The sequence below is a fragment of the Gallinula chloropus genome, assembly GCF_964237585.1.
Source record: "Gallinula chloropus genome assembly, chromosome: 2".
Lineage (NCBI taxonomy): Eukaryota > Metazoa > Chordata > Aves > Gruiformes > Rallidae > Gallinula > Gallinula chloropus.
The window spans coordinates 85,035,252-85,179,430 of NC_140086.1; the positions used below are offsets into that span (position 1 = coordinate 85,035,252).

The 144,179-nt window shown below is 36.7% G+C and overlaps 1 protein-coding gene across 1 annotated transcript; it reads right to left on the reverse strand.

Moving 5' to 3' along the window:
• Positions 1–21,631: 21,631 nt before the first annotated feature.
• On the reverse strand, positions 21,632–98,869 carry LOC311205392 (cadherin-9; the record flags this gene model as incomplete). The annotated part of the gene is made up of 11 exons (XM_084279800.1): positions 21,632–22,119; positions 24,884–25,135; positions 25,225–25,342; positions 35,006–35,127; positions 36,486–36,622; positions 37,896–38,149; positions 39,459–39,646; positions 43,426–43,593; positions 45,875–45,994; positions 71,926–72,220; positions 98,642–98,869. 11 exons carry the CDS (start codon positions 98,867–98,869, stop codon positions 21,632–21,634), a joined length of 2,370 nt encoding a protein of 789 aa, XP_084135926.1.
• Positions 98,870–144,179: the final 45,310 nt, after the last annotated feature.

Sequence of the window (144,179 nt, forward strand, 5' to 3'; positions counted from 1 at the left end):
ATTTGTTTAAATTCAGTATAATCCTATTAAGTAGCCTCTGGAAATAGGTATGTGCATGTAGAATTCTGTATTTGTCTGCCTTGTGAAGCACAGAGAAGTGCTGCACATCCTATTTATAAGCTCTATCTTGGATTTTTTTCTGCAACTTAGACTCCCACTGAAGCCATCAAGCAAGTTACTTTCACAAGGAGTGCAAACTCCTACTCAAAGTGAATATTCCTTGTTACAGACCAAGGAGAGGATGCGGAGGGAATACTTAGTCTTGCCTTTAAAATGTACAGTAAAGTTATGAGTGTCTAACCAATAGCATTACAGAAGAGGAAGGGTGAGCAACAAACATTTGAGTAGGGTTTCTCTGCATAACCAAGCTAATTCACTTCTTATCAAATTCCTCAAGAACATTGATATTGATTTCTGGCATGAAAATGAGGTGATTTTTAAAAACAAATAGGCAGGATAAAGGAAGAAAAATATCACACTCCCTGTATCAAGGTGTGGCTTCAGCTTCTTAGTTCGTCCACTCTTACTCATGAAACTGACAAACTAGATGTGCTCATTTGCGTTTGGTGTAAGCAAATGACTTTCCTTGGTGAATGTCCAAATTACCAACAAAGATTCCCTCAAGATTCTTCTGTCTCAAGTTACCATTTCCCTGTTTACTGTGTCCACACAGTGTTCTAAATAGTCATTAATTTTGAAACTTGTGAAATTAAATTGCATTACTGAGATAAAAACTATTGAAATATTTAGAAATCGGAAAGCAATTTTGGCTTCACCAGATCAGAGTGGTTAGTTGCCATAGTAACAACATAATGCAAAAGGGAATTAAACATCATTACAATCATTAGTAAGTATTCATTAGCTGCTCAAAGCTTTTCCTCTTGTTATATGGCAATATATAGTTACAGGTTAGTAACTTTGCTGTCACAAGAAGACAGTCTGAATGGGATTTTTTTTTCCTCTCCCCAACTCACTCTGAGGGACGGCAGATTAGCAGCCTTCCCGCCAGTAACAGCCAGAATAACAAAGTGTAATTCAGTAGAAGGTAATCTAGCAGTTAGGAAAGGCAAGGAGACTTTGGTTTATGCTTATGAAATATTTATCAAGCCAAATTCTTGTATATAGTATCCCTTAACTGCATACGGAGAGTGGAAGATAATATAGAATGTCTCAACTCTATTAGAATAATAAATTGTGTACCATAAAGTCTATAATTATCTTAAGCATGGGATGCAGGGGGAATCAGCCAGCCCCTTTTCAGTGGTCTGTGGAGACAGGACAAGGGGCAATGGCTGCAAGTTGGAGCACAGGAAGTTCCGCACCAACATGGGGAAGAACTTTTTCACAGTGAGGGTGACAGAGCCCTGGGACAGGCTGCCCAGGGAGGTGTTGGAGTCTCCATCCCTGGAGATATTCAAGACCCATCTGGACGCCTAACTGTGCAACATGAGATAGGGAGATGCTTTGGCAGGGGGGTTGGACCCGATGACCTCTTGAGGTCCCTTCCAACCCCTACGATTCTATGATTCTATGATTTCTATTAATATTATAATGTTACTATTTTAAAACAAAAAATAAATACAAGTATGTATCATTCTGTTCTTTCCTTGATGCCGTTAAAACCAGATAACTAGAGCTAATAAAGAACTGCAAGCTGAATAGCCAGCTGAATTTTGAGTGGTTTCCAGTTCAGGCACAAAACCTTTCTCTCTGTTTTTACCTTCACAAGCAGATTTTTATCTACATCTTACTCAGAATACCCATTTGATCACCTGGACTTCAATAAAAGTCTTACATAAATGTCTAACCCATCATTTTCTGTTGTGTGTTTATCTTTTTTCTGTTTCAGAAAGATGTAGTCAAAGACGAGGAACAGCAGTAAGTCATTCGATTTTGTTGGTTTTGCATGAATGTGAGATTTTGACTGGCCTTGATGTCTTGTCTCTTCTTACAACACACTGTAGCAGTGAGGATTAATATCCTGACTTGGATTTGTCACAATGATCTGCCAATCAGCTTGTGACCCATGGTGTAGGGTAGAACATAGGGAAATGTTCCGTGGGCCCTTTGAGTCAGGCATAAATTGTGATTACAGCTTGAGCATAGTTAATTGCACCCATGCTCTCTTTCATTGCTCTGTTTTCTTTTGTTCATCAAAGGAGGAAAAATGAATTGTAAGTTTGGACACAAAACAAATAATATAACTGATGAAATATCAACGCAAATGTACAGTGATGACCTGCAAGCAGAAGGTGTTTGTTTAAACTGCTGAGATTATTACAGCCACCAATATTAGGGGTCCTTGTGTTGCAAAGGGGTAAAATTTGTCCTTCCTGAATGCCTACAAATACTGTAAGTATTTTTAGGGATTAGGATTTGTTGAAGAGTTCTCAGTAGAGTTAGATGTTGCAAACCATTTTGTTAGCGATATGATTCTATAAGGATTGGTCAACAGCTTTTAAATCTTACATTTGAATTGAATAATTAATGGAACTTGGAGATCAAAACTTCCTTATAACTAATACTAAGGCATACTAACGCTTAAGAGAATGGAATACTGAAATTGTGCTAAACCTGAGGCTGAAAAAAAGTCCTAGAGTGTAGGATGTCAAATCTCTGCATGATTAAAAAATTTATTTAGGTACTCTTTTCCCTTTTCCATTCCACAGTTCACTATCTGGGAAACAGGGAAAATATTTTGTTCCCTACCTAAAGAGTCAGAGGCAAGAAAAGAATGTAGAAATTGCTTTAAAAGCCAAACCCCACAAAACTTAAAAAAAAAAAAAAAAATTAAAAATCCAAACCTTAAGATACATGGAACGAATTACAGAATAAAATTATACAAAAAAGGAAAATCTACATAAATATGTAGATTATTGACTATATGCTGCTGCTGTTTATTTAATGACATTACAGGTATTACTGCCTACACAAAATGTATCAGCTTGCAGAGCTGTCACTGTATAAATACAGAACATTATATATGTTACAGAGCAATCTGATTTTTTGTTTTTGCATTAATGGATTTATCTCTGTTTTATTAAAGAAGCTAGGATAAACTGATTCCAATTAAAAAGTGATCTCTTCTGTCTTTGTATTGGCAGCATTTGCCTCTAAAGTGAAAATAGGTCTCATTTATTTTTTTAAATTTATGTATATAATGTATAAGACTAGTACAGATCTTTGTATTATTTTTAGAATAGCTTAAGAACTACCTTAAATATCTTTTGCTATAATAAAAAAATATTGCATTTGTTAGTTTTAAAGCATATATGTAACGGAAAAGAGAGCACTGCTTTCTTAGAAACATGTTATTGATGACTGCTGTTTAGCAAAATCGTTAGTTTGGTGAAATGCCACACACAAATTTCTGCCAGATAAATTTTTTTATAAAAATCCTGCTAGGACTTAATATTTTCAGAGACAATCAAAATTGCACATTGATTATGACAAAGTTGCTTCCCACGTACTGATAGGTTTCTAAAAATCTTTAAATTTGTGTGAAATCTGAACCTACTGGCTGTTCACTATAATTGTGAAATACATCTTAATACCAATATGAAAATTAAATCAAAATTATGCTGCTACTTGCATTTTTTTCTTTTATTGTTGAAGCAAAACAGCTTAACTCATTCTAACACCTAAAAATAAAGTGTAACATTTATGTCTTTATCTAGTTTTACAGCTGTCAGCAATACTTGTCATATCGTAATCAAAGAATCAGTAAAGTTGCTACCACTTAGTTAAGTAGCCCAGAAAATTAGATCTTGTTTTGCAGTATACATCTATGTTAGTTCTTTTTAATGTGTTACTTAGTAGAGGCAAAACAACGTATAAGTCTTTGATCCATGGTTCCAGAAGTGTAGCAGATTTTATTCCATCTTTTTACTGTTTTTTAGTTCTAGCTGATAAAAATATTAATGATAATGAAACAATACTTTGTTATGTGTTTGATCTCTGTAAGTACAGATTGTGCCCTTCTACTGTGAAAAGTAATTTGAATGTTCACAACACATGAGAATATTCCCATGGTGCTTTACCAATAAGTGAGCACTTTCTATATGCTACTCCCTTGCTTAGCGCAAAAAAGAACTTGCTTGATCGTGGAACTAAAGGCAGTTTTTGACATATGAATTATAAATTTTCCCAGCTTTTAAAAAAGTAAATATTAAACTGTATATAAAAATTGTCTAACTTCACTGCAGTTATGCCCTCAGATAGCATTTATTTTCCTTATGTTCTGTATTGTGCCTCAGAAGTGGGTAATAAACATTTGGTATATGTCATATTCATGGCTTTTGTGACCTTTAATTTTTGATGCCACCATGAAATGACTGGCTTTAGAGAGTAACATGAGATTATTTTTTTTTTTATCTTAATCTCCCACTGGTAAATCTTCCGAACTACAAAATCTAGTTTACAAGTCTTTCAAAAAGACAACGAATTGAAATAGCCTGTCTTCCTGTGATTGATTTCTTCATCACCTTTCCTCCATAGCTACATCTTCCAGAAATATAAAAAGACCTTGTGTCCTTTTACTCCGAGCTCCTTTTTACCTCTTTTTATTTATCTAGTTATCTAGTCATTTAAATAAATAAATAAATAAATAAATAAATAAATAAATAAATAAATAAATAAATAAAATTGACTATGGTCTTGATTCTGGAGAAAGATCAGTTAAAAAACCAACATAACATTTAAACAAGCTCACTGTTGTGCTCTCTCACTTTTGCCTTATGGTGCTCTGGGTTCTTTGTGTGTTATAGTACCATTAATCTCTCTAATGTTGAACTCTTGATTTTTTTATAGGAGTATGAAAGCTGTTGTGCTTTTCACATCTCTTAGAAGTATTTTCTTACCCTGAAGTAATGTATTTATCCAAATTCAGTAAGGGTTCTGCTGCAGCTTCCATAGAAACCACTCTCCATTAAGTAGTTAGTGTCCTCTTATTCTCTGCTGATGAAGCATCTTCAACCTCATCTTGGTACTTGAAATTGTTGATAATCCCATCTTTCTAAACTATCTCCATAGCAATCCTAGTTATCCTACCTATGTGACCCATTTTTGTATTTCAAATTTGGTCTAGTTTGAGCTGATGAACCTTCTGCTTATGTCAACAAGGTTAGATTCATGATCTTCCATTTTCTGTGTTCAGCTGCATAGTCTTCCTGCATTTTCTTATCTGCATTTAGTAGGTTCTGAACCTTGTTTTACAGTATCAAATTCTAAATGATTTGTTACCTGTTTTAAGGATAAAAGTGCAATGTTACAAGTTTAATTGCTGGCATTGGACATATTGCTAAGATATGAATTCACAGAAGGTTTAGCATCTTTGTGAGAGAATGTGCAGATAATATAAAATACCTATGTAAAAGGCAGTGACTTAGTTTTTTAGCAAACTGAAAAAAAACCCCAACAATTTTAGCGTAGCTGTGTTTAAGTGATGGTTGCAAATGAAGACACTGCGTTTTCTATTTTTATCTAGGTGCATTGATTTGCTATGATAGGATATAATTAGTGGTCACATTGCTCTTTAGAATAAACTCTCTGGCAGTAGCATTTATGATAGCATAGGGTTAGTAATTTTAACGGTTGAATGAACAAATCCTAGCAGTGCTACAAAATCACTAGGGAAGCTGGAGGAATTATTGTTGAACCAGTAAGGTCTAACAAAATTATTAGTGCATCTGTACATCAACAGTCTTTTCCTGGTGTACAGGGAGATGTTACCCTTTTCAGTAGAGGATAAAATTTAATTTTCTCTAATAGTAAAGTTAGTCTAAACCTACAATGAATAAAGATTTGGGGGGGCTTTGTGCTCATGACGTGTATGCAGGAAGACATCGCTCTTTCCTAGAGATGAGTGAAAGATTTCACAGGAAAACAGTATCTAGTATCAGTCTTCACATAAGAAATGCAGACTTCATAATTTTTTTTGAAATTTCAAAATAATCAACAAGTTATGTAGCATAATTAATTATATCTGATTTTTAACAAAATCTTAACTGTGGTTTAGTAGATTCAGAGCACGCCTACGTTTGACATATGTATATTTGCATTTCAATATCCTTTGACATTGTTTCTAAATTATTAGCTATTCTGTGAGCATAACTGATTAATTAGATGGAATTCTAATGACAAGAATAAGCATATTTTAATACAGAGATATGAAATAGAAGGTTTGATTAACAATGAAAATTGCAAAGCATCATCTTTCATTGAAAACATGGACACAGTTGATCTTTGAATGAAGGAAAAAAGATGCTCATTTCACATTGCCAATGCTGACGTAAACAAAACATGTGTTCTGACATATTGTTATTGTCCTAGAGGGAAAAAAAAATCCACTCAAAGAAAAGATGCTAAAATCTACATTTCAGATGAATGCAGAATAATCTGCAATTTATTTTTAAAAAGTTTGCAGCAAAATAATTTATTATAAATATTGTATTGTGAAAAGTTCAGTTTTATGCGTCTAAGTAATCCATGGATGTTTAGTTGTGGTAACTATTTCATATTTTGGGGTCAAAATAAACTTGGCCCTGTCTGTATACTGGAAATTCTGGTGTCTTGTAGACCATGAGTACAAAGAGTTTGTATGTTCCATTCATGCCAGGTTTCCTGTAATTATTTAGCTTGAAAATCTTGTATCAGCTGACTTGAGGATCCCAGAGAGAGAGAGAACAGGATTGAATTAGCACTCTGAAAATAATTCTGCTGTCATTTGCCTGGTGTAGTGGCATTGGCTCCATAGAATTTTTTTCTGAGATAATTCATATCCCTACAATCATAGGTCAGGAGACAATGGACACCTGAGATAATTTGTTACTTCAGCATGTAGTCTGAGTCAATGTTTGGTTTTAGTCATCTTTTAAAGTCACCCACCAAAATACGGTTCAATATCAGAGTGAGAAGTTTTTTATATTCAACTAATACACTCCTCCCAGTGTCAGGTCTATATTCTCCACCTACCAGACTGGAACTAACACAAGCTGTGCTGATCACCTAGAGCAGTCTGTGGAAAAGACAGGTGGGATATAAAGCTTACAAAGTGAATGGAAAATAATATCCTTTTTCTAGAAAAAGAGATGTGTATAAGAAAAGGCATAAAAACTATGATGCTGAAGGACCATTTGTGTTTTGAGCGTTGTAACTTCTGACCACACTGTAAGGTGGCCTTGTATATTCTGCTTGCCTAAGTTGCATGGTATTATTTAGCAGTCTCTTCAGCTTGTATCCTTATTTTCAGACAAGCTGTTCCAGGTGGGCAGAACAGCCCTGCCAAGTGCAACAGCATCCTTCTCCACAAAGCTGGGGATCTGGCAGAGTGGAAAGTCATATCCTGCCAGATGTCTCTGAGGACCACAGAAAGCAGAGTGGGTTCTGCAGTGTATTTCTGAGGTTGCCTGCTTAACTAAGTATTCATTCAACTTGAAAGCTGTACTGGGATACAGCTGGAATCCCAGAATCTTACCAGTATCCACACTGGAATCCCTGTAAGAAGTACATGTCAAAGAAAGGTAGAGAAAACAAGTCTTGACTTTAGAGTAGGTTAAAACACAGCAACTTATTTCAATAACCTAAACACATTTGGTATAGCTTGAAGCCTTGCTTGTATTTTCCTGCATGACAGTTTCATGTTTTGATGTATTTGACAATGGCAAGTTTGCAATCATGCAGTGCAACACTTGTTTTTCTTCAACCATGATTGTCTGAAGAAAGCATACTGTTTCTCAGTGAAGTCCTGTGGCAGGTAACTGCTCAGGAGTTTACTTCATGACTGTTTAACTAGTATTAAAAGTCCTACACTGGTGATGCTGAAAGTTTAGAAATGTATTGCTGTTAAACTAATCTTGCTGCTTAACCGAAGACCTTTCTACATGGCCATGTTAATGAATCATTGTATTAAGGAAACTATCTTTTTTGTTATAATTTTAAAATTATTAAAAGTAAGAGCACACAATAAAAAACTTAAAGCTGTTTATCTATATTGATATTTTCTCTGTTCTTTGCTAAATGAAACTTTAGAATAAATTAGTTTTAACACAATTTTTATAATTTTCTACAGAATAAGTTTCTAACTTCCTACACTGAATGTAGAAAAGCTAGAAAATATTTTACAAAACCCATGAAACTGACTTCAGAGTTAAGGATTTGGCCTGAAATATTCAAAGAATCACAAGGTTGGAAAAGATCTTTAAGGTCATCAAGTCCAACTGTTCCTGTCCTAAACTAAAACATGTCTCTAAGTACCTCATCTACACTTTATTAAACACATACAGGGTTTGTGACTCAACCACCTCCGTGGGCAGCCCATTCCAGGTAAACATTTGGGTGTCAATATTAGACAACAGCAACAAAATTGTGAATGAGATCAGCATCATGTACCTTTTGTGGCTATGCACTGAGATGATGACTTGCACATCTTTTCCCCCGGCTTTCAAAGTGGAAAGCTCTATAGTGAAGAACTAATCCATGTACTTGAGAGCATCTTTTAGGTTCTGCTTCATTTTCACCCTCCTACCCAGAGGCACAGACTGTGATTTAAGGACACTTGGAGAGCCCTGGCTTGCATTCTGTCCATGCAGAAGCTCATCCTTTCTTGTTCTGAGGGCTAGCAGTTTTGCCTGTGGGTGGTATTTATGGTAGCATTCCGAGTGGCAGAGGAAGTGGGACTGAGACAGCAGAAACAATGAAGTACTCTGCCTTTTTTTTTTTAACATTCTTTCATTCTATATATATCCCAGTATGGTAATGGCAGTACACAAATATACTTCAGTGCTGTATTATAAAAAAAGAAAAAAAAAAGAAAGAAATAATAACAAAAAGGTCCACATGGGAATGATAATATTTATACATGAATGTGACATACAAAATGGATATATGCTACTGAGATATAATTTCCATATCTGACATATTGGTGATTTGTTTTTCTTTAAATACATCCCGAGAAGCAGCACGAGAAATGTATGCTGTTAACAGCAGATACATTGAATGTCATGTTTAATAATTTTCAAATATAATAAAAATATTTAATATTTGCTTGTTGTTTTTTCTGTATAATGCTGAAATTAAGGCAAATGAAACACCGTATTTTTTTTATTATTCCTTAGGAATGCAAGGGAACATATAAATGACACATACTGGGCTGATTCAAGCATTTTGCTGTATTAGCATAAACATTTCTTTTTGAAAACACGCGCATAAAAAGCACAGCAGGATTGTAAATTTGGCATTACCATGCCCCAGAGGGCTTATGCTTATGTAGCAGTGCTAGGAAATGAGACCCTTCCAAAAAATAGAATTTTGCCTTATAAAGACGATTTGATAGGTTTATTTTGCAGGTATACAAAGGTTTGCCAGTGGAGAAGCTCTGCAGGACTGGGTTCTGCATCTCAATACTATATAATAAAAAAAACCCCAACTATGTGCAATTATTTAATATTGCAGATGCTACTGCTGTAAAAGAGTAATATTGTCTTAGTAATTACCCCTTTATTCTGTTTCAATCCCTTATGCCTTAGCAGAATGGTTCTCTACTATATTATTGTTTGTTCTTCTCTTAGTTAATTTGAACTGTAACAAGTAAACGAGCTTTTACATTTTTCCTGGGGAGATAATTCTCTATTTCAACAAATATCAGTGCTTGCGTATTGAATTTTCTTATAGTCATGTTATAAATCCCTATTACCATTTTTAAACAGAACATCCTGTGTTTTTGAAGAGTGGGTCTTGTAGACCACACCCATTATTTAGACTTTTTTCCACTGGTTGTCTTGAATTTGAATGGTGCATTTCTACTGTGGAAAGCTGATTGGTTTACACTTCTTGGGTTGGTTGGGGTTTTTTTGGCTTTGCTTTGGTTTGTTTGTTTGTTTTGGGTTTTGATTTTAGTTGTTGTTGTTGGTTGTTTATAAATAACTCTAGTTCACAAAGAGGCCGCTGGCTGCATTATTTCTTATGCAATATCCAAAAAAGCTTTACCTTTTGACTATTTTTTTATACCATGAATTCTTCCTTCTGTTTCCCTTTTCACTCCGTAAGTTCTAATTGCAGAACTGTGGGTGATGCATGAGAAGAAAAGCAACACAGCTTGACTTCCTGCTTCCATGCTGTGTTTGAGGCATGACTAAGAATGAAAACAATATTTCTACTAGGAGACTGAGCAAATAGGATCTTGAAGTCACTGGCAGTTAATAAATTTGGAATCCCCATTTTTGCTGAGCTATTTACTAGGCTAGGAGTGTATTACCTGTTAGCAGTCACATCTTAGACGGAGAAATTTTACTTCAAATTATTTTGAAGATACTACACAAAGATCTTGAAGTTTAAAAATAAGAGACAGGCATGGAAATTACTCATATTTTGAATATAAATAATAAAACATATATCAGATTGGCTGAAAGTAGTTTAAAAGCTGATCAAATGATCAATGAAACTGATGAACAGATTTATCCTTTTCTAGTTTTGTGATTTTCCACAGTATTAAAACCAATGCAGACAGATTACCAAACATTTGGTTAGCCAATTTCTGTGTTTGCTCACTGACCACATCTCTGACAGTCAGATGCCTGTCCCCTAATCAGCCTGTCTTCATTCTGGGACCCTTGTTTTCCTTAAATTATGATCAAAATATTTTATTTGATTTTTGCTCCCAAATTTGCATTATCTTTCATCCTCCCACACACTGAATCATCTTTCATTTCATCATTCTGAGATCTATGTATCTTTCTTTTATGATACATTTTGTTTCCCAAACTGTAATCTGAGATCTGTGATCCACAGTAATTACTAAAGAACTTGTGTATAAATGCTCTTCTTTCATCCTGCTTTTTTGACAAAAGTCCATTTATTGTATGAGAGCAAAAAAATCTGCACTATTTTCAATCAATTTTTTATCCTTGAGCAATTAGTTGCCACAAGGTTGCTTTATAATGTCTAATGAGCATATTTAGTTTTTCAGGAAACTGAAGCAACATTACATTAATCATCTGGGAATTATATGATATCCATCTAAACTTCAGCAAGTTGTTAATGCCATTGAACCTCCAGGTTGTTGGGTTTGGGTTTTTTTTTCTTCAAAAGGCACTGAAATAACTTTAAAAATAAACTGAAATACTTGATCTCATAGTGTTTTGAGAAAATCAGGTAGCAGTCTTAACAAAAGTATAAGATCAAAATTAAATAGAATCTATTAAAAATAAATTGAAATAAATCAGATTTTAAAAGCTTCATGGAAGACAGATCTGTTAGTGGCCATTAAAATGATAGTCCAGGACAGGGCAGGATGAGTACTGAACCAAGCTCTCCTCTTTCTTTTCTTGAGGCCACTTGTTAGAACTTACCAGTATTACTGGTATACAAAGCAAAGAACCCATATCCTTTATTAATAAACAAACAAACACAAAACAAAACAAAAGGAAAAAGGGCAATAAAATAGGTCTTGTATATTCCTGAAATGCGAATGAGTCAATCTTTCCCAAGTTAATATAGAGAAGTTGAAACATTACAGATAATCCAATTATTGTCTTACAAGCATCTCTTAAGAAAAATAATAGTGCCCCATTACCTAAACCAACCTGAAAGAGCTGTACTGCTGGAGGAATCTCTTTGTGTGTCTGGAGGAGGAGGGAAAGAAGTCTCTTCTATTTGCAGCCCGGAGGTTTGGTTGTTTGTATGAACAAAAGATTAGCAGCAAATCATCATCAGCAGCGATATTCTGGAGCACAGAGCTGCATCCACAGTTGTTTCTGCAGTTTTACTCAATGAGAAGATTTACATTACAAAGTTAGAAGGTGGTATTGCATCAGTGTATGTGTATGCACAAGGTGGTATATAACAGTGAATCATTTCCTTTATACTCTGAGACTGCAGGTGAAAGTCCTTCGAGACATCAAAGGAGGTCAATGGAGAAAAAGATACTTAGGGAAAAATGGATTTGTTTTTGAACCTGGTAGAAAATAACAGAACATGACCTGCTGATAGACATTATATAGATTCAATGATTTATGTATTATGTAGATTTATGCTGCCTAGATTTATATTTTTAAGCAGTGTATATCTCTATTAAAGGAACTTTGTACAGGTTTATGATGACATACTTCACCTACATCACACTACATTGGGACAGGATATGATGGCATGGGGGAGATTGCTAAATACTCCATACAAATCCAAAATAATTTGCTGTGGATGGAACAGGAAACTGAATCTGGAGCAGCAAGTATGATGCAATAATCACTTTACCATGTTCTTCTCAAAACTGGAAACCACTGAAGCTCTATCAATGAATTTTAGTTTTCAAAGATGTTTTCACCCATGGCTGCAGTGTCCTGGTTTACCGGCATATTTCTAACAATACTGTCAGTAAATGGAACTTCAGGAATCCACAGGATCATTCAGAACTGATTCAGTGATGATGTTGGAACTTGAGAGAGTTGCCTGTAACAGTACTCCACATCCAGGCATCGTTTGGAAGCAAAACTTGGATTTAGATGAGACCTTTACTAAAGCAGAAATATAACTTGGAACGAAGAGGTTCAGAGTCAAGTGTCCTAGCTCTTGATTTTTGCAATCTAGGGCTGCAACCTGTTCAGAGTTCCTGTCTTTAGCAGGATAACCATGATATGGCAGGAATTTTCTTATAATCCAACATCTGGCTGCTGTGACCCAGTAGGCTTCATGGAACTTGTGCATAACATCTTAAAGAACTGTGGATATTATAAGAGCCACAGGATAATGTTTTTATTTAATTATATAGTAAAAATTATTTATAATGTTTATGTATTATGCATGTGAATTGTGAATTTGTTGAAACTGGTTAATCTAATAATTTTGAACTAGCTACTTTTAAATTCTGCTATTCTGCCTCTCTGGGTATGCTGACAGTTCTGCCCTGCAAAATTCTGGCAGTGTGCTGCTCTACTGGCTGAAAAATGAGATCAGAAGAACGTGTTCTCATAAACTGATTTGCCATATTTATGTGTATATATGAAAGAAGTCAATTCAAAAAGGTATTATTTGGCAAATGTCCCTAAGTGTAGCTGTATAGCATGTCAGCACATCTACCTTGCAAATGTTGCCTTACCAAGATACTAAAAATTTGCAATATTTAAGCTTCTGTTAATAATTTAAACATTTATTTGGCATTTGGACTTAAAAAGCTTGTACTGCAGAGTGACACATGAGATTTTACTAGTCTTTTTCAGCCCAGGTGAGAAGCGATTCATGAGCCTAAAAAACTTGTCTGGTTTTATTAAAGCAGCTAATAGAGTTGGATGAAAGATAGTACCTCTCTCCTCAGATTTTACTTCTATTACAAGTGTACAAATCCTTTTCATAGGAAAGTCCCTATTTGCTAGGAAGATATATGTATCTGTATATATCTCACCTTTCTTTTCTCTTTTCTTTATGTAACTTAGTATAGATTTGTATTTTTAATAAGATTATTCAAAAATCTGTACAAAGACTTTTCAGCCAATTATATGTACAATATATATAAAATTTGTTTCAAATGGCTTTATAGGATTGTTAGGATCAAGCTTTTAATTTACATGCCACTGTCTGGTTTTAAACACTTGAAGAGATTTCCTTTATAGCACTCAAATTCGAGTCAATTACATCAGATTACATCAGATTACATCACTTGCACAGTTATGTGTTTGTGTTAATGATGTAATGAAAAACATTATCATTTAGTTCTTAAGACCGTTAACATGAAGGGTTTGTTTCCTCTAAAAATCATAGTGTGTGATTTCTCATAGGACTCTGCAATGGATTTGGTGTTGTGAAGTTCAGCAGCACGTCACTGACTTTGGAAGAAGAATGCGGTGGGTGAAATCTGGCACTTACTGGTAGTGCTGTGCAAAAGCTGGCTGTAGAACAGGGCAGGGTTGGCCGAACATCAGTGACAACAAATTTTCTGGCACTGTTGCACAGGACTACTGACGGCACTCAGCCATGGCACAGAGGAAAGCACACTGCCATTGCTTTGGAAAAAATCAAACTTCCCCCTTGGTCAGTCAGTTGCAGGTGGCAACATATGTGTGAGCAGGTGGGGAAGCTGTTTACTCCCTTTGGCTCTCACATTGGATCCCGTTGGATGTTGCTGTGATGCCTGGTGTCCATTCTGTATTCTAATTTGAGCATTAGTTGAAATAAAGCCCTTCACTTACACAGGGGAGGGGGTTGAAGAGCCTCTTCATGTCTTGTTTTCTCTCTGCATCTCTGCTGAGCACTGGTCAAGCTTGTTCCTAAAGATGTGTCATTAAATTACCAATCTGGATCTGCTGGGGATAAAGCAATTTTTTTCAGCAATCAAAAGATAATGTCTCATCAAGAAATCAAATGGAAAGGCACAGAAGGAGTCCTTAGAAATAAAAAAAAATTAATTCTGAAGGAGTGGAGACCAGCTGCTGTTGGGTACTACAACCTGATATTCTTCCACTGTCCGCCCCTTCCATCCCACTGTCATCTGCTTTAAATGAAAGATTGACTTTTAGGTTAAATCTGCTGCTTTGCCAAATCTGGGCATATTCCTGCAGATTTTAGAGTTTGCTTAACATTTCTTTGTCTCTCCTTTTCACTTTGTACCTGGATTTAAAAGCATCTTTTGTTCTCTTTTTCCCAGGAAGCAAGCCTGGGAAAGTATCTCCACTTCTCTTCTTGCAACTGCCTTGGATCTGTATGATAAACCTGTGTTAGTCCAAAGCATAACCTTCATTTGGAAGGAATCTTTGTCTCATGGTGTCTCATGGAAGGGCAACCTCCTTTAAGGCATCTGAAATTTACAGGGGAGTAAAAGTTAATTAAAAGCAAAATTTCTGATCAGTTTAAGCAGTGAAGATACTTAAATTAACACCTTCTAAATGGTTAGCTCTCCTCAAGGCAGTGTGGACTGGAAAGAGAAGAGCAGACTTCTGTTCCTGTCTCCACTACTGTCCTGCTGGGTGTCCTTGGGGAAACCAGTGCAGAAATAAGTGCTTTTCCTACTGTAAAATGGTGATAATGATACTGACCCTCTTTGTAAAAAGCTTTGAAAACTAGGGATGAAAAGCATTATATAAGAAGTAAGTATTATTATTGTTGCTCCTAGCAACCAGCAACCTGCTTCCTGACAGCTGCAAGAGCAATTCTCAAGCAACAAAAATCCCAGCTCTAATTTCCTTCTCACCATTTTTACTCGTGAAACTCTGGCTTTCACCTCATCTTCCAGTAGTAAGTGCCAGATATGTACTTATGTGATGCAGTGTCCGGGAGGGCCATTCTGTCTCCTGCTGCTGGATGGAAAGGAAGACTCTAAGGAGGCTGGACTGTATTTTAAAAATAGTATGGGTTTTGGGTCCTGTGGCACTCCAAAGATATTCTTGCACACTCAAAGAGATCTTAAACTCTTTCTAATGTGGTCTATATGTCTACCAGTAACTGAAAAGGTAGGTTGAAGGACAGAGCTGTAAGCAGCGAACAACATTATTATAATTTTCCTTCTACCAAAAATCAAAATCTGTGTTTGTGCAGGCTTACTTTGTGCAGCCTGTCATTCCCCTGTGAGAAGTGATGGGAGAAAAGCTTGGCACATTGAGTCTAAAAGCAAATGCTTTTTAAATTTATGGAGTTCATTCCAAGCTTGATGAAAGTATATTAATATGTGTTATGACAGGAGCTGTGTCAAATTCCATGGTAAAATGAACAAAATCAGGAATATGCTCATATTTTAAGTCACAGGACTGCTATGAAAATGTATTTCCTGCTAAAATAGTGCACACTAGCAAGAGGAAAAAAAGACATTGAAGTTGTGACAAGACACTGTCACTTCTTTGGCTTTTACTGGTGATCTGAAATTTGGTAAAAAGTATTCTAATGACTTTTTCTGGAGTGGGTGAAGACTGTTGCAAAGTGCATTACTTTGAATGGGGATGGTGGGGGGCAGGGCATAAAAGGAAAGACGTAAATGTTCCTGCATTTCTTCTGTTGCACAGTGCCCTGTGACAACCAGTGGGCTGATTCTGCACAGAGGCATTTGCTTCCCCTGCAGAAAAAACGTCAGCATGATTTCTTTGGAACACTAAACCAGTGATCTTCACAATCCTTTTTTTCTGCATTTCCCATTCTGTGAGATTTTTAACAAAGATGCAAAATCCCAAATTTGGAAGTGATTTTTAAGTAGAGATCCCTCCTACTTTGAATTATGATTCATAAACTGAAAATGAACTGAAGTGTAGATATATCCTCTCAGAGCAGGATGCAAGAAGAACATAAAACAATCTATAAAATCTGATTAGTTAATGTCCTTTGGTTTGCACATAGTTGAATGTGTCTTGAACTCTGCCATGTTTTTTTTTCCTCTTAAGTGGGTGTCTCTGTCTGAATAGAAGTGTTACCTAAGGATTTCTGTTTGTTAACCTTATAGATAATAAAGTGGGGTATTTTATATATGCATATATACACACTCACTCATGCATATAGACAGACGGTCCTATGAATACAAACTAATATCCATGTCATGTTCCTGAAAATATGCTTCTAGAATCCATCTCTCCCCTATTCACATTGCAGAGGTAAAAAAGTTTGATTTCCTCATTCTGTTTTGTAGTTGTTTTGTTTTATTTTTTTCTTTCTGGAATTCCTTAAGTTCCTCTACCAGTTAGATTGTAAACCTAAAATGTGACAATTCTCCAACATGCAATGACCCAAATACTTATGTGTTCTGTCTTCTTAGCATGAGAGGAGTGAAGTGTAAATGTGACTTTAAAATACAACTTTTAGTGAAAATTCAATCATGGGCAATTGAAATTCCTTTGGTAAAAAAGAAGGTGTTAATCCTTGTCATTGATACATAGGTAAAGTACTAAGAGAAAGTTTTTTATATATATATATATATATATATATGTATATTTTGTCTGACTATTCTATTCTGAAAACAGCCATTTCACGAAATGACTAAAAGGTTTAGGCATGTTTGTGTTTAGCAGTGGTTGCAGTTAGGTTGCTTAACCTGGCATAATAAGGAATCTGTTTCAGCATTTCACTGAAAGATCCAGCCTTCTGTGGGAGATTGTCTCCAGCATTACTTTTTAGTCATAAGACTGTTTATCAGGACATGCTTGTAACTCTGAGTTTGTTACCAAATTCAGTTAAAATGAAAAGAAATAGAAAATACATCAACATTACAAAACAAGACCTTCATCTTACGTTCCTCTTTTTTTTCTGCTTTAAAGATGGAATGGATTTAGTCGTGTTTCTTTTTCTTGGAACATTCACTTGGATTTTTCCATGTTCATTTTTACTCCTTTTCAGTCTTTCTTGTCAGTTTATTTTATCTTAATCCATGGGATACCCCACTCAAAATTGATTTGGGACTGTTCAGAATGATGACTAAGACAGACTCATCTCTCTCAGTATTTCCTCAGGAGTTACTTTATCTTAGCCCTTAGAAGTCACAAGTAGATCTTCTGCAAGATGTCACAAATTAGTCTTCTACACCCTAAGTGTTTCCAGCTTCTCCTTTGGAGTGAACCACAACAGATCTGAGTGGCAGAAAGAGACATCCGTGGTGATATTAGCATAACAAAAAATTACCTTTCTCCTTCTTCTTGAGCCTTTTCTACGGTATTAAGGCCTGGAATCACCCAATGAGACTTATCTGAGGTTTGAGGCAATACCATGGGTCTGGAACTTCACTAAGCACAGTTAATTTCACAGAGGATGAAGATGTACATAAACATGAAATGCTCAGCACTTCCGTGCCTCAGTTCTTTCACAGGGGGAGGAATATCTGCAGAAGCACCACTGGAAGGAGTTCCTACCTCTCAACAATTTCTTTCCTGATGCTTAAACAATACTGTGTAGCACACTACATCAATCATAATTTCTGCTAACACCCTTCCTATGAAGACAGGCTGACAGAGTTGGGCTTGTTCAGCCTGCAGAAGAGAAGGATCTGTGAAGACCTTACTGCAGCCTTCCACTGTCCAACGGGGCCTACAGGAAAGCTGGAAAGGAACTGTTTAAAAGGTGATGTAGTCATAAGACAAGTGGTTGTAATTTTAAATAAAAAGAGGGTGGATTTTGATTACCTATAAGGAAAAAAAATCTTTACTGTGAGGTGGTGAGGCACTGGCACAGGTTGCCCAGGGAAGCTGTGGCTCCCTGGCAGTGTTTGATGCCAGGCTGGATGGGGTTTTGGGTAACCTGCTCTAGTGGAGGGTGTCCCTGTCCATGGCAAGGGGGTTGAAACTTTTAAGGTCCCTTCCGACCCAAACCTTTCCGTGATTCTACAGTTCTATTGGATCAATCCTGATAGCTTATTCAGCTGACGCTTGGTCTTTTTTTGTCTGGCTTTTTGTCTTTTCTACCAATAAATGTCACTAATTTTAAAATGCCAAAGGAAGGTAATAACTTCATCAGTACCAGTTTCTGTTGGACAACTCAAAGACATTTTCTGCTCCTTCAACTATGCTAGGATAATGGGATCCATGTTGACCCTCACCCAATTCCTCAAATGTAGGCCTTGTGTCACTGACAGTAGCCATCAAACTCTCTTTTACCAAACTCTCTTTTACCATGTTTTACTTGGGGGATCCAAATACAATGTGATAGTGGGATATAGGTGTGGTGCTCCCTTCAGGATTTAGAGAAATCATACAGCTATTGCTTCAATGATGATGAAAAGGAGATGACTTACCAGTAACTGGACTTCAAAATTATTTGTCCACATACGTTTATTACCCAAGTTTTTTCCTTTTCCTTCAAAATTCCTGTTTATTCATTGAACAATGGATTTGGTTAATACTTATTTCGCAAAAATATTGCTTAATCAATCGAAAAGTTGATGTACATAACTCCTGAACCTTTTACTGGAAAATGGAAGGTAATCAGGTCTGAAATTTTTTCTGCCACTTTTGTAACCTGAAAGTAGATTTCTATATGCCAACACTGTGCAAGTTACTGCTAGTTCCTGTATCTGGCTTTCTGCCTATACAGAGGCATAGAAAACTTGAGATTTAATTAGCTGCATTACCAGAGCAACTGCCCACCCAGGAGCCTCGGCAAGTCACAGGCCAGAAGCTGCCCCTGTTCATCTCAGAATGTCCTCTGTACTGGAAGGTGATACAGCATGGGATTTGCAGGCATAATGTTCTAGCATTTCGGGTGGACGAACTCCAAGGCAATGTAGCTGCTCTGCTGAATGCCCATCACAGCAAAGGTGCATGCCTCTGTCATAGACAAAGGTGCCACTCAACTCTGCTGACATATACTTTGTGTCTGTCCTTTCTTGGGGACAGATGTGTTTTCATTTTCCTCTCTACAACTGTTATACATCACTATGTGATACTCAGATTACTGATGACAGCTTACAAGTTTGCTAAAAGCTCTCCTCTTAGTCCAATCTAATGTGTTTGTCACTGAAGATGAAGTTTAGGTGTACAGTTTCTGTAAGTCAAGGAAGCTTTTCCTATATTCTTGTTTTGTTTTGTTTTTCTCCCAGTCATTTCTCTTCAGGGACATAATTGTTTTATCATCCAGTCTTTCCTCCCATCTTAAGACAGAGCCTTAAAGTTACGAAAATTGTATTGAAAGACTAAAGCAAAGCTCTGTGCTTTCACTTTGCCAGCAATACTTTTGAGAACATACTTTCCACAAGTCTTTTCCTTTCACCTTCAAGACACAAAAAAAAAAATAAAATACATGTATTCTTATGCCACCAGGCTACACAATGATGACCTGTTACTGCATCACATCCAAGTATATGGCTGCCACAGGGCTGCAGGGTATTTTGATTTTTTTGTGTCACTAAAGTCTTTTCCTTGCAATATAGCATTGCAGAACTGCCATGTGGCTCACAGTGAGCTGCTCAGGTGTCCCTCAGTCCCCTGACACACACAGCCCCTCACAAAAAAGGGAGTTCACTGTCAGAAAACTTGAGATGCATCCTTGGGGCTGGAAAAGAATATGGTAGAGGGATAAAATAAATAATAGTAAAGAGATTTTTTTGAGAAATCATCTGAAAGAAAATGTAGTAGAGAAGAAAATATTAGGTGGGGATGTGTTCCTATGCCTGGATGAAGTGACCTTGTGTAGACTCTTTTACTATCTTTTTGTAAGAGATGGGTGGCTCAGTAGTCCACATTACATTGCCAATGTGTATCTTAAGTTTCCAAAAAGATCTGAAAATAACTAAGCAAACCTTAAAACATTTTTTTTTGACACCTGTATGCACTTGGTTTTCAATAAAGTCAATAATAAAAATGGAAATGCTATGGGCAGTGTACATCATGTGTCATTGTCATTATTGATTCTGTTTCACATGTTTGATTTGCGCGGTTTTTCGTATTTTTTGTAAACAAATGTGGACAAACCTTGCAACTCTCAGTTAGGCCACATCATCCAGGTAAGTTCCTCCGGTACTGCGTTGCAAAAAAATTTGCATTACATAAATCCTGATCCACCAAATAGATTTTAAGCAGAAATATATACTTGAAGATTTTAATGAGCACTTTAAAAAATGCGCGTATATATGCACTTCTTTGAAGGAAGACAACACAAGCATCTTTAATAAAATATAAGTTGGGCCTTGTTTTTATTGCTTGGCTCACTTTGATTTAAAAAGAAGCTATTAGTAACTTGTCTGATTTGCCTAATTTCTTCAAAACAAAAAAAAAAAAATATAATACAAATCCCTTTCTTTTCATTATTGATGTATGCTTAATTATTCTATTTCTTTAAAATGCATGTTATAAAATTGTTTTCATGTTTACCAGAATAAACCATCATGTTTCCTTAAATCCCCAGGCACATCTGTTAAATCCTCTCTCTGGTCACCTGTTCATGTAAGAACTTATTTAGGGGCGAGTTTCACAATGAAACTATATTATCATGCCATATTTAATACACATTGCAAGTCAGACTGCATTTATTTATAATCACTTTTTCAAAATATTTTTTCTTTTTTCTACACTGCATTTCTGTTACAGAGCACTCTCTCCATATTGTTCTTGCACAGTACATTTCAACCACTAATCCAATATAAGAAGATGCATTCAAAAATCAAGTATTGCACAATACGCAATTTCCTTTGTTCAGAAAGATTGGACAGTTCCTTATGATTAACAAAGTACATGATTAAGTAGTGTTTTTATAAATACTAATTTATTTAATAAAAATACAAAAATATAAATATACATATATAAAAATATCATGATGAATCAACACACAGACATTCTTTAACTCAATAAATATGGCAGTAATATTAATCTTTTTCAAAGTATATTTTGAGATTATGTTACAATACGGCTGCACACTGTCCCAGCTAGTAGGAAAGGTAAAGCAAAGCAATTAAAAAAAATTAAGTTTACATCTAATTATTAAAGGCACAAAAAGCCTTTTATTGTCTTTCCATTGTCTATGAAAACCTTTCATCAGAGGTTTCTAGGCAGAGAGGGTGAATTACAGATTTTTAAAAATCTAAACCATTCGTTTTCATTCACGTTGACTTACTGATTAAGCAAACCCTTACTAAGACAACATCTATTTATTTGTAATATTTTATTCCCAAGTAAGAGAGAGCAGGCCACTTTCTCTAGTAACATAGACATGAATTCCACTAACACTGACCAGGTCACGGATTACTTTCTCAGTCTCGATCACTGTCCTCTCCACCATACATATCTGCTAGTTTTTTAAACCGAGGTCCCCAGTCACTGAGGTAATCATAGTCCTGGTTGCCCTCTGTGGTAAGCGATTCCAGGGAGCTGAGGGAATTTGCTATGGAATCATTTCCCTCGTAGGCATATGTTGCTAGTGAATCATAAGGAGGGGCAGCAGGGTCTAAATCATTCTCCTTTAACCTTCTATGAATAAAATCTTGGACGTCAATGTTTTCCCAAAGAGGTGCAGTCCGTCGTATCTGAAATATAGTTTCTGGGATAACATCTCTTCTCATCTTACTCTCCTCCCTTGCTTCTGGATTTCTCAGTGTGCCAATGTCAAAGGCTTGGGTGTCTTCTTCCCCACCTCCTTCATCATTGTAGGTCACAATGTTGTCCCGAACATCATCCTTAGAGATGATCAAAGGTTCTTTCTTCCTCTGTCTCTTGAGAGCCGTAAACAAGACAACTAATACTGAAAGGAAACAAAAGATGAATGAAAAAATAGATAGTTAGAAATAAAATATTTTCCATTTTCTGCTGAACTGGAAAAGTTTTAGGCTGTAGTGGGGTTTTTAGAATAAAATAGTGACAAAAGCTATCTTCAAGTTGAAAAGGGAAAAAATAGTAATGATTTTCTAGCAGTCAAAAACTTAGGGTTTTTTAAACCTAATGGAGCGATGATTAAAATATTATGCATTTGAAATAGATCTACAATTATTCTGAACAGAAGGCAGTCTTAAAAAATATCATGCCACTAGGGTTTAACTTTGATTTTAATTTTGTGAAGTACTGCCTTCCTGGAAGTCACGAAGGGTGATTTCATGAAGTATAGGTGATTATACTGAGCAAAAGTAATTCGTACTCTCAAAACCTAGTGATTTGGGTGTTCCTAAGTGCCTGATTCACTTTTGAAAATGGGATCTACAGGTCCTTCTGAAAAGAAGAACCTAAAGGCCTTCAGCTATCTGTATTATTGATAAACTGGTTTGGGCCAGTGATTGCAAGAATTGAAATCCAATTTTTGTTAGTGTTTATTTTTAAAAACATGAACCTTCAAGTTTAAGAAATATTAGTTGAATAACTCTTCCTTTTGAAGAGGCAAGGATTGACACAAAAATGAACCTCTACAGAGGGACATGAAAACCTGAAGATACGATTCGTAAATACATTCTGGTGTCCAATGCTGTTGATTTCAATAGCAATTCATGATTAAATGTATTTTAAAATCTGACCCTAGCTCCCGTAGCTGGAGTACATAGGAGAAGCCAGTGAGATCATCTATCAGTGAGCATAAGAGTGGTTGCCAATCACACATTACAACAGTGCTGAGCACTTTTGTTGATTCTTAGGAGCAAAGTTTTTACTTTGAGTGACTTAAGTACTAGTGAATAAAAAGGGATATTTGACATGCTGTGCATAGGGAGAGGGGAACTTCTTCCACATGCCATGGTAAAGTGCTGTGAATGTAAAGGCTATTTTATTCTGCTTGTGGTTTTTTATCTGTATTGGAGCCATTCTTTTCAAATTTTCCTAATGCTATAAATAGCCCACTTAAGTAAGTGGAAAGACTTCATATACAATAGTAAGGCAGATCATTAAAAAGTTATTCTGAAGTCTCTTTCACAGCCAGGTTATACTTACATCTCTCCTATTTTTGGCACGATGATGCCAGTCAATTATTCTGACACACTACATCTTGCTGAACAATTAATAATGGTGCCAAGAACCACACCACCTGTAGACTAACAATTATGTTTAGAGCTCTTCATCCTTACACTACTCTAGCTTCAACTATGTCTGTAACACTAAGTAGAGCAGGGTCTCTGACTGCATGACCAAGACACCAGAAGTGTTCACAATTGTTTTGCATACTATTGGTTCCTGATCCTCTTCTGAGTCTATCTGAGTGTTATTGCTGTGGTTCTAAGGAAAACTTTGATTTTTGTTTTTAGTTAAATACTTCTGTATTTAAGTATTGCAACAGAACAGAGTGATGGAGAGCAAGTAAGAGTATGTGTCTCATGGTACACGTTCCTTCTCCTTGTTGGGGCATTAAGGGTGCTTTTGAGGGCGCAGAGCCTGTTGACATGTTGTCAAGAACTGTGAAAGGTGGAGAGGCAGATTGTCTGCTGCAAGTGGTGCCCTGCAAGTTCTGCTCCTCAGACTGTGACAGGGCAATGTCCTGGGGAATCCAGGATGTCCCACGCTGAAACCAGTCCAGTGCCAGTGCTTGAACCTAAGCAGTATGGACAATTAGTTCTTCAGAGCTCAAGTACCTTACTTTCCCTATGCCCAACAGTACAGATATAGTTTGTATGTATTGCCCTCCTCCTAACAACCTCTGTGATTCTCTGAATATTTACTTGAGGTAGCTTGATTCCAGTCTAAAAACTGAAAAAAATAGTGATCTCCTTAGTATTACATAAACTGTCATCTGTAAACTTGTCACTGCCCCTTAGCAAGCTGTGTTTGCTAGATAGGTGGAAAGGCAAAGGAGGTTTTCCAGAGTTTGTCTGGAAAGTAGAGATGTTGGCACTTTCAAGGAGGTACTTCTCTGTTAAGTAAAACATGCAAGTTGCAGTTTTTATGTTCTTGAAACCAGATTATGAGCTACCAATTATTCTAGTTCCTCCATATATCACTTCACCTTTCCGATGCCTCTGCTCTCCCACCACCCATCTAATTTCTGTGCTCACAATTTATTTAATCAGCTACTCTTGCTACCACTTGAAAGAAATTGAAGATTTATTTTCTATGCTTTTGAGATAAATATTTCCTGAGTATAAAAATTACAAATCATTCAAGATTAAATAGCTAGTATAATTGATAATTTTTTAATCACTGAGAAACTTATCACTCAGCTTCAGGAGTATGATTTTAAAGCCCTGGATCTAAATCAAAATCTGTTTATAACGTAAAAAATTACTCAAATTAGCATCTAAAACTGACCCTAGATTCTCAAATTTATTTAATCTAAATAACATTGATAGTCTCATTCGTTTGGCACATTATTCTGAATAGTAATGATGATATCCTATAGTAGTTCTCTCTTCTGCTGTTCCAGATACTTTTCTATCTTAGAAAAAGGTTGATAAAAAAAACCCAAACCAAAATAACAACAAACAAAGCCCTAGCAACCCCTCCAACCTACATCATGTATGAAATATTGCTCTGCAGGGTGTAGAAGTGGTCAGACCTTTTCCTAGTCTATTAAACATCTTGTCGCAGGTACTTGCCTAGGAGGATAATGATGCAGAGGAGAATGGCAACCAGTGCCCCCGTGCTGAGGCCAGCAGGGAGGAGCAAGGCCTCGGCGTTGCAGGACTGCATGTTCCCCCGGCTGTCGCAGGCACACACGCGAATGGTCAGCGTGCCAGTGCTGCTCTGGATCGGGTAGTCATTGTCAAATATTATTATTGGCAGGAGATAGGTACTCATCTTACTACGGCTGTATCCATTTCTTCTAGTCAAAATCCCTGCGGTATTATCTAGAATGGAGAAGCGGAGTAAATAAACATTGCTTGATGAAGTTTTATGTGGAATGGGGATGGGAGGGATGATGCTGGTCAGAAATTACCTTTGTTGTCTACAATGGAGAAGTTTGGGTGAACAGCAAATTCTGGCACCAACTCAAAGAAAAATTTGTGTCCTCGAGGAGGCTCGTCTTTGTCAACTGCACTCACAGTCTGTATCAGCTAGAAAGAAAACAGTATTTCACGCTGTTTTAGAAATCTTGTGTTTGAAATAAGGTCTCTGCTTTTCATGTCCAGTAAAAAATCCAGTAAATCTCTACCTGAAGACACAAACTCTTGTCCTAAGCCAGACATTCCCCACATACACACAGGAGAGGTTATAGTAAGCAAATTGTTATTTTACTGTTTAAACACATAACTGAGGATGAAAAAGGGGCCAGTTCTCACTGCAAGACAGCTGTGTGCTTTGATTTGTATTTAGTATTTTTCAGTGATACAGAAAACAGTTGCCCTCCTGAATAAGCCATAAACCTCTGGTGGCCTCATGTAGCAATGACACAGAGTAGTGTGTAAACCAGTTGTTAAGTGGATCTAATTCCCTGACCACCTCATCTGCTCCTGGCGATAAATTGGAGTACTGCACTGGCAGGATGCTCAGTTCTCCCGAGGTAATAAAAAGACATGCTTTACTCCTTCCTAAATTGAAACCTCTGGCTGTGGAACTTTATAGCTGCCCTAACAAGGCCACTCACAGAATCATGCAGGTTGGAAAAGACCTCCACAATCATCCAGTCCAACTGTCCCCCTGCCACCTATATTACTAACTAAACCTTGTCCCTAAGTGCCTCATCCAGTCTTTTCCGTGAACACCTCGAGGGACGGTGACTCCACCACCTCCCTGGCAACCTGTTCCAATGCCTAACAACTCTTTCTGAGAAGAAATTTGTCCTAATCTCTAACCTGAACCTCCCCTGGTGCAAATTGCAGCCATTCCCTCATGTCCTATCACTACTTTTCTGTGAAAAGAGGCAGACCCCCAGGTAGTTGAAGAGAGCAATAAGGTCTCCCCGGAGCCTCCTCTTTTCCAGGCTAAAGAGTCCCAGTTCTCTCAGCCAATTCTCCTAAGACTTGTGTTCCAAACCCTTCATCAGCTTTGTTGCCCTTCTCTGGACACGCTATAGGGCCTCTATGTCTTTCTTCTAGTGAGGGGCCCTAAATTGAACATAGTAGTTGAGGTGCGGCCTCATCAGAGCAGAGTACAGGGGGATGATCACCTCACCTCCCTGGTCTTGCTGACTACACTATTCCTGATGCAAGCCAGAATGCCATTGTCCTTCTTGGCCATTTGGGAGCACATCTGGGTCATGTTCAGGTGAGTGTCAACCAAGACCCCCAAATCCTTTTCCTCTGTACAGCTTTCCAGCCACCTTGCCCCAAGCCTGTAGCTTTGCCTGGGGTTGTTCTGACCAAAGTGCCGGACTTGACACTTCACCATGTTGAACTTCATCCCATTGGCCTCTGCCCATCGATTCAACCTGTCCAAGTCCCTGTGGAAAGCCTTCCTACTTTCCGTCAGATCCACACTTCCCCCCCAACTTGGGCCGTGTGCAAACTTACTGAGGGTGCACTCAAATCCCTCATCAAGCCCAGCTGGGAAGTGATGATAATAATGCGAGCATAGGGGCAGGGTAGAGTGGACTAAAAGAGAGGGTTCAGTAGTATCTATGGATTGCATAGTCTTTACATGTATGAACATGTGTAGTCATGCATATATAGACACACATATACACTAGCAATGTGACTCTCTTTCTGTCTGGTGCTGGACTGATAGAGGTGAAGGAAAACAGCTGCAGAACTGAGGAAATTAAAACTACCTGGGAATAGCTGTGGTTTGTGAAAGGACTTGCAACAGTTGACACCATGCTGGGTTGCATGAGTTATAGTCACTATAGTAACCCATAGGAATGACTGCCACATTCTTTGCCCTCCTTAGCCGATACTGCACTGGAGAGACATCCATACTCCACCTGGGCTTGCAAGGACATCTATTCAATCACAAGATAAGAATGCTTGACAGCATGAGAATGGGAGTAGACTTCAACTGAAGATGCTGCAACCCAGTACAGGCAAGTTCCTAGAGCACCTAAACTTAAAGGCAGAAAGAGCTCAGCAGTCAGTTTCTTTCAAAGGCATGAGAGATCCAATGCATGTGTTGAAGTTTTCACGTGTTTCCAGTGTGTAGGGTATCCGGAAATCCCAGAGACATCAAAGCCACTTGCTATCAAAGACTTACTTCACTGCTTGTTTTTATGATAGTTCCAGGGAAAGGACAGAATGACTCCTTCAAGAAATACAGTAATTGACAAGTAACACTGATACAATTTTTAATCTCTGCAGCAATCAAATAAGGAATGGGGTTTTCTTATGTATTTTCTGTGAACATCAGCTTGAGGTGGACTTCAGGATACAGTTGAATTTTGGAGGGTTTTTAACGTCTCTCAGGATGGAGCACTGTATTAGGCAAATATTATTACAGGGCTACCAAAATCCTAAAGAGTTTTTCTTACTGGATCATCCAGAAACCTGCTGTTGTTAGTGCTATTCTACACAATGAATATTTGCCCCACTTTTTTCTAGTTAATTTTGGGATACATTTATAAAAGCTAATGATATTGTTATTAAAAACCCCAAACACAAACAAACAACACAATAGGGAAGGTCTGAGTTTGGCTGATTCACTTCCTATCATCTCCTTCTAAAACAATCACAAGATGTTTTATACATATTTTCTTTTTTATTTTTGAGACATATTGAGGACCTTGAAAGGTAATTTGTGAAGATTATGCAGTTTTTCTAACTGCATAACTACATGTTAAGGTCTCCACTTTCAAAGCATTTGATGATCATTGCTACTTAGATGTTTTAGAAAAAAAAAGTTATAGCTCTTTCCCAGATTAGCCAAATACCTGTTTACGGCAAAGTAGCTTATTCAGTAAATTGCCAAGTCACTGATTACGCCAAAATTTTTACAACATCCCATTGCTATTTTTTCTTTGCCATAATCTGCTTCTGAGAGTGGCAATACAGAGAGAAAGCTTAATTTACTTTTGCATTGCTTAATGTAAAACCTCAATGTTATTAAAAAATTATATCCTTCTGATAGGGCTAAAATACCAAATTCAAATGAGAAAAATTTCCTTTCACATATTTACAAGTTTGAAAAGACAGAAAAAGTGTAAAAAGTGCCAGGGAGAAGAGAGACAATTAGAATATGTGATAATATTTGTGCAATTACTTGCTGAAAAACTCAAGGAGAAAATATCCTTATATAATAGCTACCAGAAATTGCAGTTGAGTATCTTGGGGCTTTTTGAGATGTAATCAGTAGGATGTTTGTAGGGTCTGGATTTGATTCTCTTCATGTGTAAATCACATGGAGTAGGACAATTGTGCCAGGCATAGAGGAACCTAATTAAATCGAAAACTTATTGTTGAGGGTGAGGCTGAAAAAGAAAAAAAAATACAACAAACCATCACCAGAACTTATTACATGTTCTCACTATTGGCTGCATAAATTGAGAACCAGCTGTTCTTCCACCAGGAAAGATGGGAGAGTGAAAGAACAATGAGAAATTATGATTGCAGGTGATTTATTTTTTTTCAAATGATGAATAGGCAAAGGAAATTAAAAATGTTAGCTAATTAAGGTGCGAGTGGGTTTTTGTTTGGTTTTTTTTTGTTTCTTTGTTCAGTTCCTCCTCCCCTTCCCCCAGTTATACAGCTGTAAATAAAAGAGAATTCTATTATTGGTAATCCTTGTAGAAATGGGAGTGATGTGGCTATTTTTATTTTAGTTATCACATTTATATGAAAAAAAAATAGCATCGTTTCATGTATATTTTGTAATTTCATGTTGGAAATGTATTCTTCTGTTTTGAAGAATTTATAGATGTTGAGTTATGATCACTCTTCACAAGGAGTTCAGATAAAGTTCTCTGACATTGTAAGATTTATGAGGGAAGAGTTATTTCAAGAAAATGACTTGTACTCAAATATGTTTCAAGCATATCAGGCTTAGAGAAGATAAAAAGCATTCCCATTTTTTTCTTTCTTCCACAGTTTCCCATGAGAATGAGCACGATCTGGAAGATACAGCATTATTGTCATTACTTTGAGGGCTGCAGATGCATGAGGACTTCAGTGTTTAAAGAAACAGTCTCGTACTCTTGAGTGGATCTTATTGGGTACATTTAATTTTTAGGCATTACTTGTCTTTGAGGATACTGAAAATTTAAACATGTATTGAGACAGTTCTCTCTTTTACACTCATGGCAAAGTTGCCGTAGTGGCTTGTCCATGTAAGAGGAGTTCTGAATGAGGAATTATTCCCACTGGAAAAATTTCTTGTGTAATTTCTTTTATTGTGAAGTCAGAGAGTTTCTTAAAGGGTTTGGACCTATCTCCCATTGGTGTATTTTTTTTTCAGATGTAGAACAGGATCAATTATAATGCTATTTTGGGGTTGCTTGGGTTTTTTTTGTTGTTGTTGTTTTTGGGGTTTTTTGTTTGGTTTTTTTTTTTTCTCCTGGATACTGTAGTTTTAAGGCCATGACTTATACCACAGTCAAAATTGTGACGGCAGTTTATATTCAGGCTATTTTATAGCTATTCATATTCCTATCTGAAAATGTGATTGAGGATGGATAGACTGCCTAGTATCAGATTCCTTATGTATATCCACTACACCCTTAGACATAACCAGCTGTTTTAAAGGCGGAAAGTGAGTAAAAGCTAGGTGGGGGCATTCTGAAATAACAAGGGTCCCTGTGCACTTCAGAGCAAGCCCTTACTGTTCCTGAGGCTGCATTTGTGGACATGGAGAGCTGCATAAGTAGGAGACTTGGATCATGGATTCAGCCTTGGGGCTGCCTTTAAAAGGAATGTAGGAACTACTAAAGCAAACATTAAACTAGTAGTGCATTAACGGTATTGAGGTCAGCACCAGCCAGGCACTTTTTAGATGAGTTTTCAGCCTGCACTGGCTTGGCATGTCATGCAAATAAACCACAGTTGCACGCTGACCCCAGGATGCACACTTTAAAAATGCACCAAAGTGCTCCAGACAGATTGTTGAAAGGTTGTTGAACAAGATAAGATCTATGGATGGATAGATGTAATATATTTTCAGGTTAAAATTTTATATTAATAAAAACAAAATTTGAGACAAATAGAATATTAGCAGTGTAATCTGCTGCAGCTTCTTTTCAGAACAGCAGCATATAAGTTGTTAACTATTGTATTTTTAAACAGGGTTTTTTTTTCAAAATTCCTTCTTTTAAAGTTCATTACAAATAAGACAGTGAAAAATAACATAACTTTCACAGGAATTTATAGATGGTCTGTTGTTGTAGACAGTGCCTTTTTGAAGTTTTTAAAAAACTGAATTGTGATATAGCATGAAAATTGTACTTCCAGTCTCAGAGAAGTAAGACCACTGGAGACAGACAGTGTTAAAGTAGAGATAGAGTAACAGCTGCTGAATTTTATTGCTTCTTGTATGTGATTATAGATATGCAGAGGAATACACCTTCAATCCACTTAAATCATTTGGGCTTTCATTCTTGTTATGCTTTTAGTTAAACCTGGATATTGTACAACAGAGAAATTTCTCAGACGTAATTTATCTACTTTCAGCTGGTTCTGAGATAAGACTTTAAAATATCAGTAGGTACTTGAGAAGGGAATTTTTGGGACACTTTGCTGTTTGTTTTTGTCTGACAGATTTTTCAGAAGTGGTATAGAAGAGAACCAAACAAATGCTAGATCTGGGAGCACTGGCTTTGTCATTCTTGAAATTTATTAAACCTATTTTGTGCTGCAAATATTTTTCAAGTCCACTCTTTCTGCAATAAACTATGAAAAAACATGTGAGAGAGACTGTGCTTTTGATAATTATCAGAACATAGCAGTGTGCAAATGCTGCGGGGGAATGGTGGAAGAGCAGCTTTATGTTTCTCCTTTCCTTTCTTTCTCTTGCCCTTTCCCCTGCCTGTACAGTCTGGTAGGGCAAATCATTAACTACTGTTACATTTATTAATAACTCAGCACATTGTATGCGAATGGGATGAAGATTTCATAGAAGAGTTCAAAGTGGTTACATTTCTCTACAAGTGAAATAATAATACACTTGAAGTCTCCCCAGATACAGGTGCTTCAAAATCAATCCAACTGTCAGTAGATCATCTACTGACCATCTTGCTATTTTGCACAGTCACGCATGGCATTCAGGCACAGTTCTAGCCTATGCACCTGTATGGTGCTAGCTGCAGAAAGCAGCCTACATCACATGTGTGTAAGCTTCAGTAGACCTTTGATCTTGATGCTTTATGTCTTAAGGAATGTTATAAAAAGCCTGCCACTTAAGGAAGCTTCATGTTTGGTAATGCAAGACAGTTTGGTTTTCAAGTCTTGGCTCTGTTCCACAAATGTGTTGGCAGTTTTAAAGCGGGACTGAATGCTTATCAGAAGTTGGAAAATTCTCCCTTGAATTCCAATTCTTACTTCAAAGGAGAGACAGACTGTTAGCATGGGTCTCTCACTAAATCAAGCTAATAGGTGTCTACCTAGAAAAGGCTGCTACAATGTATAAACAACTCGTGACTGATAATTAGCGATGGCCACATGAAAAATGTGATCTCTGTCTGCTCCATCTGAAAAAGGGAGGGGGAGTATGGAGTCTAATGAAAAGAAAAATCTGCCAGCTTTCTGAAAAGGGAAACAAATTCTCTGTTCTGATGTCTGAGAGCCCCTGAATGGCAGGAAAGAATATAGCATCAGTGCAAAAAAAAAAAAAAAAAAGCGACCTAGGTTATTTTCTTAAATATTATTATTGATAGGTGTTGAAATAAGCTAAATTGTTACTAGCAAATTGTTCGGCAAAATCAGTCTCCTTTTCAAGTAAACCTTCCCGGTTTCCATGGAGAGGACTCATCCTCTAATCCAACTAAAAAGACCCAATTAATTCCCGTGACAAGGGCATGAGAGAACTTGTACCAGAGCCTTCCCCACAACAGTCCCTGAGGCTCTAACACACCATCAAAGGATTAGGGATTTCTAAATTTTGCGAGAGGAAGGCTGCGTCATACTTTTCTTTATCCTGTGTATTAGCCAGTGGAACAGGACTCGCATGGTGACAAATCTGTTCCAGCCTAATGAATGTAGTTATTTATGCACCTCTAGTGATAATATTTCTCCCCAGTCGTACTGTTGTTGTTTGGAGACAAAAGAGTGGCAAGGGAGGAAGAAAGACTCTGTAGGATTTTCTTTCCTCTGACACTCCTAAGGCTATCTGAAAAACACAACAAATGCCACCTGTAATATCTGCTGATGTTGAGAATGAGCAATGTCACTTGGTGGCAGAGAGCAATATTTGATCATTCTAACTGCTTCCTGATGCACCTGAGATGTGTGATGTACCTGAGAGCAGTGTGATTAATAACTGAGTCCAATTAAAAACTGAAAATTTAAAAATTAACTAAATGTATTTATCTTCTCAGTCTGGCTTTCCTGCTATTGGAACCAGGTGTAGAAGCACTGCTGTGTTGTGTGAAGAAGCAATAATGATTGTAAGACAGCTGCTTTAGGTGATCTCTAAAATAATTAGTACTAAATGAGTGCAACATATATCTTTACTATTTTTTAGGGGGACTGATGATGGTCCAACACATCTTCAAGACCAAGTGATTTCACTCAAAGTATCCCCTGTCTTTCTAACCCACTTATGTCAGTTCCCATGTTACATCCAATGAAGTAGAATTAAACGCAAACTTCAGCAATCCACCATATAATCTTTTCCTCTCTTTTTATCTCTCTTATTTTTTTTTCATCATAGAGCTCTGTGGAGAAGGACATGGGGGTCCTGGTTGATGACAGATTGGCTATGAGCCAGCAGTGTGCCCTGGTGGCTAAGAGGGCCAATGGGATCCTGGGATGCATCAGGAAGAGTGTGACCAGCAGGTCAAAGGAGGTGATCCTCCCCCTCTACTCTGCCCTGGTCAGGCCCCACCTGGAGTATTGTGTCCAGTTCTCTGCTTCCTGGTATAAAAAAGGTAGGGACCTCCTTGAGAGAGTCCAGAGAAAGGCTACAAAGATGACTAAGGGCCTGGAGCATCTCCCGTATGAGGAAAGGCTGAGTGAGCTGGGACTGTTCAGCCTGGAGAAAAGAAGACTAAGGAGGGACCGAATTAATGTTTATAAATATCTTAAGTATGGGATGCAGAGGGAACCAGCCAGCCCCTTTTCAGTGGTCTGTGGGGACAGGACAAGGGGCAATGGCTGCAAGTTGCAGCACAGGAAGTTCCACACCAACATGTGGAAGAACTTTTTCACAATGAGGGTGACAGAGCCCTGGAATAGGCAGCCCAGGGAGGTGGTGGAGTCTCCATCTCTGGAGATATTCAAGACCCATCTGGATGCCTATCTGTGCAATATGAGCTAGGGAGCTGCTTTGGCAGGGGGGCTTGGACCCAATGATCTCTCAAGGTCCCTTCCAACCCCTGTGATTCTGTGATTCATAGATCATCAGTTGAATCATAACTGGTAAACTGCAGTTCTTCTCTGTCTAGAGTTCTGCAGTGCCTGAAATTCTAGATTCATCTCAGGTACCATCTGATCTACTTCCATTGCAGCCCCCATTATTATGTTAAATACAAAACCAGGCAGCAGCCAAGGTAAAACATGAGCATGCTTACTGATTTGTATCCATATCCACCAGACCTGTAGAGACTTTGAGTGCTGTGTGGTCCCCGTGCTCTAACATCAAACAAAGTATCCTACATTCTGATCCTTCCCACATACTTCGGAGAAGTCATCCAGTTTTGGTTGGATGATAACAGCATAAAACTAATGAGAAAAAAGGACAGACCTACGATGACTTTAGGGCTCCATCCTGACCTCTTTCTGCTAGAGTAGGAGCCCACTCAGATTTATGCTACAATTAATAATGATGTCAAGCTTTTCTTGCACCCAAAAATGCATCAGTCTTCAGAAGAGGTTTACATGGACTTTGGCCCATGCTTGAAAGACAATCTGTACCTATTCTGCTATAAAAATCCAGTTCTTTAGGAAGTACTTTCAGAATTTAAAATCATAAAAACATACATATTTTTTTCACAGGATTTAAAACTGAAAGGTTGACTGGCACTAGCATAAATAGATGTTTGCTCTAGTGGCAATAATATTAAAAGATTTCTGTAATATTCTGGCTCTGAGTTCCATTGGTCTGCCTCCTTCCTCAGTTTCCAGTTATCACTTCGTTTTCTCTACAAATCTTATTATTGTCTTTTTAGGTTATTACAGAATCACTCAGATAGTTTAGAGAGGGATATAATGAGCTTTGACCAACAAATTTAACTCAACTCCAAATTGAAATGCAACTTACAATGGAAACAGCTGCATTATCTTTTATTTTTGCAAAAAATAATATTTTTCACAACTCCCTTACTGAAGCATAATAAAAGTTTTTCCTGCTATGTGTACTTGAAGGTGTGGCTAAATAAACTAAGGCTTTGAAAAAATCCAGAAAGAAATGGACTTGTCAAAGAGTATAAAGGGTTTTGTAGCATTATGCATAACTAGTTCTGAAAAATATTTTCTGAAATAAAAGCCATCCTATAGTAGATGTTATGTCATTAAATTAAAGTCAAGTCCTGCATCTTTTATCTCCTTAAACCTTTTTTGAATCAATTGGTAGTTTTAGTAGAAGGTAGGGAATAAAGAGGTGGAAGTGGTTTGCAGTTATTCAAAATAAAATATGTTGAAGTCTTCATGATGGTATTCCAGAATAGTTTCATTAAAAGATTTTCAGTAACAGAACTATTTGGTTACCTGTCCTGCTTTTGCATTTTCACAAACAAATGTTTCATAGTATTTGGCGAACTCTGGTGCATGATCGTTTATGTCTAAAATCCGGATGAAGACAGGTATCTGGCTACTTTGTTTAGGATTATCTGAAACAAGAAAATTATTTATATTACAATACAAAGATTTACAGTCTATGTCTATGAAAAGACCTGAAATTATCTAATGTTTTTTCCCAATACACATTAGAAATGTTCATTTATATTGATTCTATTAAAATTATATTTCATTTTCTACTGACATATGTTCCATATGCATAAACCCCCTATTTCTATTTGAAACAAATTATTGCATTATAGTATATGTATTTTGAAATAATGAAAAGTATATTTAAATTTATTTGCATTAAACCCAGGTCACTCAGTTGTTATTGATTTGTATTCCATACATCAGCACAGTAAATGATTCATTTTAAAAGCTGTTTCCTGAGGTCAATCTGTCAAGAACATTTACTTGTTCAAATCCGTAAAGCAGTCAAACAATGTCAGTCAACAACCCTACCACACACAAAAAAAAAACCCCAACAGCCCAAAGTTGTCCTTTCTCCCCAAAATGTAAAAACAAAAAAATAAATGGAGATATGTAGACATTATCGTCAATCAGTCTTCAAAAACTTGACCTCCAAGGTCAAGTTATTGCTGGAGATGAATCTAGCACTACATATACTGAAAATGGAGACCATATTTGACCAAACAATGAAAAAGCCTTTTATGAGGAAAAGGTATCAGTCTTTCTGAAAATGGGCATATAATTAATCTCTTCATATTATCTAACTCCCATACTGATAGGCACATAGACTCCTTAGGAATCTATAGGAAGAGTGAAGGAAGGGAGAAAAGTTGTTCCCTAATATCAATCTGCCTGTTTCCTCTCTGATGACTGTTATCAGTTGGCTGAAAAGAGAAGGCACACAGGAGATATCCAGACCTAAAAGGGCCTGACAGAATAGTGAAGAATCCAGGAGAAAGGCAGAGCCAGGGTTTGCTCCAGAAATCGAGGGGAAAGAATTTCTTCTAGTCTCGGCTTCAGATGAAGCCATTTCCTGAGGTAAGTAAAAGCACTTGAGGTAAAGCATAATTTCTCCCCCTATTTACCGTGGTCATTCTTTTAATTTCTTTTCAAATAATTTTCCTAACAAATTCGCTTAGGATAAAGCCAGTGAATGTGGCTGCACAAAATTATTTTCTAGGAATTCTCAGAGAACCAGTTAACTTGCCTAATATATACCATACATGCTTTTGCTGAGCCTGAGAATTCCAAATTATCTTTTCATAAATGGGCAAAGGTAATCCTAAAGTAGTAAACTGAACTTTTAGATGTGCATTTAAAGATACTCTGTCTATGAATAAGGGCAAAACAAATTAAACAAGTTAATTCATAGATACTGTAGAATTTCAGTCTTGTCTCAGTTCTAATGTTCTTCCAAGATAAATGATCTCAAACTTACTGATTTCAGTTGCTATGACAGTTATGTTGTGCCAAGGAGTTTCTTCCCGGTCAAGTGGCTTTGAGATGAATAAGGATCCATTTCCTGAATAGATGTTGAATATTCTGTCAAGGTCGGTGTGTCGATCCACAGAATATCTGTGAAGATACAGTATAACTGAGCATCACTATTTCTTGTTACAGTCTCTAATTTATCTCACAGCCACCTCTAAATTTTAACTGTGGTTAACTGAGAATGTTTTCTTTACAATTAACCTAAGCTGTCCTGTAGCATGTTACAAATACTGAGAAACTATTATTATTTATTTTTAGGACTAGTGAGCAGGATGAAAAACAAACTTTATATAGGCAGTTCATTAGATTGATATTCAAAACCACATTTTAGCTCATAAAGTGAATGCTGGAATAAAAACTAAAAATCAAAATTCTTAGATAATATTTTTTCACATGAATTGGTTCTTTGAGAACTCAGTCATCAAAGGACACACACTGCAGATATAATTAAGTATCAATTTATAACAAGATATTTTTGAGATAATACAAGGAACATCAAAATCACCAGAAACATCTTTGTATTAGTTGTTGTTTAAGTTGAAAGTTCTTTAAATCTTATTTTATGACATTGCCTTTTGCTTTGCAAAGAAAAAATTGTTTTACATCTGTTTTTGAATTAGTCTAGTATTTACCAGTCACTATCAAGTTAAATTGAGATTTTATAGATAGATTACTTAAAATTATTATACTTTCTGTTTTTCCACCTCCTACCCCAATCTTTACTGCTGCAGGTTGTAACAGACTTGGTCAGAAATGCAGAGACTGGGTTTCCTAATAAGCTGCATGGTAAATACACAAATTTTAGTGCTGTGTTTGTTACTGCCTATAATAACAGCAGATGACTAACATTTACAGCAATTTCAAAACCCTGTGCATTTACTTCTGTTATAACTTTCTGCCAAACATTTCTTACTTCATATAATGTCATCATTAAATAGTTAAGCTATGGAACGTGGTAGACAGTGTTATGTTTTGGGGATTATGAAGGCACAGAAAGCGGACTGCTGTCAACCAGCAGGGAGTGTAGAAACACACGGAGTTGAGTGTTTCACATTAAGTTTGCCTTTGGAAACAAGTGTAATCTTTTGAACAGTTTTGTGAAAGTACAAGAACATGCCAGTTGAATGCTGATTTCTCCTTTTTTTTTTTTCTGGTGTCTGTAGAGTGTCCTTCAGAAGCACACCCTGCATTGTTAACTGTTTGCCTTCACAAGTTTCCATAGGCATTTCTCTGCACAACACTTTTCAGTAGCCCCTATGGACTTAATTACTTAGGTGGCCCCATATTACATTGCACTCTGACTATGTGCATGAGATGTGATCCATATCTAAAGCATTTCTATTGTATAATGGCTTACTTTATTGCATTCTTTGCTATATCTGGATCTTGGGCTACAACCTGCCCAATAATGCTTCCTTCTTTAGCATCTTCATCTACTTCTATTAAATACCAGGGTCTGCTGAACACTGGAGGCTCATCTATGTCTTCTACAGAAATTTTGACCAAAGCTGTGTCTTTGAATGGCCCCAGCTGAAGAAAACGAGGATCAGGGTGAGTGTTGGTTGCTTCAACTCTTAAGGTGTATAACATCTTGTTTTCAAAGTCCAGATGCTGAGGAGCAAATAATAACCATAAAGAAAATTGTCACTACAAGAAATGTGAGTTTTATAATGCTGAATTAGAAATGTAGGCATTTTTAGGAGCAAAAGCTCTAAAATGTAATACATCTTGGAGATCATGGAGAAAATAGGGCCTGTTCTAGTTGTAAGAAAAATAAGAGTATCATAAATTAGCAGGGCAATTATGATCCCTCTGCCTACTACTTGCTCAGATTCCTGGAAAACCAGGAGGGGTCCATCTATAGAAAAACAGAAAAAGAAAGAAACTCAATTTGTATTGGACTCAGTGCACAAGTAAGAGTTGTCAAAGGTCTTATTTATCTCCTTGGTAGGAACAGTAACAGTTATCCCAGATCTTAAATGCTCCCTGTCCTAAATCCTTTTTCCTGACTCCTCCCCCATTACCACCAACCGTCTCTTATGTTTGCATGAGGAGCAACCCAGACCTGTTCCTGGCCTCCATGTTCCAAAATGAAAAGAAAAACTATCATTTCTGATTTCCAATCTATGTGACATTTATACTACGCATATCCATATACCCATACGCGTGTATATATATTCATATTTGCACATATATGCATGAATGAACATATATAAGCATACCTATATTTACAAATATATGTGTATACATCTATATTTTATATATATAGGTATAATTTGTTAGTTATATGTTCAAAAGAATAGAACTGAAAATAGTGGTCAGAGTTTAACAGTCTGAACACTAAAAAGCAACCAATCAGTCAGTCAGAGGTGGTATTTTGGATTAGATTTCTGCCCATGACATTGCTGCTTGGATTTCCATTGAGATAATAAATAGCAACTTAAATTTCAGCAAGATTAGGCTTAAACCAAGACAGATTTTAGGTATTGAAGACACCTGACTGCTGTACATATTAGAGAGGGACAGTTTAACCTTGGATGTGTAAGTTCATCAAACTTCAGGAGAGTCTCCAAGCATTGTGAGCCTTACTCCAGCATTTAGCTGACAAACCCCCCTGTGAACTGAATCCCTCCAGGTTTTCACAGCCCTAATTCAAAAGTACTGTGTGTGAGAGTATATATATCGAACAGACAGCAGCCACTGAAATATTGCTTTATGTGAAGTGACATGCCAGTAAATTTCCCCCGAGACTTGAAAATAACAGATATATGCTGAAGAAAGAGAAGAACAAAACTAATACAACAACTCCTTGGCAGCCTGACCCCTTGTGAGATCTATCCTCCCTTCCCCTGGAAAAAGAAAAATAACAGTAACACCTGGAGAGCTAAGTACATATAAAAAAGAGAGAGAAAAAATAAACCTTTTTGACAGTTATAATCCCTTCCTGTGTGTCCTTGTCAGTGATGATATCAAACATGTCTGATCCATCCCCATTGGAGATGCTATACTCAATCTCTGCATTTTCACCCACATCGGGGTCATTGGCTTTAATTCTGCCAAGAGGAGTCCCAGGTGGTGCAGACTCATGAGAGCTGAAATGGTAGGTGCCTGGAAGAGCAAAATCAAGCATTTATTATTTTGAGACCCTTTGTTCTTCAGAATAATAAACATCTTCAATTTCACCTGGATTTTTAAGTAACTTGAAGTTTGAAACACTTTAAGAAAAATGCTGTTAGTCATCACACTAAACTTTAAAACAGAGTTGATGATTGACAAACTGTCACAAAAAATTCCAGTGATTCTTCAAAGCCATTTAGTACTGTGCTTTTAATAGATTTTTCTTCTTCTTTTTTTTTTTTTTTTTCTTCAACTATAAGGAAAAGAGGAGCTCAAGAATAAGGTAGCAGCTCTAACCTTGATTATTTGTCAGTACATATATTGGGATTTTTTCTCACATTTTTCTAGAAATGTTGCCTTATCTATTTAGAAGTAGTAGATTTTGTTTTGTTTTCTCAAGGCACAAGAGCTGTAGAAACCAGTGTGGATTTTGGAAATAGATTAAAATAGAATAGGCTTTTTTCTTAATACTTTTGAAAAACGTATTCAGGATTTGTAGGTGTTCTGTATGAAAGTAATTCATTCATCCATTGTTGGTAATACATACTAAAGAGTCATGGTAAAGAGCGTTTGGATACAGGTTCATGTTAATTGCTATAGATAATTGAAATGCAGATACATTCAGATTTTCTTTAATTTACTCTGCACATAGTTTTTGTGCTCTTTCAAATGGTTGGTTTCATTTAATGTTTTTATAATCAGGGTTTGCTAGAAGAATACTGATTACACATGAAAAGTGAATTTGTATGTATTTTCAGACAGCATTTGTAATAAAAATCTAATAGTAAAGGCATGCTGTTGCAGAAAATGTATTAATCAAATGGTTTTCTTGACCAGTCAGAACTAGACAATGAAGACTTTTTATCACTAGCAAAACACAAATATTCTGAATCAGTATTTTCAGTTACTTGCTACCAAGAAAATGGAAACCTGATTGTAATATATTCAATATTTTTAAGGTGATATTCCATAATCTGATGCTTCCTTTGATGTGTTTTCCCATGTAAATTTATGTTCATTTACTGAGTGAAGTAGTATCATTGAAAAAATACCCTAAGTCTCTGGACATGACAAAATTATCACCTGATAAAATGCCCAATCCTTATTTAAAGGGTCCAATAAGAACCTATATAAATCGTATTGACTTATAGTGAAGTATAGTCAAGGATCTTTTTTGCAACCAGCCTATTCCCTGTATTTACATGTCCTTGGCTTTCTTTTAAGGCACCTAAAGGGTCTTGTAGGTTCCTCTTAAGTATAAGGACTAAACCAGATGTATGAGCGTTGAATGTGTTTCTAGTCCAAATTGCACAGACTAAACACAAAAGAGCGTCACTGCAAATATATTTCTATAGATGTGTAACAAAATGGACGCTAATGCTTGGTGCTATATTGTATTTGCTGTTACAAATTCAAGGTTGTAAGTGAAAACTCAGCAGTGAATGATTTGGCTGCAATCCACACAGTCTAAAATGCATGTTATTCTCTTAAACCAGGCTGAAAATAGGACAAAAGTTAGGATTCCTGGCAGCTAATCATGTTTGAAGATTTGCTAAAAGTCTAGGTTTTGGCAGGTGAGCTAGAAATACTGTAAGAACATATTCAATCATACTACTTAGGACTTCTTCCAGAATAAATAACTCCCTTGAGTGCTTTTGCATCTGAAAGCATTCCTTATTTTTGTGGTGCTGTGTGAGTGCTACATGTTTTTGACATGCAAGATGGATAATTTTTTTTTAGACTACAATTGAATTCAAAATGTCTAATGTTTTCATTATGGTGCAAATTAATCAGTTTATACCTATGACTTTTGACTGTCCAATATTCCTGAGGAATCAAAGGAATCAAGGAAACAAAAACCATCAGAAAAACTATTCCTTCTCAATGTATTCTGAACAACCAGTATTTCACAGTACACTCTGCCACTTTCCTGCCTTCTGTGGATGTAAGGAATCAATCCTATTTCTTTAATACCTTGACATTAACTCCTGTTGCTTCGATTTGCAATCCACCCTCTGCTTTAGGCCACATTTTCACTTATGTTGCATTACATTAGATAAAATGGGAGATACTTGTTTTTGGAAGGATCATACTTCCAGAACTAGATAGTTCTTTAAAGGTATTGCCCTCTTCATAAATACCTAAGAAGAAAACAGAACATCCAGATGTTTCTCTGTTTTTGGTTTCCTAGGAAGTGTTTAAAACTACCCTGAGGAGAAAGAAAATGACAGGGAAGGATCATCAACAAAATGAAAATTCCACCATTGAAAAGATACCACAGCAGGTCTTCTGTGGCCCAGCCAATGTGTTTCAGCCATGTTCAAAGCAGAAAGCTACAGAGAGTATTGCATGAGGCATCGCATTGTGTGTATTTCTCTACGATTAAGTACCAAACTCAAAGCTTATTGATATAGTTGGAACCTCCATAGACTTCAGGCCTCAGCTAACACAAGGAAAAAAGGCTAAGGAGACTGAAAATCCTAAATTATTTTACAGTTCTATCCATTCCTCATTGTTTATTCTTAATTTAGTTTAATTTCTTTTCATTTAATTCAGCAACAAATCTTGCAATACAATGTGCTGCACTGCATTCTAACTTAGGTTCAAGAAGTCTTATTTGCCAAAATACTGTGGGCTGTATCATGCTATATGTCTGTAGCAGTATGCGCCTCCTGAAGTCAAACAGAAAGGTCTGGTAAAAATTGCTGTTTGAGTTTGCAATGTGAAGGTGATTCTCAGCAAGACCTTCTTTACGAGGACTGCAGTACTTCCCTTTCCCTGTTTTTTTTTTTTTTTAAAGAAATCTGTTATCTTGAATGGAGATAAAAAAGTTATATACAATTTCAAGATCCTTTTTCCTAGACTGTCAGAGTTTTCTAATGTTTTTAAAAATCTGTTGTTTGTTAACCTGTTTTTACTATTCTGAGTGTACTTATTGCCATGGTAGTGAAGTGCTTTTCAAGTTTCTTCAAGTCCAGGAGAGCGTTTTCTAAATCAGCTCTGTTTGTTCAGTCCTTAGTGAATCAGTAAAGAGAGACAGTCAGGTCCATAATCAGTGCCAACAAGCAATTCAAATTTTATAACGTGGACATTTTTCCATCAGGCGCTGAACTGAGGCTGTAAATGTCTTGTATCTGCATCCTATCAAAAAGTTATCAGACACTGATTATAATAACTTGGGATTGGATTTAAACCACTGGCCTAGGATAAAAGTATCTGTAGTATGCTGTGAAGTTTGCTGTATTGTGCAGCTTTCTGTTTGCTATTTTTTATTCTGCAGGGATATTTAAAAAACCTTAATTGTGTCAAGCTGGTCTAGATCATCAAAACCATTCAACATCAAGAGCTGAACACAGATTGCAAGTACCTAAACCAAACGCTTAGACTTCCAGCAGAGCATACCACCTGACCAACTCTGCCTGTGCAAAATGGTATATAAGTTTTGCTGAAATATTTTCTTGCCTGAACCCTAGATTTTGTAATGAAATTTCTCTAAAGGCTTTAAAGTCCCTGCAGTTAGCCTAGGTTTTTGTTACAGCTCGCATTCCTGTAAGCAGAGTCTGAACGGAAAGTAAGTTTATTATTCCAATAAATATTCTGCTATTAAATTAATGGAGGCAGAGAGTTCGATTTTTCTTAATAATATGTTCTTAATGCTACATAAACATGCACAAAAAAGTGAGAAAAAAGAGATCTCAGATGGTGATAGTGAAACAGTTGATTTTAGAGAGATTCTCTGTAAAACATCAGAACTAATAGAAGCTCCATACTCTGGGGGAAGCGAGGTGGATTGTTGTTGACATCAGTCAGTGTGATGTTCACAGTGGTTGTCCCTGATAGTCCTCCCATCTGGCCTCCCATGTCTTTGGCCTGGATGACCACTTGATACTGTTCCCTGTTTTCTCTGCTCATGTCTGGTAAAGCAGTCTTGATTATGCCTTGGAGAAGAGAGGAAAATGAGAGATAGGGAAGTTAAGGAGAAGAAGCACTACCCATTTTAATGTCAGAATTTTAAAATGGATTCTTATAAGGTGTACTGTGCAGATGTTAATCCACAGCAATCAAAACGAAGTATACCTCAATAAGCCTTTCTACCAATGGCTGATTTAACATGATATTAGAGAAAAAAGAGAAATAAATAAATGTAACAGGCACATTATTCATGTTTGCAATGTGCTAAATCAATTTAAATATTCTTTCAATGACACAAATACAAATACAAGTGTTGAATGAATTATTAGAGTTTTTCAGCTAAAATCCACAGCTATTATTTTAATGCACTATGTAATCTCCAGACCAGGTGAGGTTTTGATATGATAGTGTAAGCTTGACCTCTAACATGACCTCAATTCAGTCTTTTGAATAGCTTATAGATCCTTTTGATCGATCATAGATTTGAATGCCCAGTGATGGCAACTCTAAGTCATCTAGGCTACGGCTAAATAATTGCGTGAGACTGTAAAATTGGTGTTGGAAAATCTTTTTTAGGGTGTCTGATCTCAAGTATTTCATAAGTAATTAAAATGCTGCAGACTCTCATACAGCACACAAAAAGTGTAGGGTCTTCCAGTAAGAAACCCCAAATCCCATAGCCTGATTGGGCTATGATTGAGAAGCGGCCTCAATCCTCCTAGGATCCAAAGCTCAAAATAACTATTCATTAAAGTGGACACACACTTGTTTTCTTTTAAAGCTAAGCAAAGTTCTCTGGGGTGTTTTGTTTTGTGTTAGTTTTTTCTTTTTTTTAGGAGGGTTGTGGCTTTGCAAGGTTGAAGTGATGAGAGCTTTCATCTGTGAAGTGGGAGAATTTAAGTAGTGTCCTTTTTTGCTTGGGGCATTTACACCCCTGCCTTTCCTTTCTCAGAAGAAAGAAGGCGGCTGTCGTTACAAGCTTGGCTTTATATGGAAGATGTCCTATTTTGCAAAAATGCAACCCTGGAAAACTCTACTCCTAGAAAGAGAATGAAACAAAGGAAAAAACATCTGTAGTCTAGTGGTTGTGGTATTTACACCTGATCCAGGATTACCAGGTTCTAAGTACTGTACTTAGTTTGTTAATACATGTAACATTAAAAAAAAAGCAAATTGGGTAAAAATGAAAGATAATCCCAGAGCCAAATATGAGACCCCAGGTCTCTCCCAACTGTTTGCCACCTCCTAATCACCTCCTGCCTTCAGTTAATGTGGTACTGTTCCTGTTTCCCTGCTCATGCCTGATGTTTTGAGCAGTAGATCAGAGAAAAGAGAAAAAGGAAAGAGATAGGAAAAGAGGGAAAAAACCTAAACACTTTACTCCTAGGCAAAATCAGTATGCTTCCTTTTAAAACTATAGCTATATGGTTCTTATCTGTTTGGTATAATGTCCTTGCTGCATTTAAAAAAGAAATTATTTCAAAAGGAAATTAGTCATCATGTTCAGTGGATTAGGAAATTAGGGGATTCTGGGATCAACTGCATTTAAAATCTGGATTCTCAAACCAATAACATGGAGGAACAAGATAACGCAATGCCTGCTGCGTCTTACATGCATTAGCATTATGCGTCTGAAGGTGGGAAGGGTGTTGCTTGTTTAGGTTTTGAGCCCCAGTTTTGGATTAGAGATGTCCAAAGCTCACACAAACTTTTCTTATTCATGTTTGTCTCATCTGATTTCCCTCATAAGAGTGAAAAGTGCTTCCATTCATATTTTACAATTTAATGCTTCTTTCTTCAATTCTAATAGTGAATGGAATCAGAATACAGTTTCTAAAAGTATCTTGATTTGAAAATTGTCATTGGTCTAGCACAAATGTTTAGAAAGAAATTACCTTTGGGGATTTTTTTTTTACCTTGTAGTCTGAAGTTGTCCAGGTCCTTTTATCTTTGTTTAAAGATAAACAGATTAAATTCCCAGAAATCAGTGTAAAAGAAGCTTTATTATTTTCATGATTCTTTGGATCCTTTACAATATTCTACACCTTTTCTGAACTGTTGACCATTAATAATCATCTCCCAGAAGTCTTACTCATACAAAGTAAAGCCATTTTTCTTCTGTGATATTATTTTAACAAAAAATACATACTTGAATCTGATTCCAATTTCCATTTAGAAAAGTGTATCAGCTTCGTGTCATGTCATATGATGCCACACGCCTGTTCCACTATTTAAATGCAAGTGAGAAGTGTCTTGATCTCTGCATCTTGTCTCTGTCATTGCAGTAAGACTGCGTGAATCACTAACCTGTTTCTGGATCCACTGAGAAATAGGGCTGTCCCTGGAGGATGCTGTACACCACTTTAGCACTGTTTCCATAGTTGGCATCATCAGCATCTGTGGCTGTTACTTGGATAACAGATGTACCTAAATGGGTACCAAGCAAGAGATTAGAAGATTTTAAGAGGGCAACTGCTTCTTTTTAAACTGCATATTTTGTTTTCAGTATTGAATTTAGTAAAAAAAAATGAGTATCATTTTGTGGATGAATCTAGTGTTATCCTACCAAAGCAAACCGTAAAATAAAGTCTCATCTTCCTCATATGACTAAAACCATTATCACTTAAGTTTCATGCTTTAGTTGAACATGAGTAAATGTGTAGGGACTGACACATGTCTTTGAAACCCAAAACGGCATTTGTGAGTTTCTTTTGGGGATCAAACACGTTTAAAGACTGCTCTCAGTCAATAGCATAACCAGAATTGAAAATGCTCACTTAAAAGGTAGGTAGCTGTTATATAAAAAGTACCCTTATGATGATTAAGTTTGGTTCAATCTGTGAATTACCCTAAAGCAAATTTCCCGTACTAATTTTCTGCTTAGATGACAACCTCCAAATGTCTGAAATCAGAATGAATAAAAAATTTTTTTTCCTCCTAACTAATTTTTTCAGAAGCTTAAAAAAAATTACCTTGATTTTACAATAGGAAATTCTGTGCTTTTTCTCTATTTTGATCAAAATTAACCACCCATTTGACAAATAATTATCTTTAAATGATAACTGCATCTTTTTTCAATGTTTACTTACTTTGCATGAAAATGTTTTGCCCGTGTACTGTGATCCTGTAATCACAATGAGGAGAATACAAGCTATATGGCATAAAGAGAACTGTGACAAAAAACACTTGGTGTAGTTTATGGCAAATGAAAGCTTCTGTAAAGCCTTTCTTATAAGATAAATAAAAGGACAAAACTGTTTTTCACATGTTCTTATTTCTAAGCAATTTTCAAGATGTCAGGATATATTTTACTAACACAATCTAGAGTTGGCAAATGTCTGGATAAATGCCAGCAGTCCAATAGCTAGAAGTGTAAAGGTCCTTAACACTTTGCCAAGGGCAGAAGGCAGACTGAGAAGCAGCTCTTTACTCTGGTTTTGGCTGGGTATTTTTTATGTATCTCACTTTACTTATAAGAAAAAGGTCTAGTGAGCACTGTTCACTTGACAGCATTCCCTATTCCTTTTTTTCTTCACCCAGATAACTTGCAGTCAAGTATCTGTCTGGATTATAAATTTAGAAGATGCTCATTTACCTGTGACTAATGGAGTTGTGGTGAATGGCCTCTAATGTAGCTTTACAGCATGTATGAGGGATTGCAGAAAGTAGAAATCCAAAGTAAACAAAATAGATTTATGAGAACACATATTATTATTAGGTCCTGTTAGCTGCATCTGTTTTCTCACAGTACATAATACTGCTTTACGTTTAATGGTTTTACCTACACAATTGTAGCAATTCACACCATTTTAGGTTATCTGAACAGCATGACAAGGGTGGATGGAATACTTCTTTCTCTGCAACAAACCAGCAGAACAAAGTGATAAAAACGTTTTGCAATGATTCATCAGACTCTGAAGAGCATTTTTGCTACCAGCAATCTAGATTAATTTTTGCCTGGTTAACAGTTAGATGTCATCTTTATGCCAAGCTGAGCTGTAAAGATAATCCTGAAGAAGTCAATACTTAAGGACAATTTTATCACTAACAGTGTCCAGCAGCACTGCTCATCTTGACAAAAAATGAAGACAGTTTTCTGAGAAATTTAAAGTTCCATGACTCCTGTCTGCTTTCAAAAAAGCAAATAAACTAAATCCCATACCTCCTTAAGACTAACAGGGAAAGGAGAGTCAATATCATTTGCTAGCATACAAAAAGTGTAAAAGTCATCAGTAGAATCATATGCTTATCCTGTGTGCCACTGCAGAATCTAGGATTTGTCCATCCTACCTTTCCCCAAAAATCCCTGTAACATCTGCACCAGAAAAGCTTATTGCTGTGGCCTCCTGATCTAGGCACTGTTTTAGGACTGACATAGACTATGGCCCTAACAACTGAATGCACATTAAGTTTGTTTTCCTAGTACACTGTTTTGATTTAAAAAAAAAAATGCAGAAGCCTATTTTGAGAATGATTGTTTGTGTGTTTGTTTAGGAAAGGCATTTCAAAGCTCAGGGCAGTCTTTGGTAAATTTCTGTCTTTGACTTATTGAAATGCATATCTTTGTTCCCCGAGGCTCAAGTGCAATATGGTTATGGTTGCTGAAGAGAATACAGAACTGTAACCCTATAGAAACTTCAGAGGTCGCAACCAGATAATTCAAGTGGATCTGATATAGAATGAGATCTGATTATGGTATGCAAAATGTTGGTGTTTTATTTGTCAGATTCTCTAGAGTGGTGAAAGAATAGTGCTATAACAACTGCTGCTTCCTAATAAACTAATAGCACAATTATGAAAATGACTAGCAAATGTATATCCACAGAAAATTTGTCAGCATGCACTTCACTCTGCCAGGATTCTGCTGTCTCATAAAGGAGGGTCCTCATGGATGATATGCAATGCCTGTGCAGCTTCTTTTTTTTAAGAAGAATGAAACTTCTCTTAGCTTTTGGGGTCCAAAATTAAACCAAGAAGGTAGTAAAATAAACCAACTCAATGCTCAGCTCTCCACTTCAGCAAACTGGTGTGAAAGATGACAGAGAAAATGTGAGAATGAATATAACAGTCAATGGAGTAATATCACATTTCTGTAAAAAGAAGTGACCCTTCAACAAAATCCTACCAAGCAAGCCTATCCCATCTTTATATGTGCAATAGCATCAGCATTATTTTTTTCCCTTCTTCTTTCCTTAGATGTACATTTGAATCTGGAAGATTAAGCACTTTGACATCATCTGTGATGGATGGGGTCCTAATGTAAGTGTGGAAAAATGCAGAAGGGTAATTGTGAAGATAACCTGAGAAAAAACAAACCTAGACAAATCTGTGTAAATTGTGATTTTGTGTTTGTGCATGCATATGCATGCATGTATGTGAATGTAAGAATGAAGAATGTGGAGTCCAAAATAGAAAACTGAATTAGAAAGATGATCGCTCCATATCTAGGACCGTAGAACCAAGTCCGACAAACACAGATTTACAGAACTCATGAGGAATGAGACATGAATTTTAAAAAGTATTTTAAATGAGAATGCTTCTCTGTATTATGTTTAAAATGTTTTGGGTTTTTTTTGTTTGGTTTTTTGGTTGGTTGGTTGGTTGGTTGGTTGGGTTTCCTTTTTGTTGCTCAGACTTTGAAGGAGTCCCTCTGATATAACTATGTCTCCGAGAATGATCTCAGTGTGCCTTGCAAAGCTGAAGTAGATGAGACAGACACATGTTTTCCTACCCTCTCATGTAAAGTCATACTCTTCAGCATGCAACTCTTGTTCCTATATGGCTCCATTGGTTGACATGAATTAAAACAACTTCTGCCAACCAAAAGAATATACCTTTGTCTATTTGAAAATGCTATTTTACTGGTAACTTTATTTATAGCCTTCATTTTGATCCATAATTTCCAGATGGGTGAAGAAAGTTAGCAGGTTATGTTGATAGCATAGTATGTTTAAAGATTCCACTGTGAGAGCTGGATTAAAAAAAAGACAGATAATGATTTAAATGTAATTTAGAATCATGAAATTTCAGGATCATGAAACTTCTTTTCCAAAGGGAACTCTGTAACTTGAAAACGCATTTTGAGATTGATTCTGACTTTTTTTTTTTAAATGAAAGTAGGATTTCAGATCAATTCAATCTTTTGATTTCAAGAAAACAATGTTTGGTTTAGACTTTGGCCTTCAAATGTAAACTTTTCAAAAAGTAATTTGGAAGTTAAAAAAGTCTGAAGATGCTGAAAAAGGATGCTTTATCAGACTGCTTCCTTTCTATTTTTTCTCAAGTTAACTTCTTTCCAAATTGCCAATTATTGAAAACTTCTGATTTTTACAGAGAACTTGTGTGTGTGTGTGTATCTAGCTCTGTTCAAGAGAGAGTTCCACTCAAAGTAGAAAGGCTGTTTCTTTCACAGAAATAGAAGACCAGCTGGGGTAAGTGGAGAGGCAGGAAGAACTTTGTCTCCCTAAAGGAGAAGCTCTTGTGCTTGCTTCCTGTTTTCAAGGACAATGACAATCTGCTGTTCATCAAGTTTATTCATGGAAGGAAGATTTTAGAAGTGAATTACTTTTACAAGCTGAAAAGATTTGGGAGAGCTCTAGAAAACCTCTGGAAGAAAAATTAGGAAATTGGTTTGGCTACAAGTCAGAAAAGATAAATGGACAGACCATTTGCTCAAACTGCATTGTTCCAAGGATTATTTTCATGTGGACATCCTATGGAGATGCCCCTGATGAATACATGAGCAAAAGACTAAGTAAGCTACAGAAATATTGAGAATTATTAAACCACTTCTAGTTTTGAGACCAAGTTTTTCTCTCTGGGAAGGAGTCTGTGCTTAGGCAATGAACCAGAGGTTTATGAACTTGGAGCAGTCATATGGCACTACCCAAGCCTAAAAAGTTTAGGAACATGTAGAATTCACCACCAAAGGTGGGAACTGCACTACATCACCTCAGACTGCTTTCTATACAAATGATAAGTAAGATGGGGATATAATTTATTTTAACTAGGAAACAACCCTATCTAGAAAGATGAAGTAATAGGGAACTTCAAATTTCAGTTTATTCTTTTGTACATGACCAAAATGTAGAAAATCTTTCACTAGACTCCTTTTTCTTTAATGCAAGAAAGGCCAGAAGGTTAGAAGCATGAAAGATTTGTAAGAGCAAAGGTAAAGGAAGAATAAAAGCAGAAAAGAAGCAAGTGTCAACAGGTAAATAGACAAATGATCCAAGCTAGAAGAGGAATAAATGGGCATGACTGAGAAAAGCAAATAAAGCCAACTAAGAACAAATAAGAAACCTGAGGAACCAGACCAATGTGATATTGGAAAATGTAGTTCAGCCATATTTATTGAGCAGAAGTGTATAAAAATTAAAAAGAGGGGAGGCAAAAATGTGGCATAAACCAGGAGATGCAATATTTCATAAATTAAATTTTCTCAACTTGATGATTTTTAATAGTGTGTCATATAGGTATGAGGTGAAACCTAACTCTTCTTGAAAATATGCTTTTATTTTTGTGTATATAGTCTCATATAATGAGACTATAGAAGTCAATTAATGTGTTAGTTCTAGTAGGTGGGTACACTACCTTTGTTTTTGCTGCCTAGTAGTCTTCCATCCAGGAATCACAAACTTTATTTCTACATAAAAAAATCACTATAATCCTTGCTAGTGTGACTGAAAGTAATTTATAAGAGATGCAAGAAAATAAAACTATGCTGCATGGTATATCTCTACTTCTTACCTCAGAATTAGCTTTCCCACAGCTTTTCAACCCATATCAGTAAATACTGATGGATTTTATCGTCCATTCTGGAAAAATAAGGTGCTGGTTTTATGCCGCTTAACTATGGAAACAGCCCCTTGTATTTTCACAGAATAGTACAATCATAGAATTAGAGAATCACAGAATCATTGAAGTTGGAAAAGACCTTTAAGATCTTTGAATTCAAGTGTAAACTTAACAGCGTCCACTACTAAACCATGTCCATAAATTCCATATCTACATGTCTTTTAAATTCCCCGGCAACGGTGACTCAGCCACTTCCTTGAGTAGGCTGTTTGAATGCTTGATAACCTTTTTGGTAAAGAAATTACTCCTAATATATAAACCTCCCCTGAAACAACTAGAGGCTGTTTCCTCTTGGTTTATTTTTTGTTATTGAGGTAAAGACACCAAAATCTACCTTGCTACACAACCACTTTTGAGGTAGTTTTAGAGATCCTACTTTTCTCCAGGCTAAACAACCCCTCTTCCCTCCACTGTTCCTCATAAGATCCTTCACCAGCTTCACTGGTCTTCTCTGTACACGTTCCAGCACCTCAATGTCTTTCTTGTGGTGAGGAACCCAAAACTGAACACTGTACTCAAGGTGTGACCTCACCAATGCCAAGTACAGGAGTACAATCACTTCTGTATTCCTGCTGGCCACACTATTTCTGGCACAAGCCAGTATGTCCTTGGCCTTCTTTTCCATTTGGGTACACTGATGGTTCATGTTCAGTCAGCTGTCAGCCAACACCCCCAGGTTCTTTTCTGCCAGGCAGTTTTCCAGCAACTGTTCCCCAAGTCTGTACAGTTGCATGGGGCTGTGGTGACCCAAGTGCGGCACCCAACATATATAGAGATCATATATATGTTTTATAAATATTATGGGGAAATAATTTTAATCATTCTCATGGGAGATGCTGATGAGGCCTGGGCAAAAGTGGGAGATTTAACCTCAGTGCAAACAGAACCCAGTTATCAGTTGCTGAGGGGACTTGCACTGGTGCGAGCTCGATCCAGAGCAGAACAGCAGATCTTGGCACATGGGAGGTTTTTCCTGAGGCAGGGGAAGGCCAGGGTAGTGGAGAGACCCACCAGAATTTGGCAGCTCTCCTGGGAGATGCTGACCAGACCTGGGTGTTGCCACAGCAACAGCAGCCACCTCCATGCCTTTGAAAAACAGCCTAGGAAGAACAGGAGACTCACAGTGCTGTGAACTGTGAGGGCAGAGCATGGTGTGTTGGTCAGGGCATGGTGTGAGTTTGTATTGCAGTTCGTGCAGTAGGGTGTGCGGGGAGGGTGTAGTCACCATACCAGCTCAAGGAGTAAGTGCCCTTGTTGGTCATCATCCTCTGGGAAGGAGCTTACCTGTCATATACACCTGACAGAAAGCTCTGTCCTCTGTGCTCAGCAGAATGGATGTGGCAACCCAGACTGAACTCCCACAAAAATGTGCAGTCACCCAGGTCTCAGGCTGCAGGGAGTGCCAGAGCCTGTCACTGGGAATGGATGGCAACAGTGAGAATGGCTGCGTGAGGTGTGATGAGGGGGATGAACTGCTCAGCCTAGTGGCAAAGAATCAAGAAGCAGAAAGATGAAGGAACATCAGGAGCATCAGGGAGGCTGAGAAAGAGATATACCAGTGGAGCCATGGCTCTACCCTCCCTGAGACAGGTACTGCCATCAGGCAAAACCCAAGATCAAAGGAACGCTGTATCCTCCCCTTGACAGCATGAAGGCAGTAGCTTAAAGGAAAGGAGTGAATGGAAGCAAGTTCATGCTTAGGTTTGCAGGCAAATCTCCTTTTCCCCACCTCACCCTCCAAGGTCCCTCTGTACAACAGGTACAAGGTTCTGGCTGTGGAAGACTAGTTAAGGGATGACATGAATGATGGTCCATATACACCAGAGATGTCACCAAGGTCAGAAAGGCCAAATCAAGATCAGCGCCACAAGGAAGAAAAGACAGTTTATAATTGATGGTGACTACCTTGTGAAGGGTACAGAGGTATAAAGGTTTGGATATGCTGGACAGACCTTCATTTTAGGGAAGTCTGCTGCATCCCTGGGGCTTGGGTTAAAGACATTACTAGGAAACTTCCCACCTGTTGCACTTCCATGGGGGTGGCAATGAAGCTACAAGACATAGTTGCATAGTCCAAAAATGATGGAAAGAGACTTCAGGGCCTTGGGATGGTTGCTGAGGTAATCTTGTACACAGGTTATTTTTTCCTCTCTCCTTCCAGTTGTGGGCAGCAACATTAGGAAAAACAGATGGACCCAGTCTATCAATACATGGCTCTGTGGCTGGTGTCAGCACTAGAGTTTTGGGTTTTTCATTAATGGGATAGCCTACAGAGCACCAGGCTTTCTGGCATCAGATGGGATTCACCTTTCCCAAAGGGGGAAGAAAGTGTTTGCCCAGGAGCTTGTGGAACTCATTGACAGAGCTTTAAACTCTTGAAGGATTTTGCAGTCTTGCCTGCAAAAAGTTATGGGATGTGCTGCTTGCAAAGGCCTTCAGCCTGTTGCTCAGAGATATGCTGAATACACTGCAGCAGACTTGAAGTCTAGCAGACATGAGCAAGGGGCTCCTGAAGTAATTGGAAACAATAGGGAAACACCAGTGATAGATCTCAAAGGAATTCCAGCCAGTAAGTCAGCTTCATTGGGAGCTCAACTTAAATGCTTCTATGCAAACACATGTAGCATGGGGAATAAACAAAAGGAGTGACTGGTGGAGAATGTGAAGCTCAAGGGCAGTCTTGGCTGCAGTGTCCATGAAATGGTGGGGTTCTGTATCCTCATCTCAGCAAGACTGGTGCACAGCAAGCTCATTACTCTGAACTTCAGCAGAGCAGACTTTGTCCTCTTCAGGGATCTTCTTAGTAGAGTACCACTGGACAAAGCCCTGGAGATAAGAGGGACCCGAGAAAGCTGGTTAATATTCAAGGATGACCTTCTCTAAGATCAGGAATGATGCCTCCCAACAAAGAGGAAATCAAACAAAAATGCCAGGAGGCCTGCATGGATGAACAAAGAGATGTTGGGTAAACACAAACACAACAAGGAATCTTAGAAAGGGTGGAAGCAAGAACAAGTAGCCTGGGAAGAAAACAGAGAAACCGCCTGAGGAGCCAGTGATCAGGTTAAGAAAACTGAAGACCTGGTAGAATTAAATTTGGCCAGAGATATCTAAGACAAGAACATTTCTATAAATATGTCCGTAAAAAAAGGAAAATGAGGGAAAATGTTGGTCCCCTCTGGAGCAGAACAGGAGACCTAGTTAGTTAGGACACAGGGAAGGCTGAGGTACTCAATGACATTTTTGCTGCAGTCTTCAACAGCAGGTGCCTTAGTTCCACTACCTAAGTCACAGAAGGCAAAGGTAGGGACTGAAAGAACTGTCCACTGTAGGAGAACAACAGATTCAAGAATGTCTAAAGAATCTGAAGTTGTACAAGTCCATGGAACCCAATGAGATGCATTTCCAGGTCCTGAGAGAAGTAGTGAATGAAAATGTTAAGCCACTCTCCATCATGTTTGAAAAGTCCTGGCAGTCCAGTGAAGTTCCCACTGACTGGAAAAGGGGAAAGATAACCCTCAGCTTTAAAAACAAAAAAAAAGAAGGATCTGGGGAATTACAGACTTGTCAGTATCACCTCTGTGCCCACCAAGATCATGAAGAAGATCCTGGAGACTATGTTAAGGCACATGGCAAATAAGGAGGTGATTTGTAACAACAAACATGGCTTCACTAAGGGAAATAATGCCTGAAAAATTTGGTCACCTTCTACAACAGGATTACAGTGTTGGTGGATAAGGAAAGAGCAATGGATGTTACCTACCTGGACTTGTGAAAAGCATTTGAAACTATCCCACATGACATCCTTGTCTCTAAATAGGAGAAATATGGATTTGACAGATGGACCACTCAGTAGATAAGGAATTGGCTGGCTGGTTGCACTCAGCAAATTGTGGACAATTACTGGATGTCCAAGTGGATACCAGTGACGATTGGTGTTCCTCAGTGGCTGGTATTGGGACTAACACTGTCACATTTCCTGATGACACCAAGCTGTGTGGTGTGCTTGACACACTGGAGGGAAGGGATGCCATCCACAAGGACCTTAACAGGCTTGAGAGGTGGGCACGTGTGAACTACATGAAGTGCAACAAGGCCAAATGCAAGGTCTTCCACACAGGTTAGCACAGTCCCAAGAACAGCTACAGACTTGGCAGAGGGTGCATGGAAAGCAGCCCTGAGGGAAAGGACTTCTGGGTGTTGGTTGATGAAAAGCTTGACATTACCTGGAAATACACTCTTGCAGCTTGAAGAGCCAACTGTATTCTGGGCTGCATCAAAACAGCATGACCAGCAGGTCAATGGAGGTCATTCAGGCCCTCTACTCTGATAAGACACACCTGGAATAGTGCATCCAGTACTGAGGTTCCTAACATAAGAAAGACATTAAGCTGTCAAAACGAGGCCAGAGGAGAGGCACAAAAATTACCAGACTGCTGGAGCACCTCTCTTGCGAGAACAGGCTATGAGACTTGGTGGTGTTCAGCTGGAAGAACAACAGGCTACAGGGCGACTTTATTGTGACCTTTCGGTTTCTGAAGGGGACCTACAAGAAAGTTGGAGAGGCACTGTTTACAAGGGCACATAGTGATAGGATGAGGTTTAATGGCTTTAAGCTGAAGGAGTGTAAATATAGATCAGAAATAGGGAAAAAATATTCACTATGAGGATGGTGAGGAGCTGGAAGAGGTTTCCCCCTATCTGGAAGTGTTCAAGGCCAGAATGGGTCAGACTTTGAGCAACCTGATCCAATGAAGTGCATCCCTGCCCATGACAGGGAGGTTGGAACTAGATGATCTTTAAAGTCCCTTGCAACCCAGGCCATTCTATGATTTTATGGTTCTGTGTTTCTTTGAATCTATGTTTCTGTGATTCAGTGATCCCATGATTCTGTGTTTTCCTGTCTGTGATGCGTTTTGATGTTTTGGTTTTGTTTAATGTTTCCTTTTTATGACAGTATGAAGTCACATTTTAGATTGTCTTATCAGAACTTGCATTAAAGAAGTGTGTGCTAATGATTGTCTAATCACATACAAAAATACTGTGTGACTCAACTACTCTGTCTTTAATCTGCTTAAAATACTGCACAGGGTAGAAGGTTTTGCCAGTGAACACAATACATACACCATTGTAAAATAACATCTGAAACTGGACTGGAAAAGAATGGCTAAAGCTGAACAAAGCCTCCAGTCCTCACTCTCCTGCTGTTCAATACCAGGATGCAGTAACTTTAGTTTTCCTTTTACAGTAACTGTAACAGTGAAGTGCATCAGATGCCCTGTGTGAGAATTTGAAAAGCATTATGGATGCAATAGCAAGTGGGAAACAGTAAAAACAGTGAGAAATAGTTCGAAATATTGGTGGGTGAACAACTCTGTGTATGTTTATTCTTGTAGGAAGCTTCTCTTTCCATCGCTCACCATAAATAAAGTCACTTCTGAAATAGCAATACTGGTGCCATCAAATGGCAGCGATAAGACAGAAACGAGTAGTCAGACTCTTTCAAGTGTTAATGTTGACTAGCTTTTACATTGCATTTCCTAGTGACTAAAGAGGTACAATTTAAAGTGATGTGCCATCCATAATAAATGAGCTGCAGCTTAGAAGTATTTTTCACTTTGTTCAACATGCTGAACATACTTACAATTAAAAAATGCACTTACTTTTGGCAGAACAAGTATCTGCAGTCTATGTTCAAAAAGAAATTAAAATCAAAATGAAAAGAATTAATCACAAAATTATCCTCAAATTTTCTATTCAAAATAATGATGAAACTCACTGGTAGAATGTTTCTGGGCCTGCAGCTGCTATGTATATGGTAAGGCTTTTCCAACTAGAATTAGTTGCCAATAAAACAAATAAGTTAAGGGGCAAAAATTAATGCCATAATAATACAGTTAATTACCTTGCCTACTCTTTCTCTGACAGCATGTGGAAATAGGCCAGCTTTACATATTGGCCTCAAATTATTTGGGGGGGGGGGCATTTTCTTCATCTGTGGGAACTCCTGTTTGTGTAGTAATGAAGTCTGTCCCTTTAAACATTAATACAGCTGTGGAAAATAGTAATTTTCTATTAAAATAGAATAAATGAAGATATTACTGATAAACACAAATTTTCTTAAGTTTATAATATACAATTAATGAAAGCCTTTTGCTTTGTCGTGTTTACATACTGGTGATGTCTGTGGAAATGACAGTAAAGACCTGTAATTTGGAAGAGAAACAAAGTCTAAAGCAGAGAAAATGAAACAAATTCCAGGGTTATCTTAGTCATGAGCTTTTTTAAAATTACATTAGTTACAGTGTTACTTTTAGACAAAATCAAAACACTTCCGGAGCTTGCATGGCTATAATGGCAAATATATACGTAACTATATACATATGTGTGTGTGTGTGTGTGTATGCACATATAGACAAAACTAGAATATTAAGTAGGGTAACTCTCTGTTAATATTTCCAGACATTTCATTTATCTACAAAAGTGAATGTCTCAACTATAATTTGTCAAATGGTTCACGTGCAGAAGAGTTCTACTAAAGCAGTGAGTTTCCACCATGCTTGAAAATTGCATTGGTTACTTGATGGTCAAAGTAAATGATGCACCTCATGAAAATTAATTCATTTGGACAAATTTCAAAGGTTTCGAAATTCCTTGTTTGGGATATACTCTTAGAAATATCTGAGTTAATTTCCAAAGGTTTAGACACTGGGGTTTCTAGGTCTCAGTGGAAATTAAATGGACATATGCTCTTAAATAGTTTATCTTCCTCATGGACAAACATTCCTGATAGTAGAAGAATATTTTAAAATCTTATTGATGAAATGAAGTCTTCTGGACCATGAAATACAAGACTTTTTTTTCCTGTCCTTGCTCTTAACCACCTCAGTGCACTGAAGAGGTGGTTATTATGTGGGTGTTTTTTTTCACAACCGTCACATATTTTGACTTTATGAGGAAATAAACCTTTCGATTTTTTGTTTATGTCTTCAATATACTGTGTACACAACCTTATTCATCACAGGTTATTTATCATTTTCCTTGGAGCAGAGTGAAGTAACTGTTATTGAGTTGGCTTTCTGACAGGAAGCTTTGATGAGAATTTGCAGTTTATTGGCAGCAAATCGTTTAAATACAGGATACTCACACACAAGTGTACATACTTCAGTGGACAGCAAGTTACATTGTTTGGTTTTAAATTACCAATTAGTTGTGAGATATGTGTTTTAAATATGAAGATGTTAGCAACTTTTATAGGGAATAATATTGATACTTTCACAGTTCTTAATCGTGTCACATATCTATGATGATGTAGGAAAGAGTTATTCTGGAAAGCCTTTTGAGACATCTGGTTAGATAGCAGATAATAAAATAAATGCCAGCATTAGGATTGTTGTCATTGTGAAAATTTCCAGATGTGCATTTTGCTAGAGAGTAAGAAAAATACACTGTCTGTCATAAGACATTCTGTAAGCTATCTTGTTCCATGTACTTAGTAACAGATGAGTATCAGGGGGAATAATATAGTTTTCAAATAAGCAAGATAGCCCAGGATAAGCCTTTCCTTAACTTCATTTTCTTGACTCTGTGAAGTCTGTGTATGACACAGAAAATTTCCAAAATGACTATATGATTGGCAAGAAGAAAAACCAGTGACATGATATAAAATTCAGGCTGAATCAGTAATTGAACAAAAAAAAAACACAGGGTAACTACCATTTCTATAACTCATATCCTATGCTGTGAGAAACTTAGTATCAATTCTCATACTTATTTTCATTATTTTATGGAAAAAGGTCCTATTTTATTTCTGAAATATGTATAAACATAAATATCTATGATATATACACACATATATATATGTGTGTATGGGAACATTTTAGGAGAGAAGTTTACTTTTTTACAGTATTGTATCTATTATGGGCAGGTATTCATATTCCTTCTGTCTCAGCAGGGAGCCAGGTATTCATATTCCTTCTGTCTCAGTAGGGAGCCATGTGTTAGTCTTTTTTAGGGAGATCAGTGGACTTTTTCTTAAGGAGTAATGCTCCTTTGCTGAGCTTGCTGGATGTATGCTGCAGCTATATAGTTTGTAATAGAAGTAGTCCTAATCATTTGGATTCTGATGAGATAAAGCTTTCATTTCTCAGTAGCTCTACTAAAGCTGAGGGTCAGAGGTAGAGGGGGATAGGTCATGAAAATACTTACATGGGATAAATAAAAATGCAGGGGCATGGACCTTTGTCTCATGACAGATTTATCTGTTTGGTAACACTGTTACCTCTTTGGAAGACTGAAAATTATGTCAAAGTATCTTTATGTACATTCCACTCTGTGTGACGCATAGTTTATTTATATTATATTAGAAAAAAAGTTGTGTTTTATCTTGCATCCAAATATGATCCATTGTGTCTTATTTGAACATTTTGGAAATACTTAAGAGTTCATACAGAAATCTGGAGAAAAAAAAAAAAACAACCCAAACAACAAAAAAACCCACCATCCTTCCTTTGTTTTACTTTGAAATTAGAAGCACACATGCATTAGCATGATTTTAAAAAATAAACCTGACATTTCGTATTCAGCTGCATAACATTAGCCATTAAAATATATATTCTTTTATTCAGAAAGCTGTCTTTGCTTTTAAAAACAGTTGAAAAGATTCTGTGTTCAGAAGGTTAGACTAAGTAAGCATCATGTGCTTTGATTTAAAAGAATGAAAAAATTAATAGTTTACAATATAATTTGTAATATGATTTTAAAGCTACATGTAACCAATTCTCAAAATTATTTCACTTAATTCTAGTTATTTACAATTCCTGACTTAGATCTGTGTATCCGGTCTTACCAGCCTACTACAGTTAGAACATTTGAAAAATCCCATTCTGAAAAATCATTTAAATGAAGAAAATATTTTTTTTTTCAGACAAGTGAAACTGAACAAGTGACTCAACTCCATGGTGTCAGGAAAGAACCTCATGCATTATCATGGTATAAACTAACATGAGCATTTTAAGATCAAGATCTGCCCTTAGACAAGAGGCTACCTCCTCTCCACTACTGACTTCCTCATTTTAATGTTTGCCATGCTTTAGTTTTAATAAAGAATATAACATGTTCCTTCTGATAAAGATGCTGTTGCTAGTAATGTTAATTAGTCCCAGCTATTCCACCCCCTATTACAGTCAATTCAATTTCCACAGGCTCCAATATGGTCACACAAATGTAAGAAGGGGCTCACTGCAGTGGCTATACAGTAGCCTGTCTTAAAAGAAACTAAATTATTTGGTGGCTGGTAGCTGCAGGAACTCATAAGGGAATAAACTGTGTTCCTGCAAAGTGGTACCATGCATAGGAGCTCAGTGTTTACCATGGCCCTGAAAATAGGTTGCACCTTGGCTGTGAGTTGTGACACGTTTATGTCATAGGTATAAAGGGTGCTTGTTTGTATCAAGAGGTATAATACTGACTGAAGTAACATGGATGTTCCTTAAAATTTTCAGAATGCCAATGAGATTTTTATTTTTCAGATGTGAGGTGATAAAAGATGAAAGGACCTTGATTTAACACGCTGTCTGGAGGACAGCATCTCTAACAACGCAGAACATATCCCATTGTACTACACTGCAGTGTGAGCAAAAGTGCTGATGTAAAGAATTTGGGCCTATTATGCTTTTGTTCAGAGATTATCATGTTATAGCTGAAAATCTACTAAAATAAAAGGAAGGAAGATTGATACATCAAACAATTTGTAGCCTAAGTATTATACAGATACTTTCAATGCAAATTTCAAGCTCTAATCTAGAGAGGTCCAGACCTCAAGGTTTTTTGTTTGGTTGTTTTGTTTTGTTTTCAATGCACACAGATAATGGGAGATAATAAATTCGTTGCAGTAAAGTACCCAGGCAAACGGTATTAGACTGAATCATTTCAGTGAGATATAAAGTGGAGTCACATTTAACATAACCCAGGCCTGAAGATTCCATTTGTGAAGATGGTTTGTCACTGCAAGGGCACTGTGATGTCTGTTGCTGCAGTAGCTGAACACATTTCAACATACCTTTAGAGGAGAGCTTTCCTAGTCTTCCATTATTTGGGGGGAAATTGACGCATACAGCAATTAAATGAGTTTGTGGTCACCTTAAAATTGCATCTCCAAAGGTTAGGCCAACCGGTTAACAAAAACCAAAACCCTGTGTAGTGTTTTAAAATTTATCCATCCTGCTTACTAATTGCTACACCTGAACCACAGTCATCTTTTTTCTTCCTATAAGAAATATTTTTGACCAGCATGTGATTGAAGGGTCAGCAGGTAGAGATTTATAGGAGCTCAGAGGAGGTCACAAACTTCTAACATTGAGTTAATAGTGGCTCACAGGACAGAAATATGGAATCTGTTTATACCTTCCTGTGTTTACAGCAAGCACTAGCTACCTTTACTTATTGACAGGAGCCCTTCTAACACTGACCTCTTCTAGCACCAAGAGTGAGCAGTTACAGGAAGTGAGTAGATGGTTTTCCCATTGTGCTGCCTCAGTCTTATGGTGTCTTAATAACAAATCCAACTTCCCACTCAAAAAAAAAAAAAAAAAAAGAGGAAAAGAGTCCTGTTTAAAAGATATGAGGATTTTGTAGCTGAAGAAAATTTACTATGAGAAGTGATTTTTTTTTTTTTAGCTGAGGTTAGCTACTGTTGGATGAAAGAGTCTCTCCTGATTTTACTTGCTATACTTTGCATGCTGCTGTCACTTCCCTAGCACCAACTCTGGCATCTAAACCTCATGTGATCTGACCCAGGGAACACAAGAAGCAGAAAAGGAATATTGAACTTGAACTTTTTTTTTTCTTTTTTTATGATTTAGCTCCTTGAACTTTATTCTTTTGGGTTTACAGGGACAGTGGGTAAGGCATGAGAGAGCACAACTAGGAACAGAGATACCAAAAGATGAGGGAGCAGGAGAGCGAGCCACTCCTTTGGGCCACAGCTTGAGATCTGCCTGTCTGCAGTGGTAAAATGTTTGGTAAATTTAAATTTGTGAACAATCTGAATTCTTCAGACACCCTGTTGTAATCATGTTAAGGTTGATTTTTATCCCAAATTTTTCTAAATGTGAAGTGTCTCTCAATTCTTTCAAGTGTGGCATTAATATACTCTGCATAAATGTTGAAGGAACTATGGTATTCCTGATGACTTAAAAAGAATTTCCCAGATTTTATACTCATGATGTACTTATTTAAGTTTCCTTTTTTACGTTCATACATAATGTATGTATACTAGTTTTTATGTGATTGCTGATACTATTTTTTTACATGTTTATCTCTTTTTGTTTATAACAAACAATAATGCAATATCACTAAAAAATTATTTATGTAAAGATAAAATTAACAAAAGCAATATATAAATTCAGTGTTTACTTTTAATTTTTTATGTTATGAGCTGTACAATGATAGTGATCCCAAAATTTTATTAAAAAATAGTTACATCACTTGTTTGGATCCAAAAAGGAAACTGTTGTTTTACATTTGTATCAGAGAGTGTATTTGTTTGTTTCTTGAGGTCACATAATTATTTGGGTGTGTTGTAAACTTGTAGATTTTCCTCTGAGAATGGTTTAATTCTGTTTCTTGAAAAGCCAAAATGTCTACATTACATATTGTTTTGTTTATGTAACTAAACATAGGACAAACTTCAGGAAAAAAAATCAGTAGTTAAAAATGGATATTTGAATTAAACAGAAATTCTATACATTAATCATTAAATAAAGCCCACGAAAGGAGGTATTAACACTTACATAACATATAATTTAAGGCAAAGAGCTGTACAAATTCAAAAGAACATGTTTATAGTATCAGAGCTGTAGCAATTAAGTTTGTTGGAAAGTATACCTCCTTTTTGCTATATCTACATTTCACACATAGCTATAACAATTGTAGCAAAAAATAAAGAAAAAAAAAACCCAAACCATGATCTTAATAAGATTCCTTTGGCATTACAGTAGTTTTCTTTCTTTAACTGGAAATAAAGTCATGAAACATGCCCTCATACATATCTGAAAAAGTTCTGCATCATGCCAAATACAAAATACTTATAAAGGACTCTGTATAATTTACTAATAAAATTGTAGCGCACGTCTATTGTAAATAAAAACACTATGTATGTATTTAACCGAATACATGTCCAAAAGTGATAAAACCCAAAAATATCCCAAATTTCTTGGAAAACTGGATTTATATTTTTAGTTGTTTAACAAAACTTCAAGTTTATGATTTATTTTAAGAATTTATCATGAGGCATTAAACTGATTTTATATTTTCATTTTTTTGTTGAAAGGGATATTTTTGTATAAAAACATTGAAGAAGACAAATTTTAAAAAGGCTAAACACTGTATTTAAAAAAGAGAATCCTATGCAGATTCTCACAGTTATAGAGGTTTTTAAATTCTTTCTTTATGGTGGCAAATGCACGGAAATATAGGAAATATTCTAGCTACAGAATTTCTGCCAACATACTCAGGTTGACTGAAAGGATTTCTAATAGCATATTTTAACTGCAGAATGTAAAATATGAACTTGTGGAAAAATATTTAAAAGTTATCTGTCTTTTAAAGATAACTTAATAATTAATTTTACAATTAGCATTGTGAATTTTTGCATGTTTGCAAAGTAGTATTCATAAGCTTATGGCAAAGTCAAGACAGTCATTCACAGCCTTTTTTAGAAGCATCTGAAACCAGGCAAAATATGCAGAAGAAAATATAATTATTTCCTGCTGAAATATGAAAGATGAGAGCTGCCTCCATTTAGTCATTTACACACATCTGTAGATTAATGCTTACTGACATAAGCAAATTCAAAAATAGAAAATGTGATGGCTACATGTGTTTGGTTCAGGTTTTGTGGATGCTTGTTTTTCATGTAAAGCCTACTTGTTCTTGTAAGAGATTACGTAATGCCGAAAACATGATATATGTAAAACTAAATATCATAATGTGGTCTTACTTAAATCCAGTAGTAGCTGTGATGCTTATAGATTCCAAAGACGTGATACAGAAATAGTAACAACTAGCCAATGACAATGGATAATGCCAGTCTTAAAAAGAGAGGGTGAGGGACTTGGGACTTTTTAGCTTAGGAAAGACTGAGGGGGGATCTTGTCAATGCTTATAAATACTTGAGGGATGGGTGTCAGGAGGATGGGGCCAGTCTTTTTTCAATGGTGCCCAGTGAAAGGACAAGAGGCAATGGGCATAAATTTGAATATAGGAAGTTCCACCTAAATATGATGAGGAACTTCTTTACTTTGAGGGTGGCAGAGCACTGCAGCAGATTGTCCAGAGAGGCTGTGGAGACTCTACTGGAGATACTCAGAACCCACCTGGATGCTGACCTGTGCAGTCTGCTCTAGGTGATCCTGCTCTGTCGGGGAGGTTGGACTAGATGATCTCCAGAGGTCCCTTCCAACACCTACTCTTCTGTGATTCTGAATCATCTGTGTCTTCCTCTCTCTTTCTGTAAGTACTTTTTATATAAATTTTATTTAGAGTAGCTGTTACCTACAAGGCACATTTAAGCATGCTCCAATCCTCTATCCCTGAATTGAAAGTGATCATATCTATATTTCAAATACAATGATCTTGTATCAAACTTCACTGTTCAGCTAAATGAAAACCTCTATTCTGACAGTATTTGCAATAAATGTAATATAATGGAAAAATAAAAATTTCAAATTTAGCCATTTAAAATATGGCCCTCTATACTTCTACACTATACAAAACTTGCAATGTAAAAATTTTGAACCAGGAGGTTAGATCCCTAAAATCTAGGAAGCAGAAGTTAAGTACAAAGAAATGAGTGCTAAGTTAAATTAGACATTATCCCTTCTCTTAATAGTATCAAATAAAAGATTAAAAATATGTTGTAAAATACTCATCAACAGCATACTAAAAATATTTAATGAGAAAAAACAGTAAGCCTTAATTATTAAAATTAGCAAGGCAGGTACAGGAGGGTGTAATAATATTAACCCAGGAGTCAAAAGGGATTGAACTGCATGGGAAATATAACTTCTAACTTTCCTGTTTAAAAATTCTTAAAAATCTTATTTATATCCTGGAAAAAAAGTTGTTTCGACAATGAGATATAGGATTAGTTTAGATGTAATTTTATTTTGGGTTTTTAGTAGTCATCTTTCACCTGAAAAATTATTTGGATCAAAACTTCTACTCATGTAAACCTTGAAGATTACATAAGTGGATTTTAAGTATAATCAGGACTGTACTTTTCCTTCACCAGGAAGAGGAAATGAAAACATTATTCCCAAGATACATAATATGTATTTAGTTTTTCTGAAGTTTCTTCTTATGGTAGTTGTAACACATAGCTAAATAGTTCATGCTTCAGATCCACCTCCTCTTCATTGAGACCAAGATTATATCTTGACAGCTTTGGCATTCCGTCAATTTAAGGTGTTGAAGGTCTTTTATAGAATCATAGAACAACAGTATGGTTTGAATTGCAAGGGACCTTAAAGATCATCTACTTCCAAACCTCCTACCATGGGCAGAGATGACTTCCACTAGATTATGTTGCCCAAAAAACCCATCTAGCCTGGCCTTGAACACTGCCAGAGACATCTGAAATTGCTCTGTTCCCTTCTGTTCCAGTGTTTCACAACCCTCAGAGTAAAGGCTTTTATCTGTACATCTAATCTAAATTTACCCTCTTTTAGTTTAAACCTATTATCCCTTGTCCTATCACTATAAACTCTGTGATAAACGGTCCCACTACAGCTTTCTTGTAGGGGCACTTCAGATAGAGAAGGCCACAATAAGGTCCCCTTGATCCTTCTCTTCTCCAGGATCAAAAAGCTCAGTTCTCTCAGTTTGTCTTCATAGGAAAGGTGCTCCAGCCCTCTGATCATCTCTGTGGCTCCACTCTGGATTCACTCCAACAGCTCAATGTCTTTCTTCTACTGGAAGCCCCAGAACTGGATCACAGAATCGTAGGGGTTAGAAGGGATCTCCAGAGATCATCGGGTCCAACCCCCCTGCCAAAGCAGCTCCCTAGCTCATATTGCACAGAGAGGCATCCAGATGGGTATTGAATATCACCAGAGAAGGAGACTCCACCACCTCCCTGGGCAGCCTGTCCCAGGGCTCTGTCACCCTCACTGTGAAAAAGTTCTTCCGCATGTTGGTGCAGAACTTCCTGTGCTCCAACTTGCAGCCATTGCCCCTTGTCCTGTCTCCACAGACCACTGAAAAGGGGCTGGCCATTTCCCCCTGCATCTCATACTTAGGATATTTATAAACAATAATAAGGTCGCCCTTTAGTCTTCTTTTCTCCAGGCTGAAGAGTCCCAGCTCAACTCAGCCTTTCCTCACAGGGGAGATGCTCCAGGCCCTTAATCATCTTCATAGCCCTCCTCTGGACTCTCTCCAGGAGATCCCGGTCTTTTTTATACCAGTGAGCCCAGAACTGGACACAATACTCCAGGTGGGGCCTGACCAGGGAAGAGTAGAGGGGGAGGATCACCTCCTTTGACCAGCTGGCTACACTCCTCCTGATGCACCCCAGGATCCCATTGGCCCTTTTAGCCACCAGGGCACACTGCTGGCTCATGGCCAACCTGTCATCTACCAGGACCCCTGGGTCCTTCTCCACTGAGCTCTTCTCCAGCAGGTCATCCCCCAGCCCGTACTGATACTGACAGTTATTCCTTCCCAGGTGCAAGACACTTGCTTTTGTTGAATCTCATCTGGTTTCTCCCTGCCCAGCTGTCCAGCCTGTCCAGGTCTCGCTGGATGGCAGCGCAGTGTTCCTGCGTGTCGGCCACCCCTCCCAGCTTTGTATCATCGGTGTACTTGCTGAGAGTGGATGCTATTCCCTCATCAAGGTCGTCAATGAAGATATTAAACAGGACTGGACCCAGCACTGAGCCCTGGGGAACACCGCTAGTCTCACAGGTCTCCAGTCAGATCGCCACCAGTGAGGTGGTGGAGTCGGGTCTCCACTGATCAACACCCTCTGAGCTCAGTCCGAAAGCCAATTCTCAACCCACCTCACTGTCGACTCATCTATCCCATGCTCTTTCAGCTTTGCTATCAGGATGTTGTGGGAGACAGTATTGAAAGCCTTTCTGAAGTTAAGATAGATGACATCAACTGCTCTCCCTCCATCTATCCAGCCGGTGATGAGATCATAGGAGGCTATGAGACTGGTCAAGCGTGATCTCCCCTTGGTGAATCCGTGCTGACTGCTTCTCATGACATTCTTCTCTTCCCATTGCTTGGTGATGGCATCCAGAACAAGTTGTTCCATCACCTTTCCAGGGACAGAAGTGAGGCTGACTGGCCTATAGTTGCTGGGATCCTCCTTCTTGCCCTTTTTAAAGACCGGAGTGATACTGACTATCCTCCAATCCTCAGGCACTTCTCCTGTTATCCAAGACCCTTCAAAGATGATAGTGGATGCACTGTTCCAGATGGGGTCTTACCAGAGCAAAATAGAGGGGGTAAATCACTTCTTTTGGCTTTCTGGTCATGCTGTTTTGAGGCATCCCAGGATACAGTTGACTTTGTGGGCTGCACATTGGCTTTTCCAGCTCATGTTGAGCTTTTTATCAACCAGTACCCCCAAATTCTCTACTCAGGGCTGCTCTCAATCCATTGGGCTGCTCTGAACCCATTTTCTACCTTTACTTTCTATATTATGTTTTGATTAACCTTTATGGGTATGTCCAGCATCTTTTTCTCCTTTTTTTGGAACTATTTTTTAAAAAAATCAATTTACCTAATCTGATGTAAATTTCAGGATTCTTCCAGTCAGCTCTAGCACTCCTTAAAAATATAGCCACAGCAGTTATTATCCTGCAGTTCTTCAGTGTATTTGCTGTTTTTTAATTAGAAATTTCATGTTACTAAGTTTTAGAATCTCTTAACCTAACTTTCTCATTTATTTTTTTTTAAGTTAATATCACTGTGAGCATTTAGCATGATCATTTCCGTAAGAGCTCTCTGAAATGTCACTGCAGTCAATTCAGTTCAGTGGTTTTGATTGCTTCCAGTACTAACTTTGCTACACAGCATTTTAGGTATTCCCATAATGCTATTTGAGATATGACTGGATCCCATTTAGGCATAACATAGCTAATTTATGTATAGATTGATGGCCACAGTGTAGATATTACAACATAGCAAAAAAATAAGCATTCATATTTCCCTGCAGGCTTTGGCAGGTTGTGCTGAAAATCTATGTTATGCTTTCAACATTCTTGCTATCAAACTAGTTAAACATGAGTGAGGTTTGCCTATTGGTACTGAAAATCACACGTTCTGTCAGATGTGTTGACTTATCATTTTTCCTTGTGTTCTCTAGATGTAGTTATTCCAAGAAGCAGTCAATAACACGCTGAGAAATATGTGGTATGATATGCCATTTGAATAACAGATACACACACAGCTGGAAACATTGGTAGTGATGATTCCTCTTCAATTTCTCAATCTTAGTGACATTTTCCAGAGTTTTCATAAATACCTGCTGTCATATTTGTTGAACTTGGCAAACATAAAAATACAATATTTAAGAAAAAAAAAATAGTTAAACCAAATAACTTTCATCATCTTAAATAGTTATGCAGGGAATAGAGAACTACACTGACTTTTTAGTTTGATGTAGTCTTAGTAAAGATGGTAACCCTATTCCAGGGATTCTTGCTTTTATTTTATTAGTCTCATTTTCTTCCATTTGTTACAGAGGAACATAAAGAATTCAGTGGCACTTTATTTTTTTATTCTGAAGTCTTCTGGTTTTTTTGGAAGACACTTTTTGATTCAGTCTATTTTTCTTTCTTCTACTTTTCAGCATATTTTCTGTCTTTTTCTCTCAGATGCATTTACTTTCACAGCAGCAACAACCCTACTATACATTTATCACTTAACAATTACTGTTCGTTCTTCCTTAATGACTTACTTTACATGACCCTCCAACCTCAAATTCCATTTTAAATTATACAGTCCAGAAACAACTAAAAGGTTTGGTCCTACTTCCTTACAAAGTTTAGGTTTTGGACTTTTATTTGACACCTATCTAATCTATGAATAACAATATATACCAAAATCACTCAAGAGGTGTAGTGAACCAACTTTCATAATAGACAATTCTGTAAATTTGTGATGTTCCGCAATAAACATTATTTTCAGGAAAAAAATCTTTGGACCGGCAAAAGAAAAGCTAGTAGTATTGAATGAAGAATTATGCCATTAAATGCCATTTCTATACTACATTGCAGAATTTTAATGGCCATCCTAGCCACTGTGGAAAGCATGAACCAGGAGCTACTTATGCAGCCCAGTGCCACTTTGCATCACTTTTGAGTTTAATTTTTTGTCCCTCAGTCTTTTTTCTTCCTTTCCCTGCATTTTTTTTATGTGTTGCTGGCTTACATTCATATATCTTTCTTTTGTCTAGATACTTCAAGAACTACATTATCTTCATTCTGTATTTTATGTGTTCTTTTGTGTGCTTTATAGTAAGGTTTACAGGAGTACCACTTTATCACCTGTGAATTCTATTCCACTTAGAGCAAGAATATCCCATTTCACTCCCAAGTAATTTTCTCCATTTGTGGAGGAATGGGACAAAGGGACTCTAAGAAAGAATATATCTGTGTAATCTTTATTTACCTATATGCACACCTGGACTATTGAATTAGCATTCTTGTAAGTGCTTTCAGAAATGTAGGATTACTACTTCTTGAATGGACTGATCTGGATTTGGGCTCTTAGTCCTTGATACTTTAAGAAATTAGAAACTACTTCTACTCATTCAAATTCAAGCATTAAAAATTGTCATTTCAGTGTAGTTTTTTATCCCCCAATGCAAATGGCAACTAAATAAAGCAAAGAGTCACTCAGATACCATTTTTGCCTTCATATTGGAAGCAAGTATGTTGTGGGGTTTTTTTTACTGTTCAGATCCTTTTCCTCTAATTCTTTCTTTGCATTAAAGCTCACCTTTACTTGAGTCTGTTATGGATACTTTCTCAGCTTAAATTTCATAATGATACTTATACTATCATCATCCCCATCAAATATAGACATTCCATAGACTTAAAATTTCACAGGCAGTGCCAAAGGCCTGGTTCTTAGTCTGTTCTCTTTCATTTGTGCTTCTCCATTGACTCTAATGAAGTTCAACTAAGCGATAAGGTTAAACATGGACATCATGCCTTTTATCCTATCTAGTCCTATAGAGTTGCTTCTTTCAAACTAAATATGACAGGTGCACTGTCAACACTTTTCCTCCACAGATTATCAACTAAGTAAATTATGAATTGAAAGGATTTCTCTATTTTCTACTACCTTTAAAAGAACCATTCTTGGACTTTTCACATTATACATAGTAGTGTAGGTATTTCCTTCTTGTGATTATAAAAGCGAGTTATAAATTACCATCCTGTTCCATTTTATTTCCTCTAGTGGTCTTAGAGATAATAATTAGCTTCTGTTAATTATTTTGCAAAGTTATTAGTCACCAATTTTGTTTCGTATTTTATTATCTCTCAGCCAGGAATGATTTTGCAAACCATTATAGCAATTTATGGTAAGTAAATAACTCTTGGGAATTTATGTCAGTTGGTTCCCATAGCCTATGTATTTTATGCTTACTCATCAGTGACATTGTATCTACTGTAAAACAATAAAACCTTTGGGCAATTGTGATAACTTCTGATGAATGTGTGCTGGTGAATATTATCACTTGGTATTATTTGAACAAAACTCAAGGAATTATTTTCCTTTGTTGCTACATTTCTCACCTGTCTTCTACTGTCACTCTACTTCTTTTACTTTTCAGTGCAACAGTTGTGGATAGCTGTAATCTTTTATTTATGAAAAGAATTATTTCTTTGGGGAAGGGGTTCATGTTTGTTATCTTAAAAAAACCCACAACACACAGGCGTGTCAGTCTTTAAAAAAAAAAGAGCCACACATCCTAATATTGATATAAAAGGGAAAAAAAAAAATTAAAAGCCCTACATTTTAGGCTTTAGTAGGAAGACACTTTGCATCATTTTGATACATTAATTGATTTACATACTTACGTGCTTAAAGCTGATTGTGTCTAAAGGTACAAAAAGTTTTAGTAAATTAGACTTTAAAAATACAGAGGATACATTTTATGCATATGATATTTTCAGCTGTGGCAAAACTATGTATTAACTGATAACATAACCATATATGCTACATTCCTTGATGGTTACAGTGGGCTTGAAAGAGTAAAGATTAGCCTATAGTGTGGAAAAGAGGATTAGAAAGTGGATGAAGATGAAGCAAATAAATAAAAGCAGACCCAGTCTTTTATGATACATTACTGGCAACAAAAATTGTTCCATGGATATTCAGAGAAGCTAGTATTAAGTGCCTCAAAGAATATATGACTTGCAAGTTCCAATCAACTGAAAACTCATTTGTATTGTACATAAGGATAAGTTTTTACCTACCAACTCCAGACATTTCCGGAATACTGGCGGTGTACAAGTCCTTGGCGAATTTTGGTTCATTGTCATTGATATCGTGGATTTTAATGATAAATTCAGACTCTGGCTCCACTTGTCTTCCAGTTTTTCTGTCTATAGCCTTGGCACGTAGCACATACAGGGACTTTTCTTCTCTGTCCAATTTCTTTGCAGCATGAATATCTCCTGTATTTTCATCTATAATGAACAGACTGCCAGCCCCATCTCCTGTTAATATGTATTTTAAATTTCCATCTCCTTTATCTTGGTCAGTGTGTAGCTTCAGGGAGGTAGAAAAGAAGAATTCTATAAATATATGTATTGTTATTACAGACCAAATCATTCAGTATATATGAATAAGTCTGTACAATCTTGACTGTAATTGGGGTCAGCAGTGGTTATCTTCTGTTTCACTGTTGGAAAAATTGCAAATTTGAGACTCAGTCATACACAAAAAATAGCTCTAAATAAACTCATAAGGACATAGGGATGTAGAATATTTTGGAATAGTATTTAAAATCACCAACTTAAAACATAATAAGAAAAAAATAATCTTTTAATATTCTTTCCGGAAGCTATCATTAGTCTTTTTGAAGATGACAGGGGTGGTAAGACTCCAGAGTTTCTATTTGCAAAATAACAGTTGAATTCCCATTTATAGATTGCTGATAAGGCAACCAGTTTCCTTGCAACAACATAGAAAATAGTGGGGTTTAAGGATTACAGATTCTGAATGTCCCCAAATCACCTATTAATGTTCTGATTTAAGCAAGTGTGTTTCTAATGGTATTATTTTTCTTTGTCCCTTTCCCCCTCTCTTTTTTTTTTTTTTTTTTCCTTCAGGAATATCTTACCTCTGTTAATTACTTTCTTCCTTCTCTTTCTGTCTATGTAGGAGAAATAATTTTCAAGAACACTAGGAGGTAAATTTTCAAAGCATTAAGTGTGGTTTAACAGCCCTTTTCCTACTGTACCTCTTCATAGCAGTTCAAAACTGGTACCTGTGAACTTACAGGCATGGATTAGCTTGCCATTTAACACCATTGTGAAAAAATGCCTAAAACCAAAGCGAAAACAAGACATTGAAGCTGACCCGAGCACTAGAAATTCTCACACAACACGCTTTTTTTTTTTTTTTTTTAAATCTATTGCTCTAATTTCATTTATAGGGACCCCCAGCTCCTTTTTATGAGCATCTACAGTATATCTTCCTCAGAAATATACTATATTTTCCTCGGATACACACTTACAATCACATCTGGCCACATATTGGTGACCTGGGTATTTTTCATATGTGGACACTGAGAATCTTTAACAATATTGTTTTGGGGTTTTTTTTTAATTATTTTTTTCTCTTAGTAGAAAAATATAGTATATAATTCACCTGAGAACATATTGTCCAGTATTAGTAAAGGTATTAATCTAGACAGTCTCAAGAGGCACATAAGTTATTTTATGCCATGTCTTTCCTTGTTTCCTCATTTCTGTATTCCTAAAAGTGTTTATCTCCCTGCTTTGTAACTGAACCATTGCATCTTATGATTACCAAACATGTATGAATGGTAAATGTGGTGGATTTAGCTAAATTTCTTCCCTTTGACTTTTTACTCTAATTTAACACTGTAACCTAACAGTGGTCACTAAACAAGATTTCATTATTGTTAGGGTCTTCTAGAAGTAAGACTGGATATTTATAAAAAATACCTGTGAAAAATCTCAAGGATTTCACAGAATGAGTGGAAAGAATTATATAACATGTATACCACACTCAAAAAAAGTCCCTGTCGACTTTCTAACTCTACAGGTAATAGTGATGAAATAAACTTAGTTGCATGGGTATCTTGACACAGAATGTGGAGCATTATATAATCAATATACAAAACATTTTTTTAATCTTTTCATATGTGATCTTATTATTTTTACTTTATTAATATTTTCAGGGAAAAAATAGACTTTTTTATGTCACATAAAATACAGCATATTTCTGTTGGTCAGATATATTTTGTCTTTCGCCACTCAGGACAAGTTTCTCCCACTACATATTCATTATTGTTCAGATATTCCTTACCTTGTGGCAGAAATATAACTTTCCCCTTTTTTTCTTGAGTTAGAAGCTTTATAAAATATGCTAAATACAATAGTTAGGTAAAACAGAACAATCACACCATTTTTCTCACTATGATCATTGCATAATTACAAAACACAAGATTAATTTCATGTAAGGTTGTAGATGTTTATTCAAAACAAGTATAGGGATATATATATATTTGTAAAATACACTGCAATTTAATTTTGAACAAACTATATTGTTTTTCCTTATGACTGGTAATCCTCTATGAACTGCTATAAAATTTTGAATGTATGATAGAAAATATTTCAGCTTTTAAAATTTTAATTTTTCTGTAGAGAGTCTATAGAAAATCACTGGCAGAAAATGACATGCAAAAATGGGGTGTGTCATGTTTACAGAGTATCATAACCTTTATCCAATAAAAACAAAGAACAAGAACGGACAGATTTTGTAAATCCTATTTCCAGCTATAGTGGATAGTTTTATACACAAAATAGTTAATGGATTTTTGCTTTTAATTAGTAAACTGGTCATCTATGTGAAGGGAGCTCAGACATTCAAACTGGAAAAGTAGTATTCTTAATTTGATCTGAAGTAATCTTTGACAGCCATGGTTTATCTCTACCTTGTATAGACTCAGCAGGCCTTGGGAAGTCCTCCATTTGCTATCAACAAAAACTTATTCCTGTTGAAATATTTTATTTTGGTTTACTCTGCATCATTTTTTTCTTCTTCTTCTTCTCTATTTAACAGGCAATAACCCCAGATGGGTGGAAAATGAACTTATCAAATATGTAATTTCTTCTATTATAAATTGTTTGTTCCTTAATTTCTGTGAAAGGTGACTTTGATAAAGGAAAGAAAACAAACAAACAAGCAAAACAAAACACCCAAAACAAACCCACCAATGCCAAAACCACAAAAAAGGTCTTATATTGTATTACTCTGTATATAGTAACCAAACTAATAACAAATACCATTCCCATTCCATTCAATATCCAAGTAGTACAAAACACATTGGAATGAAGACAGGATTTAGAAGATGCACTGCTGAGTATCTTGATTTCTTGTTATTCCTTCGTGCACATTTCTATAGTATTCTGTATGTCTTGCTAAATATGTTCTCAACACAACTTTTCCTGATGTTCATCAGACATTGGTAATGGTTATGGGAGTGACAATCAGCTATTTCTGTAATAATGTGTGTCTTATAAATATGGGCATATTTATAAATGTTCTCTCAATCTTTTTTCGTCATTTATGTAGGAAAAGTGTGTATTTCAAATTAGCCTGTCTATTCAGTTCTGTGAAACTGAATTTTTATGTGATGTGATAATTGAGATCTTGATGTTCTTAAAAGAAATCTTGACATAAATTTACATGGGTCGCTGTTACTGTGATTTCCAATAAGTAAATGAGCAGGCAAACAACAGATTATCTCAGAATTGTGTAGCATAATTCTATTTCCATTAAGTACCCTGTTCCTTTGGCTTACAGTTCACCCTCATGTAACACTCAATATTTATCAGCAGATGGTGGTTATAACACATAACTGCCTGGATTCAGGAATTATTTTATTTCACTGCATTCTCAGTATGTCCAAGACTAATTCATAACTTCTCTCAAAACTGCTATTATTTTATACAGTATAGAAGATATCAGCATTGTTTGGAGGAAAAAAAATGTCTCTATAAGTTATCAAAGTCAGGCATTGGTATGGAATCGGAGAAAGAAAATATAGAGAAGGAAAAAAATAAACACTACCTTTCAAAAGATCTCCTCAAAGGCCCATGTTTAAAAGGGCTTGACTGTTTCTTACTAATTCCATTTTAATTTACTAAATTTCCTGTAAACTGTGCAGTTGATATGGTTCTCAGTAGTTTGTAATATATAGTAACTATTTTCAAGTTAAGCAGACATATAATCAATGGAAAAGGGAAGAATCAATGGACAGTGAACAAATTATATAGTGATATGAATGAATTTTCCCCATTTAGAAGCAAGAAATTGACAGAATTAATTTAGATTTCATTTTATTTGCAATTTATTTTGGTACAACTGTTATTGCAGATGAAAAGGTGTGTGTGTGGGGGGAAGCAAGACGGGCTACTTAGGACTAACAAGATTGTTATGAATAAATACACTGAAAGCATTTATTTGGTTGCCTAAATTCAGAAAAGAGGTGTGATATCTCTTGTGGAAAGGCATAAGGGGAATGAAAGGACGAAGGACGAAGACACATCATTACATTTTGGTAGGTACTGTGCTAATACTTACAGCTTAGATGGATTACAGTGTGCATCTGCATCATGAAATAGAAAAAAGGCTATTAATACAGTTCTATTACCTACACTGCCTCTACCCACACGGTTGTGTCCCACAGAAGTATCCTGATGTATCATGATCTTCTGTCTCAGACTCGACTTGTCTGTAAATGGCTTCTACAAAGTATGAACAATGTACTTTCCTTACTTGTTAAGATATATTGGGGGGTTATTGCAGTCAAATGAACTCTTTTTAGTGCCACTGCACTGGTACATCTGCATATCTTCGTGGGAGATGAAGACCATGCTGATTTCCACATTACTGTGATGTAATTACTACCAGAAAAACAGTGAACCTTTTCAAAGGTATGCTGAGGACTAGGCTTGCATGCAGCTGCAATCACAGCTGGGATGTAGATGCGCATGGGAAGAGCAAAGGATGCAGATACAGAATTCTAAAGTCAGAAATACTTTTTTTTTTTAATCCCATATGTGTCATAAACTTACCAGGATATTGATATCTGAACTTCATGTCAAGTGAATTCATTGGTGTGCCCAGTCCCAAGTACCTGAAACTCCAAACTGTCTGACATCCTAGTCACACATTAGAGACTGTGGAGTCTCCTATCCATTTCAGCCATTTTCATTTGCTCTCTGCAAACCAGGACATGAAAGAAAATACAAAACTGAGTCTTTTTTTTGTCATGGGAAATTAGTTTTGGGACCTACAGGTTAGACACAGCTATGGTGTGTGTCCTGGTTTAGGCTATGATAGAGTTAATTTTCACAAGGAGCCAGCAGAGGTGAGCCGAGCTGTCCAAAGATGTTTTACACACCACGTGATGCCATGCACCACATAAAAGGGTGGAGTGGGTCTGCACAGTTCCAGGATAGTCTGAGTGTGGGCTGAGCACCCAGTTGGTTGTTTGGTCGATAAAGTGCTTTGTATTATCACCATTTACGTATTCTGCCACAAGTCCTATTGTTGTTCCCCTCTCCCTGTGCTGTGTAAGTACACTGTCCTATCCCAAACCCTCACTGCTTTGGTCCTCCCTGTCCCACTAGCAGAGCAGGGACTGAACAGGGCATAGTGCTCAGCTGCTGCCCGGGGCTGAACCATGAAGACATGTTACCTTTTTTTCCTGTGTTCACTGTTGTCAATATTGCCTTGCCTATTTTGTAGTACTGCACTTGGGTGTTCATCCTTACGTGCTACTTACTGTTGTGTAGAAGTAAGAAGTGCTTTGACCAAAACCTCCTACAAACTGCATTAGAAAATTTTAATTCATCCTTAAAGCATTTTTTTTTAATTCATTCTGTACAATTATGAATGTATTTTCATAACTTGTGCAAATTTGCTCATCTAATGGCTTAATTCCTCTTTCATATTATAGCAGTGTGAAACAATTTCAAAGGAGTTTACTTCACACTTCTCTGTTATTTCTTCACATCTTCATCAGTAATGTTAGATTGTATTTATATTTACAAAAACATTGAAAATGCTATTGGTAAGTTTGCATATACCTGTATATGTATTTTACATGCTTGGAGCAGTTGTCTATTGTAAATTTTGGCTGGAACAGGGTTTTGTTTTAATGTGTGTAATTCAAATGTCTTTCTTAAAGTGCACTAAAGGAAGACATTAGGATTTGCTTACTGTTTGGTTTTTTTATTTATTCTAGTTGCTGGAGTCAGAAAAATAAAAAAGAAAAGTGTAAATGATGCTCATTATTTTTGTTTGAGATGTCAAACAAGTCAGCAGGGGAAACTTGGACACTATGAAATACAAAGTTTTTTTTTCCCTTCTGTGAAAATGAAAGCTGAACCAATACTTATATTGGTATTATTTTTCTTATACCACGTGTATTTCTATTTAAAATTTTGTTAAGCTGAAATATAGCCATCTGAACACATCTATGATCTTGTTGTATTTCATGTATAATTTATGTTTCAGATGGAAGACATTCCCCCTTTCCCTCCAAAATTTTGTATATTCAGCCTTAGTTCCTGTTACAGTTAAGATTCTCTCCACATTCCAGTCACAACTTTGCCTTTACTACAGTCTTTCCCTTGACTTTACCTTTCACAACACTGCTTTCTATATGGCTTAAGGCAAAAGATTCAAGCCATGTATAACTTCAGATTGAAAAACCTTTCCATATAATTAACATAATGAAGCATTATATTAATAGTTTGACAGCTGGAAAATGTTGGATTTTGGCTGAAATATATGCAGACCTTCTAACTCTGAAAAATGTATAGGGAAACTGTAATACACTCTACATCGCATAAATGGTCAATCTGAGTATCATTAACTCAGATTTATTATGATTCTTCTAAACATGCTTATGACATCTTAAATGTGAAAGTAATATCCATAAATAATAAGCAATGCGAAGGAACAGGGAAAAATAAGTAATTTAGGTGTGTCCAAAGTGACCCTTTCAAAAATGAGAGGAAAACAAAAAAGTTTCAGCACTTACACAAACATATCGCAATCACCATTTTTAGCTGAAGCTCGTGGGCTGAGGATAGAAACGTGCAAAATATAGGAAAGCAAAATCTCATGTATATGTTGTTTTCATAAAGCCGTGTGCCTATTTACCTAAAGTTTCCAGGAAACTTGACTGTAATTATCACTCTGAGCTTACTCCATATAAAGAAGGTTATATAGATAGAAATCCTGGTTTTGGCTAGGATAGCGCTAATTTTCTTTCTAGCAGTTGGTGTAACTATGGTTGGGAGTAGGATGAGAGCAGTGCTGATAACACACTGATGTTTTAGTTGTTTCCAAGCAGTCAGGGACTTTTCAGTTGTTCATATTTTCCTGCTAAAGAGAAGGTGGGAGGAGTCTGGGAGGGTACACAGCCAGGACAGATGACCTGAACTGGCCAAAGAGGGTATTCCATGCCAATTATGTCATAAAAGGGGGGCTGGTGGGGGGCAAGCGCATGGCACCATGATGTGCAGTTTGGGAACAGGCCACCTTTGGAACACCTCTGAGCTGTACGGTCTGAGCTGTGCCATTCAGTGTATTGTGCATCACCAGTTTCAGGTATTGTGCTATAAAGTCCTAGTATTGTTATTTCTCCCTCCCTTTGCTGTCCCAGTAAACTGTCCTTATCTCAACCCATGAGGTTTGCCTTTCTCTTCCCTCTTTTTCTTCCTTCCCCCTCCTGCTTTTCTTTTTACTTTCCCCCTTCCTCCACCCCAATGGGCAAAAGCAAGAGAGAGTGGCTATGTGGTGCTTAGCTGCTGACTGGAGCTAAACTACAAGAATAGAGATGGGAAAGTAGACAGTATTTACCTAAACCAAAATAATTTAATTTCTACCAAGACCACAAGAAGTGTTATTGAAATAAGAGCTTGTAGCATCCTAGCCAGCCCCAAAATCCCACAGAAAATATGTTGAGTTCTAGTGACAGGTAGGATAATAACTATTGCCCCCACTGTATGATTTCAGACCTTTGTGAGATTTATAGCAGCTAGGACAGCACTGGCAGCAGCTCAACAAATATTCTCCTTCATTAACATTTTAGCTAATTAAAAACTCCAAAGATATCTTAATAACTGCATGGTTCTTCAGTGTGGATTTCAGTAGCAGTATCTGTGATGCATTAATTTTCTATTTATGTGTGTTTAATCAAAATTTTTATGTATGTGCTAAATGGCAATGTATTTACCTGACTTGAATTTGTGACATCAGCACAAACTTCTTAATTAAACAACCAAAGTCTGTGTGTGATGGTAACCTAAGTGACTGTATATTAAACAAGGCAAATGACATTTACTTTTCTTATCTTCTGTTTTCCAGCATCTGGTTCTAGTGTTCAGCTGTCTATTGTTACAAATTCTCTAGAGAATGATATTGTGAAAAATGCTGCTGACATCAGCTGCAGGTGCTGATTTTGACTTAGTAGGTAAAGGTAAATCTAGTTTTCATTCAGGAAGACTTCAGCAAATTATTTAGTAGTCTTTTGGTTCTGCTGATACAAACAAAATATGGAGAAAATTCATTCCTTTCACGTACATCTCTACATACCTATGGGAGAGTCCTGGGAACCAGAGCAATTTTCTCAAATTACTCAATGTGCCTCCTCCCATTCCCACCCTACATGCTAGGTTGCAGTCAAATCTGGAGAGGTGGTCACATTCATTATTCTTGCGAAAAAATTGTGTTTCAGAGCACATAGGGTTTGTTTGTTTGTTCTCTCTCTATCAACAGCTGGGTTGCAGGTTTTCATCCTCAAGAAAAGAGCCAAACTGTTTGTTATGGTTTGCCATACCCTGTCATTTGGCTGTTCCATAACATGAGATATAGGTTTATGGGAAGTGACTATGGTCATCAATTATGTCCACAAGTCAGAAATTATCACATCACAACATCCAGTGCTGCAACTTTAATCAATCCCTGGAATGGGTGCTAAATCCATCATTATTTTAAATGCTTCTCAATAAGAATGGATCTTTTTCTCATAGATTTTTCTCTCACCAGAAACTTCTGAGTGAATTCTTTCTCTGTGTGTGATATCCCTTGCTGTTTCAGAAGCACTCAAAATGCACTGTAGTTCCAAAGGATGTGCACAGAGATAGGGAGGAATGAAAGCTCTGGCCCTGGAAGCAAGAGGAGTTCATCACTTGGATGGATTACCCCTTACCCTCTGCAGAACTAATTTTTCTGGGCTCAGCTCTACACTAATAAGCATATAGGAAATACTCTAGTAGGGGAAACTAATGATTTCTATAGCTAGGTACTATATCTCAGTGGCAATAGGAGATGCTGGTTTAAGAGAGCATACAAGTCTGACCACTGTAATTTCTTTCTTTTACACTCCCTGCACCATGTCCTGAGCATCTACAACCCTCACATTAGAAGAGGGATGTTTTGCTTTGTTTTGTTTTATGAATCTGATGTCCTTGAACTTGTGTAGTTACTCACTGCCCTAACTTCGGACAAGTATTGCATTGACCGAACTGGGTGTTGTTACACAGTTTCCTGTTGTGGGTTATCCACAATGATCTGAAGAATACATCAATAACAGGAGTAATTTACTACTTTCATTCACAATTTTATATGCATATATGTATTTATACTTGTAGACAGATGTCTACAGATCAAGACAATGTTTTTCAGAGAGTAATACAGCATAATGCAAGAGTAATAGAGAAAGATATCAAGATGTGAGGCAATGTGATCAAAGAGCGTTTTTTGGTCTAAAACATGTAAACAAGCTTCCAGGTCTGCAGCACCAACCAAACAAAAACAGATTGTAGGCCCGATGAATTAAAGGAAGCAGATCACAAAATGCATATTTCTCCTAAGCTGTTCAGCTATATGTTATTTCCAGAAATATTCAAGTTACTATCCTTAAACATATTTACTTTTACATGAAAACATTTCAAGCATAAGACGGTGATGATTTTGAGCTTCATGCTTATTGATTCACAATTATCTCTAGCGCAAAGTTTCAAATCGCAATTTTGAAAGGTTTTTTTATTTTTGGGAGATCCTACTTTGCAAACTGAGAAGCTAAATATTTTGTGGACAGTGTATGCACCTCAATAAAGAAAATCTGTTAACTCCTCAATATGCATTTCAGAATGTGATTGTGACTCTCAAAATACCGTAAATGTTTATCTAAAGTTAAGCATTCAAATGAATAGTAGAGGAAGGTAGGTAAGGTCATTGTTTGACTTAAAGCACCACTGGGATCCTTCGTTACTGCTTCTTTATTGGAAAATGTAACCAAATATAAAACCCACAACAGAATCTGAAATTGTTTTTCTGTTCTTCGGACAGTGTTGAAAATGTGAAGTGTCACACCATCCGAAGGGTACTGAGTGAAAGTCTGTCACACAGTCATCCATCTCATGCCTTTCTCAGTCTGAGTGCAATTCCCCTGACTTGTGCCTGCTCCAAGACACATAGGTGCATAAAAATGCTTGGCTAAATCCAAGAAGCAGATTCTCAAAAGTAGGGATATCATATCATAAGGTTTGAAATCAGAATGGGTCATAATAAGCACCAATCCTTAAATCTCTGTTGTGATAATGTAGCTTCCTAAGTGAAGTTATTGTTTTAAGAAGAGTATGCTGAAAACCAGTAGTTAGGAAATATTTAAAGGTTGTTGTTACTACTGGGGTTTTATTTTTGTACTATTTGGAAGGTCATCCCTGTAATTATAGGAAAAACAAGGTAGTGGCAGGAACAATTATCAAAACAACTTAATTATTTTCCTGGCACATGAGAACCTGGCATGTGTAATGCCATTTGGAGGGGGCCAGAGATGGGCTCCAGGTTCCACATAAAGCACAGGCTGATTGTACCTGTCTGATTAAGCATGAAGATTGTGGCTTGGAGGAAAACCATGATAGGGTTGCCTGGGACTTCACATGAAACATGAAAGAGAAATAGTGTCTGGAGAAGCCAAAGCATAGCGCCCAAACCAAGCATAAAGCCCTGCAGACCAATGGTGTCTCTTCATCAAGAGTATATATTTCATCTGAAAGCTAATCAGATGAAATGGGAATAATATGGAGATATTAGAATATACAGGAGCTATTCAAGAGGGATTTTAAATTTTATTCTGTTTTTCAGATTCTCACAGCAAATATTAATGAAAAAGAAGCCCAGCAGGAGGTGCATGAAGGATGAGTTAAACAAATATTAGTTTAACAGCATGGATAGTCAAAGCTTTTGCATCTGGTTAAAGGAGATAAAAATCTGAATGTATCAATGCTAATTTTGTAATAAATTTATGAACCACTGAATTATTTTTTTGGGGGGGAGGGATGGAACGGGACTGGACCCTTTAATACTGACTGCATCCTTTGCTGAAAACCTTTTTTTGTCAGAGTTTCTCTGTACTTTGGAGAAGCACACAGCACACAAAGTAAAACTGATTGATTTGCCAATTATCCTATGACTCCATCTGGAGTAAAATGTTGACCATTGACTTGTTGACCATTTGGAGACGGGTTTTAAGATAGAGCTTTAGGTTTTGCTAATAGTGGAAGTGAGGGGTCAGGAGTGCTCCTCTCTCAAATAGTTTTCACTCTTGATGTGTCCCGTCCGTTCCGCCTTGATCTTCTCTTCAAATAGATAAGACCAGGTACTATGCTGGATTTATCCCTGTGCAGTGGCTATTCAGTTCTGTATCTAACCAAAATAGCACTGTGACTTTAAATCTGTTTCAGCAATTCTGCTAGAGTTTTCTCTTCAGAACACATATTATGTCACTGCTTTCCTCACCATAAGAACTGTTCATTTAACTTCAAATAAAAAATTATGTATTTTATTGAAAGGTACTTATGGAAGTGGAAATAATTATTAATAATCATAGCATCATAAATAGTAGGTTTTATTTAACCTTTTCTCTTTTAACCTCATGAAAAAATCAAAATAAATCTTTGTATTGAAGAAAAAAATCTTTTATATATATATACACACATATATGTGTTCTCATAGCTTTTTAGAAGAATAAATTTTTTTTTAAATTTGGGGGGGGGTTGTTTCACACACTTCAAATTTAGATCAGCTATAGCCACCTGAAGCACAAGGACAATTAATTGCCGTACTTCTAATATAATGAAAACAGAAGAATAAATCCTGTCTCCCTCCATTAATGGTGTTTTGGAAGGACTAAAGAATTTCTTCTGGGATAGATTCACATTTTGCCATTCACTTCATGCCTTTTGTCATGTGATTCTAAATCTTTCATATGGAATGAGCGGGAATCAGACTGTGACCTCTTCCACTTCTCAGTGACTAGCCTGTACAGAGATAAATATGTTTTCCTGTTCTGTGAAACTTAGAGAAGAGGTTAAAAAAATCTTTAATGGTATACTTTGCTTTCTTGCGATAGCCCCTCTTCCATTTACTTCAGCAACATTATATGAAAAAGTACTTGCTTGCATTCAAATTCCTTTTTACTTTTATTTTATTGTCCATACTATTTATTTATATGTAATTAGTACACGTTTAACATTAAAGATAAATATATATATTGTTATCTCTTTTAGTCACTATGCTACTTTTTCCAGTATAAAAAAAATATTGATTTAAAGGATCTTTAGTCTCTGCATTTTAAATGCAAATTCTGCAGTGGTAGAGACATGGTAAGCAAATACTTTCTATATTTTATTTTTCATTTGTTAATTCAGTCCTGTCAGTCAGCTACCTGACCCAGTTATATTTGAACACTTAATGCTCTGTTGCCTTCTGGTATTTGACAGTGTTTATTCATCACAAATGCTGATTAAAAAGAAAAATATGCTTACTTCCACAATCCTTGTAAGATTGAACTGTCAGAAAAAGCACCATTTTTAAAGCTTGCGTCAGTAGTTGCAACATTTTTAACAGTGTGATATAGTAGTGTTAATTCCACTGAAGCTGCATAGAAGTTACAGACCAGAACTTTTAATAAGAACTAAATTTGTTCTCAACATTTAGAAATCAATTCAATTTCAGCTCTTAATCAGAAATATATAGCAATATATACAAACTTTCAAGGGGCTGAAATAGCTACAGGCAGTGACAACAATCACAAATTTAAAATTAGGTAAATATATTTTATGAATGCTTGAGTAGAGGTATAGCAATTTGCCACTTAATACTTCTGTGTTGCATTTCTATGCATTAGAAAAAGTTGAAGAGATCATTTATATCACAAATTCAAGCATTCAAGCACTGTTCACCAGGTAGGTAGCTATTAAATATTTAGTTTTGCTTTTTCCTCCTTTTCATAGTCTGCACTTATATCTTATTCAACCCAATACTTTCAAAACATATTTTCAATCTAATAGCTGATTCATGGCTGTGTTTATGATATTCCTGAGCATTTTGTGATGTGTGGGAATACCTTACACATAGCCATGTTTTGAGGAAAGGCGTTGGCAATTATCTTTTACAGATGGAAAAAAATAAAGAAAAATGTACATAAAGCAAAGATTAATTCAAATTTTATTAATAATTACTTGAAGCATCACCAATTATTTTATGGCAGGGTTTGGTCTAAAATTTTATTCTGGCAGTTGAATGAACTACTCCAAAGACCTCTTTGAGGTTTTGTTAAGACTTCTACAGCTTACACAGAGGGGAATTGATGCAATTTCTCATTGGGTTTCCTTTATGGAAATGGAGAATACATAAAAACAATTTATCTTCAGTTAAGGCTAAAAATCATTCAATACTATCAGCCTGGTTGTCATTTTCTCACTCTTCCAATTTGACAAAAAGAGTATGATGGCTTCCATTGGAAGCAGGCATGCTCATCCCTTGAAATATGAGGCAAAATAAGGAAGAATTTATAAATTCTGAAATGTTCATGCTTTCTCATTCTTCCTATTGCACTCTGATGTGTAAAATCAGAAAAGAGATATTTCAGCAGTTTCTTGACCATAGATTGATATAAGAGAGAGAACATGTTAGTTCAGTGTGTTTGTGTTGCTACAGCAATACATACAGCACAATTTGACTGCAGGTATGTATTTATATAACTAATCAGAGGTCACAGATTCTTCTTTTGATTGATACCAAACATAGTGTTAAATCAACTGATTATCCTGGCTAGACTAACATATCTTTCAGTTTCTAGAAGACTGAAATGTGTGATGATTCCTGCAATGGACAGGATTTGATGTACCAGATACAGAAAGAAAAGGCTCACTGTTCTTGACAGTAGCTTGTTGACAGCTCCTCTGTTTGTCTTCAAGGTAACTATTCATAAACCTTTCTCTGACAGACAAGATGTTGCACAATGCCACCCTCTGGTGCAGTCAAATTGCCCTTTCTAGGTAGTCAAATATTGATTTGCTCTGATGGGTTTTGCACGTTTTTTTATCACCAGGCTGGCAGGTACCACTAAACCAAAATATAGTCAAAACACTTCCTATTTCAGAATCACTCCCATAATGTCATCAATGCAATAAATATACAACATCACAAAAAGTATCTTGCGAAAAACGTTTTCCTCACCCTCCCACCTTTTCATACACAATAAATGATTGCCTGATAACAGACGATGACAGGTCTGCAGATTGCCACTAGCCTAATCTTCTCTTCACACAGGCTTAAAGCTGTGAGGCTGAGAAATACCAGCCTATGAAACTCTAATATGAAGCTAGGGCTATCCTACGAATACAATTACCTTTTGTGGAGGTTTCTAAGCTGGAGAGATCTTTGAGGCAGACCTGCTTGGGCGTTTTAGCATAAGGAGCTTGCCAAGACTAAGAGACTTGGCAAAGGTTTTATTAAAATAAAAATGTTATTTTAAATATCAACCAGAAGTTACCACTGGAGACAGAAGAGAACTCTCAATATCCACATTGTCTTTAAATCTTGGTTTCTTTTTTTTTTTTTTTAAATTTAATCCATGGGGGTTCTTTTATTAGCTTGTCAACACCCTCAATGCCAGCAAACTCCATTGGGGAAACTGCCACTGTCTAGACCCCAGTTTCTGTTGTCCTGACACACCCTATGCATGATCTGAGCACACAGAAGATCTCCAGAGAAGGCAAGCAGTGACTAAGCAAAGAGAAAGCATTGTAGAGAACAATAAATTAGACAAGGTAGCCTTTATTACTATATTGGGCATTGAGGGAGCATAATTTTTCCACCCCTTCGAGAAGCATAGAAGGACAGTGGGAAAAGGGAAAAGAATTGGGAATTATTATTGTTTTGCCTTTATTCCATTGCCTTGTATTGGCTTTGACTGATATATCTTCGTAATCTTTAAAGATGACTATATTTATGCTATGGATGAAGTTTTCACTTAGCCTTGTGAAATTCTCAAAAAATCATCTTGCAAATTCTCTTTTTTTCTATTAAGAACAAAGGCTTTATAAAGGCTCATAGTTTCTGCTTTTCTTCTTAGCTTCAAAATCATTGCATACTGTGTGTTCCCTCTTGGGAGAGAAGAGATGAGGGGAAGTGCAGGAGAAGAGAAAAGAGAAGGAGAAAGGAGTTTGGAATAAGCAGTTTGATTATTTTCTAATTTCTTATGTCCTTTTTTTTTGGGGGGGTGTGTTTCTTTAGTTTTGCTTTTCACAAGCAGTTTATCTCTTTTAGCACTGGAACTTGAAAAACATGAACAGAATCCTTGAAAACAGAACAGACAAAGACCTAATGAGATTATCTGTGTCATCCCACTTCCTCCTGGTAGGGTCAGTGAGGACTTTCTGACAAAAAACATTTTAATTTTTTGTGAAAACCTGCAGTATAAAGATAATTTGGAATCTCTGATTATTTTTTTTACCAGGAACTTCACTGTGTTGACTGTGTATACCATCAAATACTTTGATGTTGAATGTAAATCAACCTTATGACAATATCAACACAAGTTGTTGCCCGGAACCTGCCTAGAACTTCAGGGTTTTTTTAGCAGTCTTTTATGTAATTGAAGAAATAAAAGCTGTCAGATCTCATGAGAGCTGCTCTATCTGTACCAAACAATGCCAATTCACTGTTGTTATTCATGTGTTTGAAGTACCTGATCATAACAGTTGTTTTCAGAAATGATTCTTTATTTTGAGAAATATGATGTACGAATTTGATTGTAAAATTGTAGCTTAGGCCTATCAGTACAAAGATTTTTCATTCGTGATATTTCATACTTATGCTGTTTATACTTGGGTGATGAATCATGTGATTAGATAACTTCACTACTTTTGAAGCTTGGATAAAAATTTATTTAGGTTTTCAGAGTTTAGCAGCTGCCCTTTCTCCAAAATAAAACAGTCCTATTGGTTTTGGAAGATGTTGCATTTCTCTTACACCATTTTCTTCCCTGACTCTCCGTAATTTTTAAATGTATCGATCAAAGTTTATTGAAAACTTTGGGGTTTACCATTTTTTGACAAAAAAAAAAAAAACTTCCAACAATTTTTCAATAAAGTTCACATTGGATGCCTTCAGAAAATAAATTATTTTTAAGCAAATCAAGCTATAGCGCTTCATTGGTATTTGTAGTTAGCTATGCATGTATTTTCTTGTCTTTGTTGCTTCTGTTTTATTTTGGGGATTCATCTGCCTAGAGATCTGGCTGCTTGAAGCTAGATCAAATGTTTTTTTGAAAAATGTGCTAACTAAAGAATCCAGTGTATGTGGACATAATTTATTAATTTTGGAATACAATACATTTTCTGGTTTTTATTTTAAAAAATATTGGTCTAATTCTTTTTCTTATTTCTTTGATCTTTTCTGTCTTGATGACTTTTTCTTTTTGTTTTGATACATCATTATTTCTGCAGAGTTAATGCAAAGATAAAGAAAAACTTGGAGACTCAGAGTAAAGTAAAGACTAAAGGAGGAGATCTAGGAGACGCCCACTAATTCTTCTTCTTTTATTTAATCTTAAAATACTGATTTTACTTTAAGAGCAGGGCCATGATCTCATTGAAATCACAGAGAGGTGGTGGGACAGCCTAGACGACTGGCATGCTGTCATGTATGGGTATATGCTTTTCAGGAAAGACAGGCTAGGGAGGCGAGGTAGAGGAGTTGCTCTTTATGTAAGAGAGCAGCTAGAATGTATTGAGCTCCACCTGGGGAAGGATGAACCATCAGTTGAGTGCTTGTGGGTAAGAACCAAGTGGCAGGCAAGTCTGAGTGACACTGTTGTGGGTGTGTACTATAGGCTCCCTGATCAGGAGGAACGAGTTGATAGTTCATTCTACAAGCAGCTAGAAGTAGCCTCGAGATCCCAGGCGCTGGTCCTTAGGGGGACTTCAATTACCCAGATATTTGCTAGGGAAGCAACAGGGCCAGTTGTATGCAGTCTAGACAATTTCTGCAGTATGTAGAAGATAATTTCCTGCTACAGATGGTGCAGGAACCTACAAGGGGAGGGCGGATACTGGACCTTCATTTTACCAACAAGGATGAACTCGTTGGGGAAGTGAAGGTTGGAGGCAGCTTGGGACAAAGCAACCACGAAATGATAGAGTTCAAGATCCTGAGTGGAAGAAGCAAGCCAAAAAGCAGGATAGCTACCCTGAATCTTGGAAGAGCTAACTTGGATCTCCTCTGCAACCTATTAGGAGCTGTCCCTTAGGCTACGCTGTTAGAAGGAAAGGGAGCCTGGGAGAGCTGGCTAACATTCAAACAGCGCTTCTTCCAAGCACAGGATAGGTGCATCCCTTTGAGCATGAAATCAGAAAAGAGAGGCAGAAGACCTGCATGGATGAGCAGGGAGCTAATGAGTAAATTCAAAGGGAAGCAGAAGGTTTATGAACTGTGGAAACAGGGTCTGAGCACCTGGGAAGAATATAGGAATGTTGTCAGGGGCTGTATTTATGCGACGAGGAAGGCTAAAGCCCGCTTGGAAGTGAAACTGGCAAGGGACATAAAGGATGCTAAAAAGGGTTTTTTTAGATATGTGAATAGTAAGAGGATGACCAGGGATAATGTAAGTCCCTTGCTGGTAACAGGGGATTACGAGAAGGTGGAGATACTGAATGCCTTCTTTGCCTCGGTCTTCTCTCCAAAGGCCCCTCGGGACCCACAGATACTGGAAGAAAGTAATAGAGTTTGGGAAATTAAGAGCTTCCCTCTGTTTGAGGTGGGGGTGTTCCAGGAACATCTCAAAGGGATTAACACACATAAATCCACGGGCCAGGATGGGATGCATCCATGTGTCCTGAGGGAGCTGGCGGAAGTGATTGCGGAGACACTCTCTATCATCTTTGACAGGTCTTGGATAACAGGAGAAGTGCCTGAGGATTGGAGGACAGTCAGTATCACTCTGGTCTTTAAAAAGGGCAAGAAGGAGGATCCCAGCAACTATAGGCCTGTCAGCCTCACTTCTGTCCCTGGAAAGTTGATGGAACAACGTGTTCTGGATGCCATCTTCATGCAAGCAGTGAAAAGAGAAGAAGGTAGGAGTAGTCAGCATACATTTACCAAGGGGAGATCGTGCTTGAGCAATCGCATAGCCTTCTATGATCTCATCACCAGCTGGGTAGATGGAGGGAGAGCAGTGGATGTCATCTATCTTAACTTCAGCAAGGCCTTCGACACTGTCTCCCGTGACATCCTGATAGCAAAGCTGAGAGAGCACGGGATAGATGAGTGGACAGTGAGGTGGGTTGAGAATTGGCTCTCAGAGGGTGATGATCAGTGGAACAGAATCTGACTGGAGACCTGTGATTAGTGGTGTTCCCCAGGGCTCCGTGCTGGGTCCAGTCCTGTTTAATATCTTCATTGACGACCTTGATGAGGGAATAGCATCCACCCTCAGCAAGTGTTGATGATACAAAGCTGGGAGGAGTGGCTGACAGGCAGGAACACTGCGCTGCCATCCAGTGAGACCTGGACAGGCTGGACAGCTGGGCAGGGAGAAACCAGATGAAATTCAACAAAAGCAAGTGTAGAGTCTTGCACCTGGAGAGGAATAACCGCTTGTATTAGTACAGGCTGAGGGATGACCTGCTGGAGAAGAGCTCAGTGGAGAAAGACCCCGTGGGTCCTGATAGATGACAGGTTGGCCATGAGCCAGCAGTGTGCCCTGGTGGCTAAGAGAGCCAGTGGGATCCTGGGGTGCATCCGGAGGAGTGTGACCAGCAGGTCAAAGGAGGTGATCCTCCCCCTCTACTCTGCCCTGGTCAGGCCCCACCTGGAGTATTGTGTCCAGTTCTGGGCTCACTGGTATAAAAAAGACCGGGATCTCCTGGAGAGAGTCCAGAGGAGGGCTGCGAAGATGATTAAGGGCCTGGAGCATCTCCCCTGTGAGGAAAGGCTGAGTGAGCTGGGACTCTTCAGCCTGGAGAAAAGAAGACTAAGGGGGGACCTTATTATTGTTTATAAATACCTTAATTATGGGATGCAGGGGGAATTGGCCAGCCCCTTTTCAGTGCTCTGTGGGGATAGGACAAGGGGCAATGGCTGCAAGTTGGAGCACAGGAAGTTCCGCACCAACTTGCGGAAGAACTTTTTCACAGTGAGGGTGACAGAGCCCTGGGACAGGCTGCCCAGGGAGGTGGTGGAGTCTCCTTCTCTGGAGATATTCAAGACCCATCTGGATGCCTATCTGTGCAATGTGAGCTAGGGAGCTGCTTTGGCAGGGGGGTTGGACCCGATGATCTCTTGAGGTCCCTTCCAACCCCTATGATTCTATGATTCTATGATTTTATATGTTATTTTTTTTCAATAGCCATGTGTTTAAAACGTGTTTGGGTTTACAGTGCATGCTAGATGGAACATGTTAAGGACGTGATGAAATTTTCCTGCAGTTGAATTCCACTTCTAAATGATTATATGTCAACAACATATGATTGTTTATGATCAGTTAGGTTTTTGAAATGTATACTAAGTTTCAAAATATGTCAGCTAAGTCAAAAGATGGCAAGGAAACTGTTTTTAGCAGCATTTAGGTGCTGTACCTAATACAACAGTTTTTCAAATGAGAAAGTGACATGCATCTATAAAAATGTGAAAGGCACAGCTGCAACACTGAAGAGATAGTGCACCTGTATGTTCTCTCATCCTAAGAATAGTCGATTCTTAAACTGACTCTCTGGAGGGAATATAACAAATGCTGTAAAGAAACCCTTATGCATTAATTACATAAATTGATTGAAGGCACAAATGAAAAATTTCTCTCACGTACTCGAAAGGCAAGATTATGATAAACTTCAATACATAAGACTATATTAGGTAATTCATTTTTTTTTTTCATGGGTGAAAACATCATGCTTTAGAATGGAGAAACTAAGGTTACTGCAGAGTTTGCCACTGCTCAGCTGTAAAAAGGCAGCTCAGTGGGTCACCAGTTTGCGCCATAAGCTTCTTCTTCAGAAACTGCTCAAAGCAGAGGCTAAGTCTCAGAAGCATGGTTGAGAGGACATGGGTGAACTGGGATAAGAGTAATGGAGTAAGGGTTTCACTGATCCCATTTTCTGACTTCTCTTCTGCTTTGCATGTTAAGAGGGAGCCTACTCAGGGTTTTTGGGGTGCACAGAAAGGCAGCCAGCAAAGCTATGTGAAATAGTATTTTCAGGCATTAGTACATTTTTAGGAAGGTAATTGCTAGAAATACTATTCAATTCCATTAAATAAGAAAAAAAAAAAAACAAAAACTCATGCAGTATACTGGGCCAGTTCAGTGAAGTTTTGTAGTCTTATGAAGAGAGGCTGAGCAACTAGGGACTTTTTAGACTAGAGAAGACTGAGTGGGGATGTTATCAATGCTTATAAATACTTGAGGGGTGGATGTCAGAAGGATGGGGCCAGTCTTTTCTCAGTGGTGCCCAGTGACAGGACAAGAGGCAATGGGCATAAACTTGAATATAGGAAGTTCCACCTAAACATGAGGAGGAACTTCTTTACTGTGAAGTTGAAAGAGCACTGGTACAGGCTGCCCAGAGAGGTTGTGGAGTCTCCTTCTCCAGAGACATTCAAAACCCACCTGGACGCTGACCTGTGCAGCCTGCTGTAGGTGATCCTGCTCTGTCAGGGAGGTTGGACTAGATGATCTCCAGAGGTCCCTTCCAACCCCTACCATTCTTTGATTCTGTTGTAAATAAGAGCATGTCTGGTGAGATTGGTTATTCAGTGAGACTTCTTGAATTGTGAACATGAAGGTCTTCTGGTCTTGTGTCTCTCTTTTCTTATAAGGTGGACTGCTAGAGTAGGCAACTGCATTTACAGATGTCTGAATACTTGTAAGTGCAGAGTAAAATAAATAAAGAAATAAATAGTTGCTTTTCAACATGTTGTACTTTGCTTCCCCCTGAAAAACAAAACAACACAACGACAAAAAAGAAAACCCACCCCACACAACAAAAAACCCCACACCAAACCACAACTCATACTCTGAATATATTTCTTTTCACTTTGTTCAATTAAATAAGACATACAGGCAAGTGTCATGAATCAAACTCACTGGTGAACTGGAGGTAGAAGAGATTTTTCTTCAGATTGCATCCAATTTAAATGATGTTTGTGACATACAAAGTCTAGTTCATCTATTTTTAAGGTAGTAATTAAACAGGAGGTTATTCATGGAGCAGCTAATTTTGAGCAGTGTCCTTTTTGATTTGACTTTGTATTTCCATCTTAATATGAAAAATAAAGGTTTCAGGTGGTGTACAAAATGTTTTTTGTTGTTGTTTGTTTGTTGTTTTTCAATTCTGGATATGACAGGTGTGTGATTGTACAGTTTATGATTGTTCTAATATACATTGCACAGAACTTCACATATTATATGCCCACCAAGAGTACCAGCCTTTGATTAGCAAAGTATTTGTTGAATTAGGGAGAAACTAGTTTTAATGTGAAAAAATGTAATCAGGTGACTTAAAAGGAGGGATAATCTCCTGTCTCTTGAAATCATCTAAGTATAACGTTCAAAGCATAAAGCGGTGCATTTTCCAAAATGGTTGATGATGTTCAGCATGCCTATTTCTTCTTGACTAGGGATATTTCAGAAGGATTAGCATTAAAGAGATATGTTATTTGGTTTTCCATAACTGATCACTGTTCAGTGGATATCAGGTAAGTTACTTAGAAATGGAAGCAAATGAAGTCAGTATTAGCTTTGGAGAAGAAAACTTATCATCCCTAAGGTGCTACTTGGTTATAGTCTTCTGTGCATTTATTAGCCTTTTTTTTTTTTAATTATCATCATCATCCCCATCAATATTTTAATAGTTCCTAAATTGCATGTCCTTTTTTTTATAGATTATTATATCTTTGAACTGTTTGATTAGGAAGTGAGTAAATTTGATAAACTTTTGCTCGTAGAAGTTCACTTTTTTTTATATTGTTTCCTAGGTTCTGTATGGGGCTTAAAGTTAGCAGCAGATAAGTTGGGTCTATGGCCTGTAGTGAAAAAAAAGGACATCCAAGAAATGAAGGGATGTCACAGTATGATATACAGTCAGATGTTGACTTTTCTTGTCCCCTTCATATCTCACAAGCAATTGCCAGTTGTTTCTTTTCCTTCAAAATGAAACTTGTATCATAGATTTAACTTTGAATGTTGTAGTTTCATTTACTATATCTCCTGAAAATTCCTCACCCTGATGTTATTGATATAGATTGATACACATTCACAGTAGGCAACAAGTATCTTGAAAAAGTATGGTTATTTTTATGTTTTAGAATTTTTTTTCTTGGTCAGATATCTGTGATGCTGCTTACTTTACTTCTATCAGACTGAATATTCAGTTGAAAACACTTCAGAGCAAAGTTTATATCCCTATGCATTTTTTTATGCAACACCTAGCATGGTGGAGCCACAGGTTTCTCTTAGCATTTCCTAAATATATAAGAAAATGAAGGATGTCATAAGCAATTCTTGTACTGTACCAAGTACAAGTAACAGGACCTAACAGATACAAAGACTTCATATGCACATTTTTATGTGTGCACCAGTGTACCAGACAAGTGGGTCCTCTGAGTTGTGCAAAGAAAGACAGTGATAAATAATACTGTAGTTTGTTTGGATTTACCTTGTCTCCCATCACAAGGCAATTGTCTCTCAAGGGTAGTTGGTGTTTTAGATAGGTTCTTTGAGTCATTTCCTTACTACAGTTGTTCTAGCCATAGAGCCTTTTGTAGTTGTCTAATGTTAACTTCCTTCAATCATCAAAAATACATATTTCTGTTTCTGTGCATTAGGGGTACATAATGGTCTCTATTTTGTCACCTGTCATCTCTAACACTGCATTTGTCTAAAAGTTACCTAACTGTAATTAGGAACATAAATTCTGTTCCAGCCATTCAGAGTCCATTAACACTATCTTATCCCCAGTAGCACTCTCGGAACCATGCAACCAGGTTTTTGTAGAGTTGGGTTTTTCATCTACTTTACCAGTATATGTGCATGGAAAACTGCCTGGTGGAAAAAGTCTTTGGGATACTGTTGGACAGCTGGCTGAACATGAACCAGCGGTGTGCACAGGTGGCCAAGAAGGCCAGTAGCATCCTGGCTTGTATCAGGAAGTGTAACCAGCAGAACTAGGGAATTGATTTTTACTCCTGTCCTGAGCTCTATTGAGGCCACTGCTTGAGCACTGTGTTGAGTTTTTTGCCCCTCCCTACAAGGACGTTTTGCTGTTGGAGTGTGAGTGTGCCCAGAGAAGGCCATCAAAGCTGGTAAAGGGCTTGGAGCATAAGTCTTATGAGGAGTAGCTGAGGGAACTGGGGCTGTTTAGTCTGAGGAATAGGAGGCTTATAGGAGACCTTATCGCTCTCTACAACTACTTGAAAGGACGTTGTAGTCAGGTGCGTGTTGGACTCTTCTCCCAAGTAACAAGCAACAGGACAATAGGAAATGGCCACAGGTTGCATCTTCACTGAAAGGGTTGTCAAGAATTGGAACAGGCTACTCAGAGAGGTGGTGGAGTCACCATTCTTGAGATGTTAAAAAAATGTGCAGAATTGGCACTTCAGGACATGGCTTAGTAGATATGGTGGTTTTGGATTTATGGTTGGACTTGATGATCTTAGAGGTCCTTTTCAACTTTAAAGATTCTATGATTATCACAGGGTGAAGACTACCCATAAGCATCACTGATAAATGTGACTGTGATTTCATCATACAGCTCTAACTGTTTGAATTAGTCTGGTAGGTGCAGGAAAGAAACAAAAAATCAAGGATGTTGGAACTGTTGACTTTTTGTTCTTCAAAGATATTTGGGAAGGAGACCAGAGGGTGAGACTAACTTATGTAACAACTGCTATTTGGCCTTAGGTACGGGGAAAGATACTTCCCTTGGCCTACTTGGCAGTGAGGCCACTGACTAAATTTTAAAACCACTACTTAAGATGGTAACATCTCAGATGAGGGGGTAGAAACTCCTACTTCCAGGGGTCTCTGACACCAAATGGGGCCTGAGCACAAGACAGAAGTGGCTTTATAGGATCCAGTCTGAAAGCCAGGACTTCAACAGTCCAGTGGTCAAAGCAAGTGTCCAGTTCCACTGAGTCCCTGCTGGTGGTCTAAACTCAGCCGGCAGGATGAGCGCTGGGAGTGAGAGTTGTGTGGATAACAAATAATACCTCTTCATCCCATATACTCATCCTTCTTAGTAAATATATTTTATCACTTTATGTCATACAAAATTATCATATCCCACTGCAAATAACAGAATGCATTCATGACAAAGTAAAGCATCAACAAAGCAGCATCACTAGCAAAACACAAAGACCTAACATTAAAAGTGTTTGCAAATTTAACTAGGAGGGAAAATAAATTTGTTTAGTATTATGTGTATGATCCTTTGTAAATTTATTTCCTGATAAAGTTTCTAAATTCAGCTTATTTAATTTTTAGTAAAATATTCTACACCAGTAATTAATCTTACTGTGCATATCCATATTAAAGAGGGACTGGATAAGAATAGTTGCTATGAACTAGTCCCTATGGGTTGGAATAAAAGTGCTCTTTCTTCACACATACCAGTTTGCTAATTACCATCACTTTGAGCAGGAGAATACTAAACCTGAGATTTAAGCCTTTCTCAGAATAATATTGTTTTAAAAAAATTTTCTTTTATACAAAAAGAAATTCCTTAGTTGACTTCTTGTTGTAGCAGCTCCCTCTTGGTACTGTATGTCATGTGTACCTATGAAAATTTTAACTAATTCAAATGGATTTACTGGGTTCTCTACCCAGTAAATTATTATAATTTTGTCATGTCATAAACTGCTATAACATTAATGGAACCATATGGAGTTTATCATCTATCCAACTCCATCTCTTGGCAACATGGGGTAATATTTGGGGTGATTTCCATCTGTTTGAGGAATCAGTAATACTGACCTTTCCCTCAGGACCTCTGGATAATATTTTGCAATGAAATGTGAAAAATCGCAACGTGTTATGTGACTTGTAAGAATTGAATCATCTCAGACCCAACTGCTGCACAGCCATTTGTTTTCCTTCCTGGATTTAGCTCTATGATAACAAGGTCCACTGGCTTTTAGCTAGTTTGGAATAAGTGCAGTATACATTTATGTTTGTTGCAATACACTATGCAGCCATTCCTTGCATGAAAGACAGGGGTGATAGTCTTCATGCAAGCTTAATTTATTTGACATTTAGAATGGCATAGATGGTTTTGAGACCATTAATCCCTGACAGTGGAATTGAAACTGGAATAAATTCTTACGTTTGATACTTGTATATGTTTTCTATTTTTACAAATGGAGTTTTGTGAGTCTAGGTAGAACATAGAGCTACGGAGATCTATATTATTTTGGACACTATTTTATGTTTTCTTTGTAAGTTTACTCAATACTAAAAGATATTTCCAACAAAATTTTGTTTACAAATCTCTCTATGCACTTCTTACACCCTTTATTAAAGATCTCTTTGCCTACAAAAAACCTTCCTACTTTCCAAACAGATAAATAGATTTAGCAATAAGATTCTTGTCTCTCATCTGACAACAGAATTGTATGGGAATAGAGTTGGTATAAACAAGGTCAGAATCAAGTTCATAGTCACCTTGGTTAGCTTCTTTGATATTTGTTTCTTAATAGAGATTATTTTTCAGGTGATCATGCCTTCCATGACCAGAGATATTAGCATGTGTTCAAAACCATTTTTGGGTCTTTCAATTAAAAATGTCTCAGTTTGTTAGTGACACGCTGTGGATGAATGACAGACATTTATTAAATTAATATTTTAAGATAAACATTTCTTTAATTCACGAGTCATTCTGGGCAGTAACTGTGTGTATTCTAGGTCTCTACCAAGATTATTTAGTTATACCAGACCACAAAGCAGATCTGTGGATTGTGAGATGCCACAAAGGATTAAAAAATCTAGAAATCTTTAAGTTTTGTGTTATCAGAAAAGATAGGACTGCAAACAGCTGTACTTCAAAGGTGCTGTTGTCCATAATAGCTAATATAGATAAGTCTCAAATAATGTAAAGTCTTTTAAGCCACTAAATAAAGATCTCAGTTTATTACAGCAAAGTTGTTATTAATAAATAGAATTCTGTATTTCACTTGAGAAAGCATACATCCCAGTATACTGGCAAATGCTATGAGGTAAATGAATGAAGGCATACTTCTCTATTCCCTTATTTGATATATATGTTTAACAGTTGAAAACTGGAAATTATTTAGTGATAAAACTTTCATGGACTATAGGTAATAAGAAATTGGAACATTTAGTCTGAATATTTTCCTTTTTTTTTCACTAAACTGAATTCCTCCCACAATCATGAAAGCCTCAGGTGGTCCATGACATGCTTTTTTTTTTGACTTATATGAGAAATTGGGACTATTGCTGTATTAAAAAAAAAACACCAAAACAAAACCAAAACCAAACAACAACTATGGAGAAGAAGGGAAAATACCTATGGTGTCAGATGCATCATCTCTAAAATATTCTTTAAACATAAGGCTTACCTTGCCCACATACTGAGTATCTGGACCTGTGTACTCCTCCAGCAAGAAAAATTGATTCCACATCCAACCACGCTTGGTACGATGCAGTGTTTTCCCACCATTCTCTGACAATCCTGTTATCCTTTCACTGTGTGAATGCTTGTTAGTCCTTCTTTGGGATGGCATCATATGAATCGAATGAAACATACAGCTCCAAAGCAAAACTGTCAAGAAGTAAGTCCTCATCATTTACAGTGATGCTGTTATCCTCCACTCTAATAATTCACCAGAATATTTTTTCAACTGTTATATTCCTCTTGTGAATAGGACCTAGAGAATGGAGAAAAATATTTCAGTAAGTAGTAATTATTTTATTTCTCTGAGGCCATGGCCTTGCAACAGGAATACCAATAGTCTAGTGACCACAACATAAACTCACGGAAATTGCATACAGATATATAAATAAAGACCAGTGGTATGTTGGAACATATTCTTCAGACAACTACATGAAAGAATTACTCAGAGAGTGTTAGGTCAAGATTTTTAATGTCTCCTTCATCTTTTTCTATTTCACTCTCTCACCCTGTATATAAACATTATTTAAAACACATTCTGAGTAAAATATTTCTTCATTTGAAAACTTTAGCAATCAGTGGCGTCCTGGTACAATAAAAACCCAATTAGTAAGAAACCTTCCAACCTAGTATCTCCCCACTCAGTCTGATGATATTATCTATCTTACTATGGCTACAGAATTGTCTGCAGATCTCATTTTTCTGTTACTTCATGATAAATACAAGCTTTTCTTCCCCTTTTCTGGCCCCAAATTGTCCAGAGGATCTGCTTCTATTTCTGCACAAAGGAATTCATAAGATGGAATTTGGACTATTATTGATGCCTTCAACAGATTCCTTATTCAAGAAAAGAAAAGAACTATTTCGGTAAGTTTTAGTTCATAGGAATCCTGCTGAGATTAACAAAATTTGTGACAGAATCTTGAATTTGGAATCCCTTCTATTTTTTCCCCTCCTGAATTAATGAGAATTTTCATTATACAGAATCTTATTGTTATTTTTTTTCTGAAACTGGCACCAATATCTTGTGAAGAAGTTTGCAAACAACATTTAATCAAAACCAAAGATTTATTTTTTAAAAAAAAACCCCATACTCTTCACTTGGCAGTACAAGTGAGGTGTCTGATGTCCTAGTCTTTTCGTTAACCTGTTTTTCCTGTCAAGCCTGCTTTTGCTTTAGGATATTGTTAGCTAAGCTGTAATTGTATATTATAGAAAGCCTAGGAAAACAATTCAGCAGTGAAACTATCATTTGCTTTGTGAATCCTAGTCCATGAAGTTATAGTAGTATGAAGCCACAGCACACAGAAATTTTGATATACTGAAATTTTGACATATTACATTACATACATACTTATCTTCTTTTCTCTTACAACACAGCATTACCAGCAGCTACTTTCAGTTCCATTTTTGGTTTGGGTTTTTTTTTAGGGAAGGGAAAAGGAGGGGGTTTTTTTCTGTATAGAAAGATAGCAATTTTTGCAAATGAGATAGTTTTGTGAAAATTATTAGTCAGTTGAGAACCAAAAGTGTTTAACAGAAAACATCAGTGAATTGTACTCTGAAGGTCTTAACCATTAAATTGATAGAATTGTGCCCTTGTGTGAAATTTTCCTTAAAATGATGATATTCTGTACAGTCTCAGGATTTTAACTAGTAATCCTGAAGGAGGATTAGTATTAGTGTTTTAGTATTAGTGTTAGTATTTTAGTTACCTCAAACAGAGTTTTACCTAAGCAAGAATTGAAGGCTTGGAACATTTATCATACTCAAACATCAGTGTTCAAAGCCAAAAAAACCCCAATTTAATAGGTGTCAACCATGCAAAATATCGTGGATATAATGCAAAAAATTCTTTTTGTCTTTTACTTCTTCATTTTAATTGAACAATCAAAGCACAAAGCATATTATTTGCATAAAATCTTGCATGTACATATATCTTAGCATACATTAGTGGATGCATTTTGTTTAACTCTGTGGGTATACTCAAAATCTTGTTTTATCCCTTTAAATGCTCAATGGGTTCTCACTGTATGCAGAAGGGAAAAGGGGAACTCTCCTGTGCCTAATTTAGCAGAAGTAAATTTTGATATTAACTGGGAAACACATTGCCAATGTGATGATCTTGCCTTGTGATTGAAACTTACTGCATACTGATCAAAAATAAAAATAACCTCAGCCAACCTTTTATGCATGTCTACATTTGATGGTTCTAATTTCCTGTATAATATAGATTCAAGTAGGTTTTATCACTGAATAAAACTATTTATCAATATAGAGCATAAGAGATGATCATGCAGAGCACCAAACCAGCCCTCTGCACCATTTGAGGCAGATTGCAGGGCCTCTTCAGACTTTGCAAATTAGGTCCTGGTTAAGGTACTGCAGAATGAAAGTAAACAGCGGCAGGAACTGATTTTTGAAAATACTGTACTCAAAAGGTAGATGGTCAAATTTGTACAATGGGTCCAAAGTTTCATCTCTTCTTGAAATACTCTTGCTTGATGTGTCCTCAAACAGTGCTCTTTCACAGCTGTATTACAGCACTTTTTGTGGAACTGTAGTTCAAGAATTCATCTTGCATACATTCTGAACGATGAGTTCAAATATTGATATTGATCAAATTTGAGATTTGATTGCTTTTACGTTGTATATGAATGATGTGCTGCTACCTAACTATTCCAATACATTTTATGGGTTTATAAATTTAAGGTATTGAGTGATTTATATCTCTCATTTATTGGAACATATCAGCTCTTCTGCATTAAACCAAAACAAACTAATAAACAAAACCCTTGAAAACTACACACACATTTGGCAAAATTTTAAGACATAGTCTGTGAAACTGCTAAAAATCCTAAAAATGTATTTTCCAAAACTTCTAAGCCTTGCATGACTGCTGTAAAAAAGAAGTTACCTAAAACTCTTAAACAGTTTACATTTTCTGTTAAAAATGTCATTATTTCAAAATTTAGACAAAGTTAACATTCTGATTATTTAGTGTAGTTTATTTTTACTTCTTTTGGAAACAGAGGGAAGTATAGGGGAAATGAATGTATTTTCATTTGGCCATTTGGAGGTTTGTGATTGCATGTTCAGTTTTGCGATATTTTCAAATGGAAATGAAATTTCAAATTTCAAATGCTTTCAATTTGCAATGCTTTTGCTTTTTCATAGCTACACATTTTTAACTTCTTGGCATTGTCCTCATTCCTTTCTGTCCAAACACTCTTTGCCATAGTCATTCAAATGATTAAGATTTCCTCAAAGAAATACTTCAAAGTGGTCATTGGCTTCCACATCTTGGTTCATAGTCTACTGTTCAAGTGGGTCAGGAGATGTATCTGCTATATGTTAATGCTGAAACAAAGGATTCTGGTGTAATCTGGAAAAGTAAGAGCAGCTGTTCAGGGGACCACAATGCACTTTTGCACAGATGTTCTGAGATTGCTATAAGAAATTATTTCTGTCTTAACACCAATTTTTAACTGAGTTTTTTTTCTCAGAGGTATCTAGGTTCCCATGTTCTATCCCAGTCAGGGCAAAACTTGTAGATGGGTTAGATGGGTTATGTGTTTTTCTGTGTAGTGCTGCCCTCTACTGATTTCCTTGCTAATTAACGTAAGGACTGTACTACTACTATTCTTCCCGTCAAGAACAAGAATCTTTTTTTTTTTTTTTTTTTTTTTTCTGGGGGGAAGGGAAAAATCTATAGTCTTTTATTTAATCCCACCTTTTTTGTTTTGTTTTTTTTTTAACAAAAATTTCATATTAAGTGTATAGAGAAAGTTATTAGTCTGGACCAGTCTAAACCTACTGAACATCATGATTTCTTCTAAGAGGAACAAGTATCTTAAGTCTGAAACCAAAGAGAGGAATTTTAATGGGTTATGCTCTAATTGATCAAAATTATATATGCAATCTCTTTCACTTCACTACTTCTTCCACAATTTATTCAATACAATGGTCAATTTATTGTTCTTGTCAAACAATAGAAAATGGTTTTCTTCGTAGTTGCACTGGAAACTTCCTTTGAGTTATTCATGCAATAAACATTTTAATGACCCAAAATGTGGAGAATCTGCATTTTTTCCCACTTAACAAATCAGAGGATTTGTTTGAAGGCAATAAATGGTGCCTCTTTTATTACTATTATTATTTTTATGGTTTGAGGGATCTGTAGTGGTAGCCTAGAACTGTCACAGTGTCTCCTTGGAGTAAGGACTCTGATATCAGAATCTTACGACAGCTCCAGGTAAATGAATTATCTCTGCATGAAAGACATTCTCCTGAGCACATTAGCAACTGGAAAAATGTATCTTTTAAAGTCCTTTTGAATGCAAAATATTCTATTTAGATTCTTCAGGTGTAGTGTGAAGTAAGCCCTGCTGGGATCAATAGCACGGATTTGTTAGCAATGATGCCAATTTAAATGTTTCTATAGCAATTGCCATGGCAATGTTTTTAATTAGTGCAGCACAGTCACTCACAAGCATGACATGAAGAAAGCCTAACCTTCAGCAACTTGATAATGTATCCCACATTAGTTCGTTTCATTTGTTAACAGTGAAGTAAAATTCATTTCTAAAGGAAAAAGGCTGTAATGCTTGTGTACAGCTAAAAATAGCAGAGTTAACTGCAGCCGCAGTGCTTCATATTGTGCTCACTGATCTTTAAATAGAAGGGATGCAACTGATGTTCAGGATGATCCAAACAATCTGTAAAACTAAAATGTGTATTTTAACAGGACATAACAAGGATAAATCTTGTGTAGTCTGCATGCATGGAAGTAGTCTCATTGACTTTGGTTGCATTTCTTTTGAGAAAGAAAAAATCTACCTCACCCAATTAATAAGAAGACTGAAGCTGTAACAGCAAAACACTGTGCTGTAAACTGCATACTGCCACTGATAATACCAAGGCTTAGCTAGAGCCTCCATCTGTGCCACTGTAGGTTCACTTTTATTACTCCCCTAACTAATTAAAGATAGCCCAGGTATGCATACACATGCTTCCCTCTGACTACAGTGCTCAAATATTCTCTGAGTGTAGTCATCCTACAATCTGAATACAGGATGTGGATGTATCATTGATGGCTGACTTTCAAAATGCAAGCTCCTTTTCTTTTCATCTTTCAATATTTTTTTTCCTCTCCTCTCCCCTCTTCATAGATAAAGATGGGGTTTGGTTTGACATTGAAAGAATGAAAAGAAATTAGTCAATTTGCATCTTGAACAACCTTCCATGCTGAATATGGGAGAATCAAGAAAGGTGGTTTAATTTATTCATGTGAGCTAAAGTAGCTTTTGAGAGTTCCCCAAAGCTTAAGGGACAGATTTTTGACTGATGAACACTCGCTCTTTAAGTACAAGTTACTCAGATCCCATTCAGGTACAGAAACATGGCCCACACTAAAAAAGAAATGCTTCCCGTCAGAAGCTCCTGCTGCAAACCTTTTGGAACAGATTTTCAGAGCTGCTTTTTGTCCACAGGGTTGCTGATCTGTTCAGCAGTATATACAGTGGAGATAAGCTCAGCTGAATTTTTTTCCAGAGAACAGCTGAAGGTAGTAGTGCTTTATGCCTGGGACATCAGTGCAAGGTCCCTTTGGCTACATGAGTCAGGGTGTCACATGAATATAAAGTTTTAAGGAATGCAAACAATCTCTATTGGAATATGTGTTGAATTAGTGCCTTTAGGCAAACAAATCTATGGTTTGTAGGTGCACTATAAAACACATTTATCTTGCTGTAAGAAGAGAAAGTTAGCATTTATTTTAGAGTTTTTCCAGCCTCTTGGGCAAGTACATTGGAGACACTGGTCCAAATTTGACTCCACATGGCTTGAGTCACCCTCTCTACAGCACTCACAGTGAGTAACACCAGTCTCCCAGGTGGGTGGATCTGGCAAGAGAATGTGTTGATTCGTGTTTGGACAATCTCTGCTGGCAAAGGCTCGTGCAGAGACACAGCTGTGATTTAAAGCAACTGTCCCTGGGTGGTAAAAATACCATCTGCCCTTCTCTGAAGAAAGTCTCTTCTGAGGTGCAGATGAAACTGTTTCTGGACTCTCTCCCCCAGCCATCCTTCCATTAGCTAGTGAATGAAGCCTGCAGCACTTCCAACCCATCCTGTTTAAGGGTCTCTCACTTGTTAGCAATGATATTCAGTGAAGCTAAAACGAGACTTAAAATATATATTCCTGAGGCAGCAACTCTCTGGATTACAAAAGGAAAATGTGTATTTTTACATAAAAAAATAGAAGATCCTTTTTCTTCAATAATGAACCTTTTTACAGGATCTGCTTCTCATTAGCATGAGGGGAAACAGGAAATGTAGCACTTGTAAATCCTTAACACAAGGCCTTTTGAAGATATTCCTTTGATCTTTAGTATCGATTTTTCTCCACAGGGAACACATTTCACTCTTATCATATAATGAAGCCACATTATATGTTTTTATACCACACCTTATTTACAAATGCAACACATTCATCACATTCATGGTTTTTATAGAATAGCCTTCAGACACAAGAGGAAAAATAAATTCTGTCATCAAAGCAAAATTCTTCTCTTTGCTTCCTCTTTAAGATTGTCTCAAGTTCTGTTACTCACAAACTGGTTGGCTGTACTTTAATATTGATGCCTTGCAATATTTAAGGCATTTTTTGCTTTTGGATTTTTTTTTTTTCCAGAACCAGTATAGCCCTCTGTTTGGAAAAAAAAAAAAAAAAAAAGAAAGAAAGAAAAAACCCACAGTATCTGAAGCTGTGGGCTTCTATTTTCTAGAGGCATCAATTCTCATCAGTCTCTCTGCATGAAGCAGATTAGATTCACCTATGGCAGCCCTGCTAATGACAGGATGTATTTACCAGTTCGCCTGGTAACTGGGACTACGTGCTTTCACCAAATGCCTCTTCTTTGCTGCTTTATTATGCAGCAGTCCACTCTGGTCACATAGCTAGGTCCTAACAAAACACTGAAATTCCTTATCAGGTGCCTCCTAGCTCTGCATATCTCCAGAGCATAGTATGTACCAGGATGAGAGCTTGCTAAACTTCCTGAGTCTGTAACTTGTATAATGGTCCAACAGGTTGTTACAAAGCAGAATTTCTCAGAATAAAGACTTCTTCAAGCTAGCATTTCCCAGTTTTTTTTAGAATCACAGAAACATAGAATATCCTGGGTTGGAAGGAACCCATAAGGATCATCAAGTCCAACTCCTGGCTCCACACAGGGCGAGCCAAGTCAGAGAATGTGACTGAGAGCATCGTCCAGATGCTTCTTGAACTCAGCCAAGCTCGGTGCTGTGACCAGTTCCCTGGGGAGCCCATTCCAGTGTCCGATCACCCTCTCAGTAAAGAACCTCTTTCTTATATCCAACCTAAACCTCCCCTGTCTCAGCTTTGGTACTGTTCCCTTGGGTTCTATCACTGGTCATTAAAGAGAGAAGAGTGCTTGCCCCTTCACTTGCCCTTGTAAGGAAGCCATTTAAAAACATTATTCTCTTCCATCCTACTTCCCTCCCCCCCCTCCCCCCCCAATTACATCTGAGTTGCTAGAAATCTTGTTCCTGTAAAGGAGGATCATGAAAACTCAGATTTAATTACTGTCTGCAAGGTAATATACATTCACTTATCCGGACTGGAAGAACTTAGTTGCTGACCAATTAAAGGTAGTTAGCAGATTTGGACTGGTAATTGCAGCCTGTTGTTGCTGCTTCCTTCCTGAAGGAACTGAGCAGCTGCTGTATGCTGTCATTTTTCAGAGCTCAACCCCCTTTATACCCTTCTGCTGTCTCCAAAGGAGTCACAAAATGAAGAAAAGTCTTATCCTCAGAACTGAGCAGGCCCCTTGCAAGCATAGGAATCTGTGTACAGAAACAATGCATAGGTTTAACATATTTTTTATTTGTTATTTCAGTTAATCTGAAAGAAGTCTGATGCAGCTGAGACTTCAGCTTTTATTTCCATGTGGAACACCTTTAAATACCTGAAAGTGGCAATTCAACTACTTACTGAAATAGATCTCAGAAATATAAAATGCAATTACCTCCCTTTTTCTTATTTCTCAATGTCTTCCTTAAAACCAAAACCCACCATCCCCCAATCAATCAAAAAAGCACTTCACTTGTATCTCAGTTAACTTTGTTAATGAAAGACGTGAAAAAACTAAGTACAATAAAGGATTGCTTATTCTATTAGTATCCTGATAGTCCTAGATGAGAATGTCTTCAATAATCCATGATAATATATAAGCATGGAGAAGCATATCATGTTTTGTCATTCTCCAAATATTCTCCAAATATTCTCCAAATATTCTCCAAATATTAGGTATTTAGAAAGCCCCATGTCCTGGTTTCAGCTGAATCAGTAGATTTTCTTTTTAGCAGCCATTATAGTGATGTGTTTTGGATTTTATCTGAGAATAACATTGACAATGCAATGACATGTTTAGTTGATGCTAGGTAGTTGTAGTGTCACACTAAGTAAAGGACTTTTCAGCTTTTCAGTCCCTTCCAGGGACTGGAAGAGCACAGCCAGGACAGCCAGCACAAGTTGGCTAGAGGGATATTGCAACACAGAATGTCATACTGAACACATACATTATATATATATATATATATATAAACCCCTTATCAGGTATTGACTGGATGGTGTGGCAAGGCTCAAATCTGTATAACTAAATTCTCTTCTTCTCTCCTCTGCCTCCCTCCAAAGAGAAGCTACCATGTCTGTATCATCCCTGAGAAATCACCCTGGGATTGTTCCTCAAACACTATCAGGACAGTGACAGTTCATACAGGCTAAACTGATGTTCGGAACTGTAATAACAGTGAAGTAGTATGGACTATTATGTCGTAAAAGCCAGATTATAAAAGTATATTAGTATAATCATAGTCATATGATCCTTCTGAAAGCTTGGGTTTATTATGCTGAATGTCAGTTGCAATGTTTTTCACCTTGATATTCAAACCTGGATTTAGATTTTTATGAGCACGTTGAACAGTGCTGGCCCTAGTACAGATCCCTGTGGAACACTAAAACAGGCCTTATTACAATGTGAAATGTCGTTATTTACTTCTTCCTGCCGGTTCCCGTCATTTAATCAATTACTGATATATGCAGGAACCTTCAATTCTAGCTCTTGGCTCCTTAAAAGCCTTTGGTGAGTGACCCTGTCAAAAGCCTTCCAGAAGAACAACTAGACCATATCAAAGAGGTCAAAGCTATCCATATGCTTGTTAACTTTTTCAGAGGTCTCAAATAGGTCAGGACTTCCTTTCTGAAAACTATACTGACTTTTCCTCAGAAGGTCATATGTCCAACAATTGTAAGACTTGCTGGCAGTTTCACTGGTTTGGGCCTCATATTTCTCTGTGGCTTGTCCCTGGTAGAACACAAAGTGATAGTATTTAATACCTTGAAACCTTCAAATATTCAGAAAGTTGAACTGAAAAGTATAATAAAATAATTACTTTGGAAGTTCCATCACTGAGATTTTTAAGAATCCTGATAGCATGCATGATGTCCTCTTGTCGGACAAATAAATAAATAAATAAATAAATAAATAAATAAATAAATAAATAAAGCTGGCATTTAATCCTTAAGGGTTTATGACCATCTCTGTTTTATCCTGAAAACTGAGACAAACCACAGAAAATTTGGCAGCCACAAGCACAGCACTGATAGCAAAGCTTTTTCCTGGAACTTTCCAAACAAGTTTACAGTTTTTAATTATATCAGTTTGTAAAATCCAAATGTTTCCCCAGCCACTGATGGAATGACAATACAGTTATCAAACAGACACATGGCACTGGAAGTTGGATGTATATGCTGTTCTAGAGAAACCCTTTCTGATATTTGTTTCCTAGGGAGTTATGCTTTTTCCCAGGAGCTATCAGCCTAGATGTGGTCAGTTGAACTCCCAAATGGTGCCTGACAGTCCTGCAGAGGCTCACCAAGAGATCAATACCTCAGAGCTTTGCTCAATTTCATATTAAAATTTTGATTACTTCCAGGTTTTTTTCCCCAAGCCCTCTGGGGAAAAAAATCCTCTAAAAACTAATCTTTTTATTTTTTCCCCTGTTTAAGTTTTAAGATTTCCTGAAGGATTTCCTGAATTTCCCTTCTTCAAAGTTCTCCTCCATTGCAGACTTTATAAAGTGATTTATTGTTGCTACCATGATAGGCAACTTCAGAAGACTTCAGACCCATCTGGAACCGATTCTAAAGATGGGTAAGTATGTAATCTGCATATGCATTTAATCATTTGATCATGCTCTGATGAGACTGACGTTGTTATTCTCATATCAACTGTTTTACTATTTGGTTCCTTTGTTTCTAACAACCAGAGACAGAAATAACTAGTTTATTTCTCTTAGGGTACTAGTTATCATTAATATGACATGTGATATACTTCCTTTAGTAATACCTGAACCAGACTTGAGACTTTTAACAATCTATATCAAAGTATAAACATCCAGAGCATGCAGATTTTCATGTGATTTATTTGGATTAATTAAAAACATATATAGTACCTCTCAGAAAACATTCCAGAATTATACCGGTTTTACTCCCTTTTCATTAAAACTCACTAAGAAGCAAAAAGTATAACTGCATGAATATATATGGTTAGAATTTCAGAGTTAAAAATACACTAGAAACATACTTGAAAAAAGTTGATATAACAAAGTATTTTCTTTACATTGTCTGCCCTAATATCTTTTGTACAGCTTTGCCTGAAATGGATGAGCATGGTCAAGCTTTAAAACTTTCTCACTCACTCCAATGCCCATGACTCTTTCCCTTCTTGGATTGCTAAAAGATGAGGAGAAAGGTTATATGAGGGACCATAGCTATGTTTGGGCATTGTACTGCTAAGACAACTAAAAAAGCATCTGGCTTCATATAAAAACTAACTTAATCACATAACAGGAAAAAAGAAAGTGGATACATCATCTGTACATAGGGTTGTCTATGTCAGTCACTTTTATTAATCTTTTCTTGGTTTATGTAGTAATAGATATTTTACATGAAGCAAAGTTGTACTTTCTACAAGTGAATTTCCTCATTTCTTATCTTTGATTCTGCAATCATTATTACAGGAATATGTTGGTGTCACTTTTGAGTGGTATGGTTGTGAAGTTAAAGTAGTGGTAGTATCAGTTAGTGAAGTTCCATTACTCTTGTAAATATAGCATGCTAAATTGCTCTTTTTTTCCTAATTATGAAAAACTGTCACATGAACTACCCACAGGCAGTTCTTCATGGAAAAGAATGTACCTTCATCTAGATGTCATTAATAGAGTGTTGCTTTTAAAATAAACATTTTAAAGTAACATTTACTAATAAATAGAGCAAATAATAATGATCCAACACAGTTAAATGCAATTGTTCTGTTGCAATTCTGGATGCTGTGAAGGGAAAACATGCTGCAATGTTATAATTAAGGTGATATGATGTAACAATTTGAAGTTAGTTGATATAAATCCAGCTAATATTTTAATTGTGTAGCACAACATCTTAATGAGTGTTTAGAAATGGTTATTTTTAGTAATACAAAGTGCTAAGCAAAGCATGTAAACACTTCTTTTTGTATATACCCGCCTATCATTCATATTTTAGGTTAAAGTAATAAGAAAGTAGTAGGAAGGATTTGTGAGTGAAAAAAGTCTGTCTTCTGGCTGACACAGCTGAAGTCATGGAATAGTGCTACTGAATTTTTCATTAACATTTTTTTGCCAAAAATTTTATTTCTAGTTGTCTCGCAGCAGCATACATGCAGACATGGAGAAAATGGAACCTGTTATGTAGTGTGGAATTATGCCTAGATATTAATGTAGAAGAATGGTGGCATGCCTCCAGTACTTGGGAAAGCAAATTCAAATTCAGAGTTAAATACAACTATATTTATGAAGCCAAAACTGTTTGATTATTAGCCTTACATTCCTAAAGCATAGGAGTTCAAGCTCAGTCAGGATGCACTACTTTGGTGATTGATACCTTCAACAGTTTTACTCTTTCACCACCTTTCCCATCTGATAAAAAACCCCTTTATTCAGAGGAATGTTGGGGTTTTTTTCCTTCTAAAAATGTTATACTTCCAGAGGATGTTAAAAAACCTCCTGAAGCCAATGCATATAAGTCTGTGGACTTTCAGGAAAGTCACATTTAGGCTGAAAATTTTAAAAGAGTAACCCAAATTACCATTTATTTTATTTTTCACTCACAGCTCCTAATGAAGTAACAATAGTTTAGGAACAAAATTTGTTCCTTTCTGGTCACTTGTCCAGAGAGTAAGTTAGCTTAAATGCTTCCCATTAATCTTCTATTTATTGTCCTCCTTCATTTTGTATTAACAGCACTGCTAAAATAAGGAGAAATCCATAAGAGAATTTTATGTTCCTGGTTTTATAGGCATTGAGAGACTAGTGGTTAAAGTATTTCAAAATTATTCTAGCTACAGCCTTAGCTGGGAAATGCAGGTCTTTTTTTTTACAGAATGTAAAGTTCTGCAATATAATTGCATTTTGCAAGAAACTTATAAAAAGCTTGGGTTTATTGGCTACATTTATCACTGTTAAGCAGGATCTGGGGGAAAAACGGAGAGGCTTGTGTTATTTTATTTTTTTTTTTTTAAGGACATGATGAGTTTTCTTATTATCGCATACTAGATATGTGCTATCCAAAAGAGGGAGCCATAACATTATGCTATATCTTTCCACTTTATGAGACAATGAAACTGCATATATTCTTTTATTCCTTTTTTTAAAATTTTACTTAAAGATGACGTTCACTCTAAGAGTTTGTTGTGGGTTTTTTTTTTGTTTGTTTGTTTGTTTCATATGAAGAAGCAATAAACTTCAGAACTAGAAAATATCTGCTAATCATCTTACTGGAGCTGAGTGAAATGCTTGTATTAAAGATGAAAAATGCTTAAGTAAGAGAAAAATATCCTGTTACAAAAAAAAAGTCACAGTAATTACTCTTGCTCTTGATTCCACCACATGCCTTTCTACCAATTTTGAGCAAAGGGTCTAATCTCTCTGTACCTTATGAAATGGAAAAATTATACGTAGCTATCAGAGAAAACTACTTGAGGTATTTGCTAAAAATTGGTTGCTTGTCTCTGTAAAAAGTGAGTTCAATACAAAATATCAATCCTAGTACCTGTTGAGACACCTTTGCTTGGAGGAAGACAGTATTCATTGGGGAATTAACTATATTCTGGAAAGCATGACTAGATTGCCTTCATATCTGAAAGGTCAGCAAACCAAGGTGTATCTGCATGAATAGAAAGGAAAAGCATGGAGTGATCAATAACACTCGCTTTGCTTCTTTTTTTTTATTACTTTTATTATTGTCAATTTCTTTAGTTTTCTTTACCTCTTTCTGATAGTTCTGTGTACCACATGGGGCATCTGACACACTCCAGTTAACCTATATCAGGAGGTAATTCATAGAATCAAAGAATATCCTGGGTTGGAAGGGACCCATAAGGATCGAGTCCAACTCCAGTTTTGGTATTTTTGTATCAGAGAAGCATTGATAATTGTTTAATACTTTTCTAATTAGCCTGTTGCTTTACAGAAGAGGTTGTCTTGCTGGTTTGGCTATAAACATATCTCACTATTATTATATCTCATTATTATCACTACCAATAGTGATGTAGCTGTCAGAAAGTAATGTCAGTATTTGTATTATAGACCTATTTGGTATAGGAGAAAAGAAAGGCCAAGTTAAAGCCCTAGACATGAGAGTCCAAAATACAAATTCTGTGGTTGAAAGAACATATGGTTAAAAATATATAAAATCATAAATGAAATTTAAATGAAAATATGTTATCCCTTGTATGGAATCATGGAATCGTAGAATCATAGAATGGCATGGGTTGGAAGGAACCCCAAGGATCATAGAGCTCCCACCCCCCTGCCACAGGCAGGGACACCAACCTCAGGCCTGGACCTACACAAGGTTGCCCAGGGCCCCACCCAATCTGGCCTCGAACACTTCCAGGGACGGGGCATCCACTACCTCTCTGGGCAGCCTGTTCCAGCACCTCACCACTCTTTCTGTGAACAACTTCCCCCTAATAGCTAATCTGGTTTTAATCCATTCCCCCTTGTCCTGCCATTGTCTATCCTTTTTAAAAGTTGAGTCTCCTCCTGCTTATAAGCTCCCTTCAGGTACTGGAAGGCTGCAATGAGGTCCCCCCGCAGCCTTCTCTTCTCCAGGCTGAACAAGCCCAGCTCCCTCAGCCTCTCTTCGTAGGGGAGGTGCTCCAGCCCTCTAACCATCTTTGTGGCCTCCTCTGAACCCACTCCAACAGTTCCACATCTTTCTTGTATTGGGGGCCCCAGACCTGGACACAGGACTCAAGATGGGGCCTCCAGAGGGCAGAGTGGAGAGGGACAATCACCTCCCTGTCCCTGCTGGCCACCCCTCTTCTGATGGAGCCCAGGATACCATTGGCCTTGCAAGCTGCAAGAGCACACTGCTGGCTCATGTTAAGTTTCTCATCCACCAGAATCCCCCTTTTTTAAGAATTTCTGGTATTTTTCTTTCTTATTCATAAGTAAAATTAAGTATGGTAGCCTGCATACATTCACTATATAATCTAAACCATCTAAAACTTTTTTTTTTTTTTTTTTTTTTTAGTGAAATGAATGCCAAGTAAATAAGAAAAGAGGAAGGCAAAGAGCAAATGTACAAAGAACGAACAGAAAAAGCAGAAGGGAGATACACATGAGAACAAAATATCTGCAGGAAAGGAGGATAACTGTTCTTCAGAGAAGTGTATAAAATTAAATGACAGCGTTCCATTCAGAGCATATATTTGGTAGATAAAGTTTGGCTGTCCACTAGGATCACTGTTTTCAGTTGCTCAGTTCAAAAAAATGTATCTGACTTTTTCAGACCTGCTGAGTATCAGAAGCTCCAGGAATTAAACTAGATTTACAAATGAAATTCTGACAGTCATTACCCTGGGTCTATTGCTTCATTTATTTTGAGAGCCACAAAACTTTTTTGTACCTAGCTTTTTCCTCATTAGAGACATATATAATAGTAGTACTTTCTCCACGTGTTTTAGCATTGTTCGCAGACATTAGTATTTACCACAGTGGTATCTGAAATGGATATCTGCAATATAATATATAGATAAGTTTTAGGAAAACTTCTATGTTTTTTGAGTTATGATAAATTTTAAGAGTGAATCCAACACAAATTAAACAAGTAGGACTGCGGATTCTTTTGAAAAAGCAATCAACTGAATAAGGAACAACAGAATAAACATTCCACCTTAAAATGTGTTAATCTGAACACAGCTTTTATGCAGTTTCTACTTCCTTTTGAAATTCTTTGGACAGTTTTTGCTTATCATGTCATTCCCCACATAAAGTCAATCCAGCCTATGATGCACCCTGTTGGAACAGCTTGTGACTTGTCCTCCCAATAATATGCTCCAACAATATCTTTTAATTCGAACTTGAAAAAAAAGAGAAGATAGTTTACAGCTATTTATGTTCAAGTTATTATTATTTGTTAAGAGTTGTTCAGCTTTCATAATTTACTCTCATTACCGATATTTTCCACATTTCTTGTAGAAGAGAACACATTTAGTTGGCATGTTTTAACATTTATGCTTTTCAGTTTTAGTCAATAATATTTCACAAGCTTTTATTATATTGCCTCACAGTATAACAGCTTTCCACTTCACCACTTCTGTTGTGATGTGGTATACCTTAGTAGTTAATACAAAGTAATAAAACCACTTTAAGTTCTGAAGGCCTTCTTATCTAGTACCAAATGAAACACTACTAAACTGAACACCCTTTGTACTTGTGATATAATGAGAGTAATTTTACACAGATGTTAATTGGCTAAAATAAATAAATAAAAATGCTATTAGCTACCACTAATTCTCTTCATAAAAGAAATTATAATCTTGAGGTTAAACCAGTGTATATATATTTATCTTTCTGTCTTGGTCTTGATGAATAAATAAAATACTTTCTTAACAGGCTTGTGAGTGTTAAAATTATAACAGACAATGCACTGAAAAATACACTACATGTAAAACTTTCCTCATTTGGGTGTGAGCTTTGTGAATACAATTAAAATAAAAGTTCTTACCCCAGACATATTTCTACTTTCAGTTTACCCTGTTGACATTTATAAACATGTTCACTTTTTCTCCAGTTACATTCACTGAAGTTTTTTTATGTGCCATCAGGCTTACTTTGAACACTCCATTACCAAGTCAAAAACATTCATATGTTCCATTTATTTTACTGCATTTTTATCATGTAAGTCCTCTGTCATACAGTGCATTACAATTAATACTTTATTACTGTTTGGTTTTAATACAGGTTGTATCTGTATCTACACTAAAAAAGGTGGCCTTAATAAAAATATGAAGTAGTTGCATCACAGTTGGAATTCCCAATTTCTGGTGATTTCTCCATGACATATACATTATAATTTTGTTTTTTTTTCTTTCTGAAAACCAATGTATTCCAGATTTTTCTGACATGTTTAGCTTAGTGTCCTCATTTTTTCATGCATTCAAAGCTTCAGTGCGGTAAGGCACTCTATTTCCATTCTTCTTTCGTCCATCATTTACACAAGACATTATTTCAATAACAGTCTTTGTAGGCCTGTTTGGTTTGTTGGGGTTGTTTTTCTCTTTCATAGATGCATTGTATCTGTTCTGCTCAGGTGTGCATAATATTGCTCATACTTTTTGAAGTTGTAACCTTTGCAGGAAATTTTAGAACTTCCTTCCACGTCATTTATGTCAGTAAAAAGATTCTGATAATATCACTGACTGACAGTTTTGCTTTCATTTTTGTAGTTATTTTGGTTGTGTCTGACATTAGTTAATTAATGTCTCTGTCATTTAATGAAAAATTTTTTCATTTTATACACACACACACACATTTCAAAGCCTTCTAAAGCAATGGCTTCTTCAACATGTTACTAATGTAAACATCTGATTTTGATTTTTTAAACCAAAAATTTCTTAGCCCTCTGTATAATTTTGAAATCTGTACTGCGTGTTTATCTCGTCTAATTATGCAGTACTCAAGTATATCTGTTTATTTTATCTAATAAAAGAATTGATTACTTTCATGAGCAATATGTTCACAGTATTATATTTATCCCATTTTAATCTATACTGAAAGTATATTACAATCTCCTTTTGATAGCTGAACAAGCTAGAGTTTCCCTTTCTCTCTGAGCCTGGGCAGAAAGGAACCTTTTTACATTGTCTTGGTTTGCCTCTAACTTTGATGTATCAGAAATCAGTACTTGTTGGCATTTTGCAATACTCTTTCCTCTGACATTTACCTTGCAAGGAACATGGAGTTATTCCACTTGTTTGTTGTAATATTGATGACTTATTTGCAGAAAGTAATGCATTTTAAAAAAATACTTCTCAAATTAATTTTGTTCATGTACAGTAAATAAATTGGCTTTGTCATTTAATATTATCTCTCCAGTCATATTATATTCACATGCACATTATACAAATTGATGTGCATTCTGCACACACACCAACCCCTGTGTAGGAGGAAGGGCGTGAGAAGGCTGGAAAGAAAAAATCATATTGTTATTGTTAGTCCTGATTACACAATAGTTGACTATTTCCCTCCCAGTTTAGTTTCTGTTGCCCAGCTCGTGGGGCCTGGAGTGAGTCAGGCACTTCAGACGTTTCTGACCTAGCTGGTGCTCAGCTACATCGTGAATTCTGCCCTTTTTGTCCCTTTGCAGCTCTCAGGTCCTCTGCTCTGCTTATTAATGACCATGACAGTATTTCCTCCCTTTATAAAGATTGAATCTAAATGTTACCGATGTCCATGGGAATATTCAGCAGACAATGTTGAGCTTTCCATTAGGACTATGTGCACTTCTGTTGTTTACCTGGATTTTACACTTAAATGCTTTCATAGAACACTTTGAAATACTTTGTTGTAATTACTGACTGGTAATTGGTGATTTCTGAGAGGCAACACATGAATACCAATTTATTTGGACTCTAGTACAACACTGATCTTCTTTCAGTTAAGTCACAGAACCATGTCATTGCAAAGACTACATATGATGCACTAATATTATTTGCATAGTTTTCTCAGGTTCTAGTATTTCTTTTTCAAGATTTAATTTCAGTATTTTCTTCTGTGCTCAATGAGAAAACCTGTTATTCAGGGCAGTCTTTTATTTTTTTTTACTGAACAGTAAGCTATGACTCTTTTTATATTCTCCTTTGTACCAGTATATTTAACTGAATTTCAAATTCAATAGTAAAATTATTTATTTATTCTTATCTCAGCTACTGTCAAAGAAAAACTTGAACTTAAGGAATACAGACTTACATCCATGCAATTTTCTGAGCTTGTTACTAACATATTAAAACTAGAATGGTTAAGACTTCTAATTTTTAAAATGGCCCTGTCTGTCTTCCTGTCTGTTTTTCTGGTCTATAGATTTATTAATAATATCAAAAATCCCAACAAAATATGAATAAAAAATTATCCACTCTCAAATTCTTTCACAACCTCTCCCTTTGTGTGCCTCCATTATTTGCAGTATATGAACACAAGATTGCTCAGGCCACACATCTTTTTTTATAAACCTTAAATCTGTAGAAAAAAGTAGCAGACAAATATTGTTCGCAATTGTTTCCTTTTTGATTATTATGGTTTACAGACACCCTCTTTTTCCTTGCTTCCCTCAGAATAAGGACCGCTCAGAAACCTGCCTCCTCCTCTGTCCTCTCTTTAAAATAGCAAGTCACTCTGACCCCACAAAGGTCAACAGTCCTCCATCCCAAACTACAAAAAGGACATAGCAAGGCCAGTTGCTCGAGAAGGCAGTGAGGCCAGGCCCTAAGGAGAGGTAATGAGTATGAAAAAAGCCAAGTTTTGAGAATGTTATGATACCACTGTCATTCTGGCAGATAACAATTTTTGTAATTGGCCTGCTGTAAATTAAGATTCTACTGGGATCTTTAGGTATTCCTGCTCACTAGCAGATATACTCTAAAAAATACAATGTACCTGATTCTCACTAGTAAGACAACTCCAACTTTTTAATTGCACTTATTTATGCCCATAAATACCTATGTATACATAAGCAAAGCATATGCATGTTCTTGAATTTAAATATTTTTTTTGTACCCTGACTATGTTCAAATGTCTTCCACATGTAATTTCATAGAACTGTGGGCAATAAAGCAAATGAACACTGACAAACACTTCTTATTAAATTCTCAGTGAGATAAACTGAAGGTTTTAACATCCATTCCTAGCATTAATGAATATGGCTGGCAAAGTATTAAGATATATCAATTCTCAGACACAACAGTTTAACATACCATATGGTAACATTTCACTTCTTGAGGAAAAAAAAACAACAAAAACCCAAACAAAACAATACATGCTGCTTCCCAAGATGAACACCCTTCTACTTCAGAGCAAATAATTGTTCTTTATCACTTATCAGGATATGTGCTAGTCATCCTCATTTGAGAAAACAATTGCTTGTAAATGGAGATGGTAGTTTTATCCAATGACTATCTTTTTATTTAAATCTTGAAAGCTACAATTCTCTTCTTTTTTATAAATAGGCTAAGAAATTCTGGCTGCTCTGTGACAGTCCTCAAACCCTCATACTTCATTCAGTGTGCCTTAGAATTAAACACTGCAGACTACCTCGAAAGGAGAGAGAACAAGTCTCTATCTTCCTTGTCCTCCCTGTCATTCAGATACTAGATATCAGCCACTGGGATGGAAATTTCTGTTCAAAAGGAGCATGCTCACATCACTAGACCTGTCAATTATAAGGATAAAACTAAATTTCAGGACCATTTAAGTAGGAATAAGTTGTCAACTTTGTATTTGCATTTTAAAGGGGCGTTTAAATGAAAGGGAGATGAGGTATTACTTTGTCTACTTTGGGGCTGATCATTTAGATGCACATACAGCAAGGCTGAAGGTATTCCTAAAACTTCATTGTAGCAACAAGATTTCAAATCTCCTGAATCTTCATCCCTTGAGATGAGAAAGAGTAAGGCAAACCCCATTTTGAAATAGTAGCTTTAATATTTTGAAGGTAGGAATTTTGCCAATACATGTAATCAGGTAGAAATTGTATGGGTATTAAATACAGATGTTTCACTGAAAGCAATCAGTCATGACATATGATAGTATTAAGGTGGTTTAGTCATCAGTTCTTTTCCAAGGAATTCTTGCCTCAATACAAATATATTGAATGAAGTGGAAATTGCTTGCTGAAAATCTTAAAAGAATAACCTGGTCAGTGGACCATGGGAACTACAAGCCAGTCAGCTTTACCTCTGTGCCCGGTACAATCATGGATCAGATCCTCCTGAAAGACATGTCAAAATGTATGGAAGTCAGGGAGGTGATTAGAAACAGCCGATGTGGATTCACCATGGGAAGTCTTGCCTGACAGACCTAGGGGCCTTCTGCAATGAACTGGCTGCCTCAGTGATCAAGGACCTACAGACACTATCTACCCGAAGGCTTTTGATATGAACCCCCCCCCCCAACAATTCTTCCTAACAAATTTGAAGTTGGAGACATACACGTTTGATAGTTAGACTCTTAATGGTGTAAGGATCGTTTGGCTCACAGTTCCACAAACAGGTTTCTGTAATGTCTAGTGCACCAGGCAACCTATAGGGGGTTGTAAAAGTGACTCAGCCTTGGATTGCCTTGAGGCCCCATCTCCCTAGATAGAGTCCTGCCTACTGCCACATGGATCAAAGGCATAAAAACTCATGGGGAGCTGTGTAGACAGCTCATACTTGGGTTGTCCTGTAAGATTAAACAGGGCAGCATTGCATAATGCAAGGAACGGAAACCTGGGCTGAGCCTTGAATTCTTTCAACAAACAATACGCCCTGAGTCCCAATCGAGCCACTAATCAGCTGCCGAGCAGTAAGATGAAGGCAAACCAGAGGGTCCCCATTTGGCCTTAATGGGCCCAGACATTACAAAGATATGCAACAGATCGGGTATAAGATAAGAGGGAACACTGCTAATGACAAACATGGCAGGTGGTATTGACCACTTCAGGCACAGTCCTGCCCACTGCCACGTGGATCAAAGGCATAAAACCAAATAAAACCCCTCGGATTTGGTCTGAGGGTGGGGGAGCTGCTTCTGCAACTCTGCCAGGAGACCCTTCCCTCTTGGCCAGGATGCTGGCTAAGGCACCGTATGGAGAACCCGGACCTGGAGAGGGGTAAGTGAATATTTGATGTGTTTTAAGTCTTGGGAGATTGGCTCACACACGTGTAGTATTTAGTGCACTGTGAGCTGTGAGAGTGAGTTCCACGGATCAGCTGTGTCTTGTGAATGGCCCGGGGGCGGTTACAACAAGTGATGATCTCTCGAGGTCCCTTCCAACCCCTACAATTCTATGATGTGACTGTTGGGGCCGTATCCCCGCATTCCCCGACTGCTGTGCTGGCAGCAGTGCGTTTTGTGATTCTCTTGTGTTTGTGCTAAGTGTAGTCGTGCTTCTAAACTGCAATAGTGCATTTCTCCATTGTATCCGTGAAACCTGAAGTAGCAACGCATTGAATCTGCTCGTAGGTTTTAAATAAATAATAGTTTTTTCCCTAAACCACTACAGCTGAGTGTCTTCCCATGACAGATGTGTAAGGAACTGGCTGGATGGCTGTGTCCAAGGAGTTACAGACAGCCTCAATGTCCAAGGAGAAACCAATAACAAGTGGTGTCCTTCAAGGGTCCATAATGGGACCTGTACTATTGAATGTTTTCATTAACAACATAGATAAATTATATATATATATATATATATATCCATATAGATGCAATTATAGTTATGGATGATATACATGTAGGTATCTCTAGATAATTTTACCTTTATCATTTTTATCTTTAAAATTATAGAAATACCAATGCAGACACAGATACATGTATGCACATATACATGTGTGTGTTTTCACCACAAGCAATGAAATTTCAGGATTTTATTATTGCCTACTAAACTCACAGGCTGACTAGCATGAAATTTAATTAGTGCTAATCAACTTGAGGTGAAGGAAGCAGAAAATTAATGTGACTCATTTATTTTCCATCCTACAGCAATGTCCCCCTATTTATGTTCCTTAAAAGCATGTCTTTTCAGATTCAATGATTCTCATGGTATTTGCATGTAAAACATAGAGACAAACTACAACATTCATTTTGGTCCAGTTTATATTGTGCCTGCCCACAATACTATGTTTATAAAGAGCTCAAATCAAGTAATCCAGAATCTTATACTGATTTATACAAATCTTTATCTATCTCCCTCCCTCTCCTCCCTCTCCTCCCTCTCCTCCCTCTCCTCCCCCTCCTCCCTTTCCTCCTTTTCCTTCCTTTCCATCCTTTCCTCCCTTTCCTTCCTGCCCTTCCTTCCTTTCTTCTGGTGGATCTAGTCATGTCCTTTGAGATTTAAGTCGGGTTACTCAATGTGTGTATCTGCCCTGGCTTTACATTATTTGGGATCCCCATGTGTGGGTCTTAGGAAAGTTCCCAGTGACGTGCCTAGGACAAAATTACTGTTCAAACTGCCTGAAACTTTGAGAAAAACTCAGTTACCCTGAGTTTATTCGTTCTCCCATTTAAAAATAGTGATTTAAAAAAAAAAAAAAAAGAACTTTGGATTCTTTTCATATCATAAGATCAGAAACTTAAACTCTCTGCTGGTTAAGACCCATTTTAGTTCCTTTTGACCCCAGATCTGTACATGGCACAACACCAGAACTATCTGATCTCATCTGCAATTGTTCAGAAATGTCCAGATGCACGTTTTCTTTCTTTCTCTTGGGTAATCAAAAGTAAATATGGTCCTGTGTCTGTGTATAGTAGCACAATTCATTATTTAATAAAACAAATGCTTAGTAAACATATTCCTTGAAGTATTTTTAAAATGTATCTATTCTATATGTAGGCTTTTAGTATTAGGAAAGTATTATGAAATTAGAATCTGAATATGTTTGGGACAGGAAAAAACCAGAATCTTTCTATATTTGAGAAGCTTATTCTTTGTAGATGTATATTGTAGGGGGCTGTTAGACAAATGTGCTTTAAAATGTATATGTGTGTCAAAAGGCAAATAAATAATTAGAGTACCATTGGCAGGAGTGCTAAAACTTCCTTTCTAGAAGTGCTAACAGTTATGTTTCTGAATGTGCAACACTAGGCAAATTCTTATATGATCTACTAGATTCAACCTTTTCCAATCTATGTCAGGCAGTATGAATGAGCATGTTTTATTTATTTTATTTTATTTTATATCTCTCCCAAATAGTTCAACCAATCATCAAGCCATTTCCTCATTTATTCCCTTTTTTTGACTTCCTAGGGCTACTTTTCCCTTTCTTCAATGAAAGCTTTAGGGAAAGGTTCACAACTAGTAGGCTTTTTTGGCCACTTCTAGCTGAGAGATGCTGTGCTAACTTTTTGGAGGGTTTCTTCTCTTTAATTGCCTTAAAAAACAGCCAGTACATAAAATATTTTTTTCTGGTTTGTAAGTCCTGATTTTTGCTGCAGGAATGGTTTGCCATCATGAGTAGTGAGGATCTTTCAGTAGGACTGTGTCTGGAAGAGCAGGCAGCACCAGAAGCTTGGATTGTATTAAAATGCAACAAATGCTATTAAAACATTGCAAACCCCTTTCTTGAAGCAATATGTGAATTCTTAGCTTCAATACTACTACTACTACGCTTGCTATTACTACTCCTTCTACTACTCCTGCCACTCCTACATTTGCTTTCCAAACGTAAGGTTTATTGCAAATCATATAAGAAATAGTTTTTAAAAAAATCTACAGCTTATTTTTTATTTTTTTTTACTCTGAGGAAAATGCATATTTTTATCAGATGGAATCATAAAAGCACAGATTCAGCGCTCATTTTTACTCTGGGTAAGGGAAATTCACAAAAGCAATTTCACTGGCTTCAGTGGGACTAACAGCAAAATGTTAGTCATTCTGAATAAGGGTTCCAAAACATGGCACTAGCATAAACAGCTCTCCTACCAAATAATTTAAACAACTGCGATAATTTCGTTTTGAAATAATCATGTTTTCATTATTTTTCCCCTGTTACTATACAGGCAGAAAAAATTCTGACAGATTTGCCACAACCAACACCTGTGCCTTGAAAATCAGCAAACAGAACTTGTTTACAATAGTTTCCCAGTAAAAATTTTGAATCCATTAATATGAAGTATTATGATGAAAAATAATGCACATCATATGAAAGTGTTATGATAAACAACACAGCAAGCAGGTAAACAAATTCAGCCAGAATTCCAAACTTAAGCAAATCCTTTCTAATCTATTCCTTTTCAAAATATTTTATCATTCTTTTTGCAATTTACCTGAATCATTTTTGGGATCATGTTTGTATACGTGTCTGTGTGTATATATATATATATATAAATGTGAATGTTGTATCTGTAAATATATATGCAGAATTCTGTTTATAAACTGAGGCTATTTTGATTTGTTAAATTCAGGTATGATACATTGTAATCATATCCAACCTATAACTTCTGGATTTCAAAATCTTAGTTTTCATTTGTACTGTGTCTACTTTTTCTTTCAGAACAGAAGTAATGGGATTAAACTTCACTCTTGTCTTCAGTTTGCACCTTTTTCACTACACCTCTTGGTCATCTACTCAGGAGCAAACATTGAAACATTGAATGATGGAATACAGAGGCAATAAGGAATAATTATTTTGGTAACATCTAAAGCTGAGGATCATTACACTTTTAAAATTTCCTTTATTGAACACTCTTACACAACCTAATGTTTTATTGGATTCTTTTTAACAAGTAGAAAAATATAAATGTCAAATTCTGCACCTCTGATTATCAATGTAATTGATCACCATTTTCTGAAAGTAATGGTTAAATCTAATAATGTCCGTATATATCTCTAGACAGACTTGTATACATTATTAATTGCCTTCAATTGGACTATTAAAATATGCAAATTGACATAATGTCCTTATGAGAGTTGAGTAGTTCGTCTAGAATTATGTAAAGGCCTGCTGTCTCTATCCCCAAACATAAAAGCTCTATCTACAATTTTCTGTCTTTCACAGAATGTTTTCTTGGGTATCACCTATAAATAACATGGCTTGAATGTGGACAAGTAATTTAGGAGCTCTTTCTCAACATACTTATATACAATGGGAAAAGGTTTTCTATGTATTTTTTAAAATTGGAGTCTCTAAGCAATGACATGCATAGTCCAACACTGTAATATTCTTCCAGGTAGAATTTCAATAAAGCTGGAGGTTATTTTCCTTTGCTATGGTTTGTGAGGATGACGAAACCTGAACACCATTTAATGCCTTGAAAATTTGTACTTACATAAAGCTCTCTGACATTTGTGTTTTCACATCAGGATATTCTAATATAAAAACTCATATTTCAGGGAAAACTGAACCTGATGTGATGTCGCCTTCATGTTGCTATTACTCTTACTACTAAAATTTAAATACAGAAATTTGCTTATAACTGGCAAAGAAATACACAGGTCAACACTTGAGGAATTCCATTTTACAGTTACAGAAATATATTTTCAGAGAAAAGTTTGGTCTAATTTATAATGATGTTTAAGTATTCAAGGCACATTTCTTTCTATGAATATTGGTGCATTCACAGAGAGAAATTGGAAGACTGGGAGAAGCCCCATTTTAGCACATGACATCGATCTAGTCCATAACTGCAGTAAAGCCCACTCAGTTCTGTGCTATAATCTCTGTGTATGGGACGAAGACAATGCTACCATCTCCTTTCATAATCTTTCTGAGATTGCAGAATGAAGATTATAAATTATGTACTTTGCTTCCTATGTTTACTATAACTGCCTTATATACTACACATTAAAAAAACAGTTATTTCTAAAACACCATAATTTCAGAGCTTTTTTGTAAGGTTCAATGTATATATCCAGTATTTTTCTTTTTTCCCTGAGGTTAGTGGCAACATTTTCCTCGAAGTAACCCAAACCCAGTTTTGCTTGGATTTAGAGCTGCAAACACAGAGTATGATCAAGATATGTCTGTCCTGTGCAGTCATGCTCGGCAGGTAGGCCTCAATGCCACTGACATTTTTCATTATGATCAGGCCCTGAAAGTCATGTTGGTAACTTGCCTTTCGCCATCCAGCAATTTCCTATTTGTTTAAAAGGCAAAAGGAGAAAGTTATTAAAATGATGCTTGACTGCTTTTACAAAGATTCTTCTTGTTCATAGCTAAGAATCATTTCCCTTTCCTTTATTTTCCTTCTCCTCCTACCTCTTTTCAGCAAAATTTTGGATTTATTCCTACAAATGACTTTTCATAAACTCTCTCACTCACATGCAGAATGCAGTTAGCTTTCGCTCAGACATCCCTATTCATGTTCAAATATTTGTGCTTCTGCAGATAGCATTTGCATGTAACACCTGCTGCAAGCCTTAGAAATTCAGAAGGCATTCTGATATGAGTGGGAGAGGCATTTTTGCCTAGGCTCTTGCTCCAGTTGCCTTATGCAGTTAAATAGCACTGACTGCACGAAGGAAACATATAAAATTATATACCTATACTGCCTTATATCCAGGTCTAAATAGCCCAGTTTTATTATAAGCACAAGATCTGTGTGGAAGTGGGAGAATTTCGAAACAGTGGTCATTACTGAGTTTTAATTTTCAGTAAGGTCTTGCTGTATCTCCTGAGTGGTTTGCAAAATTGGGGAAAGAAAGGGGGGGGGGGAGGAAAAGGAGAACAGTTCTCTGTGTCTGTTTATGTCTGAAAACCGGTGCAAGACTCTGTGTGTTACTCTACAATAAATGGAAATTATGAAGTAATAACCGTTTCTTCGTGTGTCCTGTTATCAACAGGCTTTGGACAGTCATATGGAGACATAGCCTGTAGGCTGTTTTAGCTCCTGGACGAACCTGTCCTCAGAAGGAATTGTCAGCCCTGTTACTTTCTTCTCCATATCTCAATGCTTCTACCAGTGGATTCCCTGCGACCCACATTGTGCAGCTTCAGAAACCATGTCCTGATGCCAGGGCACAAGTAAATGCCAGAATTAAGTTGTACAGTTCTTTATTATTGTGGGTGATAACACTCCCAACTAGTGGATTCAGGGTATTGCATTTTGTTTGGCAGATAATTTGGGGAATCAAATTATCCTCATTGGCTAATCCAATGGTGAGATGGTGTCAGTGCCAACACCATGCAACCGCCGCTGAGATCAGCATCCTTGTGGAGCAGCAGCTAGACAAGTGGAGAGCACAGATTCCTGCAGATGGGTTGGGCTGCTGTCTGGAGGGGAAGACAGCCTTTTTGGAATGGCCAGTTCTGTGGACAAGTGTAAAAATATTAAAAAGCAGAAACACTTTAACCATGGACCTGTACATATGGCATAGCTATTTCTCTCAAAGTTTTCTCTCCAGATTGCACCTCCAAATGGCTTTTTATGTTTAGGTGAGTTGTACTTGTTACTTTTAAAGCATATTTTTTGACAATAATGGCTGGAAGATAGCCTCAGAAATTAAAGAATCTTCTTTGTTCACACAAATAAACATATGAAAAACTTCAATTGTTGAAATCAACTCATGAGGGTTAAAAAGACTTGACAACTGTTTTACATAAAAGTTTAGAATGTAGTACTGTTAGGTTACATTTCCTCTTTCAAAAATAATCTTATTTATCTAAATAAAAATTTAAAAAACCACCAAAAAATCCAAGCATTACTCCTTTCACAGACATTTGATTGTATAAAGTGACCTTGCAAGTTTTATAGTTTTGGTAATAGAAAGTCACATTAGCTGTGATTAGCATATTTAATCATATATTGAATTTATATTGTTACCCAGTGAAGGACAAATGACAGAAAAATCTATTTAACCTGTCAAATTGATACCTTTTAAAAAAACTTATGTAGTTCTATAGATTTCTTAATAAGAGTAGAAAAATATAACACAAGACTTGTAAATATTTAATTAGTCAATTCTCACTTTTTGGAATAAAAATTAACATTTTATATGTGGAAAATTATTTGGAAACAATGATTTTTAAAGATCTATCATTAGTAACTCCTGTCATTACCGCCAATACAAAGCTTTAATTCCCACTAGCAAAACTACTGCAAGTATTGCCCTTGCCTTTTATATCCATATTTGTCTTTACCATGAGAAACTAGTGTAGTACTCAGCAATGAAATATGATCCTGCTGTGATTTAAGAAAAATGGTTCATCGCTGACTTTAATCAGAACAAGACTGATACATGAGTTATAAATTTGTCTGAAATGGGAATTATCCTAAGAAAATACCATTCTCTGAGCTACTATTTAGATCTGTGAGAATACAAGCGGTCACTGTTTGCACATTCTCATACAACTGCAGGGGATATCAATTTCTTTATAGTTCATAGGCATCATTTTTGTTTGAAGCTTATACAACGAAACTGAATCGATGTGACTGCACATTTCTCGCATGTGAAAGAAAACAAAATGTCATTCATCAAGCAATTGGTTTTTTGCTGGTTACTTCAAAATCAGATGGTCAGCTTGACCTCTTATACTTTCTACCTTGCTTTCCTGTGCTGACTATACATATTAGGCTGATAAGGGTGTTTGATAGCACTTCTGGAAAACAGCCTTACACTTTAAGCCTGTTGACTTTGACTTCATGCTATGAATATCCAAAGGGACATCTCCCTCAGCTTTCAATCTTTCTGAACCCTGAGTTGCCACTTCCCTCCCCCCCAACATATATATAAACAATTTTTTTTTAAAAATTAAAATTACTAATTTTGCTACTCCTACTAAAGAAAAGCAAAACAAAGCATCAGTACTTCATTCTTAGTAGTAGCAAAGACTTCTTCCTTTATTCATCCTTCTTATCTGGGTTTGTTTGGATTAGGCATTTTCAATAAAAACAAACATGAAAGAAAGGAAAGGAAGATAGCTACTATCTGGACAGGTGAAAAAGCATCCTGCACAAAAGTTAGACTATATTGTTACAGCTATATTGCAGTAAAACCTGTGTAATATCTCATAGTATTGCCAAACAGCATACACGTTGCTATCTTTCTAATAGGCACAAGCAGTTGTCATATGTATAAAGCAAAAGAAGTTTAGATGTCAGCAATTTAGTATCTGTGTGAGTGCTCTGGTGACCGTGTCACCCACCCCCTTTCCCTAAAAAACCAAGTATCCTCAAGGCATCTTTATTGTTTTAGACACTTTGTAAGAAAGCACCTGCTCTGTGGCTGCCAGCAATTTCAGCGCTAAAGAAAGTTGATCTACTCACCGCGCCCGGGAGCGTGAGCCCAGCCGTGCCCGTCCAGCGCTGCGTCTCTACCTGCCTCCTCTCCTCTGCCTGTCACTGTATCTCCACCGCTGCGCGGACTTGCATCTAACTCGGGCTCCCTCTCTCCCAGCAGCACTTTTAAGGCAGGCAGGCAGGGAGCTGAAGCCAAAGGGACTCTCTATCTGATTGGTTTCCATTCAGCGCCCCTGATTAATAAGAAACGTCCCTCACTGGGAGAGATGTTGCCGCTGATAGAGCCGCAGCGCTCGACATGAGAAGGTTTGGGGCTGGGGTTGGGGGGGGACGGGACGACAAGACGCGCTTTGCCAGCCATATAGTGATTTGCAAATGAATGCAGTGGGAGGGTTCAGAGAGGAGGGCTTTGTTAAGGACCCTTTTATTAACTGAGGCTTAAATACAGAGACTCATGCTACCGGCTCAGTTTGATCTGCTTTCTGTTTAATACTAAGGGTAAAGACATGCCCATAGCATGTGAATTATGTGGGGGGAAAACATTTCATTGTCCACACGATGCTATTTGTGTACTCATTGAAGAATGCAAAATTATCCTGTAACACTACAGGGACATATAATTTTACATTGAAAGAAGACAAGGTATGAGAGATTTCCCCCTGTACTTAATATGTTTACAGCACTGGTGTCAATTACAGATATTGATGATGACAGGCTTGTCACTGTACCTGAAAGTAGAAATTATATGAAGTTGCAAAGGATATTTTGAGAACTGTGGCTAATAATGTTCTGGACATTCACAGAAATACATGGTTTTCTCAGCAACAGTAATGAATTTTCTGTTTCCTGGTGCAGCCCGTGTGGGTTCAACTAATCACTGCTCCTTCTGTGTCCACCTGATGTGCAACATTATAGAACATTGTGGTGTGCTTGAACTAACATCTTCACCTGAAGCATAAGATGTTATATTGCCTGTTAAAATGCTAGAACTGCTTTTTGATCTGTTACTTTTGCATGTGGGTTTCTGGTACTAATGACTATTTCAGCCACTGACATGAGATAAACATGTAATGGAACTTCCAGGAACTGGTACTTTGCAATCACTTTCTGTACCAATAAGTCCTGAAGGTATCTTTCATCAGATACGTGTTGTGGGCACCAGTTGAATAACATGAAATGGTGCAAAGTTAGTTCTCTGGGCTTGTAGCATAATTCATTTAGTATCAAAATTTCCTCTTGGAAAGATGGATCATGAAGCTAGTTTCTAATTATGAAATATCATTAGTACTATAGGTTCAGTAATTGGAGTGAAAGGAGGGACCTGTTTATTCTGGAGGATGAACTTTATTATAACAAAAGGACTGCTTACGTTAAATATCTAATTGAGAAACATAAGTAAATTATCATTTTTCTTTATGCTCTTATTATTGCTTTAATACTACCATTGATGAGCTCAGCAGGCTCATATTCACAGTACACTGTTTTTAATGAGAACCATTTCACCATTAGTTCCCATTTGAAGTGATTAAGGGATTGATACAATTTGTATAGACATCAGTCAGAGCCTTTCCATTGATTTTAGCAGCGGTTAAATTGGGCCCTGAATGAACTAAGAATGCTACACATCCATTAAAACAATATTTGCATATGTGTAACGGAGTGCAGAATTTGGTCTAATATTTTGAAAATCAGAAAGCAAAATCCAAACCCAGACAAGATCAATTATTGCACCTCAGCTAAACTGTATAAAGCAAAGTTTTCATTAGTATTTTCATCCCACAGTCAGTCCACTTTATGAGTGGAACTACTGGAAAAAATATTAAGTATCATTTTTGTCTCAATAATTACAAGGGAGAGTAAAAAAAAAGCTACAGACAAGTGCATGTAGCTGATGCTGTACGGTCTCAGTGCAGCCTTAAATCTTGGGGATCCTCAAAGATATTTTTTTTTTTAATTGGAAGATGTCTGGATGATAAAAAGGCATGTGGAATGGCTCTACTTTTTTCAGTACATCGGCTGTTTTTCATTCTTTTGGCTGATCTTTGGGAACATTGTGGCTACTCTAATCAATATTAGGAGACCATCCAGGTACAGAGAAATCCCTGAAACCAGAGATCTATACAAAGCATGTTTGCACAAAACTTCATTGAGCTTTAGAAAGCATTATTCAATGGCATCTGGGCGACCTGCCTCTGCTTTAAAGACAGGCATGGATCTGTCCAACACTAGGCAGAGGACACTCAGATAAATGGGAATAACTCCATTTCTGTTGATGCCATCTACACGTTTGTAGTAAAACAAGCAACATTATTTATATTAGACAACATAATGTCTGCTCTCTCACATATATTTTTCATGGTCCTGTAAATATGGCACAGTAGCTATTACAGGGCAGGGGGAATGAAACTATGTGTTACGTTTTCACAAACATGAGTCAGTTCCTAATGCAAACAATGTTGTGTGATGGGGGTAAAAAGTTTTGTGATATATACTGTCAGTGGAATACACATCTAAAGTGGGCCAAAAAGGGAAAAGGTCAGGTGTGACAGCAAACAAGGAGAGGCAGATGGAAATCTGAGGCTGTGCAGAAGGGCACTCCATGTAGGGGAGGGAAAACAAAATGCTCCTTCTGAAAAAGAGTGAACAGTAGAAAGAGATATGGAAAAGCAGAAAGTACACCAAAAGGGTAAGGCAGGATTGTTTTTATTGCAAGACAGGCTGTGCTTCAGTTTTATGTTTTATAAAGTCTTATTTGGAATCAGGTCTCTTCTCTTTTGACCCCTATTCATCTTCCTTTCTTTACCTTCCTAAAGATTTGTCTGCTAGTGTCCATGGAAAGCAGTGATTACATACCCAATCTTCGTTGAAATTCCGAGCATTTCCTTATTTCACAGAGGCTAAGATCACTCAGCAGTGCACAGAGCTGGGCTGGTTGCCATGTTAAATCATTCTGAGTTCAATCACCGTTTCACATCACTTTTTCTTTTCCTGACATGTTTATACTTAACTTGTTTAGGCAAAACTAAATGCAAATAAAACTTCAGAAGAGGAAAGGAATAATCTATTTTTATCACTGTTTTTTTCCACCTATATCCAGTCAGCAGATGATGTCTAGAAATCTGCCAGTGGGACTTTGATATCTCATGCAATTTCTTCCCGTGGTTCTGATAAGCCAAGGCAGGCCTGAATTCTCACAAACTGGTGTTCCCACAGATGTCTCATGGTCTGTAAAGAAAAAGTGGTCTGAGGTTTGGTAGTAACAAATTCCCTTGAATATGCCACTTATATGAATTTTTTCCATTGTCCAAAATGTTGAATATGTATATAAACTTTCTCAAAAAAGAACAGAGCTGAACAGAATGGAACAATCAAGAAGCACATAAATAAGAAAAGCTCCCCAAGATTCACAAGAACAAAGCTAACAGTTGTGCAACTTCAGCTCTGTTCATTTTCACTGGAGCATTTAAGATTCTGAAACATAAAGAAACTGGATCAAATAATTACTGCTAGTTGAAAAAATAGTTCTAAACACATCTGTATTTTCACTTAGTCAATCATTTCAAAAGAATGCTATTAGCTTCTTTTCCAGCTTTTCTCCAAGCTTTCTTCTCTCTTTCTGTGAAAGACTTTAAATGATTAATTTGTTAAGGAATATGAGAAAGTGTGTAACTTTGAAAGATTGTCAGAACATTACTAAATCAGACCTGACAAGTGCTAGATTTTGGCTTCCCCCCTTTGATATGCATAGGATAGGGCATAAGAGAGAGAATAAGAAATCTTCTGCTCCTTTCCCACTTTTGAACCTCATCCTTTGGTGCAATTATGCAAGGAACAGCCACCTTGTCTTGTCTGAAGCAGAACTGCATTTCTGTATGTAGTAGCAAATTCACAAAAAAGACATGAGAGGAAGGAAGACGTGTGCATGGGAGGGGGGAAGAACATGTAACACGACCAAATTTTGGTAAGAACAATTAGACATTGCTAAACTTTGAGCTGTTTTTTTTTTAAAAAAAAACAAAGTTAAAACACATATATAAGGCAACCATATGCCACACAGAACCTTGGATTAGGTTTCTATCTCTCCAGGCTTATTTGTGTTTCTGTTTTAGGAAATATAGTAGTAAAAGGTTTAGTTAAGGATATATGGAATAAGTAGTTTCATAGATTAATCTGTATGTTATGTTTACAGGATTTTAAAGTAAATTAAATCTCTATTTTTTTCCCAGCTTGGTAAAAACCCAGTGATTTTTTTTTAGATAGCTGGCACAGAATGGTTGCAGTTATTTGCATACACACATGCCCGCATATGCGTATTTTCATACATGCATACCTTCTCCATTTATTTCTATGACAAAGTTTGTTTCTCTTTGTCAAGATTTAAAAGTGGTATTAAACTAATTTGATTTCATGGGTAAAACAGGTTAAAAATTTTAGAAATTCAGTATCCAATTTAATATTTTGGAATATGTTTGTCATCCATATATCTGTGGTACTTCTATCTTGCTTTCTGTCCTAAATCTTCAGATACACTGTTTCAAAATATCAAAATAAGATAAATATGGGTTAGGAAATGAAATTTTTAAAACATCAGGCCAGATTTTTAATAGATTTTTTTACAGCAGACAATTTTTTTTTTACTGCAGCAGGATTTAATATTTTCTTAGCATTAATCAGTTTAAAGCTGGTGAAAATTTTGAAAGTACAAAGTAACCAATATAACTCCATATAAAAAATATAATGCTCTAATTGTCAATCCATTTACCAAAATGTTCATAGAAGAATGACTTACTGTCACAAATGATAAAGTGCAGTATACCTAAATAGATGTATTGGATCTAGCCAAGATGGAGTTAATTTTCCCCCAACCAGCCCTTAGAATGTTGTGTTGTGTATCTGTAGCCAGCAAGGTGTTGGTAACACACCGGTGTTTTGGCTACAGCTCAGCAGCGCTGGCACAGCATTAAGGCTGTGTCTTTATTTCTCTTCCACTCAGCAGTAGTCTGGAAGATCAAACAAGATCTTGGGAGGTGACACAGCTGGTATGGCAGACCCAAACTGACTAAAGGGATATTCCATACCATATAGAATCATAGAATTATCTTGGTTGCAAGAGACCCTTTAGATGACCAAGTCCAACCATCACCCTAACCTGCCAATCACCACTAAACCATGTCTCTCAGCATGACATCTAACCATCTTTTAAATACCTCCAGGGATGGAGACTCCACCATTGTTCCAATGTCTAACAACCCAAGAATAAGCTTTTTATAATATCCAATCATAACTTGACAGCATTTCCTCTTGGCCTATCACTTGTCACTAGGAAGAAAAGGTCAGGCCCTGCCTCTCCACAACCTCCTTTCAGGTAGTTATAGGTCTCCCCTCAACCTCCTTTTCTCCAGACTAAACAACCCCAGTTCCTTCAAATGTCTGCTCACCAATAAAGCTACGAGAAAGTGTGTGTGGAGAGGAGGTGTGTGGGGGGATGGTGGCATGAGGACATTCTTTAATTACATCGGTATTCTGGAGAAACCACTCCATGTACTGAAGGCATGCTTCCTGGGAGGTGGCCTGATGATGGAAAATTGAGAATTAATCTTTTGGTTTACCCTTGTTGCTGCATGTGGACTTCGTTTTTAATAGAATCACAGAATGGTTTGTGTTGGAAGGGGCCATCTAGTTTCCGTCCGCCTGCCATGGACAGGGACATCCACCACTAGACCAGGTTGCCCAAAGACCCATCTAATCTGGCTTTGGACACTTCCAGTGTTGGGACACCCACAACTTCACTGGCAACCTTTTCCAGTGCCTCACCGCTCTCAGAGTGAAGAATTTTTTCCTAATAGCTAATCTACACCTACCCTCCTTCACTTTAAAAACACTCCCCCTTGTCCTATCACTACAGTCCCTGATAAACAGTCCCTCTCCATCTTTCCTGCAGGCTCCATTTAGGTACTGGAAGGCTGCAATACAGGCTCCCTGGAGCCTTCTCTTTTCCAGGCTCAGTAAGCCCAACTCTCTCAGCCTATCTTCATATTAAACTCCCTTTATCTTGTCCCATAATTTTTTTTTCCACCTTATTTTCACCCTGGCTCTGTCCTGCTGAGGAGTGAATGGATAGAACAGCTTAGTGGTCACCTGGCATCCAGCCAAGATCAACTCACCACACCAGAAACAAGAAATATTGGATGGTAGATACTAATAGTTAAGAGAAAGTGAAGATAAAATCATGTACATTACCAACTGAGTGCCAGGCAGAGTTTAAAATTATAACTCTTTTATCAAAAGGTTTATTTAGTATTTTATTTTTCAGGCTTATAAAACCAGGTTTTACTGGATAATCAGACCTGGTTACAAGGTTACACAGATGTTTTTCTTTGAAATGTTAATTTACTGAAACTTGACAGATATTGGTTGCTTCTTGTTATTTCACCTATCAATTTTGGTGGGAAAAAATTGCGAGCATATGATTTGTGCATGAAATTAAATCTCTCAAAATTATTTAAATACATTATTTTAATTGATCTAATCCAAATAGGTTTTCTGGAGGGCTTTGTTGGGGTGTTTTGGTTTTTTGCATCTCAGTCTGCAAAATATTTTGAAACTGTTTTACTTGGGGATAACACTTTTTACTTCTCATAAATTTGAAAAACCACATTTAATGAAAAATTTCTTGACCTTCCTACTGTAATTATCCAATTAAGTGCAATAGCAATACACTTTTATAAGATGCACTTAGGAAAAAAAATATTTTCAGCTGCAGGGGTGATATATTCAAGTTAAATATTCTTTTGGTACAGGAAAGAACGTTAAGGCAATGATTTGATTTGGATATCCTGAATGCTCTTTTTACTCAAAGCATCATCATCATAACCTCCAAACATTAAGAAAATAGGGGTTCATAAATATTAATAAAAATATGCAAAACTCCTGAGTAGCCCAAGAGAGCATATGTTCCAGCACAGGGCAGACCTACACACAGACTAGAACAGAATCTACTGTGGTATTTATTTGTAGAGTTATATCTTAAAATATTAAAATTAATTTGCAATTATGACCCATAAAATATAATATTAAAAATAAATTGAGTGGAATATTAGACTAACAGTAAAATTTTTGATTTCAAAAACCTCTTACACTTTATTTTCTTGTAATAAAGTGCTTTTTCTGACTTGCCAAGAAACAGCTATACAGTACTTTAGCTTCAAATAAAATGTCCATCCTTAATGACGTAGCTAGAGTTCATATGAGCATTGTATGTGATTAAAAAATATATTTAGATGTACTGCTAACCCTTCAGCTGCTGTTGCTTCATAAGATTCATCCCCAAATTCTTTGTTTAAAGTGTGTGACATATGACAGTTGTGAAGAGTTACTGAGAAAGATCGTGGGAGGAGGGTTGTTTTCCTCCAACATTGAAGAAGCTGATTTAAAGTAAAGAAAATAGCAGAAACAGCAGCTTTCAAAAAAAAAAAAAAAAAAGTCAAAGATCTGCCTGATGGTGTTTTGCCTATTGATATGACAAAGGTAAAGAATGATCACAAAACTGAATAAATTCACTTTCATTCTTTCTGCATTGGGATAAATACATGTGCATAAATATGTCTATTAACAGCATGTTAGTGTATCTATGTAGAGTATTTGCAGATTTTTGCCGTGTTGCACTCTGTTTATGCATGTAAAAATTCATAAACACATAATCTTCATAACCCATGTCATTGCTATCCTCCATCAGTTTGGTAAATCTCTATTCTGTTTATCTCAGGTTATTTAGATGAACTTCTTCATCTTTTGCCTGGTAATACTCAAGATCTCTTCCACTAGAGCCCTTGGAGCAAACCCAAAATCTGTAATTGTGCTGTGATTGGATCTTGAGATGGAATTAATGTCACCTATCTTGCTGGTCCAGAAGTCAGGTGACCATTTTAAGCTATTTCATCTGTAATCATTGGAAGGAGAAAGAGGTCTCCAGAGGAAGATTCATCCCTTTTTAAGATAGCTGTCTAAAATATTTTAAGAAAATTGGAGTTGCTAAGCAACCTCATCTGGATTTTTTTTTTCTTTCTTGAAGCTGACTATGCAGGGAACCCTGCTGAGAAGCTAAATTGTTTGCCTAACTTTCAACTGTTAGTGATAGGGGAGATGAATACGGTCCTCACGTTCCAGCTCCTGGAATTCTGAAATATCTATGATTCATGATACCAATTGTTCAAGACTCATCTTTTCTCCTAATGTGTTAAAGCATGTTTCTAGTCATCATAACTGGGAGGAAAGAATAAAAGCACAACTGAAAAAGAGGGCAAGAAAGAAGATTTTAGCAGGTTATTATTTGTTAAAAATTATGATTGCCTCTCACTGTTTTCTCAGAGCTTCGCTTCACCATCCTGCTCAATTACAAAAAGATATCTATAGAGATCACCTAAATGTAGCAATATTGAGAGAATAAGCAGTTCTACTGACCAGTTTGACCTGGTCAAACCAATTAGTTTTAAAATATCCGTAGTTAGGTTCTACTACTCATGCGTGCATGGGGAGTACATAGACAATTAAAATTTCTTTTCTATTTCAAATGCAATTTAGAAAAACAAGAAAACAACAACAAAACCAGTTTGGCAACTCCAATAGATTTCAGGCAAACATTTTGAATTGTTCAAGATTTCACCTAAGCACAATCAGGAAGTTAATGAAACCTGATTTGGTTTTTGGATAGTTCTTAGGGTAATCAGAGAGTTCCCGGACTTTGGTAGTTGATTCAGATTAGATGGATTCAGCAGTAGCCTTGGAGACAGCAAGGCCTTACAGGTCCACACTGGAGCTGTGGTGCTAAGGAAAGCCAGTATCCATGCTGGCATATGTGGCCTGTATTCTCTGCAGATGACTGTTCCTGACGCCTTGTGTAGGCTTCCCTAATGGTAAGATAGTTTAAAGCACATAGGGAAACCCCTTTGCTCATGTATTTTGAAAAAAAAATGAGGCCATTTTAATAGTCTGAAGAGTCTGTGAGGTTTTTTCTGAATATTTAGTCATCTTGAATTTTTTTTTTATTTCTACTTTTGTTTACTTAAAGATACCCAAAACTGAAACACCCAAAACTACTTAACGAACGTTGTTTCAGTCAACTCCAACAGCATTGATCTCTCTCATAGGAGGAGAGGAAGACAGAGAAATAATAGCGTGATCTCACGTTTATATGCTGCTTCTTTTATTATGTGAAGCCCTATGCCTTGTTTTATAGGACTATAATTTACATAGTGCTTAGTTTCCTGTCCTTTAATTTCATAGATCTGTGGTTGATTTAATGGGAATATATCTTAACTAGAAAAATTATGTGATTTCAAGTCCCATGTCATCAGTTCTCTCTAAACAACACACTTTTTTGGTAAAGGTTACTCTAACCACAGCAGGATAATTTCAAAGGAAAGCCCCTTATGGGGGGCTCTGTGTAAGACCAACCATTCTTTAAAAATATCAGAAGCAATACTGTTTAGATTATTTTGAATTTATGGATATTTCAAAGAGATGAATGGAAAATTCATAACCATCTTTTGCAAGTGTGCACAGAGTGACACTTGAAGAAGTTAGCACTTACAGATTTATACAAGTTAGCATAAAAATCCTTTTTTTTTTTTTTTAACTTATTGTCTTTACATGACCTGAAATCTGTGATGGCTTTCAGCTCTTTTTTAAGCACCTTAAGTTAGGTATGCATATGGGGATAAATAGCAGGAGGGAGCATAGCTCACAGTACAGATAAAAAGAAAGAAGATAAATGAGAGGAAGATATATTAGAGAAATGCATACACATGTGAAGCCCCATCATTAGGTGGGTTTTTTTCTTTTGTCTAGTATAGCATCCAAAATTTATTCAGAACCAGATTTTATTCAAAATCCAAAATGCTTTTGCATGTTAGTGAAGAACAATAGACAATGCTCTAAAAAAGCATTATCCTGAGAAGTACAGAACAGCTCAAGCTTTAAAATATTATGCTGGAGTGAATAGCTATCCTCTTAAGATGAAGACCAGATGGAGTAGTGGACTGCTTTGTCACTGAGTCTTCCCAAACAGCGAGACAACTAGGTTACTACTTCTGCAGACAGACAACACAGTGGTTTAGAAGAAGCCAGCTTTATACACTTGTGTTCGAATGAGTCTCCAGCCCTGTGTTGTGACAGTTGCTCTTTTTATTATTACCTAATTCTATTTTTGTGGTGAATAGAGGGCATTTGTAGAAGTGGGAACATAATATACTAGAAGCTTTCAAAGCATGCTGTAAGACAGTGGGTTTACATTACTGAATGAACAGTTTAAATAGCCAAAGACCTCTCGATGTGAGTGGAAGGGATGTGAAGGAACAGCATGTATGAAACTATGCTGAAATGACTCCTCTCAGTCATATAGGAAAGGGATGGGAGGACTCAGCTCTTCACATTCCCCTGTGAGTACTGTGTCTCCCCAGGATGATAAGGCTGATTTCAGACCACTTTAAAGTAATTTGTTCAAAGTTTAATTGTGGCCATATTGCCCTGGTTACTGGGAATGGAATATGCATCTTCTGCTCTCTGACGCATCAGTCACTGCTCCAGAAGTGCACTGCCTGCCAGTTGAGCATCAGCAGTTTTTGCCATGGATAGCTTTTTGAATTTTCTGGGTTTTCAGTAGTTGTTTTTTGTGTGAGAGTGTTATCTGTGTGTCTTTTTAAGGTGCATCAACTGTAGCTGTAGGGAAAATTAAAACTAAACCAAACCAAACCAAATCAAACCACCTTTTCCCCATTTTGTTAGCAAATAGTTTAGAGATCCTGTAAGTAAGAGGATATAATTTTTCCAATATTCTTAGAAATTTCTGAGTAATGATTCTGTAATTTTGGTTATAGAAATATATTTTGGTCAATTCAAGTATTAATGTTTTTAATAAGAATTATTAATGCTCCAATTTTAGTAAGGATTTTTGTTATAAAGCTTCAATGAGAATGTTGTCCAGTTGCTACAAAGGAACCATCTTCATTACATGAATAAAAATTATCATATTGTCTTGAACAAAAATTTAGCTATTTAGTGTGTGTATTACTATTAGCAGTCAATTCTATTTTCTAGGCAAAGGGCTGTGGCCACAGTAGTAAGGAAATCTGAAGCTTAGAGACCCTCATAAAAGATCAAGTAGATAACAAAGAATTAATGTCTTTTTACTATAGTGGTGTCATTCTACTGTTTTAACATAGGGTTTGCTGAATTTTTGTTGCAAATATAATTCTGCAAGTTTATACAGGGATTTTTTTTTGAAAATTACTCTGAATAACACTTAGTTTTAGTGTAAGAGCTCATCAGATTAAAGAAATGCCTATATTTTACTCTCAGTGCTTCAGCCACAGTGTGCCTTAAAAATTCTCTTGGTATAAAATATGCAGATTTAGTCACTGACCTGATTTTACCATATTGCCAGTAACAATTCTTCTCTTCAGGGTCTGATATGGGCGTTGCTGGGAAAGACTAAAAAGGAGCAGCCACCCTTTCGTTGGCCCCTTCAAACCAGGGACATGGTGCAATCCTGCCTCAACACTTGCTTTCCTGTTACTGCTCTTCTCTTTTCCACCTTCATTGTAGAAATAACGACAGGACTTTGATGCTCCTCCCCAGTGTCTGAGTCCTAAGTGCCACTTTGCTGCCCTTTAGCTTGAACCTGGTTCTTTTATATCACAGAAAAACAAACAGTTGTAGGGCTGTTAAAAAGGGGGCTCTGAATTAAAAGAATTTCCTCTGCAGTATGACTCTGAAGAGCTTGTATTGTAAAATTAATTATCTCCTGCTAAGCTGCAAACCTAGTGCAGCCAAAGGGTCCTTCATGTCAGGGATCTTTTATCCCTCAGACCTGGATCAGAATCGATACAGGGACTAGTCACCAGTGACTGCTGGACTTCCTCAAGTGTAAGTTGCATTCTTTTAAAACTACCTTCTGGGATTTTTTTCAAGAGTCACTTCTCTTTTATAAGTTCTAAATTATTTGTCCTGTTGCTTTCTGCCAAGCTTCTTAAAAGATTAAACTGAATTTCTTCCCTTTTAAAGTTAATATGTAGTGAGGGTGAGAAAAGAGTTTGATGATTTTCTACATGTCAGTGATTAAACTATTTATTATTACTGTTTTTAACCACTGTGCCATTCATAATTATCATGAAAAAAAGGAGGGAAAATAAAAGAGTCCATCTACGTGCAAGTCTTCCCAAGGACAAACACTGCTGTTTGCATTAAGCGGAATGCAAATCCTAGAGAAATTAGACAACTGCTGAAACTCAGTTTGTGTCAAGCTGCCTAAAACTGTTTGTGGTACTGCAGACCAAAGCAAGGTCTCCTGGGAAATCTCTCGATGTGCCAGAAGAAGCATGCAGTCTGTGGGCACTACTGTTCCAGAGACATTAAAGACCTCCTTGATAGATTAATTCAGCCCAGACGTTATGCCAGCCTTGCTGTGATAATTCTGACACATTTCCCTTCACCCCAAGGGAGAGCCACACTCATTTACTCAAATGTAATTTCTCTTCTGACTCACGGTTGTTGCATTTAGAGATTAAAAATATCCCAAACCTACAACACTTCAGTTGTTGACATCTTAGCTCAAGCAGCAGGCAGTCACAAAGCCTCAGATTAATAGGGCTTCAGGGCAAATTTGCTTTATTCTGACAGTTTCTGTTTCATTCTGGTGTGTTCCTCTGTTGCCATAAGGTTTGCTTTCATTGATTAATTTTTAATACACAATTAGATTTTTTAAAGTGCAAAATGTAAATAATAAACATGGGGTAAGCATAAAAATAACTATCAAGTGATACACACTTTAAAAAATATCAAACATGTTTTTGTTTATCTAAAACCCACTTAGGGAACTGTTTGTTTAAGATCTGTTATTATTACCATGATTAGTGTCATGTACTAAATAGATAGTATCCTTTCTCCAGTCTTTCTGAGAATGAACATACTCTTTACAATTACAGACCCAAAGATACCAGTATTAGTTGGGCTTCAAAAAGAAGTGTAGAGACAAATGAGATTTTTTAATAATCAGGCAAGAATTTACTATTTTGATTCTCTTTTTTATTAGTTTTCTGAGGAAGCCTTGTATCTTTAGTTTGTGTGTGATACTTCTCATGTTCAAAAATTGCCTTTAAGCGTATTCACAGTTGCTCACTTCTCATCTCCTTACTGAGGATAAATGTTTGCCATGGTTATTCTCTGTGTAGATTTGGGGACCTAGTAAATAGAGATGAGCCTATTAGAGATGACATTTTTTTGGTAATAAAAATAATAATTTCAAGGCAATGAATAGTTTAAAAGGGAAATTATCAAAGTAAACCCATGTATTTTAAAATAAACAGTGATTTTTGTTGTTGCCAATGCAAAACACAATATGTGAAACTAAACTGTATGTGGACTGCAGGATTAATCAGCGCTCACTATTTTATTTTGGGCATTTTGACTTTTCTGACCTCATTTTAGATGGGAAAATTTTTGATATGTCAAAAATTCTCACAGGACAGGAAAATTGCTTCCTGACAGCTGTACTGATATGATCAAGTTTGTATAGCTTTAGGCTATAAATTAAGATATCCTTCCAACTGCTTGAAACTGATGTATGGCAGCATATTATAGAATATTTTTCAAAGTAGCTTGGAAAAAGAGTAAGTATATTTGTATTAAATGATATTTTAAGCATGTGGTTAAAACTGAACATAAACTTCATGTCATGATAGGGTTATTATTCAAGCCTATTGGATAAGGCAATGCAATAACAGGTTTTTCTTTGCAATTGAAACATTAGTTCATTCTTCTTTTTATATGTACTAATGTTGTCAGTGTGTCATTATCACTGCTTTTCATCTAAATTCTTGTTCAAGATAATAATAAAACTGTGTTCTCACATGCAAATACATTATGAATTATTGCCTTGTTAAGAAACATAGCAACCTTTTAACACAGCATGAGCTTCCAAAGAGGAAATAATGCATGCTAGTGAAGATAGATGGAGCAGTGTTCTGTGAGAAAGCACATCATACTTTCAGATCTTTCAGTGAGAAAATTCAGAAGTTTTTGAATGTGTGTATAGAGGGTTGTTTTTTTCTGTTTTCATTAGTCTTCTGGTGCTCCAGCAAATCAGATTGCCTGCTTCAAACATCAGGGGAGGTGTCTGAAGATATTATAGGAAATGAAATAACTCAGCGTAGATCACTGTAAATACAGAAAACAGAATGAGCAGAAAAGGGCCAGAAGAGACCGTCTTTCACACTGTGCAAAGAAAGCAGTTCATGCACTTCAAGAATCATTAATTTATTTATGAATTAGTGAAAACTTGATATTTACTCACTAAAATTTAAAGAAGCAACTTGACGCTCAATTCTTTTTCAAATGCTCACTGGTTAATGCTTTATCACCTAAGCACATTGGTACCTTGCAGCATTGCTGTGAATTATAGGGTGGTACAAGAACTAAATTCCCCAATAGAACAGTTGGAAACTTTGTCAAACACTTTGATCTGTACTGCACACAATGTGCAACTGAATTGTGCAGAGCATTTCTAGATTCCTTGAAATACCAGAGTTGCAGTCTGCTCCTTTTCATCTGTAATCACAATTCTGTACTGAACCCTTATTGAAAACAAACACTGGAACAATTAATCTATGATATTCTTAATGTTAGGAATATAAAGCCTGATACACCACAGTAATAGAAGTTCAATTGTCAATGACTTGGCTAGAGTTCATGATATTTGTGATGATAGAAAATTTGGTGCCTCTTTGTTGGAATGCCAGGTATCTATGCTTCTTTAATAATTTTCCTTAGATTTGCTTTCTGAAATAAGGTGTGCATATAACAATCTTAAATTATTTGGAACAATATATATATACACAATCCATTTTTTGTGACTGAACTTCACATCTCAGAATTCTTTTTCTGAATAAACTGATGCATGTTTTCTTTTAATTTATGGATGTATTAGGACAATTGCATGCAGGACAATAGTGCATCAAGGTTTGTTTATGGTATAGGCAATTAAAAATATGCAAAATTTGAGAGTTTTAGTAATTTGTCTATGATTTCTTGATGTCCTGAAGCCAGTTGGGGTAGGCATACCTGGTATAGCCTGATTGGATACTTCAGGCTTAGTCTTCGCAAGCAGATCAACAATACAGTACATGCAGACTGTTTCCCAGGCTTTCCAGATGCATCTGAACTGCTGAGGACTGATGAAATGCCTGTCTGAATAGGGAAGATATGTGTGATGGATGTCAGTAAGGAGCAATAGCTGGGTGTACAGCACATGTCTAAGAAAGCAGAGTTTCCTTATCACAAACAAAAATATGGGAGTGTTACTCATTTAGGTAAGACAACTTATACTACTTCTTTTTACTAGTTAAAGTAATAATTAAGTCATTTTTGAGTGCAAACTGGCACCACCAAAAAGTATTGAAGATAACTTACATTTTGATGGAAGATTTAAGTTACAAGACAAAGAACATTTTTCCTTTAATTTAAAATTTAAAAACAATTAACAAAGAATTTTTATTCTTTTTCTCAAGAACCTAGGTTTTAATTTCTTTTGTTTCCTAGGTTTGAATCTCTTTCTTTAAATTAAAACTAAAATAAGATCCAGAAGTCATAAACTCTCCATAGAAACCACTTCTGATTCAAAAGAAATTTTGTATGCCGGGCAAAACTGGTAGAAAATTTCAGTTGTTCACAGCAAAAAGACTTTCCAGAGTCTAAACTAACAGAATGTTTTAAAGATACTGGGTATATAAAATATTTATCTTCATAAAGTTTGAAAGTTTTGGTTAGGTAGGCTAAACAATTCAATAGTTATTTTCTTCATATGTCTGTTTATGGAGGTGTCAGATTCCCTAACATGCTATCAAATGCCATCATGCCCTTGAGCTTATGCTGCCCTTCCCTCTAGCATGACATCACCATGGGCCTCTGTTTAGCAGACTTTGACAGATGAATCAAGAGATAGGGATATGGGTCTGTGCTGGCAATAGAGCTCTGATTAATCCAATGATCAAAGATACAAGAGGCATGTGTGTTCCCATCTCACTAGCAAAATGATTCTTCTCTTCTTCTCCCCTCACAGCATCAGTGACACTGCCTTCAGCAAGCATTTCATTAGCC